Source organism: Protomyctophum bolini (genome assembly GCF_963924005.1).
Source record: "Protomyctophum bolini genome assembly, chromosome: 1".
Lineage (NCBI taxonomy): Eukaryota > Metazoa > Chordata > Actinopteri > Myctophiformes > Myctophidae > Protomyctophum > Protomyctophum bolini.
Window position 1 is genome coordinate 41,518,564 of NC_137862.1, and position 144,179 is coordinate 41,662,742.

General features: G+C 42.6%; 1 protein-coding gene across 1 annotated transcript; it reads left to right on the top strand.

Annotated features, from left to right (window-relative positions):
• The first annotated feature begins 17,154 nt into the window (after nucleotides 1–17,154).
• On the top strand, nucleotides 17,155–118,534 carry spon1a (spondin 1a). The gene is made up of 16 exons (XM_080759281.1): nucleotides 17,155–17,776; nucleotides 18,532–18,638; nucleotides 26,536–26,669; nucleotides 36,972–37,045; nucleotides 37,602–37,724; nucleotides 44,177–44,325; nucleotides 89,967–90,031; nucleotides 100,799–101,000; nucleotides 104,512–104,652; nucleotides 107,642–107,717; nucleotides 108,416–108,601; nucleotides 112,472–112,642; nucleotides 113,009–113,176; nucleotides 114,247–114,411; nucleotides 115,453–115,755; nucleotides 116,362–118,534. Exons 1-16 carry the CDS (start codon nucleotides 17,539–17,541, stop codon nucleotides 116,523–116,525), a joined length of 2,466 nt encoding a protein of 821 aa, XP_080615407.1. The 5' UTR covers nucleotides 17,155–17,538; the 3' UTR covers nucleotides 116,526–118,534.
• The last annotated feature ends 25,645 nt before the right edge of the window (nucleotides 118,535–144,179 follow it).

Consider the following 144,179-nt stretch of genomic DNA (forward strand, 5'->3'; position numbering starts at 1 on the left):
CACATTGCTGCCTTGAAATATAGCCTATTTATATTTGATACAGAGGCCGGGTTGTTTTGTGTCCAGTAGTTCCAACACAGCCTCACTCGTACAAATCTAATAACTTCTTTGACTGGACAATTAAACACAATAAACTCAAGGAATTGACACTCTGCTGATTATAGTATTATTCCAATCACAGAGATTTGTGGAGAATTAAGACTGAACGAGACCTCTGAGCTGTGAATGTTGTGCAACAGACTCAAGCCAAGGCAGCTCCATTAAGGAGCGCAGTCTTTTATCAAACAGAATTCGCATTATGGGTGGTTTGAAGAGGCACTTTCCATTGTCCTAAACCTGTGTGCATAAGATAGCAAATATAGGGAAAGTGCATCAACACGCCTACAGACACACCTCCACCCGCAAATATAGGAGTCTGCAAAATTAATAGTGGGTTGTGTGGCCGCAAGATAACGTTTATGCATAGTGGAAGCTCCTAAATGTGTAATTCTCGGAAAATGTTTATTACTTGAGGATAAAGCATGGCATAAGATGGAGCCCTAAGGCTCTTCCCCATCTCAAACTCACCACAAACCCACTACATCAGTGTGTAAAATATGCAAAGTAAATACAAAAAATAAGACAATCAATGCAAATAAGGAAGTATGACAATAGTATAAATATTAAATAAATAAGGAAATATAATCAGAAACATGAACAACAACATCTGACAACAACAGACATACTTTAATGCAATTTCTGCCATGTATCCTACAATATGTTATTTGTCTTCTGTATCATAAAGCTTATTCTCCAAAGCTTGGGTCATTTCCTCCTTGTTCCTCCTATTTTTAATTTCTCTCCTCCTCTCCTGTGTGTGTGTGTGTGTGTGTGTGTGTGTGTGTGTGTGTGTGTGTGCGTGCGTGCGTGCGTGCGTGCGTGCGTGCGTGCGTGCGTGCGTGCGTGCGTGCGTGCGTGCGTGCGTGCGTGCGTGCGTGCGTGCGTGCGTGCGTGCGTGCGTGCGTGTGTCAAGCTATAATGTGCTGCGTGTATGCAGGCTATACAGTATGTGTGTGTGATTAATGGAACTCTCTGGGCCTCCAGGGATACTGTTCTAGTCAGCAGTCAGCCCATTTCAAAGACACTTCACTAAGACACAAGAAATCATTTGGCTTCCAACGCCCCTTTCCACTCTTTACACGGCAGACAGTTCTCAACACTGAAGCTGATCTTCACCATGACATTTTATGGTGGAGACAAGACCAAGAGCAAGAGGTGGGGGGAGAAGAAAATAAAGTAACACTTGCATTCCTGTTTTCGGCATACCGGGATTTGCCAAAATGTGTTGAATAATCTATTCTCGTAAAAAGAAAATCGAAAATGTAGCCGTTCTACCAATCCGGCAAGCCATGCATCTGCAAAAATAAAAATAAACAAAACAAACAAACAAAAACACTTTGCAAGCTTCTATAGTTCGTGCAGTGACAGTTATTTGTTACACGAAGATAGTAGGTCCAAGTGGTCAAGAAAATGTTCCCCTCTCAGTTTGTTACTCATCAACATGACAGAATAAAAAAAACAAAAAAAACATGACAGAATAAAGTATAAACCATGCTTCAAATACGATATTTTAACTTGGTTACCACACAGTTTCACGATATGCTTCCTGTCGGTTTCTCTACATTAACTCCCTGCATTATTATACGCATATTACTCAGGTGAGCTCAAAGAGTGAAGCTTTCCACACACACACACACACACACACACACACACACACACACACACACACACACACACACACACACACACACACACACACACACAGTGGGAGAGCAGCCAGTTACAACGTGCATGGACGGCAAAGCATGGTTACATATATACAGTACAGCTGACATGTCGGACACAGGGCAGCAGACATAAATCATGGATAAAGGAAACAACGCCTCCTCCAAATTGAGCGGCTTCCTATAATGGCTGAAACTGAGCAATACCTCGCTAACTGCTTGGCTCTTCTTTTGGAAAGGCCGGACATTTGTAATCCCCTCACAACCAACTTATGCACATGCCCTAGGCTGCCAAAGATAAAAACTAAAAGTTTACATCTGTAGCCTAGCTGTGAGATGGTCTGCACTAGCTGCTGATACTTCAGCACACACACACACACACACACACACACACACACACACACACACACACACACACACACACACACACACACACACACACACACACACTCAAGGATGAATGATCACATCCCACTGAGCAATAGTCGTCTATTAGACGTCCGTCTAGAAATGGTCTAGAAAAGAAAGGGTTTTTTAGCGGTCTAAACTTAGCTTAGACGTTGATTGACAGAGTAGGCCTACAGCATCTTGCAATGGGTTTGGTCCACAAGATTCGATACACCACCAAGGTACCCATGTACCTGTCTAAATACTTCCTTAATGTCAACGAAGTCCACACCCACAACACCAGAGTTCAACAAACCATGTGCAACCCAGATTCGGCACTAACAAGGGACTAAATTCATTTCGCTCCTATGCCACCAAATTGTGGAACGCCCTAACAACAGTCATTAAGACATGCAAATCCCTCGACTCTCTCAAAGGGCACCCTTTGAGAGGCCACTTCTGCAAACAAAGGTAGAGTTCTTAAATGCCCATGCTGGTAAACGCGGAATCAGTGTGGAGGCTGAACATCTTCAAGGGGTGCTGGGTCTGACTTGGACAATTCACAGACTGTGGCAAAGAAGTGGCGCCTGCACCACCTCATTTCAAGTTCTCAGAGAAGATCAGAGAGAGCCTTGCACAGTATACTCCACTACCGCCCAGAGCACCCTGATGGGTGCCATCACCGCATATGGTAAGGAAATAGCTGCTCCAAGAATCTGTGAGTTCTGTGAGATGCCGTGGTTGGTCCGAGCACATCACAAGGAGATCGCTTCCGTCTCAGGGCGTATATGAATATAGCCAGGCACGTGAACACATGGATATCAAAGGGGGCTTCAGCCCCTGCCCTTTATACCCATCTGTAAAAAACAGACCTCTCCAGACCATGAATGCAACATTTAAAAGAACATTTGAAAGAAATGCAAATGCTCCCCTTTCCTTTCCATGCCATACCCAAAGGCAGCATTCAGGATCATTTCTTTTTCTGAACTATCCTGTACTTGAACTAAGCATTTTGCGTTAAAATAATTTGTGGGGTCGCGGAACCAAAAACAGCTGATCTACAAGCTCTCAACGCATAGCAGTGCGATGTTTTTTTCATTTCTTTCTAAAATTGCCCTTTTAGGGCTCCTTAACATTCTCTGCACGTCCCTGAAAGCTGCTGCTTGGGTAGACGCAAAGAGGATAATGAAGGATAAACAACACCCCTGTAACGAAGTCCTTGAGGAGAAAGAGCTTACTGGCTCGAAACGTTACAAATACAGTTTCTGCATCAAATTCACTAAGTTACATTCTAGTGATATTTACAGTATATCGTTTAAATTCAACGGAAACAGGACTGACACAAAGCTTATATACTTCAATATTATATTAATAGTAATACAATATAACATGCACATCTGCAGTGGTTGAAGGTCGTCTCTCTCCTCTTCTATTGAGAGATTTAACCCCGGCATGGCCAGACTAATGTCACTGCCCAGCAGTGTTGATTTCGTCAACTAAAACTAAGACAATAACAAATGTTCGTCGACTACCTTTTTTCACTGACGAAAACTACTGTAAATGGAAACTAAATTAAAACTAAGCTATGATGACTAAAACTAAGACTAAATAATTATACTGACAATGTCGTGAACAAATAAAAACTAGACTAAAATGTTAGGAAGGGACTAGTGTACAAGAGCTCCAGTATAAGTCATTTTACACTTGATTGCACGCTGAAAATAGCAGATCTACAAGCAAGCTTGTAGATCGGCTATTTTCAGCAAGTGTAAAATCAGTCATGAGTCATGACGGCATCATACAAATGCCTGCCAAAATACATTTTAGTCTTAAATCTTATGATATTTATTCGACTAAAACTAGACTTCAGTCAGAGAACTCACAAATCACAAAAGATTTACCAATATTTATTACAGAATGTGCTCTCTGGATTTCTCCCTGCTCGGCACGATTAAGCACCAACATAAAACATTAAGAGCAGGGAGATAGATATACAATAAACCCCCCCATGGGGAGCATAAATAGCAGAGCCCACCACCGGTGGTGCTGGGGTGGTGGTGGGAGAAAACATCACATAACAACCAGGAACCATGTGCAGAGGAAGGCAGGAAGAGCATGCAGTCTAGTGAGCTTAAGTAGCCCGCCAAATTGGTCAGCTGACTGCCACATCGGCGAATGAAGTGTGGGACTTGCACACACTTATACGCCCACATAGTAATGCAGCATGTTAACCCCTTGAGTATAGTATTGATGGGAGAAAGTAGACCCTTAAGCAGTTACTATTACTTTAAGAGAGTGTGCAGCTGAGCTGTGCCCAAGCAAGGTCACAGAGTGACAGGGCGATTTTCTATATAGTGTTGGGAAAAAGTGTGACACGTCAGAATTCTCCGGGAACGACACGCGTCGGGACTGTGCTTCGAGGGGCCCTTCGATCTGCGGACTGATATGATCGAATCTGATTCGTGATGTATACAGGTCGTATCTGCTTTCATATGTGTCTTTGCTGTTCATATGTATATCACATGACCATTCAATTTGAGATAATTATGGGCAATCAATAAATGCCAGATCGTGTGAATCCATGATTTTAAGTGTACAGCCTGTTTATTGGACTATTAGATAACCCTCTCACAGGATGGCGCAACAGTATGCACCTTTGTGCATGGCATGAACCCCCTCGAGTATGTCTGAAAGAACTAACTCCGCAAGCTACGTCTCATTAAAGGACAACTTTAGTTTTTTTTTCAACCAAGGTTCATGTTTTAGTTATTAAACATAGCCGCTTTCTTTTGTTTTAGGGATTTTAGCTCTTTTTGACAGGGGGGCAGGGGCATTCGAGCATGGGGCTAAATATGTATTCTTGTACAACATTTGGCTAAATGAAAACTATTCAAGAGACTATGACTAAAACTACATTCTAAATCTACTGCAACAAAATCTAAACAACACTCCTGCCCATGCAGGGCATTCTTTTTTAGCTGTGGCAGATTCGGTGGGTTTTGTTTCCAGGCTATACGGATGATTACTACAACTTCAAGTTGTATTGCTTTAATCTCAAAGTGCAATATCTGCTCTGGACAAGGAGGCATTCCGTCTAGCAGGACTGGAGACTGGGTTTGAATCCTGGGGAGGACATAAATGTTATGGAGTGCAGTGCAGAAAACCCCACCACTCTGGTCTGTGGCCCTCGCATGCTCTGATAGGCATGCTGGTGTAGGAGTGCATACAATATACAGTATAGCCAGCAGCCTCCCGTTACCAGTCAGAATACTTTTCATGCAGCGTTCTGCTATCAAGGAGTATATGAACAAGGAGGGCTCACAGAACGCATTTTAGGTACTGGAGGTAAACTGGAGCCAGAAGATTGATGGAATGCATTGTAGTCACTGAGAGCCAGGTGGACATAAGTTTATGACTAAACAATACTTTTTGAGTCACTGAGAACATTGTCAAATAAATCACTTCAGTTATAATTCAAAGAATACACACAGTATCACACACTATTTTCTGATCTCTTCTCTTTTGATGTGTACACTATGTTGTGGGAAATATGAAGACTCAAATCTATATAGTATATGGTTCCATGCTAGTCTGTCTGGTCGTGTCTGTGAGCAACGACACCTTGGCCTGAATGCCTGTCTCAATTCAATCAAGTTGTATGTAAAAGTCTATGTCACACCTATTGTTTGTTATGAGACCCTGCTGGGCCTGAATGGGTATCACTAGGTAGTTCCTGTCTCAGGAGGGGGGCGACTAACCTGACGCTGCCAGATCCAAAAAGCTTGCTACACAAATTTGTTTCACAGCTTATTTGGATCTGGGATCGCGGAAGCAAATTCGATGATGGAGCTGTTCCTTTTTTTCAAGATACATGGTAGATGATTGGATGGGAGCGTCTGTCTATCACCGTGTGGGCGTGCAAACACAACCAATCATATCGACGTGTCTATATACCGTCACATCCGCATCCCGCCTTTAGCTCACGCTGATTGGTTCGGTACGAAGCAGATCTGACTCAGGGCTCAACTCCGTCAGAGATCCCAGATGAGTGTTGTGTTGGGGAATATGTTTCCGCAATACCGCCCTCATCTGGCAGCGTCAGGTTAGGGGGCGACAGCCAAGACAACCATTGTATTGTACCTTTGTGATGGTCATGTTTATCTGTGGACCTGCTATTGGGGTATAAGGGAGGACCTAGGGAGAAGCTCGAGGGACGGTTGGGAGGAAGACCACGAGAGAGACATGGAACTGAGAGAGAATGTAAAGGATGCAGGCTAGGCCTGCTAGACTGAGAGATGTTGTTTGCTTGTTGCTGGTCTTCTGAATAAACTTCTAAGATATACATTCACCCGGATGAACATTATATTGATTTCCATAACAACTATATATAATTTGTATAGAGGTACTGAAGAGCACAGAATAGTGTGTGGTATATGGGCTGTCATTGCAAAACTGTCAGGCGTTTGACAGGTTGTCACTAATTGACAGTCTCACGCCGACAGCCCATATGCCCAATCAAAAATGTACTGTGACTTTTTAGATACCACAATACAAATACAGTACTGTGCACATTCAAAAAGACTATAGATCAGAAAACACCATGCAATGCATGTTTTATTTTATTCTCCTGAACCGATTACGGTAAGTTGGCAAAGGTCGCAATCATTCAACAATACAATTTAATGCACTTGTCCACCTGGCTGTCACTGCATGACAGATGCATTCCATCAAACCTTTGGCTCCAGTTTGGCTCTCGGTGCAGAGCTAAGGTCAACGTGACATATCTGAATCTTTCTTTCCATAGCCTCGTTCTTATCAGGAAATAACAGACTACAGATTGACGTGACGTGAACAGTGTGTTATATACAATTATATTTGTGCTCAAATTCTCTCAGTTCAAATGCAGTTCAAATCAGAGTAGATAAACTAAATGTGTTTTCTCGTGGAGAGATGGAGGGAAAGTGTTATTAGATGACTTGTCATTCATCTGGCAACTCTTTGATTTTATTGCTGTTGAACAAATTAATATATGTCTAAAGGCCAGTCCACACCTATGCAAATCCTTGCAACTGCCATTGTGGATAATGAGTTGCAAGGTGTTGCATGGTGTGTGGACTGGCCTTAAGTGACTGCACTCAAATCAAACTGCTCCACAGGATTGTGGCGGCAGGCAATCGTTTTGGTCAAAGAATTCAGAGGGGAGCGGCAAAAATCACCATAATAAAACTAAATAAACAATAACTGAACAAATGTATCACTTGAATTGGATTGCAATACTTTATAAATTCATCATTCTTTTTTTGTGGGGGGGGGGGGGGGGGGGGGGGGGGGGGCTACAGTAAGTGTTTGTGTGGAGAAGAACAAAAGCGACTTTGATTAGTCCGAAGAAAACTGCACAAAGCATATATGTCTCTCACTTTTGTCTGACATGACCTCATTGTGTCAGGCGTTGTTTTGTGAGTGTTTAATATGGGCTTGAGTGGCAATAAAGTGGGATGCCTGTAGATGACTGCGCCTCCAGGCATGACATTGGAGAAGTGATGTGTCTTCAGCCGACATATGCACTTTCCTAGCTAAAGGTCAGCAGCAAGTGGAGTGCTGAGCTCTAGGAAAGGTCAGAGCCTCTTTGAAATGGCTGGTAAAACAAAATTATGTCCCCCATAAACAAGGAACTATGTGCATCAGGACTGCATCAGCATCTTCGACTTGTAATAGAGCGTCGCAGTCCCGCCCCCTTTCAGAACGACAAGGGCACCAGGAAATAATTCCACATTCATTTTTCCCATAGACGTTTCAAAAAGTATTTAAGTCTTTAAATAAAAACAAATAATTAGAAGAGATTGTGTGCGTGCGTGCATGCTTGTGTGTGCTGCAAAGGGGTTCCACATAGCCCATTATAGGTCTGTAACTATGAGAGTGTACAAAATCCATTTGGTGCCATTTGTACACTCTCAAAGTTATGGGATTCCTTGAAATTAAAACGTTTGAGATTCAATGATCTATATCTTCATGTGGATGGGCCATTTTGTATTCAGACCGACACATGTTGCCAAAAGGCAGCACATTTAAAGGCCTGTTTAGGCCATATGTCAGTTATAATGGTATGCCAGTGGATGTCAGAGAATGTCAAGGACCTGATGATGGTACACAATACACATTACAAATTATGATAATGTGACATTTACTCCACGCCAAACAGCAGTGGTGGAAGAAGTGAAAGAAGACTTTAGTAAAAGTAATTATGCCACATCTTCAAATATTGTTTTGACACAGAATCAAATGTTTTATGGTCATGATTCACCAAGCAGCCTGGATGGCTTCGTTACATGCAGGCTTAAACTCATTTATATAAATATTTTTTCGGAAATCTGAAAAATGAATGGGTTTTCTATCTGTGGCGCCACTGGCCACCACTGCTACGTCCCATTAGTCATTAATAGCCATTATCTGACCGTCATTAGCTTAGACATCCACCTCAGGAGGCACTGCTCTGAAGGAAGTCAATGACTTCAAGTACCTGGGCTCATGGGTCAACTCAACAGAGCAAGATCTAAAAGTGAGGAAGGCACTTGCATGGAGGGCCCTGAATGGCATGGCCAGTTTGGAACTCCAACCTCCCCCGACAAATCAAACTCAGCTTCTTCAATGCGACGGTAGAATCTGTTCTCCTATATGGCAGTGAATGCTGGACCCTGAAGCCAACTCTGCAGAAGGCTCTAGACGGGTGCTTGAATGTTACGTGTAGTGCTCAACATTAGCAAGAGTACACATGTTACCAATGAGAATCTGTGTGCTGGAATATTCAGGGTGATGAGCGACAAAATAACAGCCAAGAGAATGAGACTTGCAGGACACTGCCAAAAACACCAGGAGCTGCCAGCAAGCAAACTGGTGCTGTGGGAACCAACACATGGGCACTGGTCACGAGGACGTCCCTTACTAACATCATGTGGATGTACTGGGAACCAACACATGGGCACTGGTCACGAGGACGTCCCTTACTAACATCATGTGGATGTACTGGGAACCAACACATGGGCACTGGTCACGAGGACGTCCCTTACTAACATCATGTGGATGTACTCAAGAAAGATGTAGGAGCGCAAAGCATGCACCAACGACTGACTTTCACCAACAAATGACTTTGACTTTGATGATGGAAGGCTCGTCTCAGGACGACCTAGAGAGATGATCCATTATGAAAAATGGAGAAATGATCACTAAAGAAATATTAGCTCTATAGCTGGCAGTATGTGTACGTGATGATAGTAGCTGTAGGCTATATTTAAATGACTTAAACACCTCATACATGCACCGATGCACACATGCACTGATGGACAGCAGGGTCCTGGATCAATGGCATGAGCCCTTTACATAACAATAACAGTTGTTTATTGTTCCGTACACACAATACAGCAACACTGCAGACAATAACATTATTGGACACTGCACGCTTTATTCAGCCGATCTTCAAGTGACTGTTCCAATTTTAAGTGAATTCTAAGCTTGCAGTACGGCACATCTATAACCTAAACCTATATTGTTTCTATTAACCTATATTAACCTGGGCGGCTCAACAATGGTCAGTGCATATTGATGTTGAAATGGATGACATTCTGAATAGATTTTAAAACTGAGGATTTTTTGTGTGCATGTGAACCGGAAAAAATGGCACAAGTAGGCTATAACATAATTCACATTTTCACAGTGTTTTGAGTCAATATAAGAACTTGCATTCATCTTCAATAGACTTTACTACTGTAACTCTGTCTTTGCAGGTCTCCCTAAAAGTTGATCAGACAGCTAAAGTTAATTCAGTATGCTGCTTCAAGTCCTTACTAATACCAATTAAGAACGTGGAATAGATCATAATCACTCCAGTTCTCATTTTTACTCTGGTTCCCTCTGAAAATACCACTGCTGCTTTGATTGATTGATTGAAATATGTAACAGTTTGCAAAATTACAGTGCATTTCAAGCACAACTCAATACAAAGACTTAACTGTGAGTGGACGACCCCATAAAGCATTACGCATTACGCATTACGCAATTCATCAAAACATTTAGAGACGTACAAATATACACTTAGCCAAAGAACAGAACAGGAATTCATCATAAAAACGCTAGCTCTATAAAAGCCAAAATACATTTCCGATCTTTTGCTATACATTATGAACCATCCTGACGGTCATCTGGACAGGTCAGCAGCGTCAGCTTTATGTCCCCACAGTCAGAATAGTGTAGAAGCAGAGTTCAGTTTTTATGCATCATATCTAACAAACTCCTAGAAAAAATATGTTAGGTTGTGTTTACATTTGCGCTGTGGCACAGCTACAATACGTCACCAGTCTCGCGTTGATCCCACCTCTAGCCGATCAGCATTTGATCGAAGTGCATCGATCGTCTCTGCCAAAGAGAGACCAGATGGGAGCAGGAGGAGGAACTCACTGCTGCCGCCATCTGGCGGAGTCAGGTTACTTTGAATTGCCTTGTTGTTGAAATGTGCTATAAAAATACACTTGCCTTGCCTGATAGGGCTGCTCAGTTAGCACATTACACCCACGAAAGGAAATCTCATCGTTGACTTTCCTCTCATTTAAACAATCTCCTTTTTTAGAAATTATATTGATAAGAAGTACTACTGACACACACTTGCAGTGGTGCACACACACACACACACACACACACACACACACACACACACACACACACACACACACACACACACACACACAGGCTACCATGCAGTCCCTCATGGCTATCAGTCTCTGTATTGATTCCTGTCTTAATACTGTCGTATTCTATCTAGGCGAGTGTGCAGTGAGATATCTTATATAATAGCGGCTTACTTCAGGTCTAAGCACAGCCTTATCAGTGTCTGTTGTTCTTACTTCAGGTCTAAGCACAGCTTTATCAGTGTCTGTTGTTCAGATAAGTCTTACTTCAGGTCTAAGAACAGCCTTATCAGTGTCTGTTGTTCAGATAAGTCCAGCTCTGCTCGACCCGTGGAAAGTTGTTGCACTGTCTTGGGAATAAATACTGCAGTCCAATATATCTGAGCACAAAACATATTGTTTTCATCATTGAAACTTGTTGTTTTCTGTTTAGTGTGTGTGCGCGCGTACGTGCATGCGTGCGTGCATGTCAGTGTGTGTGTTTAGTTTCTACACCCTCTTGCTGTGACTTACTGACAGTGTGAAAATCGTCTCATATAAGAAATGTGGTCCAAAAATAAACAAACTGTCTCTGCAAACAAAATTGTCGGGGCATTGCCAGTCATATTTCAATAATTTCATGTATTCTGTTTCTAGCGAAAATGTACTAATTCTGCATAAGTAACAATAATGTTTTCTCTGTCAGTTGATTCTTCATATCCATATGAGTGAAACGGCCAGGATGATTTGTTATTTTTCAAACACAGTTCTTATGAGGCGATCTAAAATCCCCCTATGGGGATTACAATGCAAATAAAAAAGTACATAAACTTAGCTCCCTCTACCGATATTGACACACTTCGGTGCTCTATTCTTGTGCCTCCATTGCCAACTTTGGCTGAAGTAGTCTTTCGTCACTGACAGAAGCTTAATAGCTTCTGATGGAGTATGTGATTTTCTCAAATCCATTTGGATACGGCCTCATGAAGTCCCTCGTGAGAGGTGAAAGCAGGACCCAATGAGTGATGCTTCAGCAGGCCCCGGCACCTGGCGATCACGTCACCGCCTGGCTGACTGTAATCACTTCTGATGGGCCCCGTACGACAGCCAACCTCCCACACAGCATACATTTCATTCAGGCTTTCAAGACAGACATCAAAAGTAAACGCATTACCTCCAAAGCGCTAGAGGGAGGTCTGAGTGCATGAAGTCACGGTGGAAATAAAGGCATTTTAACCGTGCTGACTCTAAGGAACGGCCCATAGTGGCAAAAGAAAAAAAGAAGAAGAATCAGGACATTATATATACGTATACAGTACAGGGCTATTGGTGCAAGACAAGGTCAGACCGCTTAAGTGGTTCTACAACAGCTTAAACATTATTGCGACTTGTGTCCTAACTTTTGTGTTATCACCATGATAGCATCAGAGATGGGGTTTTTTAAAGCAAAGAATGAACATGAATTCTACTGGTCCAAATAGCGTAAAGACTAAAGCTAGAATACTGTACAGTATATGTCGGGAGTCACCATTTCTCCTCTGCCTTCCTCTTTGTGTCTTCTAACTGTCTGGTGCTCCCCTCTAAATCATGTGGAAATGTGGCGGCTCTGCTCGGGTCCTCCACTATAGTGGACGGTAAATATGGCCTTAATGACTTGGCAAGCGGGGGGGGGGGGGGGGGCTCGGCTGTTTAATGAGCGAGCTCTCCTGCTCCGTCGTGATCAAATGAGAGTCTAATTTGATTTTCTCTCATGACCTCTATTCCTCCCAGAAAACAACAACAAAGCCTTGGGGTTTTTCAAAGGCTTCTGAAAGAGTAAAGACATTCCGAAATGGGGAGAGACATGGATAGATAAATAGATAAGGGATAACCTCTGTTGGCCTGCGGTTCAATTTTGCACAGATGGAAGGGCATTTTAAATGCAAACTACTGAATAGCAGCAGGTCATGATGATCACACACATAAACACTCATAATGCACATGCATTGGACATTATATCTATCTATCTATCTATCTATCTATCTATCTATCTATCTATATAAAGAAATTACTCCCTTAATTGGCATTGCCTGTTGTGTGCCGGACTGGTGACGCGATGAGTTGGCGATCAGGGTTCAATCCCAGCTCAGATCGCTACATTTGGTGTCGGAAGGGCAGTGCACCTCTCCTCTCGCCTCTGGCTCACAGTGAAGGGCAGTGCACCTCTCCTCTCGGCTCTGGCTCACAGTGAAGGGCAGTGCACCTCTCCTCTCGCCTCTGGCTCACAGTGAAGGGCAGTGCACCTCTCCTCTCGCCTCTGGCTCACAGTGTGAAGGGCAGTGCACCTCGCCTCTGGCTCACAGTGAAGGGCAGTGCACCTCTCCTCTCGCCTCTGGCTCACAGTGTGGCCAACTGGCCATGCGTGAGGACGAACCGGTGGGGTAGGACTAGTGAGTGAGTGTCCCCACAGAAGTGGCCCAGCTGTAACTTGCTCCTCAGCGTTGCTTGCCGGACTGGTGAGTTGGTGAACCAGGTTCGATTCCATACTGTGTAGACTATATATTTCACTGTATATAACCATTGTGGTTTGGTCTGGACTACATTCCGGATGACTAAAGTCCATTGATGGCCTTGCAAAAAGGGAGTGGGCTTAAAAATCTGTATTTGCCTATACTACTTTTTTTTCCTTCTTCTTCTTCAGTGCTCCAGACTAAAGTAAGCCCTGTCATTAGCTGATCTCCTTGATGCAGCTGAGACCACTGACACCACTTCATAAGCGGCCATGGGACCGTGCAGGCGTCACCATGGAGGAAAACACACAGCGGGTGTCTAGACCGCCGGCAACAACCTCGCGTGCTGATACCACCACATCCAGAGAGCACATGTTCACATGATGTCATTGGAGAGAGGGTATGGCATCCTGACTACTTTGATTACTGTTTCTGTGCACGATGATGCTTATGCACAAAGGCCTTGTAGCGGTGCCGGTCAACGGGAGAATAAATTGGAGAGGGAATCTTGAAAAAGCAATAAAGTGGCCGTCTACCCTAACACTAACAAGTAATCGTATTTGACTTCTTCTCCATTCCCTTCCCAACTGGCTTCTGTGCATATACAGTCTATCCATCTCACTTGACACATCATCATTCGTCTAAAAACGGCCAGCCCTCGACTTACGTTTACCTTTAATGTTGCCTGTACAAATACTAGCTAATGTTAGACAGCTTTGTCATTGGTCATTGTAATACAGCTATAAATCCAATATGTGGTCGAGAGATAAATCTAAGAGTGCACAAGGAGTTCCAATCTCCTGGATGGAATTAATGTGCTATAATTATTTGCACAAACACTTGTTCAGCTGTAAATAATTCAATCATGTCCCAGCTGTGGGTGGTGCAGCATGATGATTGTACAAATTGATGTGATTTATTTTGCACATAATCAAAGGCCTTATAACAAGTGTTGCTATTAACAACATTATTAACACAAATTCTGCAGGAGGTATGATACAGAGGGAAGGAAGTTGGCAAATATCAGCATTCAGCATGCATTCTTTGGATTTTTGTTTTGTTTCTGAAAAAGCCCTATAAGCTTTTTGACGATACAGAACTGCGAAGCGGGTAAATAATATGTTTCTTATATTATAAGTTATTGGAGAAGTGAAAAAGTAGCGTAAGTTCTTAACTCTTTTATTTAATTTTTTTAATCAACAACTACAGTCCGGAAGCTTGTACAAAATAATTTCACCCATGCTACTGTGTAGGTGTACGTGCGACCTGCAAAGTACGCATGTGGGTTTTAGGCAGTGGTGGAAAAAGTACTCAAATTTTTTACTTAATCAAGTAAAAGTATAAAAGTATAAATACTGCAATGTAGATGTACAAGTAGAAGTCACGTTGCACTCATGTAAAAGTACAAAAGTATCTGTATCAAAATTAAGTTCAAAATTTGTACAAAATCTTTGCGACGCATTGTGAGCTGCATGTAGATCGGCAATTTTCAAATGGCCGAAATGTATAATACTAGGGTTGAACTGGTTAATGTTTGTAACTAATGTAAGTTAGTATAACTAAAGTTTTCAAATAAATGAAGTGTAAAGTAAGAGTAAAAGTAGCCTACAAATGTTGGACCTGGGATGTAGAGTTGAAGTAAAAGTACAGAGAATTGGAAATACTCAAGTAAAGTAAAAAACAGACCTCGAAATTGTACTTAAGTACAATTTATGGTAAATGGTATAGCGCCTTTATCCAAGGCACTTTACATAGATTGTGCATTACATTCACCCATTCACACACCGATTACAGAGGAAACCATCCAAGGCACTTTACATAGATTGTGCATTACATTCACCCATTCACACACCGATTACAGAGGAAACCATCCAAGGCACCAAACTGTACATCGGGAGCAATTCAGTGTCTTGCTCAGCGACACTTCGACACTGGCTCTGGGGGAGCCCGGGTTCAAGCTGGCAACCTTCTGGTTCCCGTCCGGCCACTCTACCCCTGAGCCACCGACCACCGCCCACCGCCACCCAATACTTAAGTAAATGTATAATTAGTAGGCCTGGGCCATGGCTCAGTGGTCCAAGCACCTTGGCTGGTAATCCAGTCTGACAGTGTCCCGACGGCCCTTACTGCATGTCTTCCCCCCATATCTCTCCCCATTTCCTCTCAGCCTACTGTCTGTGCCTCCATAAAAAAATATAAAATAAAGGCGAAAGCCACACAAAAAAACATACCCTTTATTCTTAGTTAAAGAACAAAGGCCAAGGGAGTTTACCAACGCACCTCAAGCCTGAACACATTGCTGAGCCAATCAAATCATCGCTATGGGCCGGGGTACACACAGACTCACAAAGCTGCATGGGCATAGGAGGGGCCCTCAAAAAACCTGAGCGGTGACAGAGTGAATAGAAGGTGTCAGGAAAGGAGAGAACGGACAAGATTACATTTTTACTCTTTCAGAGAATTAAATTCACTCTGCAGGTTTTGCTGTGCATCTCTATGGAGATTATGAATGCTGTGAACAGTACACCATGATGCTTTGACAGTGGGAAGCAATATCTTATAGGACTTCATTTCTAACTATCCCCATACATGTTCAGGTGGGCTCAAAATCTCCATCACCTCAAAATATATTTGGGCAGTGACACAGTTTCGGTTTTCCAAACTTCTTAGCTTCCTCATGTTGGAACGGCATAGGAGGAGAATGAGGCTGGCTGGATAACTCAGCCCATTGTTTTGAATTAAAAAAACATTCATTAATGTTTAATATACTGTAGGCTACCAGAAAGACAAATAAATGCTGGTTATGTTATGTGCTGCATAAGGTTCTTCAAATTAGTAGCCTAATAAAGTAATATTGATTACTAAAATAATTTTCATCAGGTTACAGAAATTTTGATCAACAAAGCAAAGGGACATGGATTTAGCAGAACTTTGCCATGCATGCTCCCAAGAAACACATGCAGCAATATAGGCAAACGATACTGAAGTGTCGTGTCAAGCTGCAATGGTAGGGCTACTACACCTCGGCTATGGCTGCGACCAGGGCAGATCGTCTATAGGACTATAGGTTTAGTATCGGCATTATAGAGGTTAACTTCAACAACAAAAAATGGTTTCATAAATATGTTAGCAACAAACTAACGATTATCAAAAGTACTGAGAAATCCCAGTAGAGTAGGGGCCATATAGCCGTCATCACAAAATGTGATAATTATCACAAATGGGATGGATATGTTGACTTGTTACTAACATAGAAATATATGAAACAAAAAAAGTTGAAAGAGTTTCTGTTGCAGTTTGTTTGAGGTTAACCCCTAATTATCCATGCCTATAGTTCCATGCCATCCATGGGGAACATCGAAATCAATACTACATCATCATCATCATCGTCATCATCAAGTTGCAGATAACAGATATAGGCCTATTGGTTATTCATTAAGATTTTTTTAAATCCACGGCTAGACTACTACAATCAATGAGAGAGAGAGAGAGGGAGAGAGAGAGAGAGAGAGAGAGAGAGAGAGAGAGAGGGAGGGGAGGGGAGAGAGAGAGTGTCTGCGGGGGGACGACAGCCGTTTAGCATGCATTATTAATTGCTATCTGTGCATCTATCTGTCTCTGTGCGGTCTACTAAACGGGCACAGCTGCGTGTCCGCGGCTGAATAAACACTACACGAACGAACAGGGCCCACTAGTGAAAGGGTTCGGTGGTCCAAGAATGTCAAACGCGTTGCTCTAGCACAGCAGTCATTGGTAGGAATGTGTGGCTTTTTGTTCTGTCTGTTGGTTCAGGGCATTCAGTTTGCAGCGGGCTTGTAACTCACTGGTGCCTTGGAGACAGCCGCCTGCGCGCACCGCACAACGCGCGGCTCATTCCCCCGGCCGGACCCCCTTCTTCTTCTTGTTGCTTGCAGGCTATCGTGCTTCAGTCAAATCAACATTTCTCTCCGCGAGAGCGAGCGAGTGCACTGACTGTGCACACAGAACATCACATCATACTCCTCCGTCCATCCTCCGTCCATCTACGTCGCTTTCCATTGTCATCAGAATGGATCTGCCCTCTTAGCAGAGGGGCACAGAGCGCAGGACAGCTCCTTATAAGTATCCGGTTGGCAAGTTTTGTTTCATGTGTGAAGTTTTTGGGGGGCGAAACGTAGGCTATAGCCTATAACGTCTATAGTTTCCCCGGCTATATATCCTCGCATCAACTACTAAAAGTAGCCTATCCACCACTGACTGTGCACGATGACAGGAGCTTTGCTTTCTTCGCGCATTGTGCTACTATTGTTGCACTGTTTTATCTCCACCGCAACGTGCAACACATTTGGAACTTTCACCGAGGAGCCCGACACGGTCGGGAAGTCGGACGGTTATTGCAGTCGGATCTTGCGGGCTCAGGGCACTCGGAAGGAGGGAAACGTGGAGTTTCGCCTCCGAGTTGAAGGGGACCCGGAGAGCTATCAGCCAGGCAGCACTTACAGAGGTTTGTAGCCTATACCAATGCTTCTTTCTCAGCATTTTACGCGTGCATTTATTGAGTAGGCTAAATGATCATGAAGCCTTGGTTACTTTTCACACTTCTATTGATGGGTTGCTTATAGTCGTATTAAGTCTACTTAAATTACATTAAGTTGTTCTGACTAAGTAGTAAGTCATGGTGCGCTGCATGGCTAAGCAATCATATAACGCCGGTATAGCCTATCAAACATGTTGACATTTTGTTGTAGATTCAAAATAGCAAAAATGTGCAGTAGGCCTATTCGACCCATACAACAATATATAGCCTATACTGTGTAGAGCCTAGGCTATATGTTAAATAAATGTGAGAATGCTGAAAATCTTACAAAGTTGGCAACTCTGTCAGACTGTCAGCTTTTCCTTTTTATTGATTCCCAAAGAACTCTGCAATTTCAGTCCTTTTCTAAATTGTGATCTATGTCTGTCAAATAGTGTAAATTAAATGACACTTTGGCTTTCAAGTTCCAGCTTTAATTCCCATATAGGTATAGGCTAAATGTGAAAGTTCTTCAACAGATAATAGGAACTTGTACCCATGCATGCACTAAATAAAATACTAGACTATATAGGCCTACTTGTTCTGCATTAATTGTGATTAGAGGTGTTGCTAACGGAATCGGCATGCACCAACATTTTGTCTCTGTGGCCTTTGTGATTCTGTCCAGCTTTAAATGCTTCTCTTAATAGCTGATGCTCTGACTTGTTTATATCTCTCTCCAGTGACTGTGTTTGCATCCAGCCCCTCCTATTTCAGAGGGTTCACCCTTATTGCTTTGAAGGAAGGGGGGCTAGGTGACAAGGATGAGGACTATGCTGGAAATTTCCAGGTGAGCATTATATGAAATGTGACGGGAAGTAATTTGCATAGTCGTTTTTTTTTTCTATTATGAGTGTACTTTATCATCGTAAATAATTAACAACAATTGCCTCCACCATCGATCACTCTGGCAGCTGGCTGTTAATTAAGACAACTTTAGTTTTGAATGCAGATTTTAATATGGATACTATAGTATAATTAATTTCAAACTGGCGAGCATCTGCGATGTGGCAACCTATACAGCAGTTCAGGGACGTGCACACATAGACATCCCTACCCTTTTGCCCATAAAAACAACTGCCCTTTCCAGCCCACGAATACAGCATTTACTGTAGCAATTACTAGGTTGAAAGAAATGCAAATGCCCTGGAAGAGGCAAAGCCATCATCTGTCAGTGGTTTTCAGCCAGTGGTCCAGGGACCACCACCAGTGGTCCTTAAAGGTTCCAGGTGGTCTAAAACTCTAAATGATGGAGAGTTGGTAACCAAATGTACCTTTTAGATCTTTAACTCTTGGGTCCATTTGGTTTCATTTTACACTCTCAAGAGTTCAAACTATTGTGAACATCTGCATATAATTTACACACAATAAGAGAATGTAGGAGAATGTTTGAGGGGCACTATATCCCTTCCTATATATTCCACTATTAGTGTAGATATTCATCCTACACAAACATAACATTCCCATTGACAATGGAGAATTTTACGTCATAGTGTCTGAGCAAATCGTCTTAGTGTCTATTTTTGTCTTACACAAAATTACATTCCCATTGACAATGAATGGAGAATTCTACATCATAGCATCTAGCATAGTGACTATTTTACATGGTGATGTACGATGATAAGAGCGCTTCACATGGGTGTGATTTTTATTTTTTCATTAACTTTAGCCTGTTATCTCTCCTAACATCCATCTCTCAAAAGAGGCTAAATGTCATGATCAAATGGTGTTCCGTGGCTCAAATGCTGACTAAATATTGGACCTTGATATGAAAAATGTGGTTCCATTTGTACACTCTCAGAGTTAAAATAACATTGATTTTACAATATAGATTGGGGTTCCAGAGATACAAATGCCTGCATTAAATGGGGGTCCGTAGAATAATCCATGTCAAACTGGGGGGTCCTTGAAATTCAACGTGTTGAGAATCACTTCTAGAGCCGTAAAAATCTTCTCTTATGGGGGTCCCTGGCTTATCTTTTCAAATGGGGGTCCGCAGGCTAATTAGTGTAAATTTGGGGTCCTTGACATGAAAAGGTTTGGGAAGCACTGGGCTACAGTATAGCAACACCACCACATTATTCTGAGAGTCGGAGAGGGAATAGATTTCCCTTGCATGGCCATAACATTTAAGATTATTTTAGTTGTTTCAGCACGCTGTTGCAGAAAGTGTGACTATATATCCTCCTCCTCTAATGGGCTTATTTACGAGACACCCCGAGGTAGCTATTACGGTATGTGTTTACTGGAGCGAGTTGGAGACGCAGCAGGTTATGAGAGGAACATACATATTCCTTGTGGTCCGTGTTTTGCCAGTCGGTGAAAAAAAGCAATGGTGTGTGAAATTTGCAGACGTCTGCATGCACAATGCAGATATACATGTACTGTACATACAGTACATTATGAAGGAATCATACAGTCGGCAAATGGCTGGTTCCCAATTTACACAGCTTAATCCAGCTCGTCTATACACAGCAAGGAGAGCAATAGAGAGGGTAAGAGTGAGAAAGTATGAAAGAAGAGAGTGAGTAAGGATCGGTCCATTCTTAATCATAATTGCTAGATAACTGCCATCGTTAAATTTCATGGCCACGTGCTGCCACCGAGTAGAAAACTAATTTATTATAGACAAGTAGAGAATTGATTATGATCCTGCAGGTTATAGTATCAGCTCAGAAGAAGCAGAGCCCAATTAAACTGTGGTAGAGAGGTGTGGGCTGTGTACCTTGCCTTCATGTAACTCCCAACAATTTCACATTATACATTCATCTAGGCCTAGAGATATCTACTGAGGATATCTCACCAGTATAGCAAAGTAACTACACAACCTATAGTAAACCTCTACCTCTGCCAAATGCACATTTATTCTGCCTCTATATATTGTTAAAATACAAAATATCATACCGGTACATTTACATTTAAATTAGTATTATTTTAGTGTAGCCGATTGTTTTGTACCCCATTTTTTCTCCCCAATTTAGTCGTTACAATCCCTGTGCGTCTTCCTTCCCCCGAACTCCCCCAATTGTGTTCACATAGCCGGATGCCCCACTGTGGATTTGAACCGAGCGGCAACAGATCTTTAATTAATCTGTGCATGCACACTCCCATTAGCCCAAGGAAGAACCTCTGACCACAACCTTTTAGATCGGCCTCATGGTCGGCCGCTATAACAGCCCACTTTGTGTTTTGACCTATAACTCTTAATTCCCCATATAGACGGACAGTAGACACCTGCTATCTTTTCTTCAAAACACACTTTCTGCTACAAGTCCTACAGTTTGTAGTTACACATCATCTCTGAAGTCTTGTGATCAAGATGTATCAGTCAGATTTTTCGTATTCCATTCCAGTTGGCTATAACTGCCTTCCAAATGTGTGGGCCCTGGGTGGGCAACCCGGCCTGGCAGAGACCTGCATTCTGAGGAGTGCACTTTTCTAGTTTATTTATTTATTTGTGTTCTTTAATAATACATATGATTTCTCATACTGGTCATCCTACACTCCTAATACCAGACAGTGGCCTTGTGGGGTTCGATCCCCGGCCGGGTCATACCAAAGATTGTAAAATTGGGACCCAATGACTCCCTGCTTGGCACTCAGCATCAATAGGTTGGATTGGGGGTCAAATCAACTAATGATTCCAAGAGCTCCAAGAGATGGGTCAAATGCGGAGAACAAATTTCACTGCGGTAACGTGTGCGTGACTAATCGTATGACTTTGCCTTTGACTGAACTTCCCACTTCAAGGCACAGAATGCTCTCACTGTCAGTAATATATAGTTTCAAAGTGAATCACAGTCAAAGATAGTATACCAAGTTTAAAATACTGAAACACAGATCACAATACATATTGTTGCAGTGCTATGTAAACGTGCTCTAACTGCTGCGTTCTGAATTTAACGTAGCCAAATGTCCAATTCCAGCCCTGCCCCATGCAACGCTGTAAGGCGCTGCAGTCATCCATGATGTTTTCTCAGATGTTTCTCACCAGACCTTATCAAGAAGAAGCTGTTATGTTGGTTTAAAGGGCAAGCTTAGAAGTAGCCATGAAAGCTGCAATTCTGTCCGTCCTAATCTCATGAACCTGCTGGGTTCGATCCCTTTCCACATAAAACCCTGCCTTTTACGGCACCTGTGGTGCCGTACAAGGAGTAGTTAGCACACTGGCCCATTGATCATAGTTACTGCTGTGCGACAGCGCTTTGAGCAAACCTGACCCGACTGAGCCTTGAGAATGGGAGGACATCGTGAAAAACGTTTTGTAACATTCCGATTTGTTCTTTTTCTCTGCGTATCACATCTCATTAGCTCTCGTTACAGCCCCCATTGTTTTACGTTGTGTAATTGATTTCACGGTGTTGTTCTTTTGGTGCCGGCCTTGTGCACCGCGTGGTGTGACGACGAGGCAGGCAACACTCAGTCACATTCAAAGACGGTGAACGCTGAGCACATTTTCAATATTATATCGATATGATGATATGACTAGATATCGTAATATCGTGATATGGTGTAAGTGTTGTATTCATTTGGTTAAAATAACTTAAGCGATGCACGCGTGTGAAGTCGGTTGGGTGGATGGTTCTAGAGATGTGAACTACAGACGGACGTACAAACAAAGATTTTCTTGCATTGCATTTCATTCATATTTGGTTAAAAAAATAGATTTTGTTTTTGATTGTGTCCATATTGCTCAGACCTACGCAGTAACATCATGCACACCATGGAACTGAGATCTGTTGTGGAGCACAGTATTACTGGAGAATAAGACTCGCATTTAGATTAAACAAGGTTCCATTTGATTTTTGTTATCTAAGTCCCTTTAAAAGAGGATCCTGTCGATTATCTAGGCTACCCTTCTAGTAGTTTATTAAAAATAACACGACGTCCAAAGAGATAAAAGATTTATCTCACCACCTGCCCACCACAATCTTGTATTATCTTATAAAGTACACAGTTTCACACTGCATGCGCAGGCACGCGCGCACGCACGCAAATCCCTTCCTCCACTCTGAAAGAACTTTGGGTGGGCTGTTCTCCAGACAGGGAGAAACGGGAGAGAGAATAGAAGGAAAGGAAAGCAGTGATACAAACGTCAGGCTTTATTTAACATACAGCTCATTGGAAATCTGCTAGTGTGCCCCATCTCACCCATCTGTGGACAGCTCCTGACTCCATGAAAAGCACTTTTTATTGAGCTCTGCGGGGAGGTCAGCTGCCACTGTGTGTGTTTGCGTGTGGCTGTGAGTCGGTGTGCGTGAGTGTGTTCACTAGCTTAGTGGCCACACATCGCCTCTCAGCAGGGTGCAATGACAGAACAAGAAAAGGGATTTCAAGGCTGTGAAAACTGAAAAGACCAGTGGAGGTGTGCGTGTGTGAAATGAGGGCAACTATTACTGAGTGCTGAGACGCTGTCGTCTGCAAAAGTCGCTATTTGAACATCGTGTCTTCTGGAGACTGAGATGTGATGTTGCTGTAGATGCGGAGGTCTGACAAATATCGCCTGTCCGATCCGTCTGATCCACTTTCCCCAATGTCCCCATGTCATGTCGGCCAGACTGACGTCAAATGTTATTGTCGGAGTCTGACCAGATGCTGCAGCCAAGCAGATGCACAGTCACGCTATTGCACAATTTGTCTTCGCACAGTGAAATCCTCCATGTTACGGACGGCTCCATCGGTTACATTTGTACACTTTTGGAATTACAAATTGACAAATTCTCACTGAGGCTTTTACTGTGCAGACACACAAAACCACATTAATAATAATAATAATAATAATGGATTTAATTTATAACGCACTTTACATTCGTTAGAATCTCAAAGTGCTACAGTGAGCAAATCCAAAAGAATACAAAGAAAAACATAAGAAGCATCACACCATTAAAACCATCTAAGAAAAGGTCATGCTATAAAAAGTAAAAACACTTTGTTAAAAAGCAAAGTCTTAAGTCCTCTCTTAAATGAGTCAACCGACTGTGGTGCTCTCAGGTGGGTGGGGAGGGCCTTCCACAGTTCGGGGGCAGACATTGTATTTTCTTGGTGGCTCTTCTACTCATATTCCCCTCTCATGCAAAGTCAGTCCGACTCACTCACTCTCTCTCTGTCTCTCGCTCGCTCTTTGGCATGAACTCAAACCTAAGGCACACCGAGGAACAAATGGGTCATAGTTCAGTTTGCCGGGAAATGGTTGCTGCCTTTCACATATGGTGTTTAATGCATTCCCATGGGATGTCACTGTCTAACATATGTTGTAGTCCAGTCGGGGCAGTCCAGGGATGCCTTTCAGAAACCATGGGAACATGTGTTTGCGAGTGTATGTGTGTGTGTGTGTGTGTGTGTGTGTGTGTGTGTGTGTGCGTGCGTGCGTGCATGTGATTCACAGCCAAGATCTGACTCTCTCTCTCACTCACACTTTCTCTCTATCTCTCCCCCCTTTATCTCGCCTACTTTTTCTGTTTCTTGCTCTCATTCATTCATTATTATTTTTTATTTCTCCCTCTCTCCCTCTCTCCCTCTCTCCCTCTCTCCCTCTCTCCCTCTCTCTCCCTCTCTCCCTCTCTCCCTCTCTCTCTCTCTCTCTCTCATGAAAGTGCCTCCTGGTATCTGTCTACATTTGTGGTTAATTCAATATCTCCATGTTCATCTCCATCTCTCATTTTCTGTCCCTCTGCCTCTTTCACTCCCCCCCCCCTTTCTCTCTCACTCACTTGCACACACGCACGCATAGAGACATGAGGTCAAGTTGCAGAGTCAACTCATACCCATACTAACGGGCATTCTCTGCTGACAGCTTTATGGAGTGAGAGTGCCTGTTCTTTATTGCGGATGCTGAGTCTGACCAGTGTTGCTATGATCACTTTAACCGGTTTAACCGGTTTAATATGATATCAGGTGGATAAAACACATACTATAGGGTTGCACCTGACCTGGTGGAGGCAGTGCAACGTTGCTGTCGGGTTGTGAGCTGTGGGCAAAATAATCTACCTTCAGCTCATACAATAAACAAGAAAACGACTTAGTCATAACTGCCAGGTGCAACAAGCTCTTGTGGCGCCCGTTTTCGTTCGTTTCCGACGTATCTTGGTTCACTCACTGTGTTTTGTTATGGTTTTCCTGTAGCTCCACTTAGCTCATAACATTAGCTGCTGTTGACACTCGCAAAAGTAAGCCAGGCTGCTTCGCACCTGGCACAAAAGTGAAAGTACGTAAGTCTCTCTGTGGGCTTTATAAAATGTAACAAACATATTCACAAGAGTTTGTGATTAAAAAACGTTTCCTGAAAAGTAATAGTTTTGGACACAGCAACGATATGGTATGGAGGATAGCATACACAACAAGTGCATCTTTCATTAGGCTGCTGGGTGCTGGGATCACCTTGTTGTTTGAGGTCAAATGCCCAACCCTGCTGCATTGTACTGCATTGGACGGTCACTAGTGGATTGTGGTCTGTTTCTAAAACACAATGGGAGTGACAGCTTTTCACGGGCAGAGGGGTGTGATAATCCCCCCCCCCCCCCCCTACAACAACCCAACCCCCATCACTTCCCCCTCCAGTACATTGTACGTTGCTGCTTCTGGATGAAAGCTATAGCTCTCTTTGATAATGTTGGATGAAAAAAAAGATAATACACCACAAGGGCATTTCAGAGGATGTTTATGTTTTGTAATCATAAAACTGGCTTTGAAGAAATCTCAAGGGCAGCACAAAACGCACAACATAACACGAAACCAGGAAAAAAACTATTTACAGTAAAATACATAGTTTTACTTGTGTTTCCCCCCCCCCCCCCTTCTCTTCCCTTTCTCAGCTTCCCCATCAACAAAATGTAGTGTTTAGTCCCAGATAAAGTATGTTTTTGGATGCTGGTATAGCCAGGGCTGTGCAGAGAACACTGCATGAGGGGGCAGGGGCTCAAACCCCAGAAAAGGGCGAATGTGTGCGTGTGCGTAGCCCGCGGCAATTTTCGGGGGTGGTGCTTTTTGTGGCGTCCGTCCCTTGTGCCATTTCACACCAGAAATGCAGTAGGCCTACATTGAATGTCGTATGCTAATGGAGCAAGATGTTCCATAATAACTGGGCCCATGTCATTGGACAGTAAAATAAGCAATACGTTTTCATTAGTCATTAGTCTCATTACCATATAAAAATGAAAATAATTAACATTTCTCTTGGCCACCATTCTCATTATTCTTCAATACAATAGGCTATACTAATGATCAAATTATGACATTGAAAATCAAGTGCTACGGGTCAGAATGGGGGAGTGGGGCAGTCAGGGCACTTGACATCTGCATCAGGTGAAAAGTGAAACTAAAACTGACTGATGGTAGCCAGCACATTATAATTATAAATAATAATTATGATAGTGGAATTATCATTACTTGTCAAATGTTGCTTGTTTTGACGTGTATTATTATTATTACTTACTTGAACTAACACTGAAAGAAGGAATTAAAATTGGATGAATGTATCCACGAAGAAACATGGAAGATGTCATACCTTTAGTCGAATCTTGAATAACATTGTTCATAAAAAATGTGTTTAAGTGCATTTTGCATGCCCACAAGCTCATAATCATGCCTACTATTGTTTGTGTGTGTGTGTGTGTGTGTGTGTGTGTGTGTGTGTGTGTGTGTGTGTGTGCGCGCGCGCGTGCGTGCATGTGTGCTTGTGTGCCATACAGATAATTGATGAGGATGACACTCAGTTTATGACCAATTGCCCGCCTGCGGTGACAGAGAGTACTCCTCGCAGACGCACCAGGATCCAAGTGTTCTGGACTGCTCCCCCTAGTGGCTCCGGCTGTGTCACCCTCAAGTATGTACTGTATCAACATGAAGACATGAACTATGCATGCACGCGCACACACACAAAGTCTAGTGACTGACCCTGAGGCTGCTGGGGCACTCATTTGTTTTGAGGGGTGCTATGTCCAGCTTTTAGTGTGCAAAACCCAAACTTTGTCCTAACGCAAACCTTAAATGCCATTGATAATGAACGGCCAGTTTTGAGTGTTTGTGTAAACACACACATTAAAAGACTACTGATTGGCCAGAATGAGATGATGTTTGATGACGTATGATGATAAGAGTGCCCCTCACTTCACACTAGGGCATTAACGAGTTGAGATTTCGACTTATCAGACAGTAAAGGCGAAGTTGAGTGCATCGTTTTATGGCGGGTGGAGGTGCGTGTCAAACAGAGCACCGCGCACACAGTGGCATCTCCAATATGGCACAGTGTATGTATCATCTATATGGCAAAGCGCTGATTATCAAAAATTATAAAAATGTAATAGTAGAATACTAAACAGTGCAGGCACACACACAAGTGTGTGTCGCACAATGGTACACAAACCAGAAAAGAGAACACAACAGGTGAGGGCAGCACAAAACATGCGGCCCGAGAACACAATATGAAGTATAACATTAACACTAGTGGCAGTAGGCCTACAGCAGCCCGATCTTCAGAACACAATAGAAGACATAGGTCTATATTAACATTTATAGCAGCCAGCAGCAGTTAGCACATCACCAGAATACAATCTGCTATTACCTTCCACATTCACAACGTGAACCTTCTCCTCCTCCTCCTCCTCCTCGATAACGTTCTATGTTAGTTCGTTACTTATTTTATGAGCCATGCAAATAAACAACAACCCGCACTGACCGGAGACGGAGAGATTCATGCCTCCCGCGCGTAAAGCTAAACCAGAAACAGGACAGTGATTGCGTCAGCACGGAGGTGGGGGGGATATAGTTTGGGAATAAAGTTTGCGTGCTTCTATCTGTTGCTTCTCTGACACAGCGCAGTTCAACTTCAACTCCCTGGATATAAAAACGTCTGGGTTTCTGAGGCTAGTCAATTAGTGGGACACCGCTGAGAGCCACACAGCGCGTTCTGAATGCAATGCAAACTAATAGGAGAGTGCGCTCCGGTGCACTATGCAAAGGGAAGAAATAAAGAATGACTTCTGTCCGTGACAATAACAAATCCTACAGTTTGAATTCTGTACACACGCACACAATTTCTTTTAAGAATATAAAATGAATGAAAATGAATTCCCAAGGGAAGACGTCTTGACACCCGTGGCATCCATTACTTAATAGGCAATTAGACGTCTTGACGTTTATGGCTACTAAACAGTTTTAAAGTACCAAATGTACATTGTACAATTGTCTCAATTCAAGTTTAAAACGTATAATAATCTTTTGAAAATAGCAGATCTACAAGCTCACAATGCGGCGGGACCTGCGACGCATTTGCGAGCTTGTAGATCGGCTATTTTTAAATGGCCGAAATGTATATAGTGCTGACGTGGTTAAAGGCAGAGTATCACTCTGGCATCTACTTTGTCTGAGTTTAATGACAAAGTTGTGATACTATTCGAAAATGCAACTATAAGGCTCTATACAGCCTGTTCAATGCTGTGTGAAGTCGGGGTGGGCTAGTGGCCACTGCTATGAAAGATCCCTCCCACCGCGTCGGAGAGGGCCGAGCCAAAACAGCGTGGCATCGATAGTATCTCCCCTATGTTTTGTAATAATAATACAAATCTACAAAGTAACTAAAGTTGTCAAATAATTGTAGTGGAGTAAAAGTACAGGACATTTGACATACTCAAGTAAAGTACAAATACCTTGTAATTTACTTATTATATAAGGAGGAAGATTCTTTTTCAATAAAGTGCACAGTATTTGTTTTTACGTGGATACGCCCACCAGTTCATTAAGTATGCCTGGTTTGCCTGCATGGTGGGTGGTGATGTGTGGTGATCCACCTGAACTGAAGCCGCACCCACAGCTGTTGTTGTATGATAAAGAGTTAGGGGGAGAGGATGATATTGTGATGTCACTATATCACTGTTTATTTCATTGGCACGTTTGACTGTCAAGGTTTCAGCCTCCAGGAAGAAACCCTAAATACAAAGGGAAGACATCATTGCACATAACCACACCAAGAGGTCTAATGAAGTACTGTCACCTCATAAACACATGAAAAACTGAAAAGAAAAAAAAACAACACAATGAGCACACTGACTTTGTGATTCAGCTGGGGAAATCTAAATTCAAGAAAGATTGAGTCTTCACACGGCGGGATCATCTTCTAAAAGTTACCGGTAAGTTAGTTATTCTAAGTGGCTCTGTCTCAGACAGCCAAAATGTCACGTACAATCCAGTGTGCAGACTCTATTCTTCTTGCATTTTGACTTCTGTTCTGCACCTGGCAATTTATAGTGGAGGTGCGTGCTTGTTCACTTGTTTATAGATAATCTAATTTGATACATGACAAGCATCCCCAACAAATCTACGCCCACGGCTTTGAAAACCAATTCTGATACCTCCCAAAATGAATGTCTTTGCATTGTTTCTGCTCATTCGGAAAACGTCACCAGTCGAATGATTCTCGAGATACGTGGATTACAGACGTATATACATACACATATGTGTATGTGATTCCCTGCATTTATTTTAAGATACCGGTAATGTAATTATAAAAACCCACAGTGACATGTTATTTTGATCGTTTGCCTGTTGCCTCTCCTATGGTACCAACATCAATTCAGCATCCAACTATAACAACATATTCTTGAGTGTGAGAGGGTGATTCTAATCTAAAATAGTGGTCTGTGGCTCAATAAAATAATGGGCCTTGATATGAAAAAGGTTGAAAACCACTGCCGTATATCAAATCCACGTGTGCTATTCTCGATCTGTTTTATTACACCCCCACCCCAACCAACCAAGAATTAAATATATCTTATCCACGTTTCATTACAGACCTGGCGGCTTCATAAACTATTCATTACCTTTTTACTCTGCATACTGTAGCTGAGTGACGGTCGGTAATCAACTGCCATTGCTGTCGGCCACAAACCCTTTCCCTCCGTATTTATTCTTTTTATGTTTTATTCATAAATTAATTCACTATTTTATACTTGGCTGTATGACGGTGTCACACACATGTGGCGAAAAACCGCCGATCTACATTCTAGAAGTTCATCAAAATCCGCACTGTATAGATGTATTATTTTTTGCTATTTCTGAAAAAGTTTGGAAATGTGTTGCCTATAACCCATTCTGACCGGGCACCCATTTTGGTGTTAGCATCATGTTATGCTTTACCTATTGAAAAATAGCAGATCTACAAGCTCATATCGCGCCACCGAGTGGCGCGATACGAGCTTGTAGGTCTGCTATTTTTGAAAAATTCGAAGAACGACTGACATTTTTAGAATCTGATCTCAGGTCAGAATGGGTTCATCAGACCAGTGTGTGTCCAGTGGAAACCTCGTATGAATCTGATCTCAGGTCAGAATGGGATAATGACATGCCCATAATAGGGAGGCAAGTTTGAGAAAGTGGTTACAGCTAGGGCCGCGTTGCATGGTGATGGAACTGGCTCTGCAACGGTACACTGTGGTTACAGCTAGGGCCGCGTTGCATGGTGATGGAACTGGCTCTGCAACGGTACACTGTGGTTACAGCTAGGGCCGCGTTGCATGGGGATGGAACTGGCTCTGCAACGGTACACTGTGGTTACAGCTAGGGCCGCGTTGCATGGTGATGGAACTGGCTCTGCAACGGTACACTGTGGTTACAGCTAGGGCCGCGTTGCACGGGGATGGAACTGGCTCTGCAACGGTACACTGTGGTTACAGCTAGGGCCGCGTTGCATGGTGATGGAACTGGCTCTGCAACGGTACACTGTGGTTACAGCTAGGGCCGCGTTGCATGGTGATGGAACTGGCTCTGCAACGGTACACTGTGGTTACAGCTAGGGCCGCGTTGCATGGTGATGGAACTGGCTCTGCAACGGTACACTGTGGTTACAGCTAGGGCCGCGTTGCATGGTGATGGAACTGGCTCTGCAACGGTACACTGTGGTTACAGCTAGGGCCGCGTTGCATGGGGATGGAACTGGCTCTGCAACGGTACACTGTGGTTACAGCTAGGGCCGCGTTGCATGGTGATGGAACTGGCTCTGCAACGGTACACTGTGGTTACAGCTAGGGCCGCGTTGCACGGGGATGGAACTGGCTCTGCAACGGTACACTGCGGTGCGCAGGTTGTGCGTAAGCTCCGTGCTTGAATATATATATTTTCACGCAAGTGCTCTATTTTCCCGCGTGTCCGCAGGAATTACGCAACCCTTCGCCGTGCCTTCAGAGAAAAAAACAACAGTAAATACGGACCTCCCCGCGGGACGGACAAATTGTCGGCGCAGCCACCATCAGCTAGTTTCAAAACAGCAACTTTGCATAAAAAAACAAGCCCCGAGTCACTTTTAATAAGCAGTATCTTTGGGTATCTTTTGGATACCTAAGGGTAATCATACTGGCCGTCATTTATCAATAGAACGAACAAATTTAGCGGAGAACCCCCTGGATTCCCCCTGAGGACTGTACTTTGAAAGCCACTGCTCTAAGCAACATCCACATGGACAGATAGTGCTTGTACCCTCAACATATCTGTACCTACCACACACACACACACACACACACACACACACACACGATCACGCATTCACCCATGAAACTGCAAGAAATGTGAAATGATTGATAATGTTGTGTTTCCTCAGAGAGGACAATTTCATTACTGCTAGAGGCAGGGTAATGTTTGTTTTTAATTCCATTTCCCCTCCCAGAGGAGATCCGTCTCGACCCGTCTGACTGCCTGCATGTAAGATATCATGGTTATCTGACAAACCAACATCTGGTCACAAAGTTAGAACCGTGTTTGTATGTGTGGGAGTGTGTGTGCATGTGTGTGCGTGCATGTGTGGGTGCGTGCGTGTGTGTGCGTGTGCGTGTGTGCATGTGTGTCTTAGTCTTTAGAAACTCCTCTGAGTCAGTTGTCCGGGGAAGCCTCCTCCCCCCTCACGGTTTGCTACATTATAATTGAGGAGCAGTTGCTGTCTTCGTTTTGGAAGGAAAGAGTGAGTTTGGTGGTTTGGCTGATGCTGGCCACTGATCATGGGCTCACTCAGGCATGGATGCACTCTGACGCTCCCTGATCTGTGTGACCACAATGAACCCAGGGCACTCAGGTTGAGCACTTAAGCCCTGTTCTATACTTAGTCGTGCGGCAGTGCTGCATGGAAATAGTGAAAATTGCAAATACTGCCGATCTACAGTAGGCTACAAGTTCACATCATGTAAGCCTGTAGATAGACACGATTGTGCTGCACGATTCTTGCTCAAATGTGAATCTCGATTTCCCCCCACAAGAATTGAGATCACGATTCTCACATGATTCTAATCTTTTCCCATGAAAATAATGATTGTCTTTAGTCTGTAGTTGTTGAACATTCAAAATGTGACAAATGTACTGTGGCTACTACTGTGGCTTAAAACAGAACACATCAATGTGCTTGACTTAAACCTCTCTTAAAGTCTCTCCCTTGTAGCAAAAAAATAAGAGTAACTCAACTAAATTGGACAGCCAACTAGTGCTGCAGGATTCTCGCTCAAATTTAGAAATGAGATAGCATACTGTAGGTGTCCAAACATGTCCTGTGTGAAAGTGCCCTGAATCTAGATTGTGATCTATTTCCAATTAAACTGTAGATCTCCTATTTTGCACATTTTATAGGGACGCTAGGTTGAATCTGTTTAAAGAGTTTTATTTGTGTTTGCTTGAAATCTACTGTCTTGGCATTGTGGCTTTAATCCTCACGATTCTTAACACTATTGTATTGTATTGTATTGTATTATTGGCGAGCTGGCAGTTATGTGTGTTTGCAATACATGCTGGTATATACTTTCAACGTTTGAAGGTTCAATTTTGCCCCGTTGATTTTGAACTGTCATTGGTGTCTGATGATCGTACGCCACACCATTTGCTATACTGTTTGTAAATGTTAAATCTCAACTGTACAGTAGGCTAAACTGAGTTTTGTTCCCCACAAATGTTCACAAATTCACAAACACTTCACTGCCCTGTAGTTTATCACCAGATTGTTCTGTTACACTTTACACAATGTTGATGTGGCCATTTCATTACACATTTTGCCTTCTTTCTGCTTCAAAATAATAATAGCGGCACACACTAGCCAATAATTCCCCTTTGGTTTAAATCCGTATATGCCTATATAATAATTATAATCTGTTTAATACGTAAAGTATATTTTCTCCAACCAAGGAGGAACACTAACTTTATAGTTTATACATTTAGTATGCCAGAATCTATGAATACAGAAACACGGATAAAAGATAAAAAATAAAGCACTACAGCGTGCAGCCAGTCACTTCCGCATTGACCAATGCATGACTTTACTGAGGCTCTGATTGGTCTTTGGCCTGTGACATCACACTTGTCCGAGTTGTGTAGTCTAGGTACAATCTGAATCCAGAAATGTCTGTGTGCGTGTGCGGTCAAAAAGTGTTGAAGTAAAGAAGTGTTGAAGTCTGAGCTGCCTGATCAGCTTGGGTTTGGGTAGTGTGACCACCAGGGTCTACTCTATCAGGTATGCTGATAGGTGGTGGTATAGACACCATTGAACTGTCCACTATCCATCTGAAAGCCTGCAGGTTTCTTCCATTTGCAGCAGGGAAGCAATTTATTCATCATCTCCCTGTGGCGTGTGATACGAACACTAGTACAATGCGGTTCTGATGGGCTGTCTGAGAGAGACAGTGTGTCACTGATCAGATGAACGTCACAAAACCCATGCAGCTGTCAGAAACTATTTATCTTTGTGGAGAATGTGGACACACTGGCAGGTCAGATTTAGAGATTCCGGAGGGGGTGGGGGCAGTGTAAGCAGCTCTCTTATTTTTTTTCTCCTGTCCTTTATACATGGCCACTGGCTGTGCAGAACTGGACCCTAGACGTATCGTACTGTATGAAGACACAATATCTCACAATTTCACATTTCTCTTAACTCAACAACACACAGACGGATCAATAGCACTGAGTTATGAGGTTTCCTCCCGACAGCAACGAAGTCGACAAACTCAACTGTAGATGAATCGACTAAAATCTTATGATATTTAGTCGAAAACAAGACTAACACTACAATGTGACTGAAACTAAATTACATTTTACAAAATAAAAAAGATGACAAAATCTAAATCTAAATGTGCTGCCAAAATCAACACTCTTTCTGTTTCCTGCCGTCACATCAGTAAAGGCTGAAAAGCCACACAAATAATGTCGGAGTGGTTTTCTGATGAGTGTGTGTGGGGTCTGGCAGAGTGAGTCACGCCTTAATAGATCTCATTGATAGAATTTAAATTGGATGTTAAATAACCATCACTCTGCTGGATTGTCTGGCCAGGCCAGCCCCAGGAAAGTGGGCCAAACAGTGTGAGTTCACTTGGAAAGATATGTGAAATTGGTCTGAGATTGAATTAAAGGGTGAACAATTAGAGATAGCCATCCGCTAAACCCCACCCCAAATTGTCCAATGCCAATTCAATATAGTTTAGCAACCATTGCTATGCTGGGCTAACTTCCGTCACCTCATATTTGTCAGTGTTTTGCCTGGCTGTGTTGTTGAACACTTACACAGTTTAGCATCGGGAAAGTTACACGACTGACCCATCCTGGTGATGGCAATAAAAATAATCACCGTATTCTTACCGTGCATTACATGAAAACTCCCATCAGAGCGAATTGAACCCTGCCATCTTCTCGTTCTGCCCAATAAAATGTGGATGGGCCCACATGACCATGCAGCCCACTGTGGAATGATTTGAACATTTGTGACAATAACCTTTCCACGTTTGTGTGAAGTTCCGCTTTTATAGTTCTCCTTTCCTTCTTGCAACACGCGCGTGCGTGCGTGAGCAATAAAACTCACGCACGCACGATAAATACAAAAAAAATAACTTTTAATTTAAACCCACACACACACACACACACACAGTCACACACACACACACACACACACACACACACACACACACACACACACACACACACACACACACACACACACACACACACACACAGTACGGAGGACTAAAAGTATAAGGGCTGTGCTATGCTAATACGGTTGTATAGCTGTCACTCACTGTCAGAGTGGATATATTCATCTCTAGGCTGCATGTCCAAGGCTGTGAAAATCTCAAGCATGCTGCTCAGGCTTGAGATCATCAACCATAATGTAGGCCTACAGTACCTGACAGCCTGCCCCTCAGAGGCAGACATGGACAGATATCAACCATAATGTAGGCCTACAGTACCTGACAGCCTGCCTCTCAGAGGCAGACATGGACAGATATCAACCATAATGTAGGCCTACAGTACCTGACAGCCTGCCCCTCAGAGGCAGACATGGACAGATCATCAACCATAATGTAGGCCTGCAGTACCTGACACAGCCTGCCCCTCAGAGGCAGACATGGACAGATGCACACGGATGGGGCTGCTGCCTTGAAGGATCACCTCACCACTTTTCAACCTATATTCATATAATTGGTCCTCACTAATGTTTATAATAAAATTGCAAAAAATAAAAAAATAATAATCTACTCAGTCTGTGTCTCATAAATCATATCAGGTCGGCCGTGCAGGGTCTTGTAAAACTGCAGAGCACAGAAGTGAATATAGGAGATCCTCTGCGCGTGTTCGTTTGGTAGAATGTGGGAATATGGCCTCTCTCAACTCTCCTTCCTGCTGCCTCTATCGGTTTCTGTCTTGCTGTGAATGAGCCAATGAGGGACCAGCGCTGGGATCAGCTCAGCCCCAGCTCGGCCTCTTGCTCCAGAACAAAATGGTCCATTTAGGACTGAGACCAGATTCCAGTTTCTGACAAATGTCTCTGTCAGTGGTTCTCAAACTATTTCATGTCAAGGACCCCAAAAGTTATTATGTAATTGGCCGCCGACCCCCATCTGAAGCAAAGATTTGAGTTAAAAACGTTCACTCACAAAATAATATATATTCAAAGATTTTCGCCACATTTTCACGATTTTTCAAAAATAGCAGATCCGAGCTTGTAGAACTGCTGTTTTCGATAGATAAAGTATATGCTTAAAACACTAAAAGGGGTTCCCGTCCTGAATGGGCTTAACACTCCAGCTGGACCAGAACCACCTGGATCAGAACTCGGCCCAGCTAGCAACCCCAGCCTTTCTCTCACATCTCCATGGAAACCTTCCTTCAGGCACGGCAAAAAAAAATCTGATTGTGTGGAGGCCGGGAGGCTTGTTCACTCTTGTTGTTTTTCTGAAGTCTTTGGGATGGCGAACTGTTTTGTTTGTGGCTGATTTACATGTCAAGGCCTCCCTTCGCCCTGTGTTGTTCCGCACCATGCACTCTGGTGGATCAAGAAGCCTCTTAACAGCTCTATCTAGTAAAGCTCGATCCATTGCCAGGACTTGATCTCATTCTTGGAAACTCTCCTGTTGGACTGTCAATCAGGCTTATCTGTGTCGTATGTAGCCTACCTCTGCTAGCGGTCCACACTGCATTGTGTGTATATTTTGTCTGCATTAATTTACGCATGCATTCAAGTATTATACTTGAATGTATCATAGTTAATTTAAAGAAACTGGGAAACTTCGTTATTTTGTTTCTCTCTCTTTCCTTTCTGTAGTTAAACTTTCTCATTTCCATACCATGATTTTTCTGCCCCCCTGCTTTTAGCATCTTCATGCTAAAAGCAGTCATTTGTGGTCCTCTGGCTCTGCAATTCCCATTGACTCCCACAGTCTGAATAAACGTCATTTTCCCTCTGGGTTTACCCAAAGTGCAGTTTGTGAATAGCACCTGTTGTCTTCCTCCATTAAATATTCACACTGGCTCTCATAAAAGCCTAGTTGGTTCTCACACTTTTTGCTTTCTGTCCGAAGGTTTTTCATCCCCTCATTATTTTCCAACTTATTGCGATGTCACACTTTCCCCCCTCTCTTTCTTGCTGAACTTGCAATTAAATGGATAGTTCACCCCACCAAAAATTACTTTATTTATACCGATTACTCACCCCATGGAGAGTTGAATTCATGGATATTTTTTGTTTTTGTTGCATTCCTAAGCGAATTATTTGACCATGTTTCCCTATGACCATGTTCCCTATGGAGACACAAAATAGTCTCATTTTGTGACCCTCAAATAGCCTCTGTTTTCTAATTTCTCCACTTCCATTGTCTGTTGTGCCCTCTGGTTGCAGGGCAAGCATTGTGCAGAAGAGGATCATCTATTTCCAGGATGAAGGCTCACTCACCAAGCGGATGTGTGAGAAAGGTGGGATTCAATATCAGAAAACTAATAACCTTTCTTGTGTTCTCCCATCTCCAAATCTTCCCGCTGTTACCCTATTTCACCACCCGTGGATCTTTTATTTCTCTCATGTAGTATTAACTGCCTGCTTTCCTATTTTCTTTCCTATTTCTGTGCAGCGATATCATCTGTGCTTTGAACACATTGTCATCGGAATGATCTTAAATGAGTGTGACCCCCAGCTGTGTATGACATTGGATGCCACACTAAGCAATAGATCAAACGAATAATTGAACATGTCCCCCACTTTACTCCCCCCCCACCCACCCCACCCTCGCTCCTTTCCTCCTCGATGCTCAGACAACCCCTCATCTCAACTGCATTCTATAGTATTACTGTCCTTTCCTCCTCGATGCTCAGACAACCCCTCATCTCAACTGCATTCTATAGTATTACTGTCCTGTAATCTTTTAGTAATGTTTTTGTTGGCCATTGTCTCTATGGTCTCGGTCTTTCCAAGTTTCAGTCTCCCTGTTGTTCCTCCCCCCTCCCTTAATTTCGCTCTCTGTTCTGTTTGCAGAGTCGTTGTTTGGCGACACCACAGACAAGCCTCTGCTGGACTGCTGTGCCTGTGGAACTGCCAAGTACAGAGTCACATTCTTTGGGAACTGGTCAGAGAAGATTCATCCCAAGGATTACCCCCGTAAGCGTGAAACACTTTAATTCTTCCTTCACTTCACAGTAGCTCTATATGCATTCATGTTTATCAGACAACTACAGCTGCCACAAGAGCCAATATTTTCCCTTCTGATTAACCCATTTAGACCTGAGGACGCATCAGTGTCACCTTATAGCGTTTAACCACTTTAACCATTATTTTCAACATTAGCGGTTGAAAAATTGCAGATCTGCTATTTTTGAAAAATCGTGAAAATGTATGCAAATCTTTGCATATTCTTTCACAGTGGAACATTTTAAATTAAATCTTTGCTTCTGGGGGGGTCGCTGGGAAAATATTTTCAGATGGGGGTCGGCAGGCAAATTACATATCATTTTTGGGGTCCTTGACATGAAATAGTTTGAGCACCACATAGATACATAGGTTCTTTTCAGAAAACTGTCATGATTTAGAAGACATTTGTAGAATCGACCTCAGGTCTAAATGGGATATTATACTGTATACTGTATGTGTAACCTTGACATTGATTCAGGGTGTGAATGGACATTCACATAAAAGCGAGCTCTGACTTCTGATATGATCTGACATATTGATTAGAATGGAGTACCATAAGCCCACAGATAGAGAGAGAGCAAATGGTCAGGTGTGGGAGGGCGCGGTTGTCTCTACCTAGTCTATACTACTCATTGTCACTTCAGTCTCTCACTCTCACAATCACTTTCACTGAGGGGCGGATTGTCTGGAATAAAGCAAGACAACACTGCGTGTGTGTGTGTGTGTGTGTGTGTGTGTGTGTGTGTGTGTGTGTGTGTGTGTGTGTGTGTGCATGTGTGTGTGTAATACTGGGTTTAAAAACACAGCTGAAACATGAAGTGGAGTCTGTCAACTCCCACAATTTCCTTCTTCCCATATTGCGCTGCAACGTAACTCTAGGATGAAATTCTAGTCTATGTTAAGCGCCATGGATAAAGGTGCTACATAAATGCACCATTTATATTACCATTTATTTCCACATGGCTGCGATGTCGGAAATGGCAGAAGTCAAGTCAAATCGGTATGCCCTTTTCATACTTGCCAAAACATTGTGATCACATATACCTCAGACAGAAAGAGGTATAGGGCATGCCTCCTGATTGAGACTGGCACTCTACTGATTGCCCATAGTTATGTGTGAAAGGGTGAATTTCAAAGCACTTTGGAAAGTGGGGCTATTTAAATGCAAACCAATTCACTCATTTTATTTCTTTCCAGTTTCTATCGCTTTCTGTCTTCTGTTTCTCTCTTGCTCGCACACACGCGCACAGTCGCACGCACGCACACGCAGACACAGACACAGACAGGTAGATTTAAAGGAAGATAAGGTAAGCTTGAGCCTGATATATACTTTGTTGTGCAACCCATGTGCCAATGCCGAAAGTAGATGATCTATAAGCTCTCAACACGTCGCATTGCGGTTCAGTGTGAACTTGTAAATCTGCTATTTTCGGCACGGTATAATTTAAGCATTGGCTTGCATCGTTATTGTTTTCATCACGGTTCCAAGGAAGCCACAGCTGGATTCCCCCTCGCTGATCTGCCAGAACCAAGCTACAGTATGACCTAGATCACTGTTTCGCAAACAGTGGGTTCGCGAGTAAATATATTCCCTTTTTTGTGTCTTCCATTGAAAAACAATCTGTCTGAACTGAGTGGTGCTGTACTGTATACTGTACTGGTACTGTATTGTACTACTCTATACTGTACTGTACTCTCCCTCCTTCTCCACTTCCTCCATTGGCTCCCGGTCGCTGCCTGCACAGAATACAAAACTATGATGCTGGCGTTCAAAGCAACCAAAGGTCTGGCACCCCCATATCTTGCATGTCTGATTGAAACCCTCCCACACACTCAGACATTGGGTGGGACACGCTTCCCATTACAAGCAGAACTTCAGACTCACTCTCAATCTTCCGCTGTAGTCTGAAAACACACCTCTTCAGACTCCATCATGGTCTGTAGCGCTTTCCCTAGCCCCGGCGACCTTACAAAGTTACAGGCGTATGCAAAGGCTCAACGTATGGAACTTAGATAGCATTTTATGTAGACTTAGATAACATTTTATGCAGACATAGCACCATACGCATACAGTAGTTTCATTATATAAATATTACACTATTAGCTCACTTAGCTTACATATGATTTATGATGTGAGTGTGTGAGTGTGTGTGTGTGTGTGTGTGTGTGTGTGTGTGTGTGTGTGTGTGTGTGTGTGTGTGTGTGTGTGTGTGTGTGTGTGTGTGAGAGAGACACGCTTCTGCTCAACAATCAATAGTTTTGTCCCGGCAAACTTCTAATATCACTTTTGGGAAGTTTGGGAACCACTGTTCTTGATAACTGACCCTAGTAGTTGTCCTTGATAACTGACCCTAGTAGTTGTCCTTGATAACTGACCCTAGTAGTTGTTCTTGATAACTGACCCTAGTAGTTGTTCTTGATAACTGACCCTAGTAGTTGTTCTTGATAACTGACCCTAGTAGTTGTTCTTGATAACTGACCCTAGTAGTTGTCGATGATACCTGACCCTAGTAGTTGTCCTTGATAACTGACCCTAGTAGTTGTCGATGATAACTGACCCTAGTAGTTGTTCTTGATAACTGACCCTAGTAGTTGTTCTTGATGATAACTGACCCTAGTAGTTGTTCTTGATAACTGACTCTATAGTTGTCCTTGATAACTGACCCTAGTAGTTGTCCTTGATAACTGACCCTAGTAGTTGTTCTTGATAACTGACCCTAGTAGTTGTTCTTGATAACTGACCCTAGTAGTTGTTCTTGATGATAACTGACCCTAGTAGTTGTTCTTGATAACTGACCCTAGTAGTTGTCGATGATACCTGACCCTAGTAGTTGTCGATGATACCTGACCCTAGTAGTTGTCCTTGATAACTGACCCTATAGTTGTTCTTGATAACTGACCCTAGTAGTTGTTCTTGATAACTGACCCTAGTAGTTGTTCTTGATAACTGACCCTAGTAGTTGTTCTTGATAACTGACCCTATAGTTGTTCTTGATAACTGACCCTATAGTTGTTCTTGATACCTGACCCTAGTAGTTGTCGATGATACCTGACCCTAGTAGTTGTCCTTGATAACTGACCCTATAGTTGTTCTTGATAACTGACCCTAGTAGTTGTTCTTGATAACTGACCCTAGTAGTTGTTCTTGATAACTGACCCTATAGTTGTTCTTGATAACTGACCCTATAGTTGTTCTTGATAACTGACCCTAGTAGTTGTTCTTGATAACTGACCCTAGTAGTTGTCCTTGATAACTGACCCTAGTAGTTGTCGATGATAACTGACCCTATAGTTGTTCTTGATAACGGACCCTAGTAGTTGTCCTTGATAACTGACCCTAGTAGTTGTCCAACTGACGATCAGTTCATCTAATTTGAATGGTTGGGGCAATTCCAGATGGAAGTGTGGCGTTGCTAAAGGAAGCTAATTGGCCATGGCTGTTACAGTGACCGTACCGCACGTCACTCGTTTCATAGTTTAAGACACTGTTTCCCAAACACTGGGTCGGGACCCATTTAGTGGGTCTCAGACACACTTTATTTTTTTGGTTTCCTACATTTTGTTTTTATTATTATTTCAAAAGATTTTCAAAAGAACATTACCAAAAATCATGAATTAAAAATAAATAAATGTTCTTTTAAGTAATTTCATGCAGAAATACAAGAAAAATCTGAGAATTACGATAAATGAGAAAACAAATGTTTAAGAAGTAGTGAAAATAGCTGCGTTGTGAGCTTGTAGATCTGCTATTTTCACTAGATTGGGTCCCGGTCAAACACATCTAATTTCTCTATATTTTGTTCACAGGCTAAAACATTTGGGAACCACTGGTTTAAGAGATGTCACCGTCACCTATCCTTAGATGTCCTTCCAGTGAACGGCCATGTGACCACTGTGGTTTATCGGTGACACATTGTCAGTCCAGGGGGTCACTCGCTATATACAACAGGGTTTTCTTCTCTTTTTTTGCTCTCTCGCCAACACGACAACCTTGATGGCTCTATTTTCTCTTCCCCTCGGGTCCCCGTTGTGAGTCATGCAGCAACGTGTGGCTATGGAAGCCTGAGTGATCCTCTGACAGAGGCAAGCAGAGGGCAGGCCCAGTAGAGAGGATGTTCCAGCTGGATTAGGTCCAACACAGGTGGCCACAGAGGCTCATTATGGGTACACAATGGTAGAGAGAGGATATGGGGTATTTTTTTAAACTAGACAAATTGCACTGAGTAGTGCTTACCTCTGCCAACACTATGCAATTAGCAAGATAATTCATTCTGATATTATTGTCCTTTGACAAAAAAGTTCATTTGGTGCTGATATACTATATAATTCCACCGAAGTTATTTTGGGGCGGATACATGGTGCATTTATATAGCGCTTTTTTTTTTTTTTGCTATCCAAGGCACTTTACATAGATCATGCATTCACACACAATCACATTCATTCATGGCCGAGGAAACCATGCAAGGCACCAACTTGCTCATTGGGAGCAAGTAGGGGTTCAGTGTCTTGCTCAAGGACACTTCGACACCAACTCTGGGGGAGCCTGGGTTCGAACTGGGAACCTCGCGGTTCCCATGCATCCGGTTCCCATAAGTAAGCCTTGCCGAGTCATGAGGCCCATAGGGCTTGATGAAGTACACCCCTTGGACATGATGACGTACAAGTACTGTACACCCCCTGGACATGACGCTAGTATGTAGCAGGGACTTTACCCCAATCCAACCCTTGATGCTTTGGTATGACCCCCGACCTCTGTGTCCCAGGGCGGACACTCTAACCACAAGGCCAATGAGCTGGTAAGCATGCATCTGGCCAATCTACCGGACACTAAGGGGATAGAGTCACTGATGCCCCAATAGACTTCAGTTCCATGAAATGAAATTCACCAATCTGTTCTCGATTTTCAACTTGCCCTTGATTTTGAAACGAATTCGAATGGAATGGATTTGAGGCGTGTTTTAAAGCCTTTAGTGCCTTCAGGTCTCGTAATCATGTGGTGCCTTCAGGTGGTTGAGAATTATGATCCAGAGATAGAGTACTTCCTATTACATAAGGGGGGTAGGGGGAGATAACACACACAGCAGAGCATATCAGTGATATCATCAGATTGCCCAATAGTGACATTAACCTCAGTAAGATTTTGGCATTTCCTTTACTAGCTTTGGTGTGGATATATATGCAGTTTTCCTGTTGGTATACTCCACTTATTATAGCAGACTTTTACACAGCCTGCAAAAAAGGATATTGATTTTATGTCACTGGCCAGTCAGACAGAGATTATCTTTACCAAAAGAAAACCTTCTGGGTGTGTAGGAGTGTAGCGTTGCCTGAAGGAGGAGAGGAGAGCTGGGTGTGTAGGAGTGTAGCATTGCCTGAAGGAGGAGAGGAGAGCTGGGTGTGTAGGAGTGTAGCATTTCCTGAAGGAGGAGAGGAGAGGAAAACCTTCTGGGTGTGTAGGAGTGTAGCATTGCCTGAAGGAGGAGAGGAGAGCTGGGTGTGTAGGAGTGTAGCGTTGCCTGAAGGAGGAGAGGAGAGCTGGGTGTGTAGGAGTGTAGCGTTGCCTGAAGGAGGAGAGGAGAGCTGGGTGTGTAGGAGTGTAGCGTTGCCTGAAGGAGGAGAGGAGAGGAAAACCTTCTGGGTGTGTAGGAGTGTAGCGTTGCCTGAAGGAGGAGAGGAGAGGAAAACCTTCTGGGTGTGTAGGAGTGTAGCGTTTCCTGAAGGAGGAGAGGAGAGCTGGGTGTGTAGGAGTGTAGCGTTTCCTGAAGGAGGAGAGGAGAGCTGGGTGTGTAGGACTGTAGCGTTTCCTGAAGGAGGAGAGGAGAGGAAAACCTTCTGGGTGTGTAGGAGTGTAGCGTTTCCTGAAGGAGGAGAGGAGAGGAAAACCTTCTGGGTGTGTAGGAGTGTAGCGTTGCCTGAAGGAGGAGAGGAGAGCTGGGTGTGTAGGAGTGTAGCGTTGCCTGAAGGAGGAGAGGAGAGGAAAACCTTCTGGGTGTGTAGGAGTGTAGCATTGCCTGAAGGAGGAGAGGAGAGCTGGGTGTGTAGGAGTGTAGCGTTGCCTGAAGGAGGAGAGGAGAGCTGGATATGATGCACCAATAAAGTCGGAAATGATCCTTCTATGGACAGCCATGAGAATGAGAGATTGCTGTAGAGCACACGTTCCTCCTGGAGACATTTCCTTGATCTAAAGCTTACGTGGATTAAACATCTAAATCAAAAAATGTGTTTGACTGATCAAACTCATTAATAAGGTACTGAAACAGCAGTGTGCTTTCAGTACAAAAGGGTGATTTCCAGACAAAAGGGCTAATGAATACAAATGCACAATACTATAATCCTGTTTCGTAATTCTCGCAGCAAGGTGCTTCATGTGGGCAAGCAGGCCAAGATACCTTTTTTGTTTTTGTGTCAATTAACCTCACCAGGTCGTGCCAATCACTGGTCTGCCATAATTGGAGCGTCCCACTCGAAGAACTACATACTGTGGGAGTATGGTGCCTACTCGAGTGACGGGATTAAGTCTGTGGCTGAGTTGGGCTCCCCAGTCAAGATGGAGGAAGAGATTAGGCAGAAGGTAAGGGTTCATCTATACCTCATTGTCCAACTGCTTTGCATCACAAAAAGTGAAAATTACAAAAGACTGTCTGTGTTTTTCATAATCAATTTGGATGATGATAATCAATTTGGATGATGTGGTATGTAGTCAGACAAATGCTGTATTTTGTTATTCACGCTCTATGGGAATGATCAAAGCAGAAAGGAATCATTGAGAGAGAGCGAGAGAGCTGACGGTCTGCATATTGCATACCCTGCAGTGGCCATAGGGGATCTATCAAGGTTTTAGTGCCATGCCATCAGACATGATGTTTCTGGGTGTGCTGACTGGAGTTCAATATTGGATAGATGGCTGTGACGTATTTCATTGTCGTGGATCGATTCGTGCTTTTCAAGCACCGTAATTATTCTTTGGCTGTACATGCACGTACAATTACTACACAGCAATGGAAAGAGTGGACCGTATTCTGTCATCTTGTCCTTGAGTATGCAACCACTTGAACCACCTGCATCCCTACAGCAAAGACATTTGTTGTACTGTACAGCGAAAAAACAGCATCAAGTACAGTTGTAACTCAGGTCTGTATTACTAAGTATAGTATAGGGGGAAAAACTACGGTAACCTTTTCCAACTGAGGTATTTTATTCTGTGCTAATGGGATCTTATTTCTGACATATTATAAAGTGTAATGACCTTGTTCTTTAGCCAGTGACATTCACATGGATGGGTGTTGGTGGTACATACTTAGAGCTGCATTAATCTCTCAATCAATAACTGTGTTTCGCAAGTAGCTTCAGTTACAAGTATGTGCCCTTTGATACACTCCAGGGAAATAGTTTCTCCCGGTCTCCCTTTAACACATACAGTATATGCCTTTTACAGCTTCAACTGACGTTCACACATTACTTTATATAACTTTCTAAAACTATTCCTTTTTCTGACACAACTTAAGCCAGATGTTATGCTCAGTTTCTTCCCACTCTCCTCCTCTATCTGTTGTTGTTTGTCCTTCTATGTGGCTGTGTCTATCTGTCTTAAAATAGCCAGTGCTGGCAGAGCGTGCTGCAGAGGGGAGGCATACTATGATCCGACGGATCATTGGTTTGAAGGAGCATTGGTCCGATGTGCGCTGGGATCGGGAGAGGGTTGGGGTTAGGTTTAGGTGTGCTGTCCCAGGGGAGGTTAGGGTTAGGGTGAGGGTTTGAGGTAGGTTGTCGTTCGAACCAATGCTCCGTAGGACCAAACACATTAACCCGCTTTTTTGTTGGCTAATATTGAAGGCCAGAGTCATGGAAGATAATGAGAGCATAGAGTGAGTGTTGGGGTCTGTGCGTCACAGCTATATACCGCCTTACTACTGCTGCTGCTGCTGCTGTGTTCTCTTCATTTCCAGGACCAGCATGGTCAACTGTGTTCACCTCTAATCTAAGAGATGAGATTGAATTTAAAAGCTGCCAAATAAGAAATGGTCAGATGATTCCTCAAGTAATCGGGCATTGTGCATGAATGAACGCAAGCGCCTGCGTGTGAAGATGTATTGATGTTAGTGAGAAAGCTTACTCTCAGAGATATGTTGTCCCGATCTCGCCGCTCATAGATTCAAGCTTATTTAACTTTTGTGTTCTGTGTCCCTTTCTCTGTGGAATTTCTTGCAGTGTCATTTTTGGATGTTATATTTCTTTGCAACAACCACTTGTTGCAAGCATATGAGACCAGACAGAAGAAAAAGCAATCTTTCCAATTATTGTTGACATGTCTGACCTTCTGTGTCACCTTTTCATCTCAGCTTGGCTATTGGGCTAGGCAATCTGACGACAAACACAGTTTATGCAAAGCGAGAGCTGTGAGGTAACTGGCATCTATTGTTACGCTGTTTGCACCAAGCTCACCAGCGAGGAGGAGACAGGTACAGACAAGCGGCTACATAAACAAATGGTTGATTTTTTTAATCAAAATCCTCAAAACAGCTCCAAAATAGCCAATGTACAAGCTCACAACGCAAGGCATCACAATGCAACATTGTGATGTGACTCGTGAGCTTAAAGATCAGCAACTTTTAGATAATATGTACGATACCAATCTATGACAGGTGTCATAGATTATTGATAGAATGATACAATGTACATTTCTACATGGTTCCTTCTTGTGTCAGACCAAAAACATTATATTCTGCTGATATTTCCACCTTGGGTGTTATGGCTCAGTCACTCCATGGTGGTGTAGACCTAGCATGGCCAGACTGGCATTTATTTTTATCAATTTTTCTGGCATTTTTTTCCTTTTTTTATCAGCTTGGAGAGCTGATCAATGATCAGACTTTCTAGTCTAGTCACGTGGTCTAGGAGCCATGTAATGGCGATATTTTTATGATTGGCTGGCCTGAGCTATAAGCCAATTGGAGAATAGCCCTATTCGGGCCAATGGGTTTCTGGCAGAAGCCATTGACGGCTGCTTTCACGGTGTTGGGTGAAATCAACCCTCAGCTATATCTCCGCCCTACTAGGCGGGTTTTGCCTTACTTGGCGGGTTTTTCCTTTTACATGATTTGGGCGTGTTATAAATAAGTAGATTCTAGAAAAGCATTCCAGCTGCCAGCTCGTAGCATGCAACAACTTTTTTGAGTGGATAAAGTGAAGTTTGCTTTGGTTTGTGTTGCGTCGTGCTTGCGGTTATGTTAATTCATTGCATTACAACTCTAATTTATACAGAGTAGGGCCTACTTTGTCTTCTTTCCCAAGCTTGACAAATACAATCTGCCACAACAAAAGTCCCTTTGGCAAAACACATCTCCATTTTTACATACAGTAGTCATTTAAATCTAGGAAATCCCCACAGATAGAAGACATCTTGTTAACCAAAATATCCCTTATGTCATCATATTTAGAGCAGTAAAACAAACTTGAACTTCATTTTCAATTTCATCAAGATCACAGAACAAGCAATATCTCTCTTCTTCAGGAGTGGCATTAAACCCGCCAGTCTCCAGTGCTAATGGTAATGTTCCTGACCGTATTTGTGCACAGAGAGATCGTTGTCTTTTGTTTAAATTATACTTCACATACAGTAAGGTTCTACAGTGTATATGTCCTTTATAAGGTAGTATACAGTAGGTTCACAACTTAGGTTTATAGTATACCAGTAAGACGCGCAAACGCGGGAAGCGAACGCAGCTCGTACATATTTGGGTTTTGGACGTATAGCTGCTTTTGGGACTCCTTATATGGTTATGGCTGAGTCATGGTGACGTAATCACTCAGCTCCATATATGGGCACAAAAGCGGGAAATCACTCAGCTCCATATATGGGCACAAAGGGGGGACACACGGACACACACACGGACACACAGACAGACAGACAGACAGACATGATCTGCTAGGTCTCATAGTAAGTGCTCACTGCGTTCGCAACCATAGGTCCCTACACCAGTTTTCTGTATATCTGGAGAACATTGTATTTATAATTTGATGAACATTGTAATCTATTTTGAAAAATGTATGTCTGTCAGAAGACGTTGAGGGGTGATTTCACCCGCATGCTGATTGCACTCTTCTGCAAACGCAACTACAGAAAGCCCCACTAAGGTGTACGATATGCAAGAGAATGGAATGCAAGCTGACATATAATGACTTGAGTCATGTTTTTGTACCGCAGATTCGTCTGGTTCCCAGGCTATAGTGCAGAACTACTGTACTGCATGGAAGTGAAGATGATTTGGCCCGGGGTGACATCTTACAATAAATGCACCACGTCTCTGTGTGTGTGTGTGTGTGTGTGTGTGCACATACGTCTGTAATCCAAGTAACTCGAGATCCGTTCGCCCCACCGACTTCAATCTTTCATTTGACACACGTCTCGTCTGGTGAAAAACAAAAAACAAAAGCAGAACCAATGCACAGACGTTAGGGCGATGGTTCATATTGGTACGGTATCAGAACTGGCTTTCAAAGCAGTACGTTTTCTATGCTGTTCTAGCCCCTAAATGAACCACTCAAACCCTATGCTTCATTGACTGGAGTCCCCCAGGGTTATATATTCGGCTCCTTTTTCCCTCTACACGAATCTCTTTGCCAAAAATAACCAGTCTACATCGTCTATAACAGTCTACATGTATTAGACTGCCCGAGTCCCGTGGTGGGAGTTTATTCTGTGAATATTTTATAGTTACGGTCATTTTGTGGGGGGCACTGGGGCCACGCATTAAAAGTAAGTTAATGCACAAAACTAGTGTAATTTCTATTGTTGACCTATTTCTAAAACAGGCAAACAATGATTCTCCTGTAGACTTCTAAATAGTAAGTAATGCAGGTGTTTAACAAGCGTAACATTTTACACTCTCAAGAGTTAAATATCTGTAAGGGTCCATTTGGTTACCAACTCTCCATTTCTCTGGGGTGGACCACCTGGAACCTCCTCAAGGACCACTGGTGGTCCCGGATCACTGGTTGAAATGCTGCTACAATGCATGGCTCAATAATAGCACCGTGGGTCAGTGTGACTCTGTGTGCGAGCACATGTTTCACCATAGCTGACCTCTAACTACAACATGTATATACTGTACATGCCCTTTCCCATGACCTGGAACATCTACCGCAGGCTTTTATTCAAGCCTCTTCCCTTCTTATCTTTATTACACGCACGCACGCACGCACGCACGCACACACACACTCCTTGCCCTTGAGCTATAAGGCTGTCGGGTGAACAGAAGGAGCCTTTCCCTTTTGAGCAGCCAGCAGATCGAGCGCTTCTTTGGTAAAACGCTGACACCGACAGAAAGCTGATTCTCTTCTGTGTCAGGTGAGGGGGGGGGGGAATGGGGGGTGGGGGGGGGTCGACGTCGGGGGAAAACAACTATGCGATGAATGCAACATTGATATTCATACCGAGGCTCAATTCCAGCCAAGAGGTGAACTCATCTTTTCTGTTCATATAATTAATTTGCTGAGCCAGGCATGCATGCACGCACGCACGCACGCACGCACGCACGCACGCACGCATTGTTTTACCTCCAATATCAATGCAGAGTTTGATGTCTTTATTTCCTATTGGAGTTTGTCAACCTGTCAGAGGAGGGATAACAGTACAGTCTGCTGTGTCATTCGTCTTGCTGTTTATTATCATTGCATGTTGTCCACTATAGGGAGACTCGTTATGCAGGCTTGTCTCGTGGGAACAAACAAAATAAAAGCAGCTTTAGAATTGCTGATGGAGAATTTTAATTCTCGATCGGTCACCTGGGTAATGCGTATGTATGCCATGTGTGCTTTGTATTTCCCTTTTAATGGAACGGCTTTGTATTGAAAGGAGGTTGAGAGGATGTGATATCCACACTTGGCTGAATTCAATTTGTCCATCCCACACACACGCCCGCCGTCTTCAAAAGCAACACGCAGCGATTGTGCTTAGGCCGCTCGTTGCCGTCCCTCCCATGTGACCCGCTGCTAATGAAAATATGATTGCATGATGTAAAGAGCTTCCTCGAGCCTGAGGCTGCTTTCCCACGCAGCCTATACAACACTTGTGCAGTCAATCACGACACGCCGCCGCCACATAAATCAGTTTGGAGATGCTAAGTGTGACTGCACTGTCGCTGCCCTCTCACGGTTCAAGGTTCAAGGTTCAAGGATCTATATGTTCAAGGATCTATATTCATTAAATGAACAGCTAGACACGATAGACTGAGGGGGCACTTTGATAAGCCTGGACCGACTGCGTTCTCAGTTCAACCCCGGGCCGCGTACCTGTATCGCATGTAGGGACGTCCGATATTGACCTTTTTGCCAGTATCCCGATATTGTCTTAACTCCTAATTTCTGATTCCGATATCAACCGATACCAAAATTATGCAGCCATGGAATTAACACATTGTAACAACTTGACAAGTTTTTACAAATAAAAATAATTACGATATTACGATATTTGTATGCATTTATTAGCCATAAATATCAGACTATGCCTATAAGTGCATGTTTTTTCTCTCTCTCTCTCTCTCTGATGTGGCCCCCCCTGCCTCCCCTTTTCCCGTCTGAGGTGATTTGTATATGCGGCCAGCCATTACAGCAGCTCAGTGTGTCCCTAATGAGAAGTTTAAGCCATTCAGACCTGAAACGTCGTCTTTGTCACCTTATAGAGTTTAACCATCCTTTTATACTTTAGCTATTGAAAGATAGCAGATCTACAAGCTCAATGCGACGAGCTTGTAGATCTTCTATTTTAACGTTTTTAACTAAAAAAAACTGCTTCTGGGGGTGTCCCTGGATCAACATATTTTCAGGCAAAATACAGATAATTCTGGGCGGTCCTTGACATGAAACAGTTTGAGCACCACTGATACGTTTTTCAGAACACTGCCATGATTTAGAAGGACCTTTTATAGAATCTGGTCTCAAGGTCTTAATGGGTTAATGAGACTCTTTGTCTCCATGGAACCATGGGCCAACACCTCGGCCTCAGACGGATTATGAAATATCGTATTTCCTGGCACAGCGTGGAGTGTTTTACAGACGCTTACAGAATACTCTATTATGGTTTGCTATAGTACACGGTGGCGTTGCACTGCAAGCTCCTGAGTGAGTATTCAACTGAGACAATGTCAAAATAAAAATAAACTCGGGAGGATCCCACTCAGGATGTGACACATGTGGCACTTTGCACAGGTCAGAGCCAAAGACAATTACAATATAGGCATTTAGCAGACGCTCTTAATCCAGACTTCCAGAGCGATTTACAGTAAGCAAGAACAACCTATGGTGGTAATACAGCAAATACATAGAAATAGCCATCAAGAATCATAAGCAAGCTAAGAACCTAACATCTGTCACAGTAGAATATCTATGAGTAATGTATACACTAGAGTGCTATGTCTGCATAAAATGCGGTCTAAAGTACATAAGTTTAGCCTTTGTAATATACCGTACGCCTGTAAGGTCGTCGAGGCTACAGTATGGCGCAAGTGCTACGGCAAGTGCTATAGGGCTCCGATGGAGTCTGAAGAGATGAGTTTTCACACTAGATTGGGAGTGAGTCTGCAATGGAAGTTCATTCCATAGTTTTGGAGCCACAAGGGAGAAGAGTCTGGGATGTGTGTCCCAGCTGTTTTAGTGAAGGTTCTGCCAGCCTCCTTGGCTGATCTGAGCGAGCGGGGGGGGGGTTACAGGGTACGGATCACAGATGACAGGATGATCATTCTGTCGCTGTTGGCAGGAAAACTTCTACAGTATGTCCAAAACCGTTAGCTTGTCATACAGCAACTTAAACCGTGAGGTTTAAGTTCCAACTAAAAAGGTAAAATATAGGGGCACGGTGGCACAGTCGGTAGTGCTGTCACCTCACAGCTAGAAGCCGGTCCTGGGTTCGATTCTCGCTTTGGGGCGCTTGGGGCGTGTTCTCTCCTCCGTGTCATCAGTGCCCATACCCGAGGCGGGGTTGGCAAAAGGGCCTTTAATCATTTTTAGAGTCTTTGGTATGACCCGGCCGGGGATCGAACCCCGACCTCCCAGTCTCAGGGCGTTCGCAACGTTGCCGTGGCTCACGTTGCGAAGTTCCATTGAGCCGACTCAGCCCCGTCCGAGTTGTAACCCGATCTCACCTGAACACGGTGAAAAAATACGCAATGGCAAATCCGTACACTACTAGTGAAAGCCACACCTCCGTCGTGGTCAAAACAGTACTAGTGTAATATGTACGGATTTGGGGGTTTTCTAGTCGTGTATGTACGGAATTGCCAATCCGTGTTATTTCACTGTGTTTGGGTGGGAGATCTTGCTGTTCACCCAGTGGTGTGTTCTACCATAATACACGATATATATATATAGTATGCTGTGCCGAGGTTTTGGAGGGGGAAAAAAGCATATACCGTCTCCTAATCATTTCATCCATTGACCACGCGCGAGCGTACGGTATAGCCTATTCATGCGCAAGTCGTGGAGGGAATAATTATGGTACAGTCTGAAAAAATCTAGACTACAGCACTGGTTTCACCGTGAAATGCAAGTCAATTAGCAGACAATTTTGGAATGTCAATTTCTAATCAACGGAGCAGATATCCCACCATCAGTATTTAGTAATATCATGGCATGGTGACAACCCAAAGCTATAGCAAAGTGTCATTTTGCTTTAACCCATTAAAGCTGCTATAGGCTAATATATGTCAACATTTTAATGTCCTTTTACTTTTTATTTTTTTGGTTAAAACGTTCCCAAAATAAATGTAGTCTCTGTGACACATCTAGGGGCCGCAAGTCATTGGTCGATTTGCCTGCTCAAAAAAAAAAGCTCACCACAATCCAGGTCTAGTCGCCTGTGTGCATGTGCACGAAACAAGCACGCGCGTGACAATTTCAAGGGACCGCACCCGTGAAAACACGCTTGCCCCTCAAATAAACGCCTCTCATTGAAAATTAATTACTAGGCGCGTCAGTCACTCTGCGCTTGAAAAGCCCTTTAAACGCTTTCAACCTGGGATCCCTGTTTTTGGCATGTCATTGTAGGAGAACAGAAAAGGCCAAAATAGCAGATCTAAGAGCTTACAATGCATCACATGTTGTTATTGCTGCCTATCTCCCTGCTCTTAATGATTAACGATGGCTCTCTAATTGTGCTTAGCAGGGAGAAAAATGGAGCAGAGCCGAACGCCAAAGATACAATATTATATCCGCACTTATCCACTTCGACTAATAGAAGAAATAAAAATAAATAAATAAAACTACCAATAACAAACTTGTTAACCTGATGCTGTTATGCTTATTTAATTGGTGTTGAGAGTGAAGCAGCAATGCTGTCCATGCTATTCATCTTTCAGATGTGAGTTAGTGTGGATTGATTTACATCAGCCCATTAGAGCCATGCAGCATATGAGCTCTCCCGATTCCATATCTGAGAAATGGATTCCAAGGTCCTTTGAGACGGCTAACACAACGAGCAACAAACCACAGCCCATTCCCTTACTTTACTAGACCATATACTCAACTGAATGTAAAACAAGTCATGTATATTATTTCCCTCTCATCTCTCTCTCTCTCTCTCTCTCTCTCTCTCTCTCTCTCTCTCTCTCTCTCTCTCTCTCTCTCTCTCTCTCTCTCTCTCTCTCTCTCTCTCTCTCTCTCTCTCTCTCTCTCTCTCTCTCTCTCTCTCTCTCTCTCTCTCTCTCTCTCTCTCTCTCTCTCTCTCTCTCTCTCTCTCTCTCTCTCTGAAAGGACGTCCGCTGAAGTTTCCTTTTTAATAGTATTGATGATGACCAAATGCCCCGTGTCGTCTCTTCCCCTGGGCCTGTCTTCTGCGTGGACTGTGGACGACACATTAGCGAAGGTCTAATGAATGGAATGTTATTTAAGGAGAGTCTGGCTCCCGCTGTGCCTCATTACGTTTTATAATGTCTTTCTGAGATATATACACGCTCTCATCAAACAGCATGTGGAGATCAAACCAGGCTTCACCTTGACTTCATTTATACCTGTCTTAACAGGTTGAGGAGCTCATGTACTGGTTACAAATGTTTGACCAGCACGTGATCTGTTTGCATTAACATTTGGTCGACATTATACTTGACGATCTGTGCAGTAGTAACATAGAGTTGTAACATAGAGACTGTGTGACTGTTACTATTATGTTGACTTACTGTATACTAACACATTACTGTCCAGCCCTCTAGGGGGAAGTGTTGCTTCGGTGCCAGAGAAATGCGTGAAAGATGTAGTGCAATGAATGATGCTGAAAGGTGCATGAACGGTGTAGTGCAATAATACGTGAGACAGGAAGAGTGGATTACTAAATGGGTTCAGGCACAGAGGTTGTAGTTTAAACGCGTTGTAGTTGTAGTAACACACACACACACACACACACACACACACACACACACACACACACACACAGACACAGACACACACACACACACACACACACACACACACACACACACACACACACTGAAACTCAGCAACAGGCCATTTCAAGGAAGAACCTCCATCCCAAATCTTTCAAGTCGGCCTCATGGTGGCACTATAACAGGCAGCTTTACATTTAACCCTATAACTCTTGGAACGTCGGTCTTACAGTCAAAGAAATTCCCTGTACATTAATTAATGACGCAACTCCCAAGATCACATATCTGTCACATCATATCAACAGTCATTCATCCTGAAACTGGAATCACATGTTGATCGAAGACCGTATACCGTATACCATTTCTACCAGTCTGTCATACAAACAATTTCCAACCGCTACAATTACCAGTGTTAAATGTCAATGTTCATTGTTAACTTCTGACACATAGCCTAGTTTACTTTTTTGGTTTTGAGGGGAGCTAGCCCCTCCTATATTCAGCTATTAGTGTATAGATTTTAGTTTTACAGATTCAATTCCCATTGACAATTCCTTCCTTCCTTCCTCGCTCCCTCCCTCAGCTGTCTGTTTCTAGAGTTGTCTTCAAGTCCTGCTGTATCATTCAGCGTGCCTGGTGCAGGGTGAGGTCAGCTTGACCACAGTGGGATAGCAATTAGCTATAAAGGGGCTTCCCAGAGGGTGAGGTCCTGACCCTAGTGCTGTTTCAAATCTTGCCAAGCCATGCTGTTCCATGCCAAACCGAAGATGAGCGGGTGTATACAGCATCTCACCACAGACAGCCAGTGATCCAGTGAGGCTATGGGACAACGTAAGCGCCGATCTCAATATGTCCTTTGCTGTGCCGCTCTGCCCCCTCAGCCATTTGTTTTGGAGGGGGTTCTTCTCAATTGACTGTATGTTTGACAAGCAGGCACCAGAGTTTTAATAGTTTTTGACTGGCAGGTTTGTGGTGGTCTGTTAACTGAGCTTCATGAGCCCTGTAGAGATATGGCTGTTTAGGAAAAACAAACCTCTCAAAGCTCAGTGGATGCCTTTGGCTCCCAAGACTGTGATTATGATTGGCAAAATGGGACAGTACAGCCAGAGGCAAGAACATGTTTGTAATGGGGTAGAGCTTGCCAGTATGTTCATTGTGGGAGTATAAAGCGTGTGTGTGTGTGTGTGTGTGTGTGTGCGCTTGCCATGTGTGTGCCTGTGCATGCCGTGCCGTGTGTGTTTGTGCGTGTGTGTGTGTCTGTGTCTGTGTGTGTGTGTGTGTGTGTGTGTGTGTGTGTGTGTGTGTGTGTGTGTGGGTGTGTGCGCGCGTGTACCTGTGTGCGTTTCTCATCATGGTAAAGTGAGCACTGAAAATCACAAAATACATAATGGTGAATTATATTTTTGTATGTAGGCAAACTAGGCATATATGACATGAGCTATACTATCTCTGATTACTCAGTGCTGTTTGTGTTTGTACAGTATGAGTGTCCAATCCATTCTGTTCTGCTGACTGTGGTTGGTCCTCGGCACAGCTGACTGGCTAAGGGCGAGAGGCTATGCACACAGACAAAGGGATAAAAGATGGATTATTGTGGAATCTCAGACATCTTGGCCAGAGGCAGCTTTGATAAAGCCATGCTACCCAGAGATGTCCTCTGGAATGCATGCAGGGATTGTTGTAGCAAGTGAAGGAGAGAAAACATGTCCCATGACGGTCCTTTTTCACATCATGTAATTAACCACATGAACCCTAGCGTTCCTATTCTGGGTATGTCCGAATCGGTGGACATTCAAGAGAAAATAGCAGATTGGCTCTTTTCAGCGAAGCGACTTGGTGTAGACGCAAAAAGGAGAGACCAAGGATAGGCCCCAAGCGGACCACGGTCGGTAAAGTGGTTAACGTTTGTCTCACTTTAGTTGCAGGAGCACTTTGCCCTGGATTTTTATTTGTCCATCCATCTTTTAACAGCTAATTTCCACCGTTGGACCGATCGGTGTGAAACTGCGCACCCACACTCCCTGGAGCAGAACCCAAAGGTTTTACATCAGCCTGTTATACAGTAGCGCCACCGTTTTTTGGAAAACACATTTTTGGCTATTACTCCTACAGAATTTAATAGAATGCACATTATGTACACGTCATCTCTATAGTCATGCGATCAAGGCGGTTCTGTCCGATTTTTCATATTCAAGCCTGATTGGCTAAGATTGGCTTCCAAAGTTTGCAGGAGAATAATAATAGCTTTACAAAATGTACCAACAACAATCAACTATATGCCATAAATCTGCCAGAATAAGTGGCTTGTTTTCTGAAATCTGATTGGCAATCAAATATGATTGCTGTGAAACATTGCACTCACAGATCGTTTTAAAATTCGTTTTAAAATTAATTCAGCGACTGTGAGGATGAGATGAGGTTCAGCATCATTCAGTGACTGTGAGGATGAGATGAGGTTCAGCATCATTCAGTGACTGTGAGGATGAGACCTCAGCATCATTCAGTGACTGTGAAGATGAGACCTCAGCATCATTCAGTGACTGTGAGGATGAGACCTCAGCATCATTCAGTGACTGTGAGGATGAGACCTCAGCATCATTCAGTGACTGTGAAGATGAGACCTCAGCATCATTCAGTGACTGTGAGGATGAGACCTCAGCATCATTCAGTGACTGTGATGATGAGACCTCAGCATCATTCAGTGACTGTGAGGATGAGACCTCAGCATCATTCAGTGACTGTGAGGATGAGACCTCAGCATCATTCAGTGACTGTGAGGATGAGACCTCAGCATCATTCAGTGACTGTGAGGATGAGATGAGGTTCAGCATCATTCAGTGACTGAGGATGAGATGAGGTTCAGCATCATTCAGTGACTGTGAAGATGAGACCTCAGCATCATTCAGTGACTGTGAGGATGAGACCTCAGCATCATTCAGTGACTGTGAGGATGAGACCTCAGCATCATTCAGTGACTGTGAGGATGAGATGAGGTTCAGCATCATTCAGTGACTGTGAGGATGACATGTGGTTCAGCATCATTCAAATTCGAATCAATCCAAATCATTTGGGAGTTTTCTCTCTTTATCTATTGATATTCAGTGCTATTCCTATTTTCTTGTGTTTTGTAGTCGTTATGGGTGGGGGAATATGGTACAGTATAGTATATTATGTGTGGTTATTTGTTATTTACTTTTTAATAACAGTTTTTAGGGATGTCATGATAGTGCAGTGCAGTTATAGTCTGAGGTAATATCACATTCATTTTTGTGTACTATGTTCCTTGTATGTCTTGTAGTTTAAAAATGGGAAAAATCCCAATAAAACATTATTAAAAAAAAGTTATATCACATTCCAACAAATCAATTTATAGTGAAAAGTGGGTGAACCAGTGTATCGTAGAATTCGGTTTGTGTGAGCTGCATGATGCAGCAGGATCAAAGGTACTTTTAGTCTGTTAGTTATGATAATTAACCAAATCCATGGAAAAACAGTATCGATATTATGACTTTGAATGTTGACCTACTACGACCTACTGTTCAAGAATTATAGGCAAAACTTTATAGCACCACCATGAGGTCGATTTGAAACATTTGGGGCAGAGAGAGGTTCATGGTTCAGCATTAGCTGATATTCACAAATGGACATACAGTATGACGGAAACAAGCGAGACATAATCTAGTACCGGTAGATAACAATCTAGTAAATTTCACAACAACATACCCATTACTATACATCCTACAGTATGTGGTGATGACAAAAACAAATCTAAATGGCATACATAAATGACATGAGTATGTATACAGAGCTATCACCCAGTCATCCAATCAACATAACAATAACTCAAAATAGTTATTGTGAGTTCATAGAAAAACATCTTTGATCCAATTTCAAAATATGCCTGCAGTATTCCATGAAGTTCTGCTTCTATTCATCTTTCGCTACTTAATAATTTATATTGTGAAAAAAATGTAATAACATAATCTTGTGTGTGTCAGATTCAGATTCATTCCTGGTAAAAAAAAAGTGGATTTTAGGCTACTTTAATGCCTTGGACTGGCAGGAAAACATTTTATCCCTGAAACGTGATGACTTATCCCCGCAAAATGAACTCGAATGAAAATGTAAGTAAGCTTGCACAGAGTCGTGAGCCGCGGTAATTTGCTCCAGGGTCACTTGAGACTTGAGAGAACTTTTCACATTGTAGTGTTGCAAAGCAAGGCTCAATAACGTTGGTTCTAAAATTGTACTGTAGGAAACTCAGCATGTGGGAAGCGTCCTGGTAGCAGTGTTGTTTTTGGCAGCAAATTTCTATTTTTGTTTAGTCATAGTCTTTGGAATGAAACTTCTGGAGTGAAAGTCTAGTTTTAGTCGACTAAATATCATAAGATTTTAGTCGACTAAATCTACAGTTGATTCAGTCAACTAAAATGTATTTTGGCGGGCCTTGATGCCATCGTAATGGCTGTTTTTACACTTGCTGAAAATAGCCTAAGCTTGCAAGCTTGTAGATCTGCTATTTTCAGCATGCAACCAAGTGTAAAATTACTTATACTGGATCTCTTGTCCACTAGTCCCCTTCCTAGCATTTTAGTTTAAAAAGTTTTTATCGGTTGATGAAATTGTCAACACATTTAGTCTTAGTTTTAGTTATCATAGCATGTCTTTCCGGCACCCCAGATGTGTGGTTTTAATTAAATAACCAATTTTAAATAACGTCATATAGACATCCCAGCATTACATTTAATAGGCAGGTGGTAGACTAGACAGAGACTGGATAACAGAGTGAGAGAAAGTGTTATATCAGAGCAGATATGAAAACAACTGAGATGGCTTTAGCATGGATAAAGAGATTAACAAATAAATAATACATAAAACGTCCATATGCCCACAACACTGTTACTTCACTATTGTGTCTGTCCACAGGGATAGAGCCGGTTCTCCCCAAACAGGCTTTGTGAGATGAGAGGAAAGCTATTATTGTCCATTTCACATTCCATCTGTTAGGATCTATAACCCTTCTGGTATATTTTCCTCTTGGGTATACTTTAATATATCCAGGCCAATGTCTTGTATCTTATTTTGATCCACAAGTTCCACAACATTGTTTAACCACTGTTTTCAATCTCAGCTCTTGCGGCAGGTACCGAGCTATTTGTTTTTCACACTTTTCAATTCTATAGCGTAATAGCTAATAAACAATTCATGGCAATGAATTGTTTATTTAAATTCAGGATAGGCTCAGGATAGGCTATTGAAATTCAGGATAGGCTAACCCGCTCGTTTATTATCTCTCTGGTTTCTATGTACTTTTGTATCACATCAACTGATCAGCAGCATCTAGCTTGCCTTTCAAGTATCAGCATTTGCAATATTACAAATAGTCCAGCAGCCGGGGACGTGGAGTGGGACATTTGGTATATAGTATTTTTTATTGGCCTAAAATACTGTCTACATACATTCATGAATCCATCTGGTGACTGGCTGTTAGCGTTGAGCAATCGTTTTTTATATGGTTATATGTGAACATACCATTAGCAACCCATATGAGGCTAAATTTACTAAATTCGTTATGCTTTAAGTAGCATGTGACGTGTCAAACTAGGGGTTTTTCATGATTCTGAATCATTGCCATTGCAAGCATTAGTTTTGCATGATAAACATTCCTTGGGCTAAAAACGGCCATAGCCGTCATCGCAAATGTGGTGGGGTCATCGCATTTGGGAGGTCATCACATTTGGGCACAGTTGGGCAAGTGGACACGTTACACAAAAAATACTACATACCAAATTTCCCACTTTGAACAAAAAAAGCCTGTGGCATACGGACTACTAGGAGAGAGAAAATCTTCAGCAGCCATGCATGTCAGCACCTGTCCTACTGTACCTTCTCTGTAATCTTGGAAGCCCAACATACAACAAACCCTATGCAAAGTTAACGGTCCTCTGGAGTGAGGAGTAAACCTTGTAACTAGGGGAAAAAACACTTTGATCTTGCTTATCTGTGCAGTCACAAGACTGAGGTAACAGGAAAATAAATTACCATCAAATTAAAACAGTAGGAGGCCAGAAGGTATACACCCACATTAAACCCCTGAAATGGTCATTAGTGCAACACGTGACGTGATCAGCAATTCTCCCCTAGAGCTGTTTGCAGATTTTTCCTCTCATCCACTAAAATGCAGGGGGGGACCACAACCATCGAATATTGCTCAATCGACGCTCCCAGCCTGTGGAGCGGTGCGCTTGGTTATGATATCATTAATGTTCCGTCCTGTGAGTCCTGGGCGACGAGCGGGATATGACGGAGACCTCCGTTTATGCCGCTCATGGTGTTAACATTCAGAGCAGGTCTTAAAAACGAGTGTAAACCATATATGTCCCCCGACATATATGGTTTACACTCGTTTTTAAGACCTTCATTAGATGAAACACCGCAATATGGGCTACAGTAAACCTGCGTCATAAAGCTTGTGATGTTATTCATGAGGTGGCTTTGGTAAATTTGTTTTCAGTAATTGCTCTACCTAGTTTTTTTCCCTTCCTCCTATGTAAATGAAACCCTGGCTCTGGGGACCCCATCTCACTCCAATCTCCATATCATTTAGCTGGTGGTGACCCGGGCTGTCTCTCCCTCTGCTGCTCAACTGACACGTTCAGGTCAAACTGAACAAGCACAAGAGGAGTTGAATTGCATTCACATTAACCCTCAACCACTTATGCAGGCCCAGGCTTCGCATGAATATACAATAAACCACCAATGCAAATTTGGTGATGGATTTAAAAAATCACACTTGTGTGAAGTGAGGGGCGATCTTATTATCATAGGCCTACATCATCACATTCCGTGCTCAGCCAATCAAATCATCACATTCAGTGCTACGGACACGCAGACACACAAAGCTGGGCATATAGGAGATGCTAGCGCCCCTCAAAAATGATGCGAAGGTGAGCCATTGGTTTATGCAATCATTTTCAATTAAGAAAGAAGAACATCACACCCATGTGAAGTGAGCGGTGTCTTATCATTCATGATGATGATGTCCCACATGACGTCATGATGTTTTGGTAGTGGTCATGTCACAGCTTCTGCAAATTCTGGGTTATCGCTGTTGTAACCTAAACATGTTAACTTATTATATTTTTGAGGGGCGCCAGCCCCTCCAATGTCCAGCGTTGAGGGTGCGTGTAAACACAAACTTTGTTTGTGTTTACACACGTTGGCGTTAACATTAAAATGAATTGAAACATTAAATGCCATTGATAATGAATGGCCAGTTTTTAGTGTTTGTCCCAACACACACATTGCGTAAACGCAAACATTGAAGACGAAGGTGAGGACGCAAATTCTAATTGGCCAGAACGAATGTCATGATGTGTGATGATGTATGAGGATAAAAGCACCCCTCACTTCACACAGGTTTGTAACCATCTATAAATAACATCCTACACTACAGTATGTCCTGCAGGTCCTACCAGTCTGAATAATAACCTGACTGAACTCCCGAGACATTGCCAAAACATTTCCGGGGGTCCCCGGCCAAAAACGTTGAGAACCCCTGATCTACAGTACATGGTTTCTTCCATCACTAGTGGGTGAATGTGTGTTTGAATGGGTGAATGTAAAGCACTTTGGACAAAGGCGCTATAAAAGTGCAGACCGTTTAATCTCCTCCATTTCACCCATTGATCAGGTCATTTTTGAGGCAGGAGTCATGATTACACCATATTGGTTTGAGCCTTCAGCTCTGAAAGAGCCAGACAATGTCAGTGCAGCTGCTGCCATCTTACCATCTTACACATCATTGGAGTGAGGTTTACAGTGGAATGAGATGGAACAAGAAGCAAGTTATATTCAAGTGAAATGGGTGTTTCGATAGGGAAAATAGCACATCACAAAAGGTGGAGCTTAACATTTTGAACTCTCAAAAAGCACATCATTGTAAGATTAAGGCATCCAGTTTGACGGTGCTGGTAAACTTTAATGTTTATTGACAGCACAATTGATGTGCAATTGTGCATGCAAATGTTTTTTCTATAGTTTTTATCCCACGATTTTGTAACCCATGTTGTTCTCTGCCAACCTGGGGAGAACAACGGACTGGCCTCATGCTCCCTTCAATGCATGAGGAGTCCAAGCCGCTTCTTTTCACGTGACAGGGGGGAGTTTCCCCAGTTGGACGTAGCAAGTTTGACACAGCAGCAGCATTGGTACAGGTTTCGCTACAGGACTAGGAAGGTGAGCCTAATCACCACAGAAACGCTGGCTTTTATTGCATTATTATGCCAACTCAGTCTGTGTGGTTAGTTCAAATCAAAGGGAGCTGCAAGGTAATGCAGTATTTGTTCACTGCCGATATATATGTCTGTTGCATTAGTTATGCCTGTTGCATTAGTTAAACTTTCACAGCGTCTGTTAAATATTACTGATTTTAGGCTCACAATAATCAACGCTGACCAAGGATCATTTTGGGGAAACAGGCACACCAGAGCAAAACACATCAACTTGGCTATGTCTTCTGGTAGGAGGAGTGCTTATCTCTTGTGGTGGTGGGGTCAGCAAGTTGTCTTTTCTGCCCTTAATTAGACCTCAGGTTTCAGCCTGAGTTAGCGATGGTTTCTTACCTGCACTGGGCAGTCTTAACACAAGATCATCACACTCTCTGCAGTGCTACGTCCAGCCTTAATGAATGCTGACCTCCTTTAAGAACAGGGAATCGGGAAGGTGCAATGAAAGTAAGGAATAGCAGATAGGCCTGGAGAGGGATAAGTAAGAATAGCAGATAGGCCTGGAGAGGGATAGATAGCCTGAACTGGGTCATCAAAGGCAGTTACCTCAATTCATCTCTAATGATATCCCCTAGCCCTGGTGTTCTGGAGCGGCCCGTATGATGGCTCCGGCTGCTGCTTGATGAATGAGTTTGCCGGCCAGCGCTCAGGCTTTGCCTTGTGCTCCAAGGCACAGAGAATTGCCGCCGAGGACAACCACGGTCAGCAAATCACTGCACTCGCCTCTAGAGAAATGGGTACGGTGATCGCCGTTACCAACTCATCTGCCCTAAGCATGGATGGACAATTATTTTGTCGCTGCATTGCTTCCTTTGCCTGTAGGACATACTGTACTGTACAGTAGGGCCTACATACTCCTCTCCTGTTCCCAGCTAGATCTGTTTATGACTGACTGACTCACCTGTGGCATCTAGCTGTCGCTTATTCTGCAAGGTGGGGATAGAGGGAATGTCAATGGAGATTTAATTAACACCTGAAGGCTGTGTAGGATCTTACGCCATATGCACTGATATGTACTGATCGAGAGCCTAATCCAACCCATCTCGGCCTGTATCCCGTGGGAATTACAAAGCCTTTCTTCTTTGTGTGTCTAGTAATGGTTTTGGAGTATATGAGGACAGGCAGATCAGAGACTGCTGAGCAGCGCTTTGATTACAACATCAGACGTAGTCCTCTCATCTAGGGAGAAGGCCTCTTTAGACCAATTGAATTGCATTAAAGCACAGGTTTTCAAAGGGGGACAGCGGCTCTAAACCAGAACCTTTTTAAAGAAAGAAAGAAAGAAAGAAAGAAAGAAAGAAAGAAAGAAGTTTATTTTTAAAGTCTGTAGTTCAGGACTGAGAGAGCACTGGATAGACAACCCAGCCTGGCGGAGATCTGAAGTAAATAAAGATTTTCTTTCTCCTTCACATACACAGATGTCACCAGGTTGCTATGATACATTATTGTGGAGCAAGTGAATCACATTGGGTGAATAAATAACAAGAGGTATTTGCATGCTAATTAGCACTAATGATGATGATTAGCCTAGTGTGAGCTGCAGCTGGGATCTTTGAAGAGTCAAAAAAAGTCCAGTTGCTGCTTCCTCTCCACCAGTCTTGTAGTGGGAGTTTTTGTACTGTAGGTGCATTGGTGTTAATGACGCACGCACACACGAACGCGCGCACGCACGCACGCACGCACGTACGCACGCACGCACGCACGCACGCACGCACACACGCACGCACGCACGCACACACGGTACACACACACACACACACACACACACACACACACACACTGCTTAGTATGAACAGAAATAAGAAAGATTGGGTATTGGGTAAGACTGACGTTATGTATCTTTCAGGACCTTTCACTGCTTCGTCTCAACCATCACTCTATGGCTCTGGTCTCAGCCACCGCGGTGTCTTTTTTTGACATTCCGTTTCTCTCCAAAGTTGAATTTTGCCACTACTGTTGGAGCAGACAAACTACACAGGTTCATCCCCATGTTCTGGGCATCTTTGTAAAGTTAGTGTTAGTAAAAAGCAGGTAAAAGAGTAACGTTTGAACATCAGTCACTTTACCATTCAATGTAGTAGAAGAGCCGACTGTTCACACCGCAGCCCCAGGCAAGACCACAGGTGCCTGAGTGTCAGAGGAACCCAAGCCTCAGAGGTGGCTGGCAATTACCCATTTTGACCTGAGGTCGATTCTACAAATGCCTCCTAAGTTCTGACAGTTTTTTCTGAACTACCTGTGTTTCTATATCACTGGTGCTCAATATTTCATGTCAAGGACCCCAGAAATTATATAGACCAATTATTTGTTTACAAACATTGGGACTTGGCGCATGGGTGACTGTTTCATGTAATCAATTACCAACAGATCAGAGCACTGGTTTCAGTTCATTCAACCCGTGTTGGCTAGTGAGATGCACCCTAGGAGACATTTATACTTCATTGCGCAACAGTATCGTGCACAGAGAACAGCTGATATACAAGCCCACATCGCATTGCGAATGCGACTGTTGAGCGTAGAGGTCTGCGTGCGCATAAATTACACTTGATGGGCTGCAGGTGCACTTGCAGCCGTTCACAAATAGGCTCTGCTGCCGTGATGTAATCATGAGCGCACATCCCGTTCTTATGACAGCGACTGGAGGTGGTGTTTTGAGGACAACTGATTTGAATTGCTATTATTGTTCACACTCAACAGAAACCAATGAATTATATATTTCAAGAGTGAGAGAATACAATAAAAATCCTAATCATTCTTCCTCCACACTGGGAGAAAAACAGCATCTGAAAGTTTGATGGGGCATTTTGTATACGTGAGTGCAGTTAGAACCTTTCCATTGCATCTTATGAGAGGTGGTGTTCTTGCTGGTGCTTATCAGTGTGACGTCGTCTGTTAAGGCCTCTATAGGCCGTCGACCCCCATCTGAAAATATGTTTTTCCAGGGAAAAACATATACAGAAGCAAAGATTTGAGTTAAAAACGCTCGCTCTGAAATAATATATATTCAAAGATTTGCGAATTGAAGATATTTCAAAAATAGCTCTACAAGCTCGTAGCGCAGCACTTGGTGCAGCGCTATGAGCTTGTAGATGTGCTATTTTTGAGGGGCGCTAGCCCCATATACACAGGTTGAATGTCTTTAGTTCAAAGTTTGTTTAGTAAACGCATTGACAATACAGAGAAAATGTATGTCATAATGTGTTGTTTACGTATTGTCTCTTTATTGTTAATGGCGTTTAGTGTTGGCACCGTTTGTTTTACATCACCTAATCAACATGAGACTTTAATATATTAGTGCCCCTCACTTCACACGGGTGTGATTTTTCAAAAGCTAAAAGTATAACATAATGCTAAAAAACACCAAAAGGGCCGGGTTCCCGCCCAGAATGGGTTAAAGACGTAGGGCATATCATATTTTTAGGGCATATCCGTGGTCATCATATGGGCATACCTAAAAATACATGCCAAAACAATGGGAACATTTCCATTTTTGTGTATTTTTTACATCCAAAGCCCATATAAAAAGCCAATTGGAATAACTTCCTTTGAAGGAAAATGTGCTGTGTGATGACGTGTAGAGGCCCACATGCAGGCATAGAAATTAACCTTGATTTCATTCACCTGATTTATTCCCATTGCTGCATTTCCTCCAAACACAGTTGTTTTGATTACAGAACTACTCCGTTTTCAATCTCATTCAAGATGACATCCAGACAGTGTATTACTCATTCGTAACGTCGTCAGCACGATAAAATATGTATCCGAAAACATAATTATCTATAATGCAAGTCTCTATACCTGTGTGTGTGTGTGTGTGTGTGTGTGTGTGTGTCTGTAATCCACGTAACTCGAGAACCGTTCGCCCTACCACCGACTTCACATTTGACCAAATTTCTCCTTTCATTGACGATGGCAAATATGAGACGTGTGGGGACAAGATGACGTAAATTTTCCCCCTCATTGTAAATGGCATTTAATGTTTGTGTTGCGTTTTGTGGGGACAAAAGCTGTATAAAAAAATCACACTCATGTGAAGTGATGGGGCACTCTATATCATTGTACATCATACATCATCTCATTCCGGCCAATCACAATTTGCGTCCTCATGCACTTTCGTCATGTTTATGTTTACGCGAACACTCAACATAGTCCACTCATTGTCAATGGCAGTTAACGTTTATGTTGGGACAACATTTGGGTTACATAAACCAAAAGCTGGACATACTGTAGGAGGGAGGGGCTATCACCCCTCAGCAAACATGTTCACGTGGTGGATACTAACGTCCCATAGCCTGTAGGGACGCGACACTCTGATTGTTTTAGAAAAACACAGCCTGCCGTTTCAGACCAAAACTTCAAAATAAAAGGCCCCAAAAAGCCATTTCACCACAGTTTTTATCGCCATGGGAACAATCCTGTCAGCTATATCGTGTTCGTCGTGGTCAAAACTGGCCTCATTAGCGCGGGAGCATGTGAATAACCAGTCAACGGCATGGGGTTTCTCTTGGGGATCTGGTGATCGCCCCTCGCTATTCCATCTGTGTTTTCCAGAGGCAAGGCTCAGCAATCTGAGATATTTTTGTTTGCAACCCCAAGTAGTGGCATAAGATGACGGATGCTTTTGCTTAGCAATGGCCTTGTTCATTTTGATTAATTCAGAAATGTTATGATGCGATTTGACAAGGTGTTACACACAAACATGCAGACAGACACGCACATGAGAGAGAGAGAGAGAGAGAGAGAGAGGGGGGGGAGGGAAAGAGAGAGAGAGAGAGAGAGAGAGAGAGAGAGATGGAGCAATTATTCTTAGTGCCATATAACATCAGTAAGATTATTTGACAGGAGACAATATGATTTTAATTTTAAATGTTCTAGTTTGCCTCCAGCTGTCCAGAAGGCAACCAGCCTATTGTTTTATTAAAGCCTGTCTTAGACATGTTGGATGTCCTACTTAAAGTTGTTCATTGTATTGTTATCGTTTTTATTTATTTTTTATTGAGAATATCAAAGATTATATTCATCTAAATAGTTGCCTGTGGGCTCGTGTGCATTGATCTTCAACTGTGTGTAATTGTGCGTACTGCGTAGCTTTTGCGAGCATTTCCCTACCACAATCATGCCAATATGTTATGTTAACAGGTTAATCTACTATAATCTGAAATGATGTCTGTTAGGACTGGCTGTCCCTGAAAGTGCCTGCACGCTGGCTGTCTTCTCACTTGGATCCATACTAAATCATTAGAAATATCACTGGAGCGAACAGGCGATATTAAAGCACATTAACACCCCTGACTCCGTTCCTAACCATTTCCTATTTGTAATGATGCCAGTTTAAATGCCGTTTCTCGCCTAACAGGGGAATTAGAAATGCTAAATCAAGCATCGCGAATGATGGTTCACTGCACTCGTCAAGACGAGATGGAAATTATTCATGCAATATGAATCGTTCCCTTCCAAGACTGAGTGAAGAGTGTACTGTATTTCATCCTTGGTGAGAGAAGGGGCCGCGCCTTGCTGATGGATAATAACAGTTTCTCTGTTCTGGAAATGACTGGAATACCAACTGGCTTTACATTGTCAAATATTTAGAAAAAATAATAAAAAATGATGCATTCTAGCATTCTGCAAACACAACCAATTTAGACCTGAGACTAGATTCTACTAAATGTCTTGTAAATCAGTCATTTTTCTGAAAAACCTACGTTTCTATATCAGCGGTTCTCAAACTATTTCATGTCAAGGAGCCTCAAAATTATTTGTATTTGGCCGCCGACCCCCATCTGAAAATATGTGGTTCCAGGGACCCCCCCGGAAGCAAAGATTTGAGTTAAAAACGTTTGCTCTGAAAGAATGTACATTCAAAGATTTGCACCACATTTTCATGATATTTCAAAAATAGCAGATCTACAAGCTCGGTGCCACGCTATGTACAGTACTTCTGCCATTTTTCAATAGCTAAAGTATAACATAATGCTTAAAACATCAAAAGGTTAAAAAGTGTGCAAAAGGTTCCTCTGGGCTTTCGTTCATGTATTCATTAGATCTAATGGCTGTCAAAGTTAATGACACCGTCAGTGGTAGTGGCAGCAGAACATTCACTTGGAGCAGCACCACTAATCTGTATGGTAAACCAATCTTTATGAGCTCCTGACATAACCATTGATCTGTTTGCTTTCCATTCCTCCTCTCTCTCGCGCTTCCATTGATCTCCCTCACAGCTTCAAATGAAAATCAGCAGGCCATATGGATGGTAGTGGTCACTTCATTGTTTTCTTATCATTCTTAACCACTCTACTGTTAATGCTTGCTGGGCATCACAACATTGCTCAGATTGCCGTTTCTAAAGCTATAAGCTTCTGTTCTGAATATCCGAAACCCTTGTACTTTTCTGTGGTAAAAGCGATCAAACTTTCTTCTTTCATGCCTTGATCTACTTACCCCCCATGAAAAATAACACAATGCACTTGTAAAACCGTAATGTGGCAATAAAGCTGATTCTGATTCTGAGCTGATGCACTTCGTTGTACTGGAACTATATGATTATTGGAACTGAAATAAAGGCAAGACACAATTAGAATGGATGTTGCATCCATTCTAATTGTGTTTGGTTTCCCAGATTTTTAAGTGATGTTTGTTGTACAGCACTTTGTGACTTTGTCTAGAAAGCTCCTATATAAATACAATTATTATATTATTATAAGAAGAGCTGCATGATGTTTGTAACTTTGTATTACTCCATGACCAGAATTAAGTGCAAGTAAGTTTATATTATAGATCTAAATTATTTCTTGACGTGACACAATCCAGTCATAATGTGCACAAAGTACAATATGAATTAGTTTGGAAAGAAGAATGGCATTGTATTGTATAGTCTTATTAAAGGCCTTAGATTACATTGACAAAGACCTCAATAACAAAAATTGATTAGATTCCTAGAGTGCCAAAAGCTGCACATTGCGCCGTTATACAGCGTTGATTTATGCCATTGACTCCTCTATGCACACACAGTGTATCATCTCAGGAGGCATGCATCACTGTCTCCCAGGAGGCGTAATGCTTCTCTCATCTTCTCCTCTATGCACACACAGTGTATCATCTCAGGAGGCATGCATCACTGTCTCCCAGGAGGCGTAATGCTTCTCTCATCTTGACTCCTCTATGCACACACAGTGTATCATCCCAGGAGGCATGCATCACTGTCTCCCAGGAGGCGTAATGCTTCTCTCATCTTGACTCCTCTATGCACACACAGTGTATCATCCCAGGAGGCATGCATCACTGTCTCCCAGGAGGCGTAATGCTTCTCTCATCTTCCTTCCATTGACTCCTCTATGCACACACAGTGTATCATCTCAGGAGGCATGCATCACTGTCTCCCAGGAGGCGTAATGCTTCTCCTCTATGCACACACAGTGTATCATCTCAGGAGGCATGCATCACTGTCTCCCAGGAGGCGTAATGCTTCTCCTCTATGCACACACAGTGTATCATCTCAGGAGGCATGCATCGCTGTCTCCCAGGAGGCGTAATGCTTCTCTCATCTTCCTTCCAGGCCCCACATACAGATGCGAAGGCATCCAATGCTCTTTATCGGAGTTCTCTACTCCTACAGCAGGTTTTCTCTCCTCTAGGGAGCATAGCTACGTATGCTCATTTCAGCCCTTAATAGAAGAAAACTGGCAGAAAAAGACTCGCTGACTGCAAAAAAACAAAGAAAGGAAACCATTTCGGTCCTGGGAACAGTGCTAAACACTGACAAAGGTACCAGGACTGAAACATTTGCAATTTTAATCTCACTTTGAACACAAAGCACTTTATAATGAGCATATTTTTTTTTTTTAAGTCTCGGTTTAAGGACTTTTTCTGCTAGTTTTCTTCTATGTTTTTGAGACCTCCGAACCCACCTCACCCCTGCCCACTTTGACAGGCTGGAATGGCTTAGGGTCGACGACAGAGTACAGCATCTTGCAATGGGTCTGGTCCACAAGATTCGATACACCACCAAGATACCCATGTACCTGTCTAAATACTTCCTTAATGTAAACGAAGTCCACACCCACAACAAACCATGTACAACCCAGATTCGGCACAAACAAGGGACAAAATTATTATCGCTCCTATGCCACCAAAATCTGAAACTCCCTACCAACAGTCATTAAGACATGTGAATCCCTTGACTCCTTCAAAACCGCTCTCAAAGGGCACCTACGGACGGTTGCAATTCGAAACTGGCCCCCGTAAAAATCCTTCATCCTACGGGGAGTTATTGTCGAAAAACGGACTTTTCTCAAAAAAACGTAAAGTTTTACACCTGGAGTATATGTGGGCTACAATTTTTTTCTTTGATGTTGGTGAATACAAATCGACATGGATGTCTTCATGCTTATGTTCTTCATTAGTTTGCATCGTGTTTAGATGGAATGCACGTTCATTCTGGTCTGTAAGCAACAGACTTCTGGCCAATATTATTATGTTCGGTCAGCTGTCTTTCATTACAGAGTGTATTCTAAATTAGTTTAGGGTTGTATAACATTGTACAACTCAATCAATCAAACGTTTGTTTAATCAATGTATTTTCCCATTGAACTGACTCAAACGCCCAAACTGGTACACCCGGTACTATTTAATATTTCCCTTATGTTTGATACATTTTCTTATCACATCCATGGTATGAAAACAATGTTAAGGAGTTGCTTCAATGAAATATAATTGCTTTAAGCTGAAAACGATATGTTTAATGGTGTTTTTTAGCGTTACATTTATCACGCATGCCGTTACAATTAATCCGATATGCGCAGCAAATGTAACACTGGAACAGCGTCCACGTTCGGTTTAATAACTGTTAAGTGTTACAACCATGGCGGCTCTCCCCTATCATGCTGTTGTCCATACTACACACGTGTGTGTGTGTGTGTGTGTGTGTGTGTGTGTGTGTGTGTGTGTGTGTGTGTGTCTGTGCTATTAACTCATAAAAAAAAAGTTTGTCTCCGGTGAAAAGCTGGAGGTTGCGCGATGGCACGCTCTCAGTCAAATCTGGTAACAAATAGTGGAGGCACTGCGGTGTACTAAAATCCTGCAAAGACGTGCCGTAAAATACTAATCATAATTCATATTCTAATCATAATTCTTAATTCAGTCAATTGTTCTTAACTGTAGACAATACAATGGCTGTAATTTCTCAGGAAATTATCCCACTTATTTCATGCTCTGCGGATTAATGCAATCATAAGCATGACAAGGCAAGTAGAGTAGCTATCACTGTTTCCAGTTGGGGTGATTAAGTATCACAGGGACTGACTTTAGGACGAAGGGGGGGAAATGCAATGTCATTGTAAAATTAATTTAAAAGTAATGAATTCTATTGACGGTCACACAAAATGGTTATACAGTACCTTACCTACCGTGTTAGAAAAGCCATTAAAACTCCTGGTTAGATTTTTGTCCATGCAGAAATATCTAGCCTGCTACCATGGACTCCAGCTGTATGCATAAACAATCCATATGTATTCATAACCTTCAATAGCGATCAATGTTTTATTTCTTTGACAATCATTTTTTATTCAGCGTTTATCCATTCCAGCTTCTATCACAAAGGAATAATTCATCTTTGCATAATGAATACAGAACCCACCCTCACCAGTTCACCACAAAATAATCGATTGAAGGGGACTTAATTGAGCCCAGGCATTATGTTTAACAATCTGCACCTCAACAAACCAATGGGATCACAGTTGGTTTGAGGTCATCATAGCCGTTCTAGCGCCCTGATTTACCCTGCACTAAAGAGCATTTTCTGCCAACCTAAAAAAAGAATCGCCTGCTCAATAAACGGTACTCTTCCTTCAAATGGTTCCATCTTAAACCCTCAGAGCCAACACTTTGAAGAAGTGTTTGCTCACAGTAATTGAAATTTCTTGTGACTGTAAATAACGCAACCCTAATGCAATGCATTCTGTTCTTCTTTTTACTTGTATGTGAAAATGACCCGGTTGCTTTGCTGATCTAGTGCTGAAGTCTATGAACATCATGAAGTATACTGACGATAGCATCACTTTTGCTTTCCTCAGAGTGGAGTTCTAAGTTGTCAGTCCATCTGTCCACCACTCTATAGCCTTTACTCTAGTAGCGCCACCCTTAGGCCAAAATGTATCTTCAAATCTGATTCCGAGGGGCAAATTGTCTTGAATCTTGCCTGGGTAGCATGCTACCCATGCACGTGTTTTCCTCAAGTGCCACCATTTGGCCAATTTTCAGTTAAAGAGCAGCTCAGACAATATAGGGCTGCTAGAGGATTTAGAGTAAATTATTAGGGCACTATTTTGGGGCACTTGGTTTGGCAGTGAATGGGCAGCATATAGCGAGTCACAGACAAAATCACACAAACCACCTTATGGCTCCTCTGCTTCATTCTTCTATTAATCCCTCAAACTGGAACACATATTTTAGCATGTTTATTATGCATTCTAACCCACATGTGACAAAAACTTCCGTGTTACAGTGACATATCCAGGGTGAAAGTGTACCAGCCCCATTTTATAGGCACAATTATCATTTCTTTTTTTATCAGGACAGTTGTGTAACAGACTGAGTGACGGGTTTGTATTCGTAGGCCTATACATTGAGGATTTAAACAGTGTGCTGTATAGTGCCAAAGCCCTTGACAGCATTCTCACCCACTCTGTGGTGGAATGTGGACAATACATGGACAATACATGAGGGAAGTATAGTAGAGACAAGGTCACACTGTGATTCTGGTTTACTGCAAGCTAGTGAGTACAGCTCCTGAGTTGTCTGAGGTGAAATGGCAGAATAGGAGATACAGTGAAATCTGATTAAAGTACGCCTCTTACAGCTTAGGAGGTGAGAGCAGAAACCATGTAGGCGTCTTACAGCTTAGGAGGTGAGAGCTACACAGATATGGAGGTGTCTATCTGTGTAGTTTGTGTGGCAAATATGAATTGGGCTTATGAATTGGCCTTTACACTAGCTGAGAAACGCTTCTCATATAGACCAGTGCCAGTCTTGGTGATTGCATTTGTCACATTCTCCCTAAGACAATTTTACATCATCTACAGTTTGTTTGAGGTGCTGTACTGTACATATCCTGTTTGACTACTCTGCACAAGGACATTAGACTGCTTAGGGAAATTACATTTCCAAGGCTTCTTCTTTTTAATGAAAATTAGCCCCTGTGTCAGAGTGCACTGCTCTTAAAGGTAATGCAAAGTGATCATTTGATTGATCATGATTGAATCACTCTGGAAAATACCAAAAATCTGTCGCTACACTTCACACACGACACTCTGTGTAGTGTCTCTCTCCAAGTTAGCCATTCACCGGTGTTATATCAAACATCTGAGGAAATCCACACACACAGCAACAACAAACTACTTCTCCAACTCAAGCGAAATCAACTTCGCTTTTCTTAGTTGATTTATTTTTTTCCCCAGCTTGTGCAATTCGAGCAATTCTTCGGTTGTAGAAGTGAAAAATCTCTCGTGCAGTGGACGGTGGTCACAACGCTTTTTAATGGGAACGGAAATCCTTGAATAGCAACAGACCGCTCTGTTCCCATTGAAAAGCAACAGACCGCTCTGTTCCCATTGAAAAGCAACAGACCGCTCTGTTCCCATTGAAAAGCAACAGACCGCTCTGTTCCCATTGAAAAGCAACAGACCGCTCTGTTCCCATTGAAAAGCAACAGACCGCTCTGTTCCCATTGAAAAGCAACAGACCGCTCTGTTCCCATTGAAAAGCAGTAAAGCACACCACATTACACAGGCAGAATCACAGTTCGGTGTGACGTACCCCAACAGTCTATGTAAAGGTTTCATGTTTGCTAAAAGCCTATGACTGCATATTTGTAAATAGTATGTTTTTCTATTATTTGAAGATTGCCAATGTTTCCTCGATCTCTTGCAGTTTTTCTAATGAATGTTGTGCCATTTCAAATCACAGCCAATGTCCAGCCCCCCCCCCCCCCCCCCCCGACCTCTTCTCTTGCTCTTGTCAACCCTCATCCAGGTTGGCAGTGAAGCTGAAGTTCATTAGCATCTTGTCTCCCTGTCCCCTTTTCACCTCCAACATTAATTTCCTTCCTCAACTGCTTACACCACCTTACACCAACACACACCTACATACAACACTACAGTAGGCAGTAAGCATACACGCACACATCACTTAATGAACTTTAACAAGAAGTAAGCACTTATAAATGCTTTTTCTTTTGCATTAGTTCATGCTGTACATTTTGTAACTACTCCTGACCTGTAGCAATAATTTCGACAATGGCCTCTTCTTAGACTAACTTTATCGCAGAAACAGCAAAAAATAAATAAAAATAAAACAAAAATGCCAATGTATGTCTCTGCCTACTAAAACCCACCTGTCTCACTTAAAAAGAATAGCTGAGGCCAGCATATGGTCCTATGACAGCAGCCATCAGCCCATTCTATTCTAGCGTACACAGTGGCACGCTGAGCTGGGCACTCAACGATGCACATGTCACACTACAGGACATGCCCTGGCTGTCACCTCTTTGATCGCTTTGTCTAATTATACACAGCTTGATGTGCACAGATTAATGTGGTCCATATATCACAGATACATGAACACACATTCTCGCATGCATACAGGCACGCACGCACTTACACACATACTGTACATGCGCACACACACACACACACACACACGCAAGCATGCACGCACGCACACAGAGCATTGTGACATGGTTGGCATTTGAAAGCCAATTAATGCATGAGCAGACTTCATGAACAGACTATAGTCGCACCAGATTGTCATGTCACAGGCACAGGTGCAGGCAGCACACATCTCTTATAGCCAACACCAAAAGAACACCAATATTCACACAGTAGCAACACCCCTCTCGAGCGCACACAAATGAATACATTTAACAGATATACTGTAGTACACACTAGTTCTTATACATAAGTAACATAACACAATTTGACAATTCCTTTTCCACCAGAGCCCTCAGAGCCAGTAAACTACATTGCAGTGTTAGTGAAAGCTTCCCCTGTCTCTCCGCTATGCTAATTAGAGATTAGGAAAACAAATTCAACATGCCACAGAGAAACTCACTTCCAGCTCTCCGCCATTAGCATCTCAACAAGACCCCAGTTACTCACCACTAAAACAAGCAGGCACAAAGACTGGTATTAAAAATGCCCGAGGACAAGAAAAATAAAATAGAGAAGTAATTAAACTAGGGCTAGTTGGGTAATAAATAAAACATTAAGATGTTAGCTTTCTGCAGTGGTACATTTGTAGTAAGACGTATGGCTGAATACTGCAGTGCATGGTTTCTCCATAGACACCGAAAACCTTAGCACCCCTCACATGCCCACAACCACAATGCAGCAGGGCTATTCTTCTCCTCATGACCCCATCCACCCAAAAGGCAGTATTTAAACCAGACTACACCCTCAACTTGCCTTGAACCAATTTCATGGCTGATCTCCCCAGTATGAGGGGCTGCGACAGGCCAATTCCACCCAGCAGGACATATTTGGCCCCTGGGGTCCAGAGGCCTCCGACAATGGGCTGATCATTTCCAGCACGTGGTGTCACCATTTAACGGGTCAAGAAAAAACTGAAATACACATTAGGGAGAGGCCTAATTATATATATATATATATATATATATATATATATATATATATATATATATATATATATATATATATATACTATACTATATACTATATACATACATTAGTGTGCCGCTAATACTGGTATAAACCAGTAAGACGCGCAAACGCGGGAAGCGAACGCAGCTCGTACAGGACTCCTTATATGGTTATGGCTGAGTCATGGTGACGTAACAGCGGGACAGACACTTGCATCAATCACAAACAAATCACTCAGCTCCATATATGGGCACAAAAGCGGGACAGACAGACAGACACACAGACAGACAGACATGATCTGCTAGGTCTCATAGTAAGTGCTCACTGCATTCGCAATTATTCATAGGTTTCCTTGTGAGTTCTCTGCGAACTACACAACATGCTGCTATTTGTAGACTTTCAAATGGATCGGAAGAGGAGGATTTTCATTTGATTTGAAATTAATGTTCAGTCTATTTTGTTGCAGATTGTAGAGAAAGTGAAATGGACTAAAACCTAATAGTTTTATTTCAAAGTGGGGAAGTCAGTGTGTAGATTCTCTCAATCTCACTATGCAGCACAACTTTGACAACCTATTCTCTGACACATTTTGCACTTGAATATTAGATCCTGTTTATGTAATTGTAAAAATCACACCAGTGTAAAGTGAGGGGCACTCTTATCATCGTAGGTCATTATGCATCATCTCATACTGGCCAATCAGAATGCCTGTTGCCACAAATTTACGTCATATTTGGCGGACATTTGACCTAATTTCTCCTTTCATTGTCAATGGCAAATATGAGACGTGTGGGGACAAGATGACGTAAAATTTCCCTTCATTGTCAATGGCATTTAATGTTTGTGATGCGGAAAATTTGTGGGGACAAAAGCTGTATATAGGAGGGGCTAGAGCCCCTCAAAATGAATACCTGGTATCAGGCCAGGCCACATCACTCTGACTCATACATAACCATAAACAAACCTGTTACGCTCAATCGCCCATATATAGGCATGTCACAATCCCTGGTTTGATCCCCATACTGTAGCTGCAGGGGTCACATTTTCGATGAGAAAATTCCAAGCTAATAGAAAACTACAGTCTACTAATAATGATCAGTAGTGAGGACCAATCATATGAAAATATGTGAAGTGCTCCTTTAATTAGGCATAAATGCAAGAACAATTTTGAGGGGTGCTAGCTCCTCCAATCCCCAGCTTTGTCTGTTGTTGTGTACCCCATAGCGATGATTTGATTGGCTGAGCAAAGTACGTATTGAGGATTAAAAGTGAGGACAGAAAAGTGAAGACAGAAAAGTGAGGATGGAAAACTGAGGACGCAAATGTGTGATTGGCCAGAATGAGATGATGTATGATGTGATGAGAAGAGCGCCCCTCACTTCACACGGGTGTGATTTATTATTATTTAGTATTTAATGAATGGGGCTCCTTGGCCAGAAACCCAGATCGGATTGCATAGCGTTTTTCAGTGACACAATGCCTCATTCTCTAGTGCTTAATTCTTGCATTGAAAATATACAAAAGGAGTAAATGAAATGTTTGACATTGACAAATGGTGTTTGTGCTCTGCTGGCATACAGTGGCATAATTGATTTGGAGCAGATGTGATATTGAACAGCATATTATAATCAGCCAAACTTATATCCATTCTCTGGAGTCGCCATGCTTTTATCCAGTTGGTCAGATCTTTATGGCTGTAGTAGCATATAGTAGGCTACGGTATCGACTAAGACTGATTAATGAAGGGAATGTGCTGCAACAAAATGATGCACCACCGCCGTATACCATACCAATACCATATGCAAGGGATAATCAATTGGGAAATAAATCGTGAAACGGTCATAGACCCTGACAAGATAGCGTAGTATAGGCGTCTAATCACCCTGAAGGGGTAAAAAGAAAATTGACCCAAAAGGAACAACGCAATTTCTAGAAAATATGTAGAGTGGTGATATCTGATGAAAACCATGTCAAACAAGACTAAAGCTGCATTCACACAAGACAATAAAAATGTTCACATTGCTTGAATAATGGGAAATGCGTTTCTCTTTTGAATTTATTGCACCAGATATGACATTTTCACTCAACACATAACTGGATGCTGCTATGTTCACTTTGCCGAACGTCGCTTGATTTTCATTGCTTTGGGCATGTATCATTTACCATGATACATGCAAAATAGTGTTTGATTGTGACTTAAATTAATGTTGAATCATTTGCAAAAAAAAAAATCTATCTAACAAATTTGCCCATTCGATTTTGAGATATCTTATCAAATGTATCAATTTGATATAAAATATATCAAATTTAAATATTGTCCTATGAAAGGCCATGGAGTCACCAAAATCGTTAGGGTTCCAGGGAGCATTAATGTGCACAGCAAATCCAACGGCATTAGTCGTTTTTTTTAGATTGTTTGTGTGTTGACTATATATGGCATTCTTAACAGGGATACATCCCTCTTGACAACACTTGCTGTCTTATTAGCCTCAGTTTCATATGGGAATGGGATGTGTATAGTTGCATGGATGGAACACAAGGTCAATTACCATGACAAGCCATGCAAACGTCCAATTCCCATACACCTGAGGATTGTCCATGACATTGCTTGAGTTGTACGAGTACGCTGTTAATGCCATATCTCTTACTTACTTGGCCGTGTCAATATGAGACACTATACATGAGATGAGACCGTCCTAATGAGCTTTGTGACAGGCCATCGTGGAGGATAACACAGGATTATAGATTTGCTATTGTCCCTATTAAATTACTTGAAGTGAAGAAGCGACAGGCTGGAGCTAATTAGTGCATTTGGCAGGAGAACCAAGGGACTCTTGTCATGTTACCTTACTAATGGGGTTCAACTTTAGAGACATCCTGTCATGGCTTAAATACTTTCCCTTTCAGCAGTGGTGGAAAAAAGTACTCAAATGTTTTGCTTAAGTAAAAGTATCAATACAACAATATAGAAAATAAAAAGTAAAGTAAAAGTTCGGAATTCAAAATGTAGTACAAAAGTATTGGTATCAAAATGTAATTGAAGCACCAAAAGTAGAAAGTACTCAATATGCAGAATGTCAAGTTTTTCAAATGTATACAAATCTTTAGAAAATAGCACATCTACAAGCTCACAATGCGTTGCTAGTTTTTAGCTGAAGGGAGTGTTTTTCATGCAAAACTAATGCTTGCAATTGATTCAGAATCATGAATAACCCCTAGTTTGACACGTCACATGCTACTTAAAGCGTCATTAAAATGTGAAATATATATAGGATTGAAATGGTACCCTAACTTTCAACCCCTCAATTTACCATGATCCACACATTTTCAATACAACAACTTTTGAGTGTTGCAACCACTCCTATAGGCAGCTAATGTGTGTCTCTGCTTGTGTCCGTCCCTGGCTGGCTGGGTGGGTCTGTCAGAGCACGAAAATAGTGCCACTGTTGCGCAGCATAACACACACACACACACACACACACACACACACACACACACACACACACACACACACACACACACACACACACACACACACACACACACACACACACACACACACACACACACACACACACACACACACACACACACACACACACAATATATGATGATTTGGGGTGTTACAGTACAGTGACAGTACAGTATACAGTAGAGGTCCCACCCGGGGACCCTCACACGGTAACTCTGCCATTTCTCAACCGTTTCCACGTTCTTGTGCAACTTCCAGGGACCCCTGGGAACCCCCACACGGAGTTGTACTACTCACTTCACACGGGTGATTAATGTTGAGGCTAAGGATCATAAAAAACCTTGAACGATTACTATTCCAATTTATTTTGCGTCAAACCTTAGATTGACTAGCCCAGTAGTCAATAGCCGTAGTTAGCAGGCCTGCATATCATCATTCTTAATTGCATACTTTCTGTAGTTTGAAGGCTAGTACCGATAAAGTACAGATAACAGTAAAATGAACAGCACTAGCTTTCTGTTAGCCTAGTCCCTAGTATCCTGGTGCCTCTGCTTTTTGTAAAGGTTATAGTATTTATTTCGGTATGTTAATTTGCAGTAGTTAATGTGAGAGGATCCACAGGTATTACCATTTTATGCTCGGATACCTTCTGACTTAGCGGATGTGATGGATGGATTCATGTAGACATTCCGCCTTTTCAGTTTAATCATTTTGCAAATATGTTTTGCCTAGTATGAACAAGAGTAGCCAATATTGAATATGACAGTGAATTGCATGCTCTGGTGTACATTTGGAATTCCTTTTTGTCCTCTTAAATGCCTGGCTGGATCTTTGAGCTTCCATCATCCCCGACAGAGAGAAAGCCCTTTAGGCATTTGGGTCAGAGCCCAACATATTTTTTCTGCTGAATCATGTATCTCAGAATGGAGAAGGTCCCCTCCTCCCACCACAGTGCTTTAAATTGCACAGGAATAAGCCAAGAATGTTCATTCTCTGCCAGCAGCATACTCCGGATTTCCTTGATCAATGAGATTACTGCCGTTTATATTCAAACTGTTGCACTGTTGTTTTTGCTTTGTTTTAGTTTTTGCTTTGTTTTTTTCATGCTCCTGGTTTAGCTGTGTTGAGCCACACGAATAAAAACAAATATTATATTTTTGGAAACGGTAAAGAGTGCCTTTACTTTGTTGAGTTTCTGGAAGTTGTTTTCATTTGTATTTATTCTCATTATTTATTGAATGAATGTAACTATCAGTTACATTCATTCAGTCTCTAAGTTGATATTTCAATTCAGCTTGGTAATGTGCTTATGAAGTTGGAAACCAAACGAATACATGCAAGGGCGTTTTTTGTCGTTAATTGAGAATGCTGGCAGAGGCTGAGGATTGCGTTCCCAAGGTAATGATCTGTTGCAGGGTTTGTCATTAAGCCAATAAATCTGCATGCTACCAGTCATTAACCCTAATGGCAAAAGTTGTGTGAAATGATCCACATGGCTACATTTATTTATGGCTGCATTCCCTGATGTTTGTCTGTGTGGTGGCTTAAAGTTGATAATAAGAGAGCACAAGTCAATATAAAGTTTGAGTTTTTACAAAAACAAACATGACTTTGGAGTTATAACTTCTGCCTTCTTTTTTTTTAGGTAGAATCTACACAAATCATAAGAACAAATTAATCAACAACAGAAAAGCAGATGAATGATAATGAATAATAATGAATAGCCTGGAATAGATGAGTCTGTTCAAAATTGCAGCATACCGTGTAGGTTTTGGGAATTGCATTGGGACTGGGCAGTGAGTGCATCTGTAAGCTGTCTGTGAAGGCATTCTTAATTGATTATCGGTGATGAGGATCGAGAGTCACATTTTACATACAGTATTGAAACCACACTGATGATGCTAGAAAAACACATACGGCAGTGAAAAATGTCTTTAAATCTTACAATAAATGCACCACGTCTCTCTGTCTCTGTGTATACGTATGTCTGTAACCCACATAACTCGAGAACCCTTCGCCCCACCGACTTCAAATTCCACACACACGTTCCACACGACCACACGGAGTGCAGTGCCCGGCCTTGAGTCGGTCGGATACACTGTTGTCCAGAACTACCAGAAAAGGCTCCGGTCAGGCTCTGCCAGTGGACCTAATGAGCCTTAAGCCTTAAGCCATTTGCCTCAGCCAATTAATTGCCATGGCAACCCCACACCTTCCATTTGATTACTCAACCAGCCCACTTTTCACAGTCAGTTTGCACTCTTCAGACACAGACAGACAGATACAGAGATCCCCATATACACTATGAGCACAAAAGGGACACTGACAGACGGTTAAAATGGGTGCTGTGACAATGGGTATTGCATAGTAGGTTTCCAACTTGTATCGTTCTCAAGTAGGCCGGTGGCCGACGGGCACAGATCTAGTTAATACAATGCTAAGTACTGTACATCTTACATGTTTTTGTTAGCCATTCATACTGTAGCTAAATATTAATCCTATGTGTCAAATGTCTTTCTGTCTGTCAGATGTTCAAATGTTTGGGAAGTTTTGGAAACTTTTATGAGTAATACATTAATAGCTGCCGCTCCCTCCGCCAAATAGATGCTGTAGCTTTTCACCTCCTCCAGTTCTGAAAGGCAGCTCGATGGGAGTTTATTGCTTATATTACGATCCCATCCCAGCACATTTGCTCAGTCTAAATATGCCAATAATGTTCACCACATGAGTCAATTTAGTACACTGTGGAGACTTTACTGGCAAATGCATAATATTTCTTTTCCCTCTGCGTGTCTTTGGTTTTCACTATGTGCAGCATGAGTTGTCAAAGTCCTCACTAACACAAATTGGCTTGGAAGCATAATTTCTATTAGAATTGCAGGTCATTAGAATATATATATTTGTTAATGTGATACTTTCCGGTTAGGGTACGCTAGGGGATGGATGGTTCAGTACATTTCCAATCCAAGATAAAAACAGGCCTAATGGGCTTTCCATTTATATTTGGCAGGATATTGCAATCTGTTCTGTGTGCGTGTGAGTATGTGTGCGTGCGTGTGTGTGTGTCTGTGTGTGTGTGTGTGTGTGTGTGGGGGGGGGGGTACTACAAAGATAACTTGAGAATGGATGGGCAGATTTGCATGGAACTTGGAGATTATGAAATGTAGGCTGCCACAAGGAGTTGTTTAATTTTTGCATTGAAAATGGCACAATCAAGATACTTAATAAATGTTGTGGGTGGACAGGGTTTTTCCTGTCCACACCCCAGGTGGATTTGATTATTTTCCATGCAATGGAGTGAGATTGGTACCTTTTCACCAGCATTTCTTGTATAGAGGGTTTGCCCCTGTTTCTTATCTCACTGCTGCCTCATAAGCAATCAGATTCAAGGAAATGAATGAATGAATGAATGAATGAATGAATGAATGAATGAATGAATGAATGAATGAAATGCAGCATCTTATCTGGGCAAAACAAACTGTAGAGGCAACACAAGGATATAGATAAATCTGTTACAAGGCCAGTGACATGTATCCAGTGTCTAGCACTCATACGTAATTAACGTTCAAAATGGATTCCTCCATCTGCATCTCTCCCATGCGTCAATAAGTGGGAATAGCTACAAGATGTGCAAGTGAGGGATGAAAGGATGAAAACAACTATTGAGAAAATGCTACTTTATTAGTATCATATTTCTTCTAAATAAAACCAATAAATATACTTTATAAAAATAAATTCTTCTAAATAAAAGTGTATTACTGTACAAGAAACAGAACAAAGCCTTAAAGATGTGTGTATAGGACACAGTAAGTTTGGGGATTGGTTACAATATGTGGTTTGTGCAAAAGAGTGCTAGGAGTGATGTCAGTTGTTGTTCATCCAATCACCACACTATGACTAACATGTAGCCGTAGGAGTATGAAAGCAGGAGTAGCAATTTGCAATCTGATTGCCAAAGGCGTGATTCGTGATTTCTCTATGATCCTTCAAATGAGAACAGGCAGAATATATATTTTATTCTTCTTCCAATCATGTATCTGAAAAGTTACCTATCAATGTCAGTGGGTCAAAAGGATACCCCTCTCAGAGTGATTTTTTTGTACTTCCACCTGTACATAGTACATGTTTTTGAGATATCTCGATTATTATCATTATTGTGTTGTGAATGAATGCATGGGACCCGAATGTAAACAAGACCGCAAGGTCTTTTTCCGGTGCAATCCTTTCGGATCAATGTGCTTTGACTGTACTGTACTGTTTTGCATTTGTTATTGTCTAATAAAAGAATCAATCAATCAATCAAAAGTATTAAAGAAAGAAAGAAAGAAAGAAAGAATAGACCTACATTCTTTGCCACAATGCCAGTCATGAACCAATACAGCCACCCATCAGTCTTCAATTGAACATTAACATTTGGAATTGTTGGCTGTTATGCCAAAGCCCAAAACTTTAATCTCTAGCTCGAACCAAAAGGAAATTCACTCATGGGATCATTGAAGTGATCAAGAGCCACATAGACATATACTATTCCCTAGCTGTTACAACTCACTATACCTCAACGGCAGATACAACATACAAACAGTAGATTCACATCAGCATTCAATTCCAGAACCAAACAGTTACTGAACATGCCACCCAGTCATTGGGTCCCAAAATGACAGTAATCACACTAGTATACACACAGCATACACACAAGCAGCAGCAGTGGCAGCAGCAAAGCAGCAAAAAACTAAGTTCCTACCTTGAGCCGTCTTACTTTACTCCATCAGTTGTGTAAGTGATGCCACCTTCAAACATTGGAACCCATGGATAGAGATCCAGCACTCTTTAATTCATGATGAGCCCTCCAGCGGCGTCTCCTGTCATCTCCATCCTCCATACATCTGGCTAGCTGGCCACTACTTTCCTCTGAGTATCAATGGCACCAACCAGCCTCATTCTCCTGGCTGCCATCTTCTCACTCAGCCTTGGATTGTTTAGTACTGCACATAGCATTGTGGTGTAGTGCAGCGGTCAGGGATTTAGGGCATGCTCTAGGGTCCAGCATGTCACAGGAAAATGGACTCAGGCCTGAGAAGAAGCCGAGCGTGGGGGTCTGGGGTCATCACCACCCTGGCTTGTGTACCTGTGGAGCAGGTTGAGAGAGACACCATAAGCTTTGAGTATACGGTAGAAAGAGAGAAAGTTAGCTGACATACTGTACTGTATACTGTACTCTGGCACAACTCACTAGCAACAGCAGACAATTAGCATACACAGCCTGTATACATAATTATAATGCATCCTTCCGGTTACAACATATACAGACAGTAGGCTACATATAGCCTATTATATATCCTGTCTAGTATACGTAGGTGTACATACGTAATGTTAGTTTTATATCAAATAAATAATACATTTTAGGAAGGTAGCTGTGGGGACATTGGACATGCCTGGACTAGGGTATGCCTAGCCCCTTTCGGCACCCTCGGTTACCTTTTCTGAATTTGGATGGCGGTACCCTAGGGTCCCTCGTTGGTTATTCCACCCTCCATAGGACGCAGATTTACCTACTGTCTGTTCACGGAGACCTGCGCTGTCGCTTGAGTGTTGGTGAGATGTTTCAAAGATGCATAAAACAGCTTTAGGAGACAACGGAAACGGGTGCGAAACAGCGGTAAGTTTTGCTTCGCTGAAATTCTCTCTTTCTCACTTCCCATGTCCCGCCTCCCACACACAACAGCATTGTAAACATCCTGCATGTACGCGGTCGGCCAATCAGAGGCAGTAACTAGGACATGCAGCTAGCCAGTCTCGGTGCGGGAGGCGGCACAATGGGAAGTCAACAAGGAAGTCAAGAAAGAGAGAGGAGAGAGAAGTTCAGCGAAGCAAAGTTTAAAAAGAAATACTTAACGGCAACTCCGATTATCGCTGTTTTGCACACGTTCCTGCTGTCTCCTATAGCTGTTTTATGCATCTTTGAAACATCTCACCAACACTCATGTGACAGCGCAGGTCTCCGTGAACAGACAGTAGGTAAATCTGCGTCCTATGGGAGGGTGGAATAAGCAATGAGGGACCCTATGGTACCGCCGTCCAAATTCAGAAAAGGTAACCGAGGGTCCCGAAAGGGGCTAGGGTATGCTTTGAAATAAATGGAGAGATAGAAATCTAGATGTGCAATTCAGGTTGGAAGACTTAGTTTCAAACAAGGATGTAGTGCTGTGACACCCCAAACAAAAGTATGTGCGCATACCCACCCCCACCCCCCCCCACACACACACACACACACACACACACACACACACACACACACACACACACACACACACACACACACACACACACACACACACACAGGTAGCTAACTCACCTGCAGAATAAAAACAAACTTCCTAACAACCCAGACTACTCCACTCAACTTCCATGAGGTGTAAAGTTACATTCTAAGTGGTTAATTTCACTCTTTCTACTACCAAACATGAGGAGCTCCTGTCTGTCAGTTTGTTTGCAGCAGTGTGTAGGGGGAGGAGGCTTGGCTACCTGAGGATTTTTAAAGAGGCGCTTGAAGCCTGCTCAGTGCTACCAATTCACTGGAGTGTCTACTTTCTAGGGCAGTGCTTTTCATGTTCAGGTCCATTATTGTCTCCACCAGGACATGGCTGCGACGTGCTTCTGGTTATTTTAGGTGAGGGTATGAGGTGGCTTGTAATTTTCAGTAGGCTCCCAGCATGTGCAGTAGACCGATAAGATCGGTTAACGTTTTATCAATGCCAATCGCAGCCAGTAGGCTCCCATATAAGCTCCCTGCTTATATCTACAGAACCCTTTGAAATATATTCCATTGGAATTCAATAGTGGGAAAGGGCCAATGGCATGCCATAAGTTTGGTTATTGACAGAAATTTCTTTCCGAAAAATAATCACCAGATGGTCACAAAAGCAATAGGCTGTTGAAATACAGTACATAAGGCATTCATGCACATTTTGAAGCCTTTTAATCGAAAGAGCTCATTTGCATGAAATATACGTTCTTTTCATGTGTTCGCTTCCATGCTGGAAGGACCATTATCACACGTACTTTTGATGATCTCAGCTAGGGAGGGATGGCAGAATATATATAAGGAATATGATTCCTTTGTCGTAGGCTGAGCCTGTGGTATCTGGATGACTGAAAAGAGATGAATCACCTTGTGCCCAATTAAAAGCAATGAATTTCACACATCTTTTGAAGCAGGTTTTCTTTAAAAAGATCTCGACCCTTCCAATGGGTCAGGTTCCCAGTGAGACTAAAGGTGTTTACACTACAGACTGCTGTGTTTTCGGATCTCAATATTCTTTCCCCGAAAAACTCACCAGTCAACTCACCAGACCCAATCATTTATGTATTTTTAAGTGCTGCAACCACTTCATTAAGGTGCTATGTGTGTCTGTCCCTGGGTCCCTAGCTGGGTCTGGTTTGTTTTCGCAACCAAGTGTCACTGTTGCGCAGCCGCGCGCACACGTGTTGTGTGTAATATATGTCTGGCCTCATGGGGAAAGATGATGGGTGGGTGGGGAGGATTGGGAAAGGAGTTGTGGGAGAAAATGTAAAAAACAAAGAGTCGTATTTTCAATCAAATTAATCAAATTCTAAGTATTTGTATTTAGCAATACGCGATGTGCATTGTGTGACTTGTGTCACTGTTGAAATGTATCGTTACGCCCCTACTATGGACACAACTCACTCTCCCCAAGAAAATCTCTTGGAGATTTAATTAGTTGTCAGGTTTTTACCATCTGCTTGCTCCTACACACAGTGCAGAACAAAATGTTTTATGGGTTTTGCAAGTTTTTATATTGTTATGGATCTAGATAATACTACTGTATTAGTAATTGATGGATTTTTTTTTCCATACCTAAAACGCTAAATATTGAATTGAATTGAATTGAAAGATGATAGTAGTATTGTACATTACATACATTGCATGTACATAGGATTGCATACATTAAGTTTTAACCATAAACACTATATTGTAACTCATTGACCGGGGTCCCCGTGGGGCCTATACTTCGTCTCCTCCTTTTTTCTTTTACACCAAAATGTCTTCAGTCCATCAGTGTAGATCTGCTATGTTCTCCTATTATGACATGCCCACAATAGGAACGCTAGGGTTCATAATTATGGTTAATTGATGCAGCCTTAAATGTATATATCCAATATACAGAGGCTGCCGGGATTGTTTAATTACCTTTTGGAGCATACTCCGAAGTATTTGAGCCTTTGATCCATGAAAATCCCCCTGAAAATAGTTCCATGGCTTGTTGTCGAACCGAAAAATCTTCCACCGTCGTGATCCGGAATAACAACAGGCAGTGAGAGCTGCTGGAATTAAACACATAAAACAAATAGTGGGTTTAGCGTATTACACAGGTCAGAAACATGGATTAAATAGCGTGGAAAACAGGTTAATTTATGCAGCAAAACTGTTTTAATTGTGGGGCATGAATACATGCTGAAACGTAAATGTGATGGAAGAAATTGCATTGTAGAACGAACCTCACATAGAAATGTAGAACTCTGTCATCATAGGCAGCCTTGCTGGCCTTATTAAAAAAAGGGCACAGCTAATGTTCATGAAATATACAACAGGCTTCCGTCCATATTGTAGCATATATCACACCGCTATATTTCCAGCTATAACAATAAGAGCATGGTGCTCTATTCATCTGGATTCATAACCTTGCCAGCTGCTGTCCCATACTTATTGCCAAAGAGCCATTACCAGCTGAATATGATGTCATAAATCGCATCTATAATGAAGAAGGCTGGGCACAAAAGCCTCTGTGTGATTTTAATTGCAACTTTTCTTCCTTTGAATTCCTTAGGCCTATAGTCTGCATGTCTACCATGTTTTTTGTCCTCTTGTGTCTGTGTCACGGTGAGACATGTGTTGGACCAAATGCAGAACCGCAAGCAGGCAGGCAGATAAAGTCCAATGATTCACAACTGGACAGGACATACATGGACAGGACACTATGACAACAAACTAAAAAACTGGCAAGGGAACACTGAACACAGGGAGGTTTAAATAGACTAGACACAGGTGCAACATAACTACAATCAACAGGCACAGGTGAACAACAAATGCAATTACAGACTGGTGAGACAAGACAGGTAGCAACAAATGGAGCAGACAGGAAACACTAGGAACACAACTACACAATAAAAGTACACAGTTCATGACAACATGCACAACAGTCTTGTGATGAAAGCTCATATACAGCTAAATCAGAAACGTGTGTGTGTGTGTGTGTGTGTGTGTGTGTGTGTGTGTGTGTGTGTGTGTGTGTGTGTGGTGTGTGTGTGTGTGTGTGTGTGTGTGTGTGTGTGTGTGTGTGCGCGTGTGCCCGTGTGTGTGCGTGCATGCGTGCATGCGCACCTCAATAAAATGACACAGTCTGTATAAAAAAACAATACAGCAGAGGCAATGTGTAATTATGTCTTCTTTTATTTTCTGAAGAGATTATATTACACTACCCGAATAAAACAGTTTGCGGTGTCAAACTGCTGGATTATATAAAAGTGACCTCCATAGCTCATTCTGATGCCTCTGTTCCGTAATGAATACAAGTGTAAACATCTGATCCCGATGTAAGCAGAGGAGATGATGTCAATAGAAACGTGGCAGACTAAAACACTGTTTCATGTGGTGAAGAGGAACAGATTATTCTCTTGTTGCTATCTCATTATGCTCATGTGACTGTCTTTTAAACTGTGGATTGATTGATTGATTGATTGATTGATTGATAGTACTATATACTAAAGTACTACGTTGTCGGTCCAGATGCATAAGTAAGAAAGACTAACTACATAGACATTACATACATACAATCATCATGAGTGTTAAAGTGTGTTACATTCTAAGATTTTGCTGTGTATACGTGCATAATATTCATGCAGATAAGGTCATGTCTAAGTATAGGATTTATTCCACGTCTCTGTGTCTCAGTGTGAGATAAGTCCACAATGTCATGGTTTGGTTTTGAACCTGGTTTGAACGTGGACGTAGTTTCTCTCATGTGTGAGGTCGGTGCAGACACACAGCGGTGGCATGCTCTGACCTACAGTGCACAGCCCGGAGCTACGGATTAAATATTTATCCAACTTTTATGAAGCGACGGTGCTGACGATCCATCTTAAGTAGCTCACTTGATATTCCTCATTCATGCGTTGGGAGACAAAAGAGTGCGTGTGTGCGTGGTTTCATCAGTGGTGAAAAGTATATGTACTCATGTACTGCACTTAAGTAGAAGTACAGCATTGATACTTTTAATTACTGTAAGTAAAAGACATAATGTGAGCACTTTCTCCCACCATGTGCCATGTGTGTGTGTGTGTGTGTGTGTGTGTGTGTGATTTTACCAGCTGTCACATATTAAGCGTTGCCTCTACCCCCCCCCCCTCCTGTCCTGCAGGGCGATGACGTGCTGACGGTCATTAAGATGAAGGCTCAGTGGCCGGCCTGGCAACCATTGAACGTGTGAGTATTATCCGTTGAGGTGGCAATTAAAGCTTTGTTCGTTTGTTTGTCACATGTACTGTATGTCACAAGTTACAACATGTCCAAGTCCATAGCTTGCATTGGGTTTTCAGAGGGAGCCGGAATTGGACTATTACGATATACAAACCCAACTGGTGCATTGATAGATAGATTGATTGATACTTTATTGGCAGAAATGAAATCAGTACAGGATACAGTCAAACACACGTCCAAAGGGAGCGTTGTGGTCTTGTTTCCATTCAGGTTCTGGCTGGGTATATCATAAAAAGTAAAAAAGAAAAGAAGAGAAAAAAAAGATATATGTACAGGTTGGGGGAAAATGAAGGGGTTATGAGGAGGTGGGGTAGTCACTAGACTAGACTGGAACTCACCTATATGCTTTTTATGGCATAGGCAGCTCCCAGCAGCATCCGCCTGGAAAAACTAGGCACAGCTGCTGGACATGAGACTAATTAATTAAAGCGACAGAGAAAGAGGAGTGTGTGTGTGTGTGTGTGTGTGTGTGTGTGTGTGTGTGTGTGTGTGTGTGTGTGTGTGTGTGTGTGTGTGGTGTGTGTGGTGTGTGTGTGTGTGTGTGTGTGTGTGTGTGTGTGTGTACGTGTGTGTGCGTTAATTCAACAAAGGTGCAGACAATCAGAAATCAGCAGAGAGTGACCGACGTTTGTGCTACTGTATGCCGAATTGAAGTGGACTCGGCCCCAGACTTTTTTTCTCCCTGGAAATAAAAAAGTCTGGGTTTCCGAGGCTACTACTAGACTAAGGGGGAGCAATCATTTCCTCTCCCTTTGGCCTGCTGAAAGGTGGATTTCCAGGCCTGTTTTAAAGGACGCCAATGATTAGCATTTTTTGAGGGAGGGAGGGAGGGAGTCAGGGCATTCCACACTTGGGTGGCAGTGCTGTAGAAGGAGAATTTACCCATGTTTGTTTTGAAAGTGAGTGGTACCAGATCGTTGTTCTCGCTTTCTCTTGTATTGTGGCTGTGGGTGTCGCTTTTTTTAGGTAGTTAGCTGCTATATAATTTACATCAGTGTGTCACACTGTTTTACTCCTAAATTCATATAGGCGAACATTCCGTGAAAATAGGTCAAAGCATCACAACTGCGACACGCTGTAAGCTGGTTGATCGCCATTTTCTGCAAAGAGATGTGTTATAAGGGGGGGGGGGGGGGGGGGGGGGGCAAGTATAGTACAGACCCCTGGAGAACCTGGTCAGTTATATAGGGTTTAAGAGTGGTTAATCTCTTATTCATGAGCCAAACAAGGAGCTCGTTAGGCTCCGTGCTTGTACAGAAGAGATTCTGTTGAAGAAGGCCTGTGCAATTATGTTTCCTTGAGCACCCGCAGGCCCAGAGAGCAGCTGAGACTTGAGTCCGACGGTGTCGCTCAGGCCCAGAGAGCAGCGGAGACTTGAGTCCGACGGTGTCGCTCAGGCCCAGAGAGCAGCGGAGACTTGAGTCCGACGGTGTCGCTCAGGCCCAGAGAGCAGCTGAGACTTGAGTCCGACGGTGTCGCTCAGGCCCAGAGAGCAGCGGAGACTTGAGTCCGACGGTGTCGCTCAGGCCCAGAGAGCAGCGGAGACTTGAGTCCGACGGTGTCGCTCAGGCCCAGAGAGCAGCTGAGACTTGAGTCCGACGGTGTCGCTCAGGCCCAGAGAGCAGCGGAGACTTGAGTCCGACGGTGTCGCTCAGAAATGAGCTATTTTCTGCAAGTGACACCGTCGTGTGACAAAGTATAAATTATGCTTTAGTCTCTAAAAACACAGTGACAGAAGCAACCAATTCCACTGAGAATAATGAGCTTCGTATCTTTACTATCTTCTTATATGCAGAATAATTAATGTATGATTTTCTCCCACCTAGAATGCTCTTTTATGCTCTCTGTTTAAATCCTCATTTCGTTAACATTACATGCCTGCACAAGATATGCATATCAACATTTTTTTATCGTCAATCATCGTGACGTGGTTCTGTGTGTGTTTTTGCGTGTGTGCGTGCGTAGTACAAGCCATTATACAACGAGGCTATACGTGTCAGCTTATTATTTTTATATTTGGCAGTTTGGGCCATGTCCACAGGCTGATGGTCAGAGGCTTGAGGATTATGGGGTTGTCCAAGTGTAAAGCAAAGCAGCTTGCAATATACTGTTCAATCTCCTCCATTATAGGCAGTCTGTCTATTTGGAGGAGAAGGTGCTTTTTGTACCTGAATGTGAATAAGTTCATGTACATATGTTGCCTATATTTTGTACATTCAGGGCTTGTTTGGATTCAAGCACTGAGACACGTGATGTTTTCCGAGTTTGTGGGATATCAGAAGCGTGTGTGCGTGCGTGCGATGCGTACTCTAGTTGAGTATACTGTGCTATTTCACTCACATATTAGTTTGTATTGCTCAGTGAATTGGCACGCACCCATAATATGGGTCTGAGCTCGTATGTACACTTTTGTGTGTATATATATGTAATGTATTGATTGTATTTTAGCATTTTAATGTGTTAAGCTGACTCTCGACTCCATGAAGGCTAATAGGCTCCACATCAAAACTTTAGGCAAACTTGTTTTACATGAATTGCTGTTTGTCAGTTAACGGTTCCAATTTCCCTGCTTTGAACAAGCGGATGAAAGAAATAGAGAGAGAGCAAGTGAGAGAGATAGTGTGGTTTGGGGTGGGGTGGGGGGAAGGGGTGCAGAGAGCAAACAGAATGTGAGAAATAATTATCCATTCATTAAAGCTTGTTTGAACACTGGATCTTAATTAACAAGAACAAGTTAACTGGCAGCGTGTGGCCATTTTCACATCCGGTTTTCTATTATGGGGCATGTCTTGAGTGTACAGGGTTTGATGAGGTCTGGCCATATATGGAGCGTGTCTTGAGTGTACAGGGTTTGATGAGGTCTGGCCATATATGGAGCGTGTCTTGAGTGTACAGGGTTTAATGAGGTCAGATCAACATAATGGAATGTCAGAAAAGGTCAGCTCCATCCAGATCCAGAGATCTAAGGGTTGCCAGGCCATGTCATAGACTCTTTAAATGTTTTATGGATTTTACACACTCATTATCATACGTTACTAGTGGTAAATCCACTGAAACCCAGAGAAAAACAATATAAGAGAGAGAAATCGACAGAAACTGAAAGAAATTCCCATGCAGTAGGAAATAAAACTGTGCAATGGCACAATGTCAGAACTGTGCTAGTTGGAGAGACAAGTTTAGGGAGCATGTGGAAGTTGTCTAATTGAAAATAAGACCATTTTCACCCAGCTCATTTGCATATTGTATGTGTAGGAAACAAACATTGGTCAGAGTGACCCTATTAAAGAGGTAGTGCCTCTGCTACCGATGACAGAAACCCGTTTTTATCCGTGTATTACTCGTTTTCAATTTAATCATCACGCTAAAATATGTATATAGGTTGTGTACAGGTTAGAAAAAAACGTACAAAAATCACAGCACTCCATCTTTAAGATTCCATATAAAGTATTACAGGTTGTAGTGTGTGTTTGTTGATATAAATTTAAATTACATTTTCAAGTATGGATGGCATAAAGACAAAGGAATGTTTATAGTAGGCCTACTCACAACATGAGACCACAATTGAGATCCCTCATGGCTTTGAGCCAAGCATTTCCCTATAGGAACACATTTGACTTTTACGCTCATGCAAATGCAACCGCCTACACATGCACACATAACTATGCATTCACAGTATAATGTCTACAGTGCAAGGGTACGCACGCACAAAGGGCATAAACACTGCCAGTGCAGTCAGATAATAGGAATACAGCCAGTTACAAAGTGCATAGAAGGCCGAACATTCTTACATACAATAAACAGTTGACATATACTTGGGTTGGAGTAGCTGCAACTATGACAGCTCACGAATAGATTTAACCAATATATTTATTATATAATCAGAATAATAAGTGTGCATATAATAATATTATCTTGGCGTTCGGCTCTGCTGCAATTTTCTCCCTGCTCGGCACAATTAAACACCATCATTAAACATAAAGAGCAGGGAGATAGATATACAATGGGGAACAGAAATAACAGAGCCCACCGGTGATGCTGGGGCGGTGGTGGGAGCAAACAGTGCATAACAACAACCAGGAACCATATGCAGAAGGAAGGCAGGAAGAATGCATGCTGTCTAGGGCCCAATCCCAATCCACTCCCTTGCTGACTCAATGAGCCATGAGCATCGATGCTGACTTTGGCTGACTTTAGCAAAGAAATTACCCACAGTTCATAGCGTTACCAGGGGAATGAGGGGGATCCTCCAAACGTCAATCATTTAAGTATGCAAATTAGTTATGTATCGCGGTTAGAATGTCAACAAACACAATGCTTTCTCACTGTTCTCAAAAGGAGACGGAATGAAGGGATATAGGCTATATATTTAATAACAATATTAATAATAAGGGAAACATGATGAGAAATGACTAATGAGCAAAGTAAAATAATATGGAAATGAAATGTATAATGAATATTATTATGAATATTACAACCCATATCACACAGGAAAGTGTATTTATGAAACTAATAATAAAACGATCAGCTTAAATACTAAAATAGACGTGATAGACCTGTATAAATAGGCCAAGCATGTAGGTAGGCACTGGCTGTGAATAAGGACAGTTTTTATAAAGTGATGCAAAGTGTCATGAATGGCGGACTCATCTTCAAAGTGCTGTCCCATTTCTTTCACAACAATTTGGAGCCCTTGCAGCCTCTCACCCTCAAGCACTTACAGCTGACGTCATTAAAGTCAATGAGGGTCCAGGGCTCAGGGCTTGAGGGAGGCAATTGGGATTGGGCCTAGGTGAGTTTAAATACCCCGCCCAATTGGTCAGCTGACTGCCACATCAGCGAATGACATGTGGGTCTGCAAACACTGTATACACCCACATAGTAATGCAGCATATTAACTCAAATACATGCATGTCCCTTGAGCATAGCATGAACATGTTCGAGTATATCTGACTGAACTAACTCCGCAAGCTACGTATCATTTACACCTGAGGCTGATTATATTTTTTATTTTTTTAATACGTTTTCTGAAAAACCTGTTTCTATGTCAGTGGTGCTCAACCTTTTCCATGTCAGAATTATCTGTATTTGGCCGCGGACCTCCCCCACCCATCTGAAAATATGTTGTTCCAAGGACCTCCCAGAAGCAAAGGGAGTTAAAAGCGTTCACTGTGAAAGAATGTATATTCAAAGATTTGCGCCACATTTGGACTATTTTTCTAAAATATTGTGCCGTGCTATACAAGCTTGTAGATCTGCTATTTTTCAATACATAACATTGTCCTTAAAATACCAAAGGGGGTTCACCGTCCTGAATAGGATAACAAACGTGCATGTTTCTCCCACTCCAACTCCCACTTTCTCCTTTCAGGCCTCTCTCTAACAACCAGAGAGGGACTGCCTGAGCTTTCCGTGGGCTTCCATTTGATTAGCAGGATCCATTCAGCCACCCAGCCAGGCAGGGAATAAGGGGGGGTTGTTGTCAACAGTACTAGGAAATAAGGGGTTTTCAATAACGAGGAAAAAGCTCTTAATGAGCTGCCTGCTTTATCGGTGTGTCTGCTGCTCTGAGAGTGGGTGAGTGAGGGTGATGATTATTGTGGTCTGTGGGAGTGTGCTTGTGCATTTGCGATGGCGCAGTTCGGAGGAGAGAAAAGCGGATGGTATTCAGAAATAATGGAGATTGCCAAGCATTTAGGTAAATACGTGTGTGTGTGCGCGTGCGTGCGTGCGTGCGTGCGTTCTTGACAAATGATTGACAGTGAAACTAATTACCAGTACACCTGGTATTAGGCCAAGCCGAGGAGTTTAATTGGAGACCGGAAGATCCTGATTGCGCGCTAAAATTATCACCTGAAACAATTAGCCAATGATTCCTTTCCTCCTGTCACCATGCCAGTGTACACCTACAGTATTTGGCTCCGCGCAGCCTGCATGTCCTGTCCTCTCACACTCGTAATAATGGCCTCTGAGAATGTGAAATAGACTGTGAAATAATCCCTGAAGAACACATGAGTTGAGTCCCGGATCCCCTGGGTTCGTGCTCCGTGAACACCGGAGGTCTGAGGTTTATCTCACACGGCCACCTTGCCCCATACAAAGGTGACTTGTAATTGGGCAGTTGAGGAGGGGATGAATAGAAAGCTAAAGTGAGAGGGCGGTGACGACGAGGGGGTGTTGGAATCAACTTTTAATAATGACCTAAAGTGAAGTTCTCTAGTTTAACTCCGGGGTTGAGAATCAAATGAAGCGTGTTTATTCAAGCTTATCCAACCAAGGGCAAACATTTTGTATCAGCCCCAACTGCAACCCCCCAAAGGTTGGATAAAGAGGGAAACTACTTAATGTTGATTACATTGCCATAGTAAGTAAGTATCGGCCAAGAATAGAGGAGTCTACTGTATATCTCCGTTGCAATGCACTAGATCCCTGGGAGATGGATTGCTGAGGTGGAGTGCCACACACACACCACCAGCTCCCAGTAATTACCGCACAACTTAACCCAAACTTGCTGTGCTATACTCATACGCTGAGTTGGCGGTGTCCGGGAACGAATCCATGACCTTGTCGTCCTTGGAACAGAGCTCTACCGACTGAGCCACCCTGACGCAACTACTATTAGACTGTAGACTCCCTGCATGTATTCATAAAGACAATGAAACAATTGCATTTGAAACAACCCTAGCTTAAAGACCTCATGACACAGCTAGCAATCATGATACATAGAATGTAAAAAATCACACCCGTGTGATGTGAGGGGCATTTATATAGTGCCTTTATTCAAGGCGCTTTAAATAGATGCATTACATTCACCCATTCGCGCACACATTCATGAGGAAACCATGCAAGGCACCAACTAACCCATTGGGAGCAATTTGGGGTTCAGTGTATTGCTCAAGGACACTTGCCCGGGTTTGAACTGGCAACCTTGTGGTTACCATCCGGCCACTCTACCCCTGAGTCACCGCCGCAAATTGAAGTAGCAGTCCAAGCACTCGTTCGTGCCATATACAGTAGAACATTGCTGCTACAGTACCCATATCCAACTGTACCAATGATTACCTGCATGATTGGCATCAACAAGGATGGGATCCCACACATCCCATCATTGGGATGCAAGAGACAAATAAAAGAGTCAAGAGACAATGTAAAAAGTCTATTGGCTTAACCACCTTGAATAATTTAGCTATTCCCACAGTGCCACTCTCTTGAAATAATGCTGGATGGATTTGAACGCACTTGTGCAGACTGTAATGGATTAGCACTATCAGACGCCCGTCTTTTCTCCAGATGCTGTGGAACTGTGAAACTATTGTACCACTTAAGTACAGTCCCCAAACGAATAGTTAAATAGAGTTAAATATAATATGATGTTGCTTATCGTGAGAACAATGGAGCAGCAGTCAATCAAATTAGCTACTCAACCACCTCATTTGTTTACAAATAAGGTAAGCTTTGAAATAATGAACTGCATAGTACCTAAATTGATTTGTGATTACTTGTACTTGCAGCAGAGCACAATGATTCGTCAATTTAAGCTTATAACTTCACACTGTGTGGCTAAAGAACATATTGAACATCATTTTCCACAAAGTAATCCTGTTGGGATTTCCTTACAGTGGAATCTGGATTTACAATGGAATTTACTGGAGTTTAAGCTCCAGGGCCCACAGTTTGCAGGGCCCTGTGAGAGACTATTTCAAATAGGTACAGCTGTTGCTTCCGTCGAAACCGTATTCATGGGTCACTGATTTGTGTATTTCAATGTAACGCAACACAGGAACCCCAGCCCAGCTAGTGTTTCTGGTCGTCCAACAGTTTCTTAACCACTCGGTGGGAGGAGACTCAAAAATAGAAGATCCAGCGTCGGTGAGCAGCCTTATGACTCTATGGGAGCAGCCTCATAACTATATGGGAGCAGCCTTATGACTCTATGGGAGCAGCCTCATAACTATATGGGAGCAGCCTCATAACTCTATGGGAGCAGCCTCATAACTCTATGGGAGCAGCCATATAACTCTATGGGAGCAGCCTCATAACTCTATGGGAGCAGCCTTATAACTCTATGGGAGCAGCCATATAACTCTGTGGGAGCAGCCTCATAACTCTGTGGGAGCAGCCTCATAACTCTATGGGAGCAGCTTCATAACTATGGGAGCAGCCTCATAACTCTATGGGAGCAGCCTCATAACTCTATGGGAGCAGCCTTATAACTCTATGGGAGCAGCCTCATAACTCTATGGGAGCAGCCTCATAACTCTATGGGAGCAGCCATATAACTCTGTGGGAGCAGCCTCATAACTCTATGGGAGCAGCCTCATAACTCTATGGGAGCAGCCTCATAACTCTATGGGAGCGGTGGTGATAGTGCTGGAGGTGCGCTGAATGATTGTGTTAAAGAAGAATGTCACGCTAGAAGGCTTTCTTACCTTTAGTTGTAGTTGTCGTTGTTAGTTGTGTTATTTTGTGCAAAAAACACATTATTGGCTCCACCATAAGCCCTCAATGGGGTTTTAGTGCTAATTTGCTTATTTCCATTGCTCAAAAAAAATAAAAATTAAATAAATGGCCAAATTTGACTGCCATTTGATTTTTTTGCTTCAAATTGACATATCGGTTGTTCAGTTTGACCCACCAGTTTTGGATATATGGCTTATAGAGTAATGTCTTGCAGAAAACAGCGAGTTGAGAAAACAGGCTTGAAAGGTTCACTTCTGTGGTCTCTAACATTACACCTATAGCTACATATTTAAGCATTTATTTCATATTTACATGCCAATTTCAGCTCTGAAGTCTCGTCTATTGCGAGACTTCACGAGCTCCATGCAAGTGGATGGAACTCACAAAGTCTCCGCAAAGTCTTGCGCTAGACGAGACTTCATGCTTTACGGCTGGAACACAACAACGGGGGTTGCTATGCAGTAAAGTGTCATGCTACACTATACTGTCGACATTATGAAGAGAGGGTTTATACCAAAAAATGCGGACCTAACAATGACAACTAAAGTGTAAGAAAGCCTTCTAGCACGAAACTTTCCATTTTAGTACACGTGGATTACGCGCGTGCATGTGGCCTTTTGATTTGGTGTAGTGCCAGGGCGCCTCGGAGGGGTTGATTGGGCACTGGGGAGTTGATTGAAGTCACTGGCTGCCAGCCTCAACATGGCCGCATTATGCAGCCTTTCCGTGACTCAGGAACGGTTGCTGTTTTCGGCTCTATATGCAGTGGTGGAAAAAGTACTCAAAGGTTTTACTTAAGTGAAAGTATAAATACTGCAATGTAAAGTCTGGAATTACTATCTGTGAGTGGGGAGTGTTGGCTGATGAATGAATATCAACATCCTAAAACATCCTGATACTGGGGGGTCAAATTATGACAGGCAATTGACTGGGGGGTCAAAATATGACCCCCCAGTCAAAAAGCACATGAAAAAAGTTTCTCCTCCGCAGAGAATTCTAACTTAATATCCGAAGCAGCCACGTCTGGCGGCCATGCGTCACATATACTCAGCCTGTATTTGAACAGGTTTGCCCTTGCTGATATGCAGTCCCTCAGCTGGACATACCCTCAGGAAATAACAAATGCCTGTGTCATAATAATGGTTATGTGATTTCCTGATTGTCCACTAGACGAGACAGACAGCTACCCTCCTGGAGACAGCTTCTCTCTCTTCCCTTCACTTCACTTGCTTGCGCACTCACTGTTTGACACTTATGTTTGATAAAAAATTTAACAATAAATAAATTAGAAATAATTTGGTTTTCTTAATTATATGTTGTCATCGTTGGATAAGATTCTGTCCACGATTCCATGCTAGCTGTATTGATGTGGTACCATATAGAGAGATAACAAGCAAATTATGTTCAAAATAACAATTCTTCTACATTTTCTAGTTGTATTGATTTCTTGTAAAATAAATAATGCAGATGTTTTAACAAAAAATTTACTCTTGGCTTACTACTAGGCTTGTAATGATGTATATCGTAAATCGATTTAAATCGATTTGAATCCCGACGATATGAATCGATGTAATAAAAAAAGAAAAAACGTATGGTGTGTGTGTGATGTGAAATGTGAGCTTTAATCATATTCCATATTCAAGTGCTTTTGGAGAGAAATGAGTCAGTAGTAGAACACTGCAGGGGAGCTGTGTGTGTCTGTGCCCAGGTGATGGTCGTTGATGCTCATCAATACATCAAGGAAGGCAATTATGTTTCTACACTGTCAAATAGGTCTACATCTATCCTAAGATGCCATCAAAGAAAGGTTTTTTTTGTTAACTCGAGCTAGGTTTACAGTTGTTGCACAGAAAGTAATTTTACATGAAAAGTAATGCTACTTTTGCAATTTAGTTAAATAAACATTGTGAAAAAAGGTCGGGGGGGAAGATAAATCATTACAAAAAATATCTTTCGGTCATTTTTCTGGAAAATATTTTTTGTTAAAAAAAATCGTGATAAATCATATTGTCACCCTAATATCGTGATTTGAGTGACTCTCTCTCTCATAACGAGCGACCTCTGTACGTCCCTGCCCCCTCCCCTCTCTCTCTCTCCAAAGGAATTGTTTTGCGGGGCAGCTTGGTGCGGGCTGGCTCCCGTGGCGGGGCGGGGCGGGCGGGTTATGAAAGAAAAGCCGGCCCGTGCATCACTACAACACGTGGTTTTGATTCATCCACACATGTCTGTCTGTCTGTCTGTCTCTCTCTCTCCCAGGCGTGCTGCGCCCTCGGCAGAGTTCTCGGTGGACAGGGCCCGTCACCTCATGTCGTTCCTGACCATGCTGGGGCCCAGTCCAGACTGGAACGTGGGCCTCTCTGCCGAGGACCTCTGCACCAAGGAGTGTGGCTGGGCGCAGAAGGTGGTGCAAGACATGATCCCCTGGGACGCGGGCACCGACAGTGGGGTTTCCTATGAGGTCAGTGACAGCATCGGCTGCCTTGCAAAAAACACTGTTTCATGAGTATAATACATGTGGGGTCAGAACACATCATTTAAAACAGGATTACAGTAACACAAACATAGGTGACAGTCATGCGTTTTATGTCACATGAGCATAACGTATGTCCTCGTTACTGAGACGCTTGGGGGTGGAGATCTTTGGGGCCACAGTGGGGCGTCACAGCATGGTTCGCCACTCACGACAGTAACACATGTCAGTACTTTTTTCCACCACTGCACAGCAGGGTGATACGGGGACATTACATTACAATCGCTGTCCCTCGGCAATCACTTTGTGTTGTACACTTAGCTTTAACCCGGTGGTAACCCTCATTCCGTCTCACCATGACGAGCTGGGTCTCCTACCCAGGCAGCCTCTTATTGCCTTCACCCTCACACTGACTCTGTCATTATGCCTCATCTACTTCCTGCTCCATCTCACCTCTGGCCCTCTCGCTGCCGTGAGTCACACATCCAGGATCTGGATGAGAACCCCACACATCTCACCTCTCCACTTATACCAGCATGCAGCCCTCCGACCATTACAGTGTCATCACCCCCGATCTGTTTCTACTTTAACCCATTTAGATCATGACAGTTTTCTGAAAAACCCTAATGTCAGTGGTTTTCAAACTATTTCATGCAGTCAAGGACCACAAAAATGTATTCGGCCGCTGACCCCCATCTGAAAATATGTTGCCCCAGAAGCAAAGATTTGAGTTAAAAACGTTCACTGTGAAATAAATATTCAAAGATTTGCACACATTTTCATGATTTTTCAAAAATAGCAGATCTACAAGCTCGTAGCGCGGCAATCGGTGCAGCACTATGAGCTTGTATATCTGCTATTTTTCAATAGCTAAAGATAAAAAAGAATGGTTAAAAGCTATAAGGCCATGTTAACCATGTTAAATTGGTTAACATGGTTGAAAGATTTCCTCTCACGCCCCCCTCCTCACCCTCAGGTACTGTTTACCTGTCTCCAGCACTCACTGGTAATACGTTAGGATGTGCTGTGTGTGTGTGTGTGTGTGTGTGTGTGTGTGTGTGTGTGTGTGTGTGTGTGTGTGTGTGTGTGTGTGTACAGCAAATAGTACAGCAAATAAAGCATTGAATAAAGCATACATTTATAAATGTTAAGACAAACACATTCCATCAATAAAAAATATATAATAATTAGGAAGTAGTGAAAATAGCTGATCTACAAGCTCGCAACTCAGTGCAAAGCAACATGTTGTGGACTTGTAAATCTGCTATTTTCACTAGTCAAATGCCTCATCTCTCTTGTGGGCCTCTCGATCTCAAAGTATTGTATTCAGAGCCAGCAATGAGTAAAATGCTCTCAAAAATGTAGTCTCTGTGACACATCTAGGGGCCACAATCTACATTCAAAGATGTTCCTAGAAGCTTTGTCATTGGTCGAAAAAAGAATCCGGTCGAAATAACCAATCAGGAAGGAGACAGGCAAATCGACCAATGGCAAAGCTTCATGGAAAATCTTTGGATGCAGATTGTGGCCCCATTTGTCAGAATCTAAAAGAAATTGGGAGCGTTTTACCCATTGCTGGCTGTCTGAATACAAAAAAAAAATTCATTAAAATGTTGACCTAATATTGCTTATAGCAGCTTTTAGTGTAATAGTCAACAAATAAGAGTTAGTTTAAGATAAATGTTGAAGATGGAAGTTTAGTTGAGTGAGTGTGTCAGAGGTTACAATAATGAATGCAGTAATTTAATAGTCAATGGAAATCAGTCGAAAGTCCTCCCAAGTCAAGCAGTATACAGTGTGTGTGTGTGTGTGTGTGTGTGTGTGTGTGTGTGTGTGCGTGCGTGCGTGCGTGCGTGCGTGCGTGCGTGCGTGCGTGCGTGCGTGCGTGCGTGCGTGTGTGTGTGTTTGTTTGAAGAAACTAAATGCATTTGTGAAACCTTTGGCTGATCCCTCAGAAGATGAACCTATTGAACTTTCTGTCTCTTGCTTGTTTTGGCTGGTTCAGAGGAATGATTTCACCCACTCTTTTTCTCTCTTTCTCTCTCTCTCTCTCTCTCTCTCTCTCTCTCTCTCTCTATCTCAGCCCTAGGCTAAAGGGAGGTTTTGCATTAAGGGTCAGGTCAAGCGTAAAGAAGATAAGTTGTAGATTATTTCATTATTCAGATATAGTCCTTTATGCACAGTGGAGTTTTTTGACCAGAGTCAAGAGGTACATTTCTCGCACTGTATGATTCTGCCACCTGTTGGTAGGTCCTAGGTATAATACTGTTAAATCAAATTGTATACAGTATAGTGTGTTGAACCGAAGATTTAAATGTAGACACTTGCTGATGATGCCATTATCTACCGTAATGCTGCACAGTCTTCAACAGAGCTGTAGTTACTGTATATCCATGTTGTTTCTAACCACTACTTTGATTATCCATGGGCTATACATACAGGTTAACCTTTATTTAAATGTATTCTTCTTTAGAAATGTATATTTTTTTGTAGCATGTACATTCTTTCACATCAAGATGAAATAATGATCATTGACTTAATCCAAATCTCCCAGACTCCCTCCCAGTCCCCATGCTAGAGTTAGAAGTTTGAATGGATATAGAATTATGGGCAGGACATCATTTACTGTAGATATAGATGAGGGGACTCCATTTAACTGATTAAACTTGTTTGAATACTTCATTTTAACACAATCAGCGCCGGGATTCCTTAAAAAAAACTGCTCTCGTTTCCATAATATCGCTAAATAATCCATCTCGTTCATATTTTGAACGAGAGGCAGTTGAGAAGTCAGAAATGAAGAGCTTAGTATATCCATCAGATCAAAACCACGGAGAGTGCCCTGGATTAGGCCAGACGAGGCATTCTTTCAGCAGCGGTAAACAGACCGGACCGGACTGCGCATGGACGAAAAGCCAAGCGTATGGTGGCCTTGGAGTCCCACTCAAAAATAAAAATGGATTGGTTAAGATCGGCTTCCAAAGTTTTCAGGAGTGGCCCGTTTTGTACGAAATGCTGCAAATCATTAACAGTGTCCGATTGCAGTTAAACTCTGTGCACGCATCTTCCAACTAGGCTGAGTGGGAATTCTAAAAACGCTCCTGTACTGGTGAAGACCGATGACCTGAGGGGCACTTTTTCGAGTTGGGCATGTTATAATTATTGTGTTTAGCTTCTTACACACACCAAATCCCTGAGTGAGTGAGTGAGTGAGTGAGTGAGTGAGTGAGTGAGTGAGTGAGTGAGTGAGTGAGTGAGTGAGTGAGTGAGTGAGTGAGTGAGTGAGTGCAAAATTAACTTGTGTTGCTATTCAAAGGATGGAGCCTGTTGTCCGTGTCTTCGAGTCCAAGGATTAATGTGCTGACTATACTGTAGTCTCCCATCTGCATGTGTTCTCTTCTGACATACAGTACGCTTGTATCTTTGTGTGTGGGTGTGTGTGTTTGTGTGTGGGTGTGGGTGTTTGTGTGCATGCATGCGTGCATGCTCTTCCCCTCAGTCTCCCAACAAGCCATCGGTGCCCCAGGAGAAGATCCGTCCCCTGACCAGTCTAGATCACCCCCAGAGCCCCTTCTATGACCCCGAGGGAGGGGCCATCATCCCGGTGGCCAGGTTGGTGGTGGAGCGCATTGCCAGAAAGGTTAGTTTATACCAGTTCCTCTTCCTATAGTCAGTGGTGGGAAAAATGACTCAAATGTTTTGAAATGTATTGCATTTTTATAACGCTTTACAATGGTTTATTCATTCATTCATTGGGAGGTGAAGCAGCGAACAGTCGACACCAGTGTCCTCACTTCCCACATTCACACCAATGGTGGCGAGCTCACACTGACCGACTCATTGGAGGCAATGTACTGTAGGGTTCAGTGTCTTGCCACTTCATCTGTAGACATGTAGACAGGAGGAGCCAGGATTCGAACCGCCGACCCAGGGATCATTGGACGACCTGCTCTACCTCCTGAGCCACAGCCGCCCACAAGTAAAAGTGTCAATACTGTAATCTATCTATAAAAGCACCTGAAATGTCATTCTGGGTCTAAAGCCTACACTTCCTCAGCACAGAGAGACTGCTGCTCGCTTAGGGCCCCAGACAAAAACGCCACGGCGCACGGGCAGCCTCAAGGAACCTATCGCTGCACAGCCCTGTCCTCCAGCCTCAATCTGCTCACAGATTAATGTATGGTCACACTTTTCCGTGAAACATACTCCTTGCCTTCCGCACCGCACCGGCACCTCCCCTTTTGGTTACAGTGCTCTCGCTGACTGTTCCTCCCATAGATGGCTCCTCCTGCCAGGCAGGCTGATGAGCCACACGGGGAAACCTCCCGACACGGCTATACTACATACACGCAAGACCAACACACAGGACTGAGGACGCACGCCTCTCTCTCTCCTCTCTCTTGCTTTTGGCCACTGACGCCGCAAGGTTACAGATCTGTCCTGCACCTAATATGAGACAATGAACAGCACGGCCAAAACAGAATGATTATCTGTCGGGGTGGCCAGAATTTGCAACACGGTCGCCACTACAGTTATTTGACACCTTCAAACCACACGCGGGTAACAACAGTGCAGGCACCATTGTGGCAGACAGGCAGCTGTTACACACGGCACATAGCCTACTACAGTTCTTTAACCACTTTGCAATGCGATGTTGGAACGTCACTTCAATAATTTTTAACTTTTAATCACAAAGGAATGATTATCTGTCGGGGTGGCTCTGTTGGATCATAACATATCAATAATTTAATCCACCACTCGACGGAAGGGGAACACACATCCCGTAAAATACACTGATAAAATACATATAGACAGATGCAATGACTAACATTTAGCTGCCTGTCGACACCACTTCAGTACTCAGGAACGAAACATTCCTAAATCACAAAAAACATCTCATTCTATTTCTTATCCTGATTACCGGTAGATAAAGCACAAACTACAACTTGATTTGAAGCCCAAGGCAAAAAGCCAACCTCCGAGTTGAGCACCGGAACACTGATAACTTTATTTCTATACATCACACATCAATGGTGTACTCATGATTGTACTACAGCATGTATTAGTGCATACATTTTTCCCATTGCCTTGCATAGGAAAATCTACAACTACAACATATGGCCTACAGTCCACTTGCCGCTTTAGGCAGGCAGTCATGTAGGTAGGAAGGTGCGAGACCATTGAGAGCTTTATAAACAAGTAAAAGACATGACCAAAATATAAGACTTTCCTTTTAGTTGTAAAACAACATTTTGAGATATGCAGAGCACAAGAAAGAACCATGATTTGCATGGGTAGGCCTAAGATTCAAAAAGATATCAACCAAACAAAGAAACACACCTACTGGGTGAGCAGGATTATATACGATAATAAATAGCACACACAATAGACAATTAGATATGCATGGTTTAAATGGTGTTAATAGTGAATTACGTCCTTGTTATAGTGCTTCTCTTTTGTTTTACATCTGCAATTGTGATTCAATCGGAATCTGAGTACACGCGGGTTCATCTCTCCACTGTCTTTGTTTGTTCACTTGATACGTCTCGATTGCTTGACTACAGTATATCCTCCATCCGATCTTCTCCCCCCCCCCCCCTTCTCGTCGCATTTGGTGATAAATCATGAAAATTAGATTCACTTTGAAATGGAACTGGTGTGTCGTTCGATATTTCAAGTCAGTGCTGTGAAATATAGATGCCATTAAAAGCTTCCAAATCGGTGGCAAAGAGAAAGCTTTCCTTCCAGCTCATTCCCTGCATGCCCCCCCCCCCCTCCCTCCCTAGATCAGATCAGCCGTCCCAGGTGATCAATAGAGCACTACTCGCGGTTTAGCTGCTCTTCCTCTGCAGCGTCTGCTTTGGGTTGGATGGTTGAATTTACTGAACACAAACAGTACAGTGTTCTGTCAGACTGACGTGAGACTTAACAGTGTAATGAGTCTCTTCATCTTCTCTGCCGGGGGCCTCCACCTTATAAATCAATGGATCGAACGAAACCTCGCAATTCACTCCATGGCGATAAACGCATACTGATTCTTGTATAAGCTTGTATAGCTGGCAATGTGAAGTACCTGTTGTGGTTGTTCTTGTTGTTGTAGGTGCACTCCAGGGCATCGTTTACAGTTTGCACAGCACAGGATTCTCTGCAGCTCATCATGTGTGGACTCCCTGCATATGAAAACAATTATATCTTGTTATAGACTAGGCTATAGACTTTAATGTCCTGTGTGTGGTATACCACATTTATATTTTAAATACAGGACACATTTTCAGCCACTATGATGGAAATATTTAGCTCAAGTGTTGATTTTAGGGAAAAAGGATGATGAAATAGTCTGTTCATTCAGCAGGGAACAATCACCCCATCCCCCGTCCCCAACACGCACACACGCACGAGCGCACGCACGCTGTCTACGCTGACCTTCCTATAATTTGCCGGCTGTCGCTCGTACACACATTCTGTCTCCGATAGCCATCAGTAGCAGATAGACGCAGAGGAGAGCTTATCACCACACTTGCAGAGTGGTGCTGTTTGCTGAAGTTGTGTGCGTGTGTGTGTGTGTGTGGGTGTGTGTGTGTGTGTGTGTGTGTGTGTGTGTGTGTGTGTGTGTGTGTGTGTGTGTGTAGGGTGAACAGTGCAACATCGTGCCAGATAATGTGGATGACATCGTTGCAGATATCGCCCAGGAAGAGAAAGAGGAAGGTCTGGAAAACCCACCCCCAACACCTACCACACACATGCAGACATTGCACAGGCACGCACGCATGCACGCACTGTTCGTCTCCTTCTATCTCTGCCTCAGTTAGCAGTACAAGCCTGATTTATGCAATTTAGGCATTTAGCAGACGCTCTTAATCCAGAGCGATTTACAGTAAGCAAGAACAAAAAACAATAAGACATCAAATACATAAAATAATAGTCATCAAGAATCATACGTAAGCTAAGAACCTAACAGTGGAGTATATATATAATGAAACTATGCGTATAACTATAGTGTTATGTCTACATAAACTGCTATCCAAGTTACATAAGTTGAGCCATCTTGACTCTGATGAAGACCACATAGTAGGTCGAAACGTTAGTCGATATCTTGTACTAGCTTAAAATATCTGTGCTGCTCCATTGTCCTCTCCTCTTTCTCTTACATAAGTTGAGCCTTTGCATACGCCTGTAAGGTCGTCTAGGCAATGGGGCTAGGGATTTATACTTAGTTGCGTGTCAGTGTCGAATAGACGCACCAAGAATAGACTGATCTACAAGCTCACAACGCGTCACGCTGTGAGGCGTTGTGCAGCTTGTTGATCGGCTATTTCCACCAAGGCACGGCACGCAGCACAATGCGCATTCCGATATGAATCGACCGAAAGCGACGGCTCCTTCATCTTCCTCCTCCTCCGCAGATGACACCCCCGAGACGTGCATCTACTCCAACTGGTCTCCATGGTCCGCCTGCAGCTCGGCCACGTGCGAGAAGGGCAAGCGCATGAGGCAGAGGATGCTGAAGGCCCAGCTGGACCTCAGCGTGCCCTGCCCACACACCCAGGACTTTGAGCCCTGCATGGGGCCCGGCTGCAGCGAGAGCGAGGGTGGGTGAGCACCAGTGGTTTGGAAAATAAGTACTCAATTGTTTTACTTTAACCCATTTAGACCTGAGGACGATTCTACAAATGTCTTCTAAATCCTAACAGTTTTCTGAAGAACGCATGTTTCTGTGTCAGTCGTTCTCAAACATTTTCATGTCAAGGACCCCCAAGATTATATGTAATTGGCTGCTGACCCCCATCTGAAAATATGTTGTTCCAGGGACCTTTATTTTATATATTTTATAGAGGGACAGACAGTATACGGCTGACAGGAAATGGGGGAGAGACATGCAGTAAAGGCCGTTGGGTTCGGGAGTCGAACGCGCGGCACACTGCCAGGCTCGGACTACCGGCCAAGGTGCCTGGACCGCTGAGCCACGGCCCAGGCCTATTAATAACATTTTTACATATTCACCTATCACGTATAGGCCTACTAAAATATTACAAAATGTGTGATACATATGACAAATCCTGTAAACAGTTTAATATAGGTATGGTTTTGCACACTCAATTCATAATTAACGTTCCAATTTTGGAGGTCTGGCTCATGGACTAAAAACTGGTTCTGAACCGGTTCCCAACCGGTGGAAAAGGGGCCTGAGGGTGAGCACTCATCAGGAAAGAGAGTGAGAGACTATAGTGTGTGAGACTGTGATGATGGCATCAGTCAAAAAATAAATCCAATATATGCTGTATAAATATTAAGTGTAATATCCGCGTTCCGGTTCATGAGGTCTCACAGACATTCTAAATGAATCCTGGCTGTCTGAAATGAAAGCAGAGCCGGTCTGCCTTGCAGCGTCCGCTGGGCTCTCCCTCACGAGCACGATAGTGTTTTTCATCATCGCTCTCGTCGCGTTTGAAGGTTATTGCGCCGATAAATGTGTTGATACTTTAAAGGTCAGGGCTGGTTTGAGGCAGACCTTTATTGGCGTAGGGGCCGTCGACGATCACCCTCAGCCAATAAAGTGGCAACAGCCGGCCAGGCCGATGGTGTTTATGAGACAAGCTAATAAATACCAGTCGTGTAAGGTAACTAAGTATATTTACTGTACTTAAAGTACAATTTGGAGGTATTTGTAATTTACTTGATTATTTCCAATTTCCAATACTTCATTCTACTCCACTACATCTCGGATCCAGATTTTGTACTTTTACTCGACTACATTTATTTGAAAACGTTACTCACACAATCCTGCACCTGACTTATTCATAAGGTGCAGGATTGAAAAGGGCCGAAAAAACGAACACTAACACTAAAACGTATACAAACAGCCTCACAGCTAGAAGGTCCTGGGTTCGATTCCCGCTGGGGACGCCGTGGGCACTGGCGGCGTGTTCCCTCCTCCGCGTCATCAGTGCCCATACCCGAGGCGGGGGTTGGCGAAAGGGCCTTTCTGCGTGGAGTTTGCATGTTCTCCCCGTGTCCCCTAGGGTAGATACCCTCACAAAAACATGCAGTAATCCTGGTCTCTAAAACTACCTCCCCCTGGCCAGCCAGGGCGCCTGATGGAGGGGAAAGGAACTGGTCAGAATAACGTGTCCCTTCCACGCGCTACGTCCGGCCGGGGAAATTCCCATCTGTCAGGTGAAAAGAAGCAGCTTGGACTCCTCATGCATAGAAGGAGGCATGAGGTCAGTCCGCTGCCCCCCCAGGTTGGCAGAGGAAGTGTAGCGCCCAGGATTACATTAGATAATTGGCACAGGGTGAAAAGAAAACTGGGTTACAAAATCGTGGGATAAAAGTTTAAAAAAAACCCCCAAAAAAACGTATACAAACTAAACTAAAATGAAGCGTTTAAATCAATGAATCAAAACTAGCGAAACGAACAAACTGAATTAGAAAAAAATGTCAAAACTAACTAACTAGTTACTAGTAATATATTATTGTAATATTATTACTTTTCCTAGTAACGAGTATAAGGTATTACTCTGCCAAAACAATATTATACCTACCGGTATTTACTTAAAATAGCACATATTACATATTACTTTTTTTGTTTTTGTTTTGTTGGCTTGAAAACATTTCATTTAAAAGGCCTATAGGGAGATTATATAGCCTTTTTTGGCTGATTGGTGACTCTTCTTCTTAATATTATTATTCAAAAGAATTGGATTCAGTTCTAACATAAGCTGACTAAACATATTGTGTTGTACATCCCTTTTTTGCGGGGGGTGGGGGGCGCAAAAGTAATGTAATATTATATAATATGTAATATATTAGTCTTGATTCCAAGTAATAAGTAATATTATTACTTTTTCTAAGGAGTAATAAGTAACATATTACTCTCCTAAGTAATATTTCCCAACACTGACTATTATAACCTTTTGACACATCGTATTACAAATATCAATTTCCAGTATGAAGAGCAGGTGAAGGTCAGATCAGATCAGTTAGGAATCAATGCACCATGCAGGAGGACACAGAGCAGGGGCGTGCAGAGAGGCAGGGGCTGAGATCCCCTAAAGAGGGCACTTTTGGACCAAAATAGCGAAAATAGCAGATCTGCAAGCTTGAGAGCTTGTAGATCTGCTATTTTCGCATACGACATGGAGATTTTCTAAACAAATTTGTTCAACGTAAAATACTGTGTTCAAGTTCAGGAGAAAAGGCAATTCTCCTGCATGCTGCCTTCCAGCATGGCATGGAAAGGAGTGGCATTGTGCATTTATTTCACCATAGTAAACACTGCAATTCCTGGTTTGAAAAGGCCAGTTGTTTTACAAACGGGTAAAGGGGCAGGGGCTGAAGCCCCCTTTGATGTCTATGTGTGCACTTCCTGACACAGAGGTAACATCCTCAGACAGACAGACCTTCATTGGTCCCATGGGAAATGTAACCATGTAGTGATTGTTGTCATGAACGTATCCATCCATAGTCCATACCTCTGAGAGAGAATCACACTGGCCCCCTAATAACTCTGCTCCTAGGGTGGCTGCAGATATTAAAGGTTGCGCAACAGATAAGAAACAACCTTTGATATTTACATACCAGTTCACAAAAGCTCACGGGATCCATTGCATGTGACATATTGAGCCTATGACACACAGTATATGGCAGCCTCCTAGTAGTCAGTTGTTCGTTCAGACAACAGGAAAACAACTTGTGGCCAGATGTAATTTCCTGGGTTCTAGTAGGACTAATAATAAAAAGATCGGCGTAAAACATCGTAGAAAATGTATATTTAGCCACTTGTTCGAATGCCCCCCTGTCTGAAACGCTCATCTTTTACTTTCTCCAATAACAAGTTAACCTAATGAAACACTCATCTTTTACTTTCTCCAATAACAACCTAATGAAACACTCATCTTTTACTTTCTCCAATAACAACCTAATGAAACACTCATCTTTTACTTTCTACAATAACAACCTAATGAAACACTCATCTTTTACTTTCTCCAATAACAACCTAATGAAACACTCATCTTTTACTTTCTCCAATAACAACCTAATGAAACACTCATCTTTTACTTTCTACAATAACAACCTAATGAAACACTCATCTTTTACTTTCTCCAATAACAACCTAATGAAACACTCATCTTTTACTTTCTACAATAACAACCTAATGAAACACTCATCTTTTACTTTCTCCAATAACAACCTAATGAAACACTCATCTTTTACTTCCTCCAATAACAACCTAATGAAACACTCATCTTTTACTTCCTCCAATAACAACCTAAAACATGAACCTTGGTTGAAAAAACCCCAAAGTTGTCCTTTAAGTACATTTTGATGCCGATACTTTTGTACTTTTACTCGAGTAAATTTGGAATATGGTACTTTTGCTTGTCACGGAGTACAACTACTATGGAGTATTCATACTTTTACTTAAGTACAAATATCTGAGTACTTTTTTCTCTCCACAGATGCGTCCACCTGCATGATGTCAGAGTGGATCAGCTGGTCTCCGTGCAGTGCGTCGTGTGGAATGGGCACGCGCTCACGAGAGCGCTACGTCAAGCAGTTCCCAGAGGACGGCTCGGTCTGCACACTGCCCACAGAGGAGAGTGACAAGTGTGTCGTCAATGAGGAATGCAGTGAGTTCTCCCTCCGACAAACCTTGTCTAGTCTAAGACTGACACATGCACACAGCAAAAAATCTCAACCAGACATCTATTTTAGTCAAATAATGACAAAAGAAAGAAAATGTATGTGAATATGAAATAAATCTTTCAAACTTTCAAGCCTGTTTTCTCAACTCGCTCTTTTCTGCAAGACATAACTCTGATAAGCCATACTGTATCTACAACACTGGTGGGTCAAACTGAACAACGAAAAACGAAAGTGTTAAACAATTTCAATGACTTAGCCTCGGTCAGAAACAGAAACAGTTCCATATTATGTAATGATTGTGACAGGCCTATAGCTAACAGTAGCTCCTGTGGGTTCTTGTTGCCATGCAGCGCCCAGCAGCTGCCTGGTCACAGAGTGGGGCGAGTGGGACACCTGCAGCGCCACGTGTGGCCTGGGCATGAAGAGGAGGGAACGCATGGTCAAGATGCCACCCGCCGACGGCTCCATCTGCGCAGCCGAGGTGTTGGAGGTGGAGAAGTGCATGATGCCAGAGTGCCGTGAGTATAAGCAGCATTGCAACTACATGGGGCTATACAGCAATGGTTCTCAAACCTTCTCAGGTCAAGGACCCCTACATTGACATTTCCCCCAATGCCCCCCTGTTGAGACGGCAATGCATAAAACCCTAATGGCCTCGGATATTTCATGAAAGCAAAGGTGAAAGCCTCTGCAAGCCAAATAACCAATCTGCATTTAATTTGTTAGGCTGTAGCAAAAACCTAGGTTAAAATGATAATACCAAAGTATCATAATTGCACCTGTGCTAATTGTTTAGGATACACAGTAGTAGGGTGGAGCTGATATTTGTTTTTGTTTAATCACTGAATACTAGTGAATAAGGTTTATAATAGGAAAATGCTATCCTTAACATTTCAGTTACACTGGATCATGAAGACAAATAAAATGGTAAATGGTGCATTTATAACAAAAGAACATTGCATGGATGCACCTGGGACGTATCCATTCCTCAGTGATAGTCAACAGGGTTTCGGTCAGTCCCACTAGGGAAAAACCAGGGGCACACAATCCATTGGAACTACTCCAGAACTACTCTGCCAGGGCTGGGAGGTACACTTCTCACTTCTGGCACATGGAGGGACTAGGCTCTGTATAGTTCCTTTATCCAAGGCGCTTTACAGAGAGTGTGCATTACATTCACCCATTCATACACACATTCAGGATGGCGGAAACCATGCAAGGCACCAACCTACACATCGGAAGCAATTAGGGGTTCAGAGTCTTGCTCAAGGACTCTTCGACACTAACTCTGGGGGCGCCTGGGTTCGAACTGGGAACCTTGCTGTTTCCATCCGGTCACTCTACCCCTGAGCCACTGCCGCCTCCAAATATAATGCGTTATTCTCATGAGCTCTTCAGAATTAGTGAAGTGTGCCAAATCGATACACAGTAATAATGACTCCCACAAAAGTAGTCGGTCATGCTTATAGTGATTTTTACGTAAATTTTTGATCTGTTCATTTTAATTTGCATTTAGTGTAATACATTGATATGAAGGTATGTGTGCCGCCGGACAGAACCTGTACTGAATTAATTCTCTCACATACAGACACGATCCCCTGCATGCTGAGCCCGTGGTCGGACTGGAGCGACTGCAGCGTTACATGCGGGAAGGGCTTACGGACACGCCAGCGCATGCTCAAGTCCCCCGTGGAGCTGGGTGAATGCACCGAGGACCTGGAGCAGGTGGAGAAGTGCATGCTGCCAGAGTGCCGTAAGTACCGTGCAGTCGACCAACACGCAGTAAGCAAGCACGCACGCACACACCCTTCAATATAAGTCATTATAACATGCATAATGACACATTTGTAATGTGTAATGTGTTATGGTTATTCATTTATATGGTTAAGCATCATTTTGAAATGATCGGAATCGCATATTGCATCAGGATTGGTTCTCCAAAGCAGTGGGCGCAGGCTTTTTAGCGGCAGTTGTTATAGCAACTACATAGAATTTGGCAAGTATGGCAAGTATGTGCTTCTAAAGATAACACGAGCAGCTTACACGATAGATAAAAGAAGAGAGTGTCAAAAGTAGACAGCACCTGATTAACCTGAGTCTACACTCATATTAACACCAAGATCAGGCTCTCTCTCTCTCTCTCTCTCTCTCTCTCTATGCACAGATGAACACATTTACACAATCCACACATGAGCACGAGGAGTTAATATTCCTGTCACACACAGTAAAAGAGCAGGAAGACAGATTAACATAAAACAAGACTCTTATACAGGGGGTGGTTATAAAGTAACATCACACAGCGTGAAAACCACAGATGGTGGCCTTTGTTCTTAGAGATTGTTAGTGTGTTGTAAGTAGCGTTCAAACCTTGTGTTTCGGTTAAAGTTTATGAAAAAGGTATTGCTCTTGTTATGAATTTTATTATGTTCACACGTCGGCAGCTTTGCATAATCACTTTGAGATAACATTCATCCTGCATGTTTCCCTGGAGGATTATCGTGTATGCATGACATTATTAGCTCAGCCAGATGGAAAGTCTCAAAATATTGTCCTTATCACTGCTTAAATCTCCTTGTTTCATCTTGTTTTCTTTTGCTCTCTCACTAATCCTCCCTGCCTGCCTGCTTTCCTTCCAGGGCGTTCGAGTCCCGTTCATGACGACCTTTGTTGCATGTCTCTACCCGTCTCTCTCTCTCTCCCTCTTTCCTGTCATTCTTCACTTCACAAAAATCAAAAATCTTCAAAAATAAAATACAATATAGATTATTATTATTATCATCATTCTCTCCTACAGCCACAGACTGCATGGTCTCGGAGTGGACCGAGTGGTCCGAGTGCAACAAGTCCTGCGGGAAGGGCCACGTGATCCGGACGCGCATGGTGAAGCTGGAGCCCCAGTTCGGTGGAGACGCCTGTCCAGAGACCGTCCAGCGCAAGAAGTGCAAGGTCAGGAAGTGCAACAACAACCGAGGCGGTGGCGGCGGCGGCGGCGGCGCCCAGGCCAACAGCGACGAGAAGAAACGGCGCAAGGAGCAACGCGAGAAGAGGAGGAGCAAGCAGGGCCGGGAGGAGATCACCTCCACCGTCGAGCATCCGGGTTGGTTGATGCTCTTTCTCTGCAACTTTCACCAGTGGTGGAAAAACACTACTCAAATGTTTCACTATAGCATAAAACTATAGCATAAACTGTAGCAATATAGAAATACTCCGTTACGAGTAAAAGCCTGTGAGTAAATGTACAACAGTATTTGCATGCAAAAATGTATAGTTAAAGTACCAAAAGTAAAATTTAAAATTTTCAAATGTATACAAATAGTTTGAAAATAGCAGATCTACAAGCTCACAATGCATCGCATCGTGACATATTGTGAGCTTGTAGATCGGCCAAAAATGTATATAGGGCTGAAGTGGTTAATGTATGTTTTGTAACTAATACTAATCCAAATCTAAAAAGTAACTAGTAATTAAAGTTGTCAACAAATTGTGGTGGAGTAAAAGTACAATATTTGCCTCTGAGATGTAGTGGAATAGAAGTACACGTACTGGCAATTGGAAATACTCAAGTAAAGTACAAATTCTTTCCTTGTACAGTACTTGACGTAATGACATGTGCCACCGCTGCACGTGTGTGTTTCTTATTTCCTTGCGGTGAATCGGTCAATCAATCCACACGCTCAAACTATTTATGCTTTTTTCCCCGCAGGTTGCAAGATGAGGCCATGGTCGAGTTGGACGGACTGCACCAAGCTGTGCGGCGGGGGGATACAGGAGCGTCTGATGACGGCAAAGCGGAGGTTTAAGGGCGCCCAACTGCCCAGCTGCAAAGACAGGAAGGAGATCAGGGCTTGTAACGTGCACCCCTGCTAGGAGGCTAGACGAAGGGCAACAAGGGGCTGGGTGGGGTGGAAGAAGGGTCATTTATTAAAGGACCACTTCACCACTTTTCAACATATCTTCACATAATTGGTCCTCACTAATGTTCATGATGATATCCCACAATTTCCTCGTACTTCTACTGAGGTCTGTGTCTCATAGGAGGGCTGTGGGCAGGTCAGAAACCCATCTTCCAGGGACATCATCGATGGATGGCTTTCTATTCCTGAAAAGTTGCAATGTGTTCTCACAATAAAAATCTAAATATTAAAAAACAAATGTTTAAAATAAATCTGCCTAATGATGTATGTCACTGATAGACGGGTTTCCGAGCTGCCACACATCCCTCCTATGAGACACAGACCGAGAAGAAAATAATTGTGGCATTTTATCATGAACATTAATGAGGACCAATTATATGAAGGTAGGTTGAAAAGTGGTGAAGTGGTCCTTTTAAGGGACGACACTGCTGGGACCAAGAGAGGGTGTGACACGTGATGTCACACAATGATCCCATGATGCACTCTGTTTAGGGCTGAACTGGCACACACTTAAATCAGTATTGGTTGAATTCAGAGACTAGATAGTGTCTATGTAAGAGAACTCTTGGTTGCTATAGCTAAATCTAGAGGTGCTCCGATCAGGTTATTTCGATCACAGATTGTTTTTTCTCACGATCGGCCGATACCAAACTTGTACGTAAGGGAAAATGTTGAATATTTCCCAAATTAACAAAACCCACGTCAAAACTGTTCTTCAGAATAAAGGCGCTATAGTGCCAAGCAGATGGGCCTGCAATGTTTCGGTCAAAGACCTTCTTCAGGCATCCTGAAGAAGCCTGAAGGTCTTTGACTGAAACGTTGAGCCTCAGAGCATATCGGTGTGCATAAGACTTTGTTGCCTACTTTGAAAAGCCCCGCCTTCCGTTTCCACCCAAAACCTCAGATCAGATCAGAACATCGGCGTTCTGATCAAAACGTCAACGAGAAAGTGAATGGCTGTGCGCATGCGCAAAACATGTCCAGGAGCTCCGAACAAGGCGTTGCCTAGCCACAGCCGCTGTTGGATTACAGCGATCCCATTTTACAGTATATCATTAAAAATAACTAAAAGACGTGTATACACATCTGAGGCACCCCGCGGTTTTAATTGAGAGGACATGTATACACGTTTTTAGCATCATAAGTGCTAAGTAAGTGGTATTAAAGATCGATTTCTCCAGATCGGGTAAATTGCCAATCACCGGTCGCGTCATTTTGAGTGAATATCGGCCGATCGGTGGACGATGGATCGGAGCACCTTAAATCCCTCTCATCCTGTGCATTCAGATGAATGGCCATCAGAAGGGAATATATACTGTACTTGAAGGTCTTTCTGAGGCATTAAGACGAAATGTTCCACAAAGCAGTCATGCAGAGAATTCAAAACCCGAAGCTTCCCAGTACAAAAACTGAGAGCTCTGGATTTTTCCACCAGACTGATTCTCATGTGCTCTCAAACTTCTAGCTCTGTTACATATAAGATTATTTTGCAAGATTACTGTAAACTTGTTGTGGTATAATAATATCTTGAATATTGATGATGATTATGAAATTTCAATTGATTTAATGAGATATATAAATGTTATATCTTGTTGTGGTATCTTTCAGTAGTGCATTATAAGTTAAAAAAGCACAGGTCCCCTGCAGCCATTCCAGTATTTTATAAGCCTTCAAATAACTGTTTATAGGACACAAAATGCCCCAACTATACTACTGTACATTGTAGATGCACCACGACTGAAATCTATATGATTTGGAGCATTTTTAGAAGACTTTGTTATTTTTCTTTTTTTGTTGTGGTTTTTTCTTTTTTGATAAGAATATCTCCCAGGATTCTTACCAAAGTCTTGTGTATATGGTTTCTAGATGTTTCCCTGTCCTTCTCCTTTTTCTCTGTTCCTCTAACATATTAATATTTTGGAATAATATCACCTTTACAATAAAAGTAAATGTGACATCTTGTCACATGGATTTGTCTTTTTCTCCGGGAAGGGTTATGTAAAAATACATATTAATGCATTTCATCTTTTCTGCCACTAGATGGCGATATCAGCTAGTTTCTAAAATAATATTTCCAAGAGAGGCCAAATTCAATATCATTGTCTGTTCACATACGACCTGATATGGTCTGTATAAATTGTGTGAATATGGGATCTTAACTGGCCTAGTGGGATTCAACAACATACACACAATAGAGCAGTGGTTCCCTGGGGGTCCGGGGACCCCCAGGGGTCCCCAGCTAAATGAAAGTTTGGAACCAAATGGACCATTATGAGCCTGTAACTCTGAGTGTACAGATTCTGTACACTCTCAGAGTTAAATTAACATTGATTTTACAATATAAATTGGGGGTCCCAGAGATAGAAATGCCATTAAATGGGGGTCCGTAGACTAATGCATGTCAAACTGGGGGTCCTTGAAATTAAACGGGTTGAGTAGCCTATGCCTATCACTGCTATGAGCCGTAACATTCTTCTCTTATGGGGGTCCCTGGCATATGTTTTTCAAATGGGGGTCTGCGGGGTAATTAGTGCAATTTGGGGGTCCTTGACATGGAAAAGTTTTGGAACCACTGCAATAGAGCATAGCAGTGGGCGTGGTTTTCTGGACCCACTGAAAACTCATTTTTCCCATTTGATCAAATATTTATATCAATTATTCTAAGCCTAGAATCCAGCCAACCAGGATCCTGGTGAATCATGACCATAACACCTTTGATTGGGTGGAAAAACATAATTGAATATTAAATGATATGATATAGGCCTACTGTAGGCCTATACTACATTTATGTGGCGGCAGTGGCTCAGAGGTAGAGTAATTTTATCTCATGATTTTGCAACCCATTTTTTCACCCAGTGTTAATTATATAATGTAATCCTGAGCGCTACACTTCCTCTGTCAACCTGGGGAGGGCAGCGGACTGACTTCATGCTTCCTTCTATGCATGAGGAGTCCAAAGCTGCTTATTTGCACCTGACAGGGGGGAGTTTCCCCGGCCGGATGTTGCAAGGAACACGTTATTCCAACCAGTTCCTTTCCCCTCCATTAGGCTGGCCAGGGGGAGCTAGATTAGAGACCAGGATTACTGCATGTTTTTTGTGAGGGTACCTACCCTAGGGGACACGGGGAGAACATGCAAACTCCACACAGACAGGCCCTTTCGCCAACCCCGCCTCGGGTATGGTCACTGATGACATTTACCTTGTAAGTAACCTAACGTTTTATGGTCATGACTCACCAGGATTCTGGATGGCTGGATTCTAGGCTTAAAATAATGTATATAAATATGTTTTGTGAATCTCTATGGGAAGAATGAATGGCAGATTTTTCAGTGGGTCCAGAAAACCACACCCACTGCTATGCTCCATTAAGGTGATTTGTATAGAGCGCAGCAGTCCCGCCCCCTTTCAGAAAAGCGAGTGGCCCAGGAAATGAAACTCCAATGCATTTTTCCATCAGCACTTCGAATATAATTTATTTAAAGACGGTTACGCCGCGGACAAAGCCAATTCGGATCATGACAAATCATGACAATGAACACAATGTTTTGGGACGATCAAATAATTTATAAGACGAAAAACAAAACAAATAGTGTTGTCTCCTGCCTTTATTTTCTTCTTTCTAATGATTTGATCGTCCCAAAACATTGTGTTCATTGTCATGATTTGTCATGATCCGAATTGGCTTTGTCCGCGGCGTAACCGTCTTTAAATAAATTATATTCGAAGTGCCGATGGAAAAATGCATTGGGGTTTCATTTCCTGGGCCACTCGCTTTTCTGAAAGGGGGCGGGACTGCTGCGCTCTATAGTGATTGTTGTCTGGTTGTGTTCGTACAATGACCACAAGAGGGCAGTAAATATTAATAAATAAATAAATGATTGACTGAAGATGCATTCAGATTTTACTCTATGTACATAAGTGTGTGAGAAGAAAAACTAAATGCAACCTTTGGATGTTGATTATATTAATACATTTATCCCATCAACCCATCAGATTGTCCCTAATTATAATATTGGGAATTATTTACCCCCCACAGATAGGTACTGTAGCTATGAAAAACAAAAGGCTGTATTATCATTATTGCCAAACAGCTTTGCGTATGAGAAAGCTTGTGATGAAATGCTTTTGAAGTGAAGCTTTACGAAGGGATTTTGGCACAGTCCAAGCAGTCCCTCTCAGTGTTTCTGTTGCAAAGTCTGCAAATAGATGAGAGAGAGCTCTATGTGCAGTGGTGGAAAAAGTACTCAACATTTTGTACTTGAGTAAAAGTATCAATACTGCAATATAGAAATACTCGTGTACAAGTGCAGAAGTCAAAAATGTCTTCAGACAAAGTAAGTATTGGTATCAAAATGTACCCAAGGTACCAAAAGTAGAAAGTACCTTTGTTTCAAGTTTTCAAATGGAATTGTGAGCTTGTTTTAAAAATATTTGCACCGTGCTGTTGTCAAATGACCAAAATATGAAGTGGTTAATTGCGACCGTAGATTACTATAAAAACCTGCAAAACCTGTCAGTCAGTCAGGTCACGTATGGTTGTCAGTCCATCACGCATCGTGACACACTCCATACAGTATGGCTGTCTCCATATGAAGATCACGACACTGACCTCATCAAACCCTGGAGAACTCTAGACGGGCCTGCACCAAAGTTATTAGTGCACCCAGCAGCCGGTGAAAGCTAGAGTTCTCAACAGGCCCGAAAGTTATGGCCCGACCCTATACCTGGGCCCTCATCAAACCCAAATACTGCCCCTGCTGCCACCCTTATATCTCCAAATATGGAGCTAACCTGTTTTGACATTCCATATGTTGATCTGACCTCATCAAACCCTGCACACTCAAGACACTGCCCCCGCTGCCACCCTTAGATCTCCATACTTTGGAAATGAACTATAACATCTGTGGGTTTGACATACTACACTGATGAAGACAGCATGTTAGCATAACGATGAAGACATTGATGAAGAATTTTCGCTGCGGCTAGTTGGTAAACTGGCGAGTTCGCCGGATACCTATACTATAGCCTTTATAATGACAAATGCATTAGCTCTTTTTTATTAGGATTGTAAGGCCATATTATTGTGCTTGTTTTGGCTTGTTTTTCGAGGGGAGATTTATTGGTGTATTTCTCTCGCAAGAGTAGGCTTGTTTTGGCTTGTTTCTGGAGGTGGGTTGGCTTATTTCTCTCACGACAGTTGGCAACACTGCTTCTACTGTAGCTGGGGGGAGGGTATATCTTCAATGTGTGCATTCCCTGGTGTGGAACTCTCGGGACAACAGGGGTGAAAAATCCAATACACACACCTCACACAATGCCATTCCTGTTGCCATGCCAACCACACATTTAACAGACCTGGGAAACAGAGGGAGGATTATCCATGGTTGTGATTAAGCATTATCGCAGTACACTTTAAAGATGCAGATGGGAGAAATGGTTGACATGATAGAAACAAAGATGGGTAAAGACGAAGCCTATAGTGTGTGTGTGTGTGTGTGTGTGTGTGTGTGTGTGTGTGTGTGTGTGTGTGTGTGTGTGTGTGTGTGTGTGCACGCACGCATGTGTGTGTGTGTGTGTGCGTGTGTGTGTGTGTGTGTGTGTGTGTGTGTGTGTGTGTGCACATGCGTCTAAAACCTTCCTAGACTTCATTCAGGTTGGTTCTGCTACCCCTGTTGCTACAGCAACCAGGCTTCTGCGCTCAGACTGAGGTTGGAAGTGAAGCTATACTGTAGATTGTCATCTCAAACATGCAGTTATGCTAGTTACGCCGTTCCCTTGATATTGTAATGGGTTTCCAATCCATGGGCTGTAGATTAGATCATAAATAATAAGGGCTCGTTATGAACAGAACGTGAGCAAAGTAAATGGTAAATGGTGCATTTATATAGCGACTTTATCCAAGTCATAGATTGTGCACATTCACACACCGATGGCAGAGGAAACCATGCAAGGCACTACTAACCTGCACATCAGTGGCATATAGCTACAGTAAGGCGAGGACAGGCTGGACCAAATCCATTTCTGCCTGGCCAAAATACATACACTGAGAAAAAAAGAGAGGACAAACAACAAACCTGAGAACTATTATTGGGCAGCCGATTGGCCGTTGCACGTAGAGCGCAACCCTCAATCACCCATTGGAATGCAAATGCATGCCTTTCAGCCTTTGTAGCGTACTCGTCTGGCAGGTATATGTCGCTGAGTGCTCTTGATTGTGCGCGGACGACGACGACGACAACACATCTTGCCTGCCCAAGATGTAATTCAGGAGCACACACGATATGTTTAAAAGTGAGCATGCAAAAGTGAATAAAACAACACAACACAAGGGAACATATTCCCATAAGGGCTCACAAGGATGTATCTTCAGCCCTAGAGCAGTGGTTCTCAAAGTGGGCTCCACCAAAATTGTTGATAGTTAGGATGAACCAAGTTTGGACCCTTACAGGTCTGAAACACAGAGAGCATATTAATACCAGTGGACTATTATACAGGTCAATTTGGTTCCATTTTGCTATTATTGTTCACACACACACACACACACACACACACACACACACACACACACACACACACACACACACACACAACAGGAACCAATGGATTATATATTTCAATAGTGAGAGATTCTTCCTCCACACTGGGAGAAAAACAGAGAGGTGGGGTTCTTGTGCTGCCGGCCTGCACGCTATAGCATTCTCCTCTTTACTTGCTAGACACCGCCAATATTGTTTAGTTGGAAAAAGGCAGCACTGCCATCTCACAAACAATGGGTAGAGGATATGTTGTTACATTAGTCCGGCAGTCGGGCCTAAAATATTGTCTATATAATATATACATTAATCCACTTGCTGACCGGCTGTCGGTATTGAGCAATTCTTTATAGGGGTTTATATGTGACGATACCACAAGGCAAAACGTAAAAAAAATCAAAATCTCATTATGTTTTAAGTAGCATGTGATGCGTCAAACTATTGGGTTTTCATTATTCTGAATTCATTCTAGACACGCTCCACAGAATTCATTCCATATGTTGATCTGACCCCCCCCCCCCCCCCCCCCCCACCCATATGTCAAAGCGACAGTGCTCGCCCAGCAGTCTGCCGCCACCCAGGCAGATGCGTGCGCGTGACCTCGCCCTTTATAGGGAGAGATCGCTTCTCGCCCTCAGGGCATCTTATTTGAGACGGGGTCTAATATAACATTCACAAAGCACCATGCTAAGATGGCAACATGAGCTGGGAACCACATTCCCACCCCCTATAGCTGTGCTCCCTCAGCCCATGATGTGCTGCATTTGACCCTCTTCACACGCTCTTACACCACCACCACATCTCTCTCTCTCTCTCTCTCTCTCTCTCTCTCTCTGTCAGAAGAAAATCAAATAATGCGGATCTCAGGATCCACGGGATTTGATTTAGCGAGAGCTCCCCCACAGTTCACCAGCATGTCATGATATCACCAGTACAGTTACAGACAGTACTGGCAGGAAGCACTGCTTGTTTGAAAGTGCTATACTGTTATCTGCAGCTACAGTACTAGCATGCATGTTCTAATCTATACAGCATTGGTTCTCAAACAGTGGGTCAGGGACCAATGTGTGGGTCGCGGACACATTTCCACTGTGTTTCCTACATTTTGTTTTTAATGATTATTTCAAAACATTTAAAAAAAAACACCCATAAAAAGTGTTAGAGAGGCAGGGGCTAAAATCCCGTAAGAGGGCACTTTTGGACAAAAGAATAGCGAAAATAGCAGATCTACAAGCTCACAAGAGTAGATCAGCTATTTTCGGGGGCAAGCCAGCACTCTTTAGCTATAGAGATACGGTGTATACGACATGGATTTCAAGATGCTGTGTTCAAGTTCAGCAGACTTCGGAAAAAAGCAATTATCCTGAAGGCTGCCTTCCAGCATGGCATGGAAAGGAGAGGAGGGCATTTGCATTGTAAATGCTGCATTCATGGTCTGGAAGGGGCAGTTGTTTTACAGACGGGTAAAAGGGCGGGGGCTGGAGCCCCCTTTGATGTGTATGTGTGCACGTCCCTGCTGTATGTATAGCCTATAGTTCTCCACACTGCACATGTGCTGTGATTCAATTAAATTTGAATTTCAGACCCAAGGGAGGTCCATCACAATAGAAACACATTTCAACAAAAATAACAGCAAAAGAAATGCATTTAAAAAAGACTTTCACCATGTTCAGTTTGGAGCATACAGACAAGTGTGCCAATGGTTCCACAGTCTAGAGGAGAACCTGACAGTACTACGTATATGGTTAGTTATGACAGCAACGATCCCATTCATTGACTCAGATGCCCTTAATATGGGCCTAAATCAGTGCTTTTCAACCTTTTTCATATCAGGGTCCATTATTTATCTGGCATTTGCGCCACGGACAACCGTTTGATGAGATTTATAGCCTCTCAGACCCAAAACAAATGTTTTGTCGTCGAATTGGATTTTGCCCACAATTCCATGCTGTATTGATGTTGGTATAGTGGTACCATAGGAGAGATAACAGTCGTTGATCAAAAATATAAATTATTCTGCATTCTCAAATTGTGTGGATTTCTTGTAAATTAAACAATGCAGAATTGCAGATCCATCCATCCATCTTCAACCGCTTATCCGTAGTCGGGTCGCGGGGGCAACAGCTCTACCAGAGTGTTCCAGACTCCAGAGCAACATTAGTGACTTCCTCCTGGGGGATCCCGAGACATTCCAAGGCCAGTGAGTTGATGTGTTTCCTCCAAACTGCGCCTTGGTCTGCATGCCCCGGGGTCTCCTCCCAGTGGGACGTGCCTCGAGGACCTCCCTAAAGGGAGACACCGAGAGGCATCTTAACCAGATGCCCGAACCACCTAAGCTGGCTCCTTTCCTGGCGAAGAAGCAGCGACTCTACTCCGAGTCTCTCTCGTGTGAACTTCTTACCCTATCTCTATAAGGGAGATGCCAGCCACCCATCAAAGAAAACTCATTTCGGTCACTTGTATTAGCAACTAGAGTTCTCATCGGGCCTGAAAATGAAGGCCCGGCCCTACCATACCCTAACTGGGTCAGCCCGAGGCTCGGCCCGACCCTAACAATTACCATAATGTCAGGCCCGAAAACCCGAAAAAGCCAGAGTGAAAAAAAAGAGAAAAAAAGGAAAAAGAAAAATGCCACTATATGGCCGCGGCCCCGTGGATTATTGAGACGATCGTGTCAGAGAACCCACTAATAGTCTAGTCCCCGAAATAAAGGATTTATGTAACTCACGTTAATTGGCTGATAATGTTCCATTTCCAACATTCTAATGGTTTCCAGCAATTCCCAGGGGTGAGTAAACATCTTCTGAATCAAAGTAGCAGTGATCCTCTGAAGTGACGCAGTTAATTATGTCAAACTACTGTCCCGTTAACAAGTGCAACTTTTTCATCATTCACCATTTCACTGTTGTGTAACAGTCCTGTACAGAGCTACCTGTCAACTTACTAGGTTACTGTATAGTTTACATTAATCATTGCCTCTCAAACCCACATACCACGCGTAATGTGCGTTGCCTAACCAAAATAACAGACATGAAAACAATCAACATGCCGCTCGATGGCATGACGAGTCTGTCGACAGCTTGCAGATCTTTTATTTTGGGCAGTGGGCACACAACGAGGCACGGTGCGCTACTATGGGGAAATTAAATAGCTGTAGGTCTACAGCACGCTGTAGGATCCCTGCAAGAGTATAGATCTGGTCAGTTGTTCCACAGCCAGGACGGAATCCACATTGCTCCACCTGAATCTGAGGTTCGACTATCGGTGCAGATGCAACAATGCAGATGTCTAACAATAATTTAACTCTTGGTCGATTGGGTTTCATTTTACACTCTCAAGAGTTAAAGATCTAACATGAGTCCATTTGGTTACGAACTCTCTATCATTTAGCTGGGGACCTCCTGGAACCCCCCCAAGGACCACTGGTGGTCCCCGGACCACTGGTTGAAAACCACTGATATAAATGCATGCATATATGGTTTGCGTAGCACAGCAGAGCAGGTGGATAGCCCAACACTGACAAAAATCTGTCTTGCACTGGAGCTTCTTGGAGCTCATACAGTCATTATGCGCTACTGTGAGTTGTCTGACGCGGACTTGTTTGTAGCGAACCGGAGGTGGGCAGTTTACAGAGGTGTACAGAAAGATCTAAAGAGCGCCTGCTGAATTTGCAACACAGCATGTTCCCGTGAGCATACTAGCTTGAAGCTTCTGATACTGTCTATACACTGTCCTTGTCAGAGAGGTCATTTGAGATTATATGGACCGCAAATACTGAATCCTTTGAACAGTGGTGGAAAAAGTACTCAAATGTTTCACTTACAAGTAAAATAACCAATACTGCAGTGTCCATTTTTTCACAATAGTTTTTGATTTAGTCTTTTGAATAACACACCATTTAGTCTTAGTCCTCTTTAGTCTTCTGAAAAACCTTAGTCGACTTAGTCTTTAGTCTTAGTCTTAATGCAATTTTGCCAGTCTTATTAGTCAACAAAATTAACACAGCAACACTGCAATGTAGAACTATTTCGTTGAAAGTAAACATTCAAATTTTACTTGAGTAAAACTACAAATGTATTGACATCAAAATGTACAAAAAGTAAAAGTACTTATTATGCAGAATGTCCCGTTTCAAGTTATTGAATGTATAATAATGAAATTATACATCCGATCTACAAGCTCACAAGCTCAAAAGCTTGTAGATCGGCAATTTTCAAATGGCCGAAATCTATACTGCTGAAGTGGTTAATGTATGTTGTGTAATAATAATCAAAAAAGTACAACTACAGCAACTAAAGTTTTCAAATAAATGTAGTAAAAGTACAATATTTGCCTCTCAAATGTAATACTCCAGTAAAGTAAAAATACCTAAACATTTTAGGCCTACTTAAGTACAGTACTTGGGTAAATGTATTTAGTTACTTTACAGACCATGCGTGGTCACTGCTCAGCGGGAGTTGAGCGGCTCGGGGTAACTTCTATCTGGGCAGCGGTGGCCTAAGGGTTAGAGGAGCGCCCTTGTTGCCCAAAGGTTGACGGTTCAATTCCCCAGACGGGCAGGATTTGGGTCAGGAAGTGATTGGTCAAGACTCATCACTCACCCAACACTGCTGAAGTGCCCTTGAGCAAGGCACTGAACCCCAAACTGCTCCAGTGGAGCTGCTTAGTGGTCAACAGTATAAGACTATGTGGTTGTACTCGTCAGCTCCCAGGTTTTAATGTGTGTGTCTGTCTGTGTGTTTCTATGTGCAGGGCGTTGCTGAAAATGAGCACTTGTGCTCAGCTACTACCCTGGGTAAATAAAGGGAAAATGGCTGTGTAGCAGTTAATTACTAGAATTTACTTCCAGATAACGGACGCTAATGCACCCCATAAAGGCCAGCTGTTGGCTTGGGTGTACCATGTTTTTGTTGTTGTTTTCAAAGCAGAATAATCATAATAATGGTGTCCCCAGTGAGACTCCATCTCTGCTAGTCTAGTGGGCTTTCCATATATCTTTATCTTGTAAATAGTTAAGACTCTCAGCTCATTTTAGTCTCACAGCTTCAGAACTGAACATCTGCTTCTTCCCAACAGCATACGAGAGGTTTCCGTCAGGGTGTACGTGGCTACTGTTGGAGATGCAGGGCATCCTGATTATGCTGATGATATCTTATATATAATCACAGAGCAATATGATCTTAATTATGATGCTTGTAATCCTGATGGATCACACTCTGCGCCGGCGGTAATCTAAATGATAATGTGCATGCAGAGATTCCGTTCATATATTTATTATTTACACACTTTTTTGCATGTTTTAATGGAATCTTGTCATACAGTACAGTAACAATTGGCCCACATAACCAGATCATGTGCTCTAAAGGGTAATAATAATATGCAACATATACAAGCATTCTATAATGAATAGCTGTTTCGTAGAGTGACAAGCTCAGTAAATTGTAATTTGTGTTTGAACAGCTTGCACAATTATCTGTCTATTTGAAGAAGGCACTGCAGTGCACACAAGATGGCGGAACACCTGCTATAGCTTGCAACGTTTATTCAAAATAGACGTTTCTCTACGTTTCATTTAGACATCATGGCAGAGTTTTTAGCAGAGTATGGGGCCACACGAGACAGAGAAAAGGTTAAATCTTTCATGGGCTTAGAGGGTGTGGGGGGAGGGTATTATAGAAGAGAAGATGCTGCTATAATATTCACAGCGAGCCTGTTTCGTCTTCCTTTACTTTTGAGGTTTGACAGCCTTTGCGTATTGGCCGGGGTCAAACTAGTCACAGATAAAAGGAAGAATACAACAAAGAGGGAGGGGGATAAGAAAAGTGAGCTGTCTTTTTCAACGTTTTATAAAGTTGGGGAGGGGGGTTACAGATCGCTCCCTCTTGATTTGCTTCAGCAGGCAGGTCATCTGTCTGGAAAGTGTCAGAGGAAATATAGAATTTCAGAAACTAATAACACGTCACAAGGGAAAATCAATATGGTGGTCAGACTGGCAAAGGTTCTGAGACCATAGCAAAGCACAATGGTGATATCAGTTTGAGTTTATAAATCTATTTGCACAGACAGGTGGTATCTGTGTGGTGGGGAAAAATATTGTGTTCTAGTTGTAGTTATTTACAGGCTCTTTTTTAAATACATTTATTGGTTCAATATTTACCGGCACAGACTTAACCACTTTTCTTTCACTTTCAAAATCTATTAATTTCTTTTTGCATAAAATAAAATAAAAGCTTTTGTGTGACACTCTTATACGAAGAAGTCATTCATTTGCAGAAATAAAGAAATATGGAGATGCAAGGTTTCTGCCTGACAGCAATGCTACCTAACCTGAGTATAGCAGCACATCTTTCCTGTCCAGACTGCTGAATACAATAAACGCATTCCCGTTTTCAACCAGAATATTATGGTAGAAATCTCTTCTTATGGTAGAAATATTTTCTTTCAAATACTGCTGCTTAACATTACATTTGGAATTCTAACATTCAGTGGTTAACCTTGGATGCCCAGGGTCAGCACCTTTGCAGCGCTAGCATTTCCATGGTTAATTTGGTCCCAGATAAATGGTAGACATTATGCACAGAGAGGGCGGCTTCAACTCTCATGCCCCAATGCCCTCGACCCAATGGCCTTCTTGTGGCGGGTAGTCATAGGCTAATAGTTTCCATGAAAGAAGTTCAGCTCATCAATTTCAGAAATAGTCAGATTGCTGTGAAACTTTGCACACACCAGTCCCATTAGGCCAAGGAAGAAATATCTCGTACAATTTTCAAAACGGCCTCATGGTGGCGCTATATCAGGCCGATTCATGTTTTGCCTTTGCCCTATAACTTTTGAACTGTAGGTCAAATAAGCCACGATCATTTCCACCATGTTGCAATGAGTTACCTGGCCTGGTGGAGGACCTGTGTTCCCCCCAATGAGTTACCTGGCCTGGTGGAGGACCTGTGTTCCCCCCAATGAGTTACCTGGCCTGGTGGAGGACCTGTGTTCCCAGATGTTATGTCATGATGATGTACGATGATAAGAGCACCCCTCACTTCACACGGGTGTGATTTCTTTTCTCATCGCTATGCTGACAAAGATGACTGATTATTGGTCCCTCCCTCCTTCCCTCCCTCCCTCCCTCCCTCCTACCCTCCCTTCCTTCCTTCCTTCCTTCCTTCCTTCCTTCCTTCGCTTGATGGCAGCATGCAAAACAGTTTTGGACAGTACTCCTACAGAATTTGGCTCCGTTTTGAACAAAATGCGATTCAAGTGAAATTTTGCACGCACATTCGCACTACGTTGAGGAACAAACACCCTTCTAAAATTGCCCTATTCTTGCGCCACCAGATTTGTTTTCCCAAACAATATTTGTTATATATTACACCCAACTACTGTCTATCACCACCACCAACCAACACGATTTAAGAGAACTATAGATTAATTATCATTTATATATCTATTCCTGGAATTAGCATTAAGCGATCAAGATTATTTATAGACACCCACACATTATCCCAACCCAGTTTTTTTCACCCAGTGCCAATTATCTAATCTGTAATCCTGGGCGCTACACTCACTCTGCCAACCTGGGGGGGCAGCGGACTGACCTCAGGCCTCCTTCTATGCATGAGGAGTCCAAGCTGCTTCTTTTCACCTGACAGAGGGGAGATTCCCTGGCTTGACGTAGCACGTGGAAGGAACACGTTATTCCGACCAGTTCCTTTCCCCTCCATCAGGCGTTTTTTTTTATTGATTGATTTATTAACAGTTTGCATAATTAGCCTACAGTAATTAGTACAACTCAATACAAAAACTGTTAACTGTGAGTGGACAACACCATAAAGCATTACTTGTTTACAATAGGGCCCACCATTTTCAATTCATCAAAACATTTAGAGATGTACGAATATACACTTCTATATAGCCAAAAACAAGAAATCATCATAGAGGTAAAAAGGTAAATTGTATTACTGACATAGCATTAATTAAAATGAATATGCAAGGACTATGAATGACTAACTGTATGAGGACATTTAATATACATACTGTACTTGAACATAATATGTCACTCTACCACCATGAAGCAACTACGATTGACGATATGGATTACGGTGAGGTTGACCCCGAGGCGTCTGCTGTAAAATTGGCAAATGTCCAAGAGTGACTTCAGAAACCCTGTTTTTATTACCTCCCTTTCGCCAAAGTCTGGGAGGGAACACGATGTGTCTAGTCCCAAGATGGCAGTTAGCCTCAAGCTATCTGGGTTCCAGTATATGCGACGAGCCGTGGCAGGGAAAAGCCTGTCCGAAGCGCTGGGTCACATAATAAAATGTCCATCAGGATTGTGTATTAACCACATCTGAACCCTAGCATCACTATTCCGCTCATGTCAGTCCGCGGAAATGATATATAACTTGAAAAAGTGCCCCTCGGGGCACAGGTCTCCACCAGGGCAGGTCAGGTTGTGGCCTCATGGTGGCGTTATAATAGGCCAATAGGCAGGCACACACACACGCACGCATGCACGCCATAATATGACACATTGTCATGTCAATAAAGTATACAGTAAGGGTTAAAATGGTTAAATAGCAATGTTATTAGAACCTTCATCGTTCTAAGGGTCCCCCCTTCTCTTTCTGGTGACATTATCTAGAAAAACCCATCTGTACGATTTCTGTCGATCAAGGTCGATAGTCACATTAAAAAACATTGTGTTAGTGCTCCTGTCACTAACACAAAATAGACTCCCTAAGGCAATAGTTATCAACCCTTTTCATTTCAAGTCCCATTATTTATTCAGCATTTGAGCCACGGACCACCATTTGATGAGATTTAGCCTCTAAGACCCAAAACTAAAGAATATTTTGTTTTTATCGTTGGATAAGATTTTGTCTACAATTCCATTTTGGCAAACTTTTGGCAAACATTGACCAAAATAACAATTCTTGTACATTCTCTAATTGTGCAGACTTCTTGTAAATGAAGTAATGCATATGTTTAACAATAATTTAACTCTAATCTTTGGACCATATGGGTCCAAAGATCTATAAGGGACCATTTGGTTAACAACTCTCCATCATTTAGCTGCATGGGGACCACCTGGAACCCCCTCAAGAACCACTGGTTGAGAAAGTGCCCCAAGGGAATTTCCTTGTCATGTCATGGTGTGCAGTTGCTGGGGAAACACATTCTGAAATCACCATGCAGTAATCTGAAATTGACCTGCATACCAGAGCACGCTGGAGACTCGCTGTGTGTGTGTGTGTGTGTGTGTGTGTGTGTGTGTGTTCACGCGCACGTGCGTGTGCAGCTTCTGCAGGCACTGATTGGCATTCTTTAATTAAAGCTTGAGTGAGTCAACAACAATGGGAAAATGTAAACATAATATTGTCAAATTGTAAGCCACAGTAAATAATTAGCCTAATATAATCCTATAGGATGGGATTATGTCTCTTTAATTGTTTTCTTTCTCTGTGCCTTTATAAGCTATAGAATATCAAGATTTAACCATACAAAAGCCATACATGAAGTATTGTATAATAATGGAAATCTATATGTCCTCTGTTGTTTTCACTTCACTTCTACATTCAACTGCCCATGGAACGATTCTAAATCTGTAAAAATGTATCAAACTGTTAAACAGTTAAGGTGTGCAGAACCCTATGATGTCATCTAAAAATCTGAAATACATTGTCGGTTGTAGTGGACAGTAACACTTTGCCAAGGCCTCTCTCTCCCACTCACTCAGGTATATGTTAGCATAAGCGGGTGCACATTTCTTGCCCATAGCCGTGCCCTCTATCTGTAAATAGTGTTTGTTATTAAATGTGAAATCATTGCAATTGAGACTGAGTTCTAATAGTTGTAAAGTAGCATTGTCTGGTCAGTGTTGTCCGGGTGTGTCTGGAAAAGATTTCTAACTGCCTGTAAACCAGTGGCTGGTATGTATGTTAGTGTAAAGGCTGTCAATGTCTATGGTGAAAATGTATGTGTGTGGTGGCACGGCTATGGGCTTGATCTTTCCTAAGAAATGTGTCTCTTAAATAACTGGCGTGTATGGTGGAGAGGGGGTTGAGGAAGTGGTCTATGTATTGTGCTATGTGGTATATATATATATATATATATATATATATATATATATATATATATGTGGTAGGACTCACTGCTGCAGTCTGATACTATGGGTCTGCCGGGAGGCACCTTGAAGGGAATAGTCCAAGTCTGTGGATCCTTGTGGATTTTGGGTAGTAGATAGAATATCCTAGGTCTGGGGTTATCGGGTCCATAGAGGAAGTCGCGTTGTTTGGAGGTGATGTAGTTTTGGTGATAAAGTGTGTATTGGAAATTATCTAAAATTAAAAATGTTGAGCCTTTATCAGCTGGTTTAATAACTGTGTGTTGTTCCGCAGTGTTGTGATGCTGTTCCGTTCGTCTGTGGTCAGGTTGTCAGGTCTGTCTGGTGATGGGTGGTACTGATTGAGTGTATGGTTATCTAGCTGTATGAGGCCTCGTATCCTGCCGTCCACCTGGGCTTTTTTGTAAAATCCCAGCCCACAATACCTTCATATATTTAAAAAGAATACAAAAATAGGGTTACCAGTGAAGGGCAACATGCCTATTCACTGGGGACTATGCAAGGCAGAGGCGTCCACCCCCCTGAGTCCAAGTTAGACTAGACCACATACCTAAGATTGGGGGGGTCAAATCAACTAATCAAATGATTCCCGAGCGCGGCACGGCTGCAGCTCACCGCTCCTTGGCTGCGGCTCACCACTCCAAGAGATGGGTCAAATGCGGAGAACAAATTTATGTGATAAATCGTACGACTTTGACTTTGTTTCCAGGTTGGTATAAGGTCAATAACGGGTCTAAAGGATTTAGAACAGCAGCTGTAATTGACATTAGTTAGTAGCAGGCACCTCGACAGAGTGCATTTCTAGTTTTGTTTTTATTTCTTGGGGTTTTTCTTATGCACGTGTGCAAGTGAAGGTGGGTTCCATCCTACACAGAATCAACTGCGCTCTTCGATATAATCCAAAAAGGGGGTCCATACCTCTACGAATACATCTGCCTTATTTGTGTTTCATATTTAAGTCTCTCCAGTGGTAATAGTGACATTATTTGGGCCGTCCACATATGTTCTGAAGGTACATCATCTGTCTTCCATAAAATTAAGATACATTTCTTCACCAAGAATCTAAATAGATCAAATAGTTTCTTATGAGCAGAGCTCATATTTACAGGAGATTTCAGGAGATTTCCTCAATTTTACCGTAAGGATTTTTTTTTCCATTTGATCGTGAATTATTTGCCAAAATGGTTTAATTTTTGGACAAAACCAGAACATATCGCTGAACATATCCATACCATTACATCTGTTACATATGGGAGAGTTCTCCCTGGACATTTTGTTTAGACAAACAGGGGTTAAATATGTTTTAAAAATGAACAAATTATGTTCCAGGATTCTAGGAGTAAGTGAAGATAGATTTACTTTTGCACATATTGTTGTCCATGTTTCCTGAACAATAATAACATTTAAATGTTTTTCCCATATCCTTTTCAGAGGCTGGAAGGATGACGTCACTCTACCATTAAGAGTTTTATAAATCTTTTGACATAGAAGCTTTTTGTATGGACATATTCCATTGCTTATAGTGTGTGTGCTCGACAGTTTAATCCACTATGAATGGTGAGGCACATCAAATGATAGAACTGAATGAGAACGCTCTGGGGTGTTCAGTGTTCTCTTCGCAGCCACACCGTTCGTTACCATGACAACACAGCCATCCCAGTAGCACCAGTAGGCACATTAGCACCCTTAACAGACCATAATATTCTTTAAAGGGATATGTCAACCATTCTACAGTGGCTGTCTTATATGCAGCTAAATAGAACCCACCTATAGAACGATTATCCTGCTATCCTCTGATACTAACTAAGCTATCCTGCTGTAGCAATATGAGCTAACTAGATTAAGTGCCCCTCGGGGCACAGGTCCCCACCAGGCCAGGTCAGGTTGTGGCCTCCTGGTGGCGTTATAATAGGCCAATGTGATAAGGGTGCCATTTCTTCTCACGCCTTGGATGGCAATTGGATGATTTGAGGCATTTTGTTCCAAAAATGTGTTTTGCAAAAATCCACCTGTTGGTGGCGCTATAACAGGCCAATGTGAAAAGGGTGGGATATATTCCTCAGCCTAGTAGAAAAGTCTGTGAAACTTTTCATGTAAATTGCACACTGCGTTCATGATTTGGGGCTTTTTGTTAAAAATTTGGGCAAATTCTGCAAACTGTGAAAGCCAATATTAGCCAATTAGGATGGAATATGAAATATCGGACAGATCCGTCTTGAACACATGACTTTAGAGATAGTGTGTAACGATTTGCGGGATTTTTGGACAGAATCTAGTAGTAGTTTTTCATAAGTCAGCCTCCGCGCTATAAGAGGCCGTTCTGGAGGTTTTGGGGCAGAGGTTCATCGTTGGGATCCAGGGAGTGTGTGTGCAAAATTTGGCAGACACACACACACACACACACACACACACACACGGACGGACGGACGGACGGACGGACGGATGGACAAACATTTCCCCATGCCTTCGGCCTGATGGAGACAATGTCTGGTGGAGACAATGAAAAGATGAATTATTCTAAATGCCTCATAAACCAAAGGGGAAATATGTGCACATTCCACATGAGTGAGAGTGCATGACAAAAGCTTCAGATCAACAGAGAGCAACTTTTATCAATCTATTATGACCTTCGCTGGAATTTGGTAACCTAGCAACACCCATGCACCAGTGACTTTTAGCTACTCATTATTGGCACCTCTAATTTCCTCATGATTAGCGTGCTAATGCTCCTTTGCCGCAATACTATAGAAATTAAATGGAAAGATTGGGTGAACAAAAACATCTTAAAGCTGACAGCAAACCATTCAAATGTAACGCACCCATAAAGAGTGTCACAATGTGCTCGTTTGATAGGAAGTCTTGGATGGATTGATTAAAAACAGCATATAAGTGATAGGTGATAGTGTTGGAAAGCTGAGACAACGCTCAGTGGACAATTCACCACAGAAAGGTGAATAAAGCCATAGTACTTCCTATATTAAGACGCCTGAGGGCGAGGAGCGTGCACTGGCCATATATGGAGCGTGTCTTGAGTGTGCAGGGTTTGATCAAGTCAGATCAACATTTGGAATGTCAGAACAGGTCAGATCCATATATGGAGATCTACGGGTGGCAGCGGTGGCAGTGTCTTGAGTGTTCAGGGTTTGATGAGGGCACAGTAGGGCCGGGCCTTATTTTCGGGCCTGTTGAAAACTCTAGTTTTCACCGGCTGCACAAATAACTTTTTGTTGAAATGGACATATATCAGTGAAAAGGGAGACATCGAAGAGGAAGGATGGATGGGGAATGATCAATTATGGAATGTCAGTACAGGTTCTGACAAATATCCATATACTTTGATGACATCAGGGATTCTCCATAATGGGCTTAATTGCGACAGCAAGTCGCATTTACTATGATCCCTGATGATGTCACGAGACCTGGGCACAATATATGGGGGCTTTCCCCATGTATGGGGATTTTACTATCATCCTTGATGATGTCATAGTGATGTCACGAGACCTGGGCACAGTATATATGACGTTGACATGAGTACCTACAAGTAAGAATCTCCAAACATGAAAAATTAAATTCATGAAGGTGTATGATCAAACGACTGGCCAGTGGCTGTGCAGCCCCATCGACACTCTTATATGCAAATGTCACAATCGATAAAATACATCTGTGTCAGTCTTGATCCAAAGCCACTTAAACACATGCTTTGAAATACGAAACCCCTCGTCTCTTACAGATGATTCATGAGTCATGAACCATTCTCTACTCTGTTCTTCCTCATTCCAGTCAATGCAGCCTCCCACGGCCTCCAACAAGTCAGTTTGTCAGTTGCAATGTCAGTCTGTTCACTTGCCTATGAAAGGCGGACAGATGAAGGCATGACTCCTATCAGTCCACATCAGATTACATCAAGCCGAGTTCGATCGCCATCGTTGCAATATGGACACAGTTATCTTGCACACAGCAGGTGAAACCACGGCACAGCTAGGCTACATTCAAACCACGCAGTATAATGGAGATTTGGAGGCAGCAGCTACGAACCTGCTACCTACTGAGTGTAGACTTGTCTTGCACACAAAGATATCAATGTCTAGCTGATGATACAGACCTGTACATTTTTTTTTTCAAATTGATTGACAGAGACTTGGATCTTTTGATCAAAAATAACTATCATATCACATATCATATATCACATATCAATGATATCAGATCATATCATATCACCTAACTATCATAATCTGTCTCCAGGAGAACAAAAAGCACTGAAGGACCATCATCATAAAACCTGCTGACAAAGGGAGATCAATCTGCATGTGCTAGATAAGGTATTACAACTCTGGAATCACGAATCACTTAGAACAATCTGGTTCTTATATTTCATTACAGTCTAACCCTATAACTACCATAAAGTCTGAGATCGATAGTCTCTTGAAACATGATTTAGACAATAATTGTATCTCACAATTTGAATTTGAATGCCTCGCAGTTGCTTATCCAGTCACGCCAGTGATTTATGGGCTCCCAAAAGTGCATACAAATCCCACCAAACCAGCACTTAGACCTATAATCAGCAGCATTGGATCAGTCAGTGTCAGTGACACTGTCCAAATGTGTGGATTTCTTTCTTAAGGACATTGTAACAGATCTGCCCTCCTATTTAACCCTGCAAGACCCGGATATATTTCTACTTGCAAAAAGGAGATTTCAACCTGAGATTTCAACCTTACTACTGCGTTGTACTACTAGGACTTTGCAGAGGAAATTACGTTTTATGCACATTTATAATAATTATTAGGGTAATAATAATAAATGAATAATTTACATTTGGGGGATATCTTTCACAATAAATAATGTACATTCTAGAGTGACATTCTAATGATCACAAAAATATATATATTACAGGCATTTTACTTACTTTTTTCAGGGTTAAAGGTTAAAAATTGTAAAACATTGAGTCCTGAGATTTTGAACTTGTGTTAATTTCGGCCTCTGTGGGGGGTATTTATATGCAAATATCAAGACCAATGGCATTGCATGACTAAACAATGGACATCAATGATGATGTTTAGGTGAAAAAAGAACAGAAAAAAAAATGAATTAATTAATTAAATAAAATATAAATGTAGACGAAAAGCTACAGTACACTGGGGCACTACATACCTGTCAAACTGTCTTAACAACTGTACTGTAAATCCCAACACTCTCCTTGTCACCCTAGATCTTACCAGCTTGTACACATGCATTCCTCATGCCATCGGCCTGGCAGCAACTGCAAAAGCTGCACTTCAGAGTCGTGCTGCTGACACAAAGATTCCACCAAACCCTTATCTCTGTGAGACACAGCCATGGGCTCCTCTGTAGCCCCAAACTATGCCAACATTGTTTTTGGTGACTGGGAAAATTAATTTGTGCTGAGTGAGAGAAACCGTTTCTTCCCAATGTTAAATTATGGAAACAATACATCAATGACATAATATGTTCTTTCGAACGAAATAATGATAATCTCCCAGAGTTCATTTCTTATCTAAACCACTACTTTTCTCAAGTTTACTGAAGACAGCAGTTCAACTTCTGTTAATTTTCTCGATGTGGTCGTTTCTAAAGAAGAAAGCATAATCAAATCCAAACCACAATCTATAGAAAACCCATGGAGAGAAATACTCTATTACACTTTAGCTCAAGTCATCCCAATCACCTGAAACGCAACATTCCAACAGGACAGTTCTTGCGTCTCCGACGGAACTGTTCCTCATTAGAAACATTTAACAACCAAGTCCCTGTCATGATGAATCGTTTTCTAAACAGAGGTTATCCTAGAAATATTCTTGATCAGTCTGTGAATCAGGCTCAAGAGACTCCAAGGGAGGATTTGCTTATCAAACGTAAAAAAAAAATCTAAACAAATCAAACAAATAATTCTAAAACATTGTTTGTTTGTCTGCTATCTTACAGATGGAACTTATGCTCAATGATATAACGACTAATCCTCCTTTCTTTGCACACAGAAGAGCTCCAACTATTAAGAGATAAATTGGTTCACTCATCATCTGGCCCTGACCGCTCCACCTGGCTGTCCCTCAAGGGCAACTATAGATGTGGACGATGTGCACAATGTAACAATACCACAAATTGAAAATTCTTCTCACATCCTTTGACAATTAAAAAGTATAAATATAATTACACAACATGTGGTTTACATGTTAACCTGTCCTTGTGGTAAAGCTTACATTGGCCAAACAAAAAGATGTCTAAAATGAAGAATCTCTGAACACAAAACTGCTATTCGCACAGGCAACATTGAATATGCCATAGCTAAACACTATCCTGAGGCTAATAATGGTTCACCCTCATCTCTGCGCTTTGTAAGAGTTGAACAAGTTACCACCACCATCCCTGTGATCATCTGTGATTTTGTACCCATCTTAAAATCATCTCATATAAGCATTGTGGTCGAAAAATAAACAAAGTGTCTCTGCGAAATTGTCAGGGAGGTGGCTCTGTGTCGTTTACGACCGTCAGTCACTCATATTTGATACCATCTGTTTCTAGCGAAAATGTAACTAATTCAGCAGCAGTAACATTAGCGTTTTCTCTCATTCAGTTGATTCTTCATATCCATATGAGTGAAACGGCCGGGATGACAAAAAAAAGTGCATGAACCCGTGGACTTGCGCCCTCTACCGATATTGACGTCAGACTTCGGTGCTTTATTGTGAACTGCTATTTCTATTCTAACTGTGATGCTGTTGTAATTGATAATTGATCATTGCTAAGTAAGGACCCCCCCTACACAGGGGGGGATGATTATTGTTAAGTAAGGGCCTCCCCCCTACACAGGTGGGGATGATCAAATGTGGTCTTTAAAAGCCAGACGAGCCTGCTAGCTCGATGGCATTCAAGTGATAAGTAACCTACTGTGATTCATTAAAGTCTGCTGCAGCACCTTATTTTCTGTCCATATATTGATTTGATTTATGTATTGATTGTATTGTAACGTAGATGCTACTTTTCTTTTAAATCTGTACAGCACTTTGGTGGTCAATGACAGTTCTTTTTAAATGTGCTTTATAAATAAAGTTCCATTTGATGTGATATATTGATTTGTCTATGTACACGTACAGTATTCAATTATACCACCATGGTGAGATGCTCAATCACAGTTCGCCGAGTTCGGTGGGTGAAGTCAGATTTAGCAGTCACACTCACACCTGGCTTGAGTAAAACTAATTGGGCTCAGAGCAACTGAGCAAGGTGTGACTGCACACAGTATAAATCAGCCATCCCCACAAGGCACACACGCACTGTAGTGATAACACCATTCTGTTCAGAATATATGATCATTATTATACTCATTTTATCCCACAATTGCATCATGAAACAGAGTGTACATCCGATGGTCACCATCCGATGGTCACAAATCCTACCATCGTATTGCGCTAAAAGAAAATGCCGTGATTGATCCGGCACGTTTTGATTGTGCTTTGTCACCTGTGTAGTGTCCAAAATGTTTTTATTGTATTTTTATGTTTTTATTCTGCCAATGTATTAATAATGGATTTTATTTATAGGCTAATTAATGCACTTTACATTTGGCAAATCTCAAAGTGCTACAATAAGCATACTTCCATAAAACCCCACTATAAAAATGGTACATAGCATGGCCTGGTCACCCATGGTACATAGCATGGCCTGGTCCCCATGGTACATAGCATGGCCTGGTCCCCATGGTACATAGCATGGCCTGGTCGCCCATGGTACATAGCATGGCCTGGTCCCCATGGTACATAGCATGGCCTGGTCCCAATGGTACATAGCATGGCCTGGTCGCCCATGGTACATAGCATGGCCTGGTCCCCATGGTACATAGCATGGCCTGGTCCCCATGGTACATAGCATGGCCTGGTCCCCATGGTACATAGCATGGCCTGGTCGCCCATGGTACATAGCATGGCCTGGTCCCCATGGTACATAGCATGGCCTGGTCCCCATGGTACATAGCATGGCCTGGTCGCCCATGGTACATAGCATGGCCTGGTCCCCATGGTACATAGCATGGCCTGGTCCCCATGGTACATAGCATGGCCTGGTCGCCCATGGTACATAGCATGGCCTGGTCCCCATGGTACATAGCATGGCCTGGTCGCCCATGGTACATAGCATGGCCTGGTCGCCCATGGTACATAGCATGGCCTGGTCCCCATGGTACATAGCATGGCCTGGTCCCCATGGTACATAGCATGGCCTGGTCCCCCATGGTACATAGCATGGCCTGGTCGCCCATGGTACATAGCATGGCCTGGTCCCCATGGTACATAGCATGGCCTGGTCGCCCATGGTACATAGCATGGCCTGGTCCCCATGGTACATAGCATGGCCTGGTCCCCATGGTACATAGCATGGCCTGGTCGCCCATGGTACATAGCATGGCCTGGTCCCCATGGTACATAGCATGGCCTGGTCGCCCATGGTACATAGCATGGCCTGGTCCCCATGGTACATAGCATGGCCTGGTCCCCCATGGTACATAGCATGGCCTGGTCCCCCATGGTACATAGCATGGCCTGGTCCCCATGGTACATAGCATGGCCTGGTCCCCCATGGTACATAGCATGGCCTGGTCGCCCATGGTACATAGCATGGCCTGGTGGTCCCCATGGTACATAGCATGGCCTGGTCGCCCATGGTACATAGCATGGCCTGGTCCCCATGGTACATAGCATGGCCTGGTCGCCCATGGTACATAGCATGGCCTGGTCCCCATGGTACATAGCATGGCCTGGTCCCCATGGTACATAGTATGGCCTGGTCCCCATGGTACATAGCATGGCCTGGTCCCCATGGTACATAGCATGGCCTGGTCCCCATGGTACATAGCATGGCCTGGTCACCCATGTTACATAGCTTGGTCATGGGGGTTTTGATGAGCTCAGTGTTTGTAGAGCGGAGGTTGCGAGTCGAGGGTCGTGGGGAGACTAATTCCTTAAGGTAGGAAGGAGTGTTGCCGTGGATGCACTGATGAGTTACCAGGAATATCTTCAGGGATGTGCTGTGGATTTTTTTTAGCTAGTGGGGTGCTATGTCGCGCGCACGTGCAAGCAATCGCGAGCGATTGCCGGTTGAATAAGTAGGCCTATTTATTCATCCACAATGTAGGCTATACTGTATATGAAATTTTATTTGTTATAATGGGGAAAATGTAGCGTTGTCATAATTATGCATTTACCTTAGTAAACCTCTGTAACCGCCTACGGTTAGTGTAAGCGAGGGTCATCTGTATACATAGAAAATGTTACAAAAAAGTCGTCAAAATCCTAGGGCACAAATTGACACTTTAACGTTAAAGACGTCATGGGCATGTTAATCATCTCCTGCATAGAACACTATACTGTAGGAGTATGGAGTAGTAACTGACTGAGTGAGTGATTTGACCACAGTCTCTGACAAAGCTGTCATTTCTTTATCATGTTTACTTACTGTTAACAACTAAAGCAGCATGGCTATATCTGGAAATAAATAATTGTCAACTAAAACCCTTGGCTGCCGTCACTCTGTCCTTCATTTGAGCTATGGGAACAAGAGCCAGCGTGCAGACTTTATTTTTACGTGTAGTTCTGTCCATCACCTGGTCTTTTAGAATCACCTGGGATTTATCTTTTAGATTAGAATAACCTGGGATTCATTTGTTTTGTATTGTATAAAGTTACGTTTTGCATGACTGTTGGAAGCGACAGTGAAATTAATCATACAGACGCAGCAGTCTGTTCTTTACTCGAACAACAATGTATTTTCTATCTCGGCTGTCACATTTCTCTTCAGGTGTTCCCTGTATCGGTAATGCAATGTTTTTTAGGAGAACGCAGACAATCTTTTTCAGGTTTTGGTGATTCAAAAGCCCATTGATATTATTAAAGGACCAAGCAGTCCTGTCTCTTTTTTTCTTCACCTTCCACCAAAAATAGCAGTTCTGGCTGAACCGTGCAGTCGGTTTTCGCAAAACTTGGCAACATGGTAGAGGGCCATGCCAAACGGTGAGAATGCGAAGCTCACAACCATTGGCCAAAGGGTGGCGCTATAGCACTCAATTTAAAATGCCAACGTCATGGGTGAGTACAGACAACTCAGCGTATGAGTCTTCAAGAATTCTGAACACTCATACACCCCCCCCCCCCCCCCCCACACACACACACACACACACACAATTAAAACTGACCCTGTCACAATTTCAAGGTCTAGTTTTTTCACAAGTTCACTGTTCCATGTTTATATGGCTTATTATTGTGCATATTATTCTTATTGCTTATTGCCTTCCTGCTTGGTCCTGCCTTATCGCTGCTTGCAAAGATTTCTTTCTAGTTATTATTATTATTATTATTATTATTATTATTATTATTATTGCATTCAAATTTTTACCTGCAAACTATTTCTACATGTCTGTTCTTGTTAGCAGTGTTATAGAGAGTTTAGTTATTAGTCTGGTTCAAAGCTCGATTCTGATTGGTCAGTCATGGCGTGTGTATTTCTTGATAACAGACTGCTGCTATGAAGAACAGGCCACAGATGTAGAGTGTGCACCTGAATTGATCAACCAATGGTAAATTGTACATTTATATGTAGTGTTGAACATTACAATGTGATCAATCAACCAACCCACCAACCAGTTCTGTTCTGTTCGATAACAATCAGCTCATCCTGTTCTGTTCAATAACAATCAGTTCATCCACAACACCTAGTGACAACTGTGCAATCTAATATTTTCTTTTCTGTTATACTTTGTTATGGATTTCTTTATTAAGCAGGGCTATCCCTTATTAGTGTTATTGGGCGACTTTATATCTTTCTTTTAGAGAACACTGCTCTTTCCACAGTTTTGGCGGCACACGCATGAGCCATAATGTGAAATCGACCGGTTTCATCAGGAATCAATTCTTCCATTTTGCTAAGTGGCATGTTTCATGGTT

Excerpts from the sequence above, each read along its gene's own strand:
- spon1a (XM_080759281.1), top strand. The coding sequence starts at position 17,539 with ATGACAGGAGCTTTGCTTTCTTCGCGCATTGTGCTACTATTGTTGCAC. Across the intron at positions 101,001-104,511 it reads ACAGTGGGGTTTCCTATGAG|TCTCCCAACAAGCCATCGGT; the intron begins GTCAGTGACAGC and ends TCTTCCCCTCAG. Across the intron at positions 108,602-112,471 it reads CGGCTGCAGCGAGAGCGAGG|ATGCGTCCACCTGCATGATG; the intron begins GTGGGTGAGCAC and ends TTCTCTCCACAG.